Below are 144,179 nucleotides of genomic sequence, written 5' to 3'. Positions count from 1 at the left end.
GTGTTGCCCTGTTCCCCACAGAATAAGAATTTATTTTTCCATACTACTGATAGAGAGGAAGGAACCTTCCAGAGTTTCTTGGTATCTTTTCTGTTCTTTCACAGATTTCCACAACAATGGATATTTCCTAGGAATCTTTCTAATGGTTTCTGTGAAGACTTGGTAGGTTAGTTAAAAGAAAAAGAGCACTGAAAATGATGCATGCTCCCCAAAGTGTACATGACCACCTGTATCACACAGTTTTCTCCAGAGAAACAGAAACGATAGGGCGCGTATGTGAATATAGAGAGATTCATTTTAAGGAAATGGCTCATGCAGTTGTGGAGTCTGGCAAGCCCAAAATTGGCAGTGTAAGCCAGCAATCTGGAGACCGAGGAAGGAGTTGACATTTAAGTTAAAATCTGAAAGCGATCTACAGACAGAATTTTCTCTTTCTTAGAAGAGTCAGTCTTTTTTTTTTTTTCCTAAGGCCTTCAAGTGATAGGATGTGGCTCACTTACACTGCAAAAGGTGATCTGCTTAAAAGTTTGCTGATTTAAATGTTAATTTTTTTCTACAAAATATCTTCACAGCAACATGCAGACCAATGTTTGACTAAATATCTTGGTATTATGGCCTAGCCATATAGATATAAAATTAACTATCATACCTCCAGAATTTTCACACTGTCCCACCAGCAAGCACTAGCTAACCTTTGACAGTTTTTCAACTGTACTAGTTTCCTAGGCCTGCTACAAGGTGGTACAGTGCTGGAGGTAGGCCAGAAGTAAAAATATCTAGTTTTCATACTGCCATGCTCCTTACAAAGGCTCTCGGGGAGAATCCTCCCTTGCCTCTTCAAGATGCTGGTGAGTCCAGGTATTTCTTTATTTGCAACTGCATTACGCCAGTCTATGCTTTTTTTCTTCATATAGCTTTTTCCTCTGTCTCCCTGATCTTCCTGTGTCCTTAACTCAATTACATTTGCAAAGGCCTTTTTCCCAAATAAAGTCACATTTACAGGTTCGTATGGTTGAGATATAGACATATCTTACTGGGTTCACAATTCAACCTACTACAATCTGCTCTCTGGCCTCCAAATTTTATGTCCCTCCCACATGCAAAATACATTCACCATATTCCAAATTCTCTAACATCTTAATCTATTAAGACATCAACTTTAAATCTAAAATCTCATCTAAATAAAATCAGTTTAAAAGTCCCAAATCTTATCATGTAAATCATCTAAATCAGGTATGGATGAAGCTCTCCATATGATCCATCCTGGGGCAAATTTTTTCTCCATTGGTGGAAACTAAAATACAAGTTATATCTTTCCCCAAAACAATGGTGGGACAGGCAGAGAATACACATTCACATTCCAAAAGGAAGAAAATGGAAGAAACAAAGAGGCCAATTGTCCCAATCAAATTTTATATTCAGCAGGACAAATTTTATTAGTTTCAAGGTCTGAGAATAATCTTTTGTGAGTGGATGCTCTGTCATTTCAGTTCACAGTGAAATCAATGGCTCCACATCTCTGAATAGCGTGCTGTGGTTCTTTTGGCTTCTGCCATTTTTTAAATCTACTCCCATGCCAATTCTATCAGCCTCTGCCTCTGCACCCACAGTGGCACAATCTACTTCTGCCTTTGTGTCCATGCCTCCAGCTGTCTCTCATTTTGCCCTATCTCTGTCCCATTAAACTCAAGTTGACAATGCTTCTGCGGATACAACATTCTTAAAAACCTGTGCATCTTCTGATTTATGTCATGAGGTTCCTTGCCATTAGACAAGAGGGTTTTCCACACGACTTTCCTGGATAGCTTCATCTCTATTATTAGCTTTTTCTAAGATGGTTGAATGAATCTATGATTAACAAATCTGATCTACTCAGCATTAGTTTTGGTTTTCTCTCTGGAGCATGCTTTCCCAAAAGTGAATTTTATAATTTTAGCATCATTTGCAATTCTGACAAGCCGATAATCTTTTAAATTATCAAGTTTATGTTCCTTGTAGCATAACAGTTTTTTCTTCAATTTATCTCTTTCTTCCCACGTTTTGCTAGAAGCACCAAGGAGAAAGCATGCTGCATCTTCAAGACCATGCCTGAAATCTCCTCAGCTAAATATCCGTGGTCATTGCTTACAAGTACTGCATTCCATTTAACAGAAGTACACAATCCAGATAATTTTTCTGCCTCTTTATAATAAAGAGTGACTTTCCTACAATTTCTAATAACATCTTCCTCATTTCCTTATAAACTCTCACTAGAAGCATCTTTAGCATTCCTATTTCTACCTATTTTTTGTTTATGATTATATATGTATCCTCTATGAGCTTTCTCTACCGTGCTCCTCTTTCTCTCATGGGCCTTCCCCAGCAGTGCCTTTCAAGTTTATATTTCTACCAATAGTCTCATTAAGGCAATCCAGGATTTTTTTAAACCTCTCAAAATTCTTCCACCCTCTGCACATTATCCAATTTTCAAGCCACTTCAGCATTTTTAGATATGTTATAGCAGCATCTGACTTCAAGTGCCAAAATCTGTATTAGGTTTCTAAGCCTGCTGTAATAAATTATCACAAACTAGGTGGCTAAAAGTATCAAATTTGTTCTTTTACAGTTTTGGAGTCTAAAATCAAGTTATTGACAGGGCCATGCTCCCTGCAAAGCCTGTAGGGAAAATTCTTCATTTCCTCTTTCAGCTTCTGATGGCTCTAGGCATTCCTTAGCCTGTAAGCATGTAACTCCAATCTCTGCTTCCTTCTTCACATGTCCTTCTGCTTTTTTTCTGTGTTTGTCTAGGTGTCTCTTATAATGACACCTGCCATTGGATTAAGAGCCCACCATGATAATACAAGTTGACATCATCTCGTGATACTTAAAAACATCGGCAAAGATTCTTTCTCCAAGTAAATTCATATTCACACGTTCTAGGAGTTAGCATGTAGGCATATTTGGTGGGGAGTCCACCATTCATTTCACTACACCAGCCATTCTATCTGAGTCTTCTTATATGTGTCCTGTAGCATCTATGGAAGTGTATATTTGTTCACCATTTCTCCTTCCCAACAGGCACTCTCCTTCATTAGATACAGGCTCAGTTGTTTACTCTGCAATCCTTGCTTTCCAATGTATTTGAAAATATAGTATGTAATTTGAACTTATTCTACTTTTTATTTATTTTATTTTATTTTATTTTATTACTATTATTTTGAGACAGAGTCTCGCTCTGTCACCCAGGCTGGAGTGCAGTGGCGCGATCTCGGCTCACTGCAAGCTCCGCCTCCCAGGTTCAGGCCATTCTCCTGTCTCAGCCTCCTGAGTAGCTGGGACTACAGGTGCCCGCCACCACGCCCAGCTAATTTTTTGTATTTTTAGTAGAGACAGGGTTTCACCATGTTAGCCAGGATGATCTCGATCTCTTGACCTCGTGATCCACCTGCCTTGGCCTCCCAAAGTGCTGGGATTACGGGCATGATCCACTGCGCCCGGCCTACTTTTTGTTTTAAGGGATTATGTCATGCTCCTTCTAGCTGTCTATATGCCACTCCAGAAGCCAGAAACCTGATAAGGCATTTTAATAGTAACATGTATCTGCATGGAGTTTTATTTGTCAGTGAGATACTACTGTTCCTTGGTTACTCGAGGATGGAATCACCTTATACAGAGAATAATGTGAGATACTTAGACAGGATTTGTGTAACAGTTTGACAGTAGCTTGGATCATGCTAAGACCCCATAGAACGCATTTGCACAATTGCATGTACTCTTAATTATCCTAGTGCAATTCCATCCAGAAATCACTCTATTGATAAAATGACTTTTGGCTCTATGTTTTGAGCAAAGAATTTCCTTAATTGTTACTCTGCTGGTTACTCATACTGATTTGAATTTTTCTTAGTTTAAAATTAGAGTTATGTATAGCAGTTATGATAATTGGGGATGTTTATAATTCATCGCAATTCACAGAAGTTTCTATAATTTGATTTCGTAATAAGAATGTGGTAGTCTAGATAAATATATGAATATATGTAGTCAGAATGTAGCTTAATTATAAGTTTCTATAAAATAAATGGAAAAATGATTTCAATCTCAGTGTAATCACTATTCTTACTAGAGTTTTTGGGGGGCAGAATTTCCTTTTCATCTCGCTATTAACTTCCACATGAAGCTTTGTGAAGGCCATTCTCACACATAAGTGCATGAAAGCAAACAATGCTCGACTAAAAATTAGCATATATTTCTTCCCAATATAGCCTGTAGTCAAACATAAATTACTTGACCTGCTTGTGCTTCAGATTCTGCAAGTGTTATTATATTTTAGTGAGTTTTATCAGATTACTTCAACAACTCTTGAGAAACTCTTGGATTTTACTTTTCTAGTCTGAATGTTTAGTTTTAAAATACTTAATCCTCACATACAAAGCTTACATAGGACATCTTTATATTACAAACGCATTATATTTTGTTGTAGCATATAAACAGCAATTGCTGGACCTATGTTGTATTTTTTTTCCTATTAATAATGCCTAAAGAGGCCAGGCGCGGTGGCTCACGCCTGTAATCCCAGCATTTTGGGAGGCTGAGGCAGGCGGATCATGAGGTCAGGAGATTGAGACCATCCTGGCTAACGTGGTGAAACCCCGTGTCTACAAAAAATACAAAAAGTTAGCCAGGCTTGGTGGTGGGCACCTGTAGTCCCAGCTACTTGGGAGGCTGAGGCAGGAGAATCACTTGAACCCGGGAGGCGGAGCTTGCAGTGAGCCGAGATGGCACCACCTCACTCCAGCCTGGGAGACAGAGCGAGACTCCATCTCAAAAAAAAAAAAAAAAAAACCTAAAGAGTTTGAATGCATGACAAAAATGCAATATAGTTCACCTTCCATAAAAAAAAAAAACACTAAAAAAACGAAAACATTTTTTTCATGATTAAACACTAAACCTCTAATCTACTTAGTCCGTAAAGTTTTTATGAAATACACAGTTAATGAAGTTACCAATAACCTGAATACAGCGTAGATGGTACTTCTTTGTGGAGTCCTTAACTTTTCTTGTTTCTTTTAGGTCAAGCTTATTTTTTTTCAGGAATTTTATTCCTTCCTATATAATATATGTAGAAATATGTAATCCCCTTATATATTTTATACATATGTGCATATGTATATGAAGGAACCTACATATGTGGAGGTTACATTTTAAATATATGATTTGCTTTCTGTGCATCTAAAATGAAACACTTTCTTTCATATTAATTATATTCTTCTAGTAAACAGGTGGGCAGCTCATGAGCTTCCTAGCAAAGGAAGAGAGTAACAGACACATCATACATTTTTTCTTTCAGTACGCAACGGGATCAGCAGTAAAGTTAATGAACTGTGTTTTTAAGTAGCTCCTTATTCATCTAGGGAAAGTCGTTCCACAATATGTGCATCACTGGTTTTCATTTTAATTAGTTTTGATCAAAAGTTGTCAAACTTATCCAGTGGTCCAGCCAATAAATTTATGATTATCAATTTTCTATTCAAATGTCTTATTTCAGATAGAATAAAATAAAATCTTGCAAAGCATAAACCTCCGCATACTCTGAACCCTTGAGTGCCAAAAATTATTTTATTATTGAGTGATGTTTTTCCCTGTCCCACTCCCACGCAAATAATGAATAATTTTTATAATTTATTTAACAGTCACATGTGTCAGGAGGAATTAGCAGTTAAAACAAGATCCAATCTTAGTAACATATAAGTAAAAGTTGCCTTTTCAAAATACATCTTAGTTTTTCTCATGTTCTGTTTGCAAGAAAACATTGAATTTCTTAGTGTTTATGTATTGTATTCTGTATTTTAAGTTTATTTTAAAAAGTAAAACCTTCTATCAAGTTTAGTATTTGAAATATATTTTATTTTTGTAAGAAAATTTCAGGCCGGGTGGGGTGGCTCACGCCTGTAATCCCAGCACTTTGGGAGGCCCAGGCGGGCAGATCACTTCAGGTCAGGAGTTTAAGACCAGCCTGGCCGACATGGTGAAACCCCGTCTCTACTAAAAATACAAAAATTGGCTGGGTGTGGTGACTTGCGCCTGTAGTCCTAGCTAGGAAGGAGGCTGAGGCAGGAGAATCCCTTGAACCCAGGAGGCGGAGGTTGCAGTGAGCCAAGATCGCGCCACTTCACTCCAGCCAGGGCCATAGAGTGAGACTCATCTCAAAACAAAACAAAAAAAAAAAAAAAAAAAAAGAAAGGAAAGGAAACTTCAAATTCTAAACTTCATTATTTTCTGTTACTCAATAATACCTTAATATATTAGATGGATATAATATTTAACTGTATGAGAATTTAAGAAAAATGTTTCATAACACAATACCCATCAAATTTCATTTGTAATGTCATTTCTCAGAGATAAAGTAGTTTGAAGTTCCTCATAGTAAAAGCTGAGTTAGAGTTGTTTTGCTAATTTACAATTTCAGATAGATCCATATGAAAGGAAAATTTGCGAGAAAATGTAATAAATTATTTAAAATATATTTTAAAATATAATTCCTTACATGTTTCATAACTCAGCCATTTATAATCACGATAACTATCATGATAATTATGTACTTCACCAGTTTTTATACGCTTTTGACTTTTTAAAAATTTAATATGTGGTCGAGCACGGTGGCTCACATCTGTAATCCCAGCACTTTGGGAGGCCGAGGGGGGCAGATCACCTGAGGTTAGGAGCTCGAGAGTAACCTGGCCAACATGGAGAAACCCCATATCTACTAAAAATACCAAAAATTAGCTGGCTGTGGTGGCAGGTGCCTGTAATCCCAGCTACTCGGGAGGCTGAGGCAGGACAATCGCTTGAACCCGGGAGGCGGAGGTTGCTGTGAGCCGACATCGCACCACTGCACTCCAGCCTGGATGACAGCAAGGCTCTGTCTTAAAAAAAAAAAAAAAAAAAAAGTAATATGTAATCGCATTTAATTTTGTGACAATGCTACAATATGGACAATATTATCTTCACTTTACAGTTGAAAACATCGAGTCCCACAGAGGTGAAAAAATCTGCAATGTTAACACAACAACAGATGTCAGAGCTGTGATTGGACTCCTAGGCTGCCTGATAACAAGTACTCTGTATTCTTTGCATTTAGAATTCATCAGATCCTCACTTAAATCCTGTGAGGGAGGGAGTGTTCTCGCTCCTTATGTTTTGAAGGGAACCTGAGGTTGAGAGTTTCAGTTTTCTGCCTAAATATCACAGCTCCAATACCTGGCTGAAGTGATAGAATGCAGGTTTGTCTCACCTCAAGGGCTTTATTCTTTCCTCACCCTGCCCTGAATTCATTATTGGTAAAGGCTTTTAGTAGGGTATAGAGATGAAAACATAAATAACCATAGCACTCATTATATAATAGTGATAATTATTTTTTTTCCTGCTGCCATGCACCTAAAAACCCAGACAACATTCAAATGAGTTTTCATTTTTATTTCTTTTTAATATCACACAGATAAAACAAATTTTAGCCTCAAGCCTGTGTGAGAGCCATTGTGTGGTTGTGAATTATCAGTGGAGAATTTATTTCCACCTATACAAAAAGCCAAGGCTGAAACAGGCAATCTTCCTAAATTTCTTCCTCTGTGAGACAGTATATCATTTCACTGAGGTCTGAGCTTTATGAATGGGTCCTGATCAAAGATACAATGTTTCCGTTATAAAGAAAGAAAAAATGATAAGTATTTGAAGTGATACATATGTTAATTAGCTTGATTCAATAATTCCACCCTGTATACATATATCGTAGCATCACTTTGCACCCCATAAATATATACAATTGTAACTTGTCAATATCCAATAAATAAATAACAAATTCCCATATTGGGCAATCTTTGTTTTGCCGTATATACGGCCTATTAACATCTAAGGATGCAGACTATCAGAAATAGGCAAATAGGGCTGGGCACGGTGTCTCAATCCTGTAATTCTAGCATTTTGGGAGGCCAAGGAGGGTGGATCACCTGAATCAGGATTTCGAGATCAGCCCTGGCCAACATGATGAAATCTCATCTCTACTAAAAAAAAAAAAAAAAAAAAAAAAATTAGCTGGGCTTGGTGGCCGGCGCCTATGATCCCAGCTACTCAGGAGGCTGAGGCAGGAGAATCGCTTGAACCTGGCGGGCGGAGGTTTCAGAAAGCCGAGATCACCCCACTTCACTCCAGCCTGGGCAACAGAGGGAGACTCCATCTCAAAAAACAAAAGGAAAGAAATAGGTAAATAGTAGTAACTGAACTACTAGGCTCAGCTCTGTGTTGTCTTTCTAGATTTATATTTTCTAAACTTTTGTAGCTGTGTGGATTTTCATCACTTTCTTTGTCAGCTCAAATATGGATCTCTAAGCGTTTCAAGATATTCTGTAACATATATTTTATATTATCTAACTCATTGTATTTTGAGGCCTCTTCAGAAATCCCATTTCTGTTGTAAATCATGTATTAACTGTGTATATCCTCAACTACATGATATGTGACATTAAATTTTCAACAATTGTAACCTATCATTTAATAGCCAGATGTGTATAGCCTAGACATACTTTGAGACAGGTCAGTAAGTCACTTTCATCTTGGTTTTTATAGACTATATAGTAGCCATATATATATATATATATATATATATATATATATATAAAATCACTGTCAAATTTATCATATTGCTCCTTAATGTTTTAATAATTTACATTTTCCGCAAAAAAAGCAAACATATTATTTACTATCTTCACTTTCATCAGTAATATTAGCAAATGGCATCATTTTAGGTATAACTTTCTGTCATTATCATCTCTTTACTCTCATGATACATGTGAGATGAGGATATAAGCTAATAGGTTCACTAGTATACACCAGCTTCATGCTAAGTATAATTCAAATTCATATCTCCGTAAAATGACAAATGACTACATAGCTATGTGTTAAAGTTTTCAGGTTCACTTTCGAATTGATAGAACTGAAAATATGAAAATCACTACTGTCTATAATATATTGCCACATGTGTTATTTTCAACATATACATGTCTACTATGCCCTAGTTAAACTGTTTTGATAGTATTTTGAAATTTTTAATACAAGGAAGAAGAAAATACTTGAGAGACTTAGAGTAAAGCAATTTAGTCTATGTTATAAATTCTGGCTACAGAAGAGAAGTGAGTATATTGTTTGTTTTGTCTGTACCCCATTAGAATGTCAGCCTCCTGAAGGCAGGGACTTTGATTTTTTTTCTTTCTGTACTTGCTGCTATAGCCTTAAAACAGGAAGAATGCTTGGGACTTTGCAGGACCTCAACAATATTTGTTGAATAACCGATTGACTGCTGAATGAATGACTGTTTTACCCTTTGAGAATGGCCAATAATTGTTTAGAAACAAAAACGATTTTAATTATTACTCTTAGGAGTATCTTCACAATACAAATGCAATTAAGTTAAAAGCTAATTAAATATTTAATTAGAAGTTAATACATAATATTTATTATGTCTACAGAGTTCCTGTTTGAACTAACAATACCAATCAAGACATTTAACAAACTTTTCTCCAATTACAGCTTGACCAAAAATAAATAAATAAAAATTTAAGAAAAACAAACAAACAAAAATAATAGTTTAACTAAATTAAGTGCCTCACTTGATGTCATGTAAACATAGCCCAAATATATTGTAATCTTTTGTTTATTAAACAGTTTAGACATTCTGTGTGTTCATTGTGTGCAGGCTGATGACTTCAGTCATCATTCATTATGTAAAAATGATAATTTTATTATTTTGGAAATTTAAGGTCTGTTTTAGAAGAATATTCGTTGAAAAAACTAACTCCATTGTCATGTTTCTATTTAAGGTATTTAACATTACACCAATTTTATTAACACAGGTAGGTTATTGTATTATTGTACAAAATTAAACACTTTTAATTGAGTAACTGATTTTTGTGTTTATGTAGATATCTAAGTTTGACTTCAATTTTGAAAATGTCAACAATTTATAGAGATAATTTGTGACCCATTTAACAGAGAATTCTATTAAATATCCTCACCTTTTACTGACATCTACACAAATGTCTAGTTCAAAGATTATGGTAAATACACTGTGGAAAATCAATCAAAATACATTATATTTGAATATTTTTGCAATATAACTTTAGAAACAGTTAAATATTTAAAGTATAATTAAAATATTACACCATTATTCTGTAAATATAGTTGCAAATACTTAACTTATACATTCATATATGAATGCACTATGTATGGACTTAGCTTACATGCCCCAACAGGGTGACTTATACTAGGTAATATCAGTATTAAGCACTGAATAATATAATCAAAGTATGACCCCACTCTTATCTCACTTGTAACATTTCCAGATACTTAATGCTTTCTTCACTGCTCTATACTCCCTCAACAAATTTCTCTGCTATAGCCCTTAATCCTCAACATCAAACTCCATTCTTGATAAATCATGTATTTTTTTAATGTCAGTGTTGCATAACTTTGCTAGAGAAAATTTTATCTCTGTGCAGATTTGGACCACTAAAATTAATGTTCTAACTTAGAATTACTACTATGTTTTCCTCATTGATTTAACTTGTTAACTTTTCCAAGCCATCTTCTGTGATTTCAAGCTACTAGTTAAACATTAAAAAAAACTCTTCTTTAATTACACACAGCATACATATATACAAATATACATGTATACACATAATTTATAATATGCAGTATAAAAACTTTGTGAAGTTCTTGAAGAGAAGCACATCCCCTCTTCAGGACATATCTGTCTCTATACTTATCATTTTATCCCTCTATATTTAGAAAAAGGGATGCTATTTCTCTTTAATTTTGTTTTAATTGACAATTGTATATATTTATGGGGTACTATGTCATGGTTTGATATATGTTTACATTGTGGAGTGACTAAATCAAACTAATTTACAAATCCATTACCTAACATACTTATCATTTTTTGTGGTTAAAACATTTAAAATGTATTCTTTCAGAAATTTTGAAATAGAGAAGGCCTCATTACTTATTATAATCATCATTCTGTGCAGTAGATCACTAGCACTTACTCCTTGTGGCTAAAATGTGTACCCTTTAATCAACATCTCCCCATTCCCTATCCATCCCCCACCCCAAGCCCCTGGTAACCACTATTTTTCTACTTTATTGGTTTTTCTTTTTTATATTTCACGTAGAAGTGAGATTATGCCATATTTCTTTCTGTGCCAACTTATTTCACTTAGCATAATGTTCTCCAAGATGCCCTTTCTAAAGTGGTTCTTTTTTAACACATCTATGTAAATCTCCTCTGAGTTTTGATCACATACTCCTTCTATTCCTTCTATCTTTCCTATGCACTGAATCTTGAAGAACTCCCAAGTACTTGGGAAGGTAGAATAATGCCTCTCTGCTTCACCAAGTTGTTCACTTTCTAATTTCCAGAATTTGTGTATATGGTGCCTTCAAAGGCAAAATGGTATTTGCGGGTGTGAATAAAGTTAAAGATATTGAGATGCCAAGATTATCCTACATTGTCTGATGGGCCAAACATAATCACAGGGTCCTTATAAGTGAAATGTAATGACAGGATAGAGTACTGTAGCAGGAGGGAGAATCAACTGTCCGTGGTAACTTTCAGCTGTTAGAAGTGATGGTAATCCTTATTCAGAATATATTTTGAAGGTAGAATATTATGACTTGGAAGGTTGAAAAAAAAAAAGAATCATGAATCATAAAGGACATATTGAACTTTAACCCAAACCATTGGTTGGAGTTGTCATTTATTCACATAACAAATACTATATAAAGACTATGTTTGGGAGAAGGAACTATGAGTTTTGTCTTTGACCTGCTTAATTTGAGATGCTGTAGACATACAAAATAAGTAATTAGCTCATTAGCGGTAAGGCTGGTATTATAATTTCATTAGCATACCAATGATATTTGAATTAATAAAATTAAATAAGGTCTCCTAGGAAATAGAAAAAAGGTGAAGAAGGACCAGTTTTGAGCTATGGGATACTCCAACATTTAGACATCAAACAGAGAGGAAGGAACTAGAATCAAAAGACTAAGATAGGCTGGCTACTGAGGTAGGAAGACAATTAGAACAATGTCATGTCACAGAAACCATGGAAATAATGTATTTTCAGAGACCATGTAAAGATTGAGTAAGATGAGAAAAGATAATTGATCTTTGTGTTTGGCAACCTGACACTCATTCAATGGTTAAAAGCAAAAGCCCAAATGTGGCTGGATAAAAATGTAATGAAAATGAGGAAGTGGAGACAACATTTTTGAAAATCTTTAAAAATATTTTGCTGTGATAGAGAAGACAGACAAGGTATAGAAGCTGGAGGACAGGATGAAATCAACACCAGGCTTTTAAATATGGAAAAATGTTAATGACAATTTTTGTAAGCTACTGAGAATTGCCTAGCCAGTAGTGAGAAATTGATGGCTATACAAGTAAAGACCTTTTGTAGGATAGAAAAGACAGGGTTAACATATAACTTTGTCATCAAGACTGGGAAACTATTAAGAGATAAATGAACAGGGTAAGCTTTTAATATTTAGGCAGGTAAAAGAGTGGTACATTTTTCCTAAGAATATAAGTAACCATGATGACCCTAGTCAAATGATATAAAATGCAAAATGGAAGTAGAGTGCCCTTAGATAGAAGCCGGGATATATATTTCATTGTAACAAGAGGGGAGGCTGAGTAATTGTAAAGAGATGCAATGCATTGGTGAGTATGGTAGGGAGATGTGTCAGTGCTCATCTGGTTGCTTTAACTTTTCCTATAAATAATTAGATGAAATCATAAAATAAAGACACAGGGCCAGGCGCAGTGGCTCACACCTGTATCCCAGCACTTGGGAGGCAGGTAGATCACTTGAGGTCAAGAGTTTGAGACCAGCCTGGCCAGCATGGCAAAACCCTGTCTCCATTAAAAATACAAAAATTAGCCTGGCACCGTGGCATGTGCCTGTAGTCCCAGCTACTCAGGAGGCTGAGGCAGGAGAATCGCTTGAACCCTGGAGGCAGAGGTTGCAGTGAGCAGAGATCATGCCATTGCACTCCAGCCTGAGCGACAGAGAGAGACTCTCTCTCAGAAAAATATATAAATAAATAAATAAAAGATTCAAATAGAAGAGAAAAAATGAGAAGTCATCGTCTTGCAGAGTGAGTTTTAGGAACCCATTTGAAACTTTTGTTCATGAATGTAAAGTGAAACTAGTCACCATGATAGTTTGACTTTTATACAGCAAAAGCCAGTTATTCAGGTGTATCCATGAATTGTGTAAATAATTAAATTCAATGAGAGTTAAGGTTAAGTTGGATGAATAGGTTTAAGTTGGATGAATATGATCAAGAAATGAGAAGGAAGGGAGATTCTGCAAACAAGTGATAACAACACTGGAACATACAATCCAACCTACACAGGGAAGAAAGTAAGGGTGGCTCAGAGATAGATGAATATTAAAACTGTGTTAGAATCAGTGAATTGGAGGCACCAATAGAGTCAAAGAACTGTAGGTGTGGGATATACTAAAGTAAGTAAGCTAATATCATAAAAAAGAACTAAATACTTGTCAAAGATATTTTTGAAAATGGTGGCTAGAGTGTGGGTGGAGAAAATAATCCTTGGAATTTAGGAAGCCAAGAACACTGAGAAGCCAGGGTATTGGCTGGATCATCTGCACAAAAGTTGAAATCACGATGAATGGTGATTGGAATAAGGGTAAAAAGGAAGACTATGATCCAGTTCCATTGAAGAAAAATGTCTAGGAGTTCAGGATGTAAAGAAAAGGAGTTTGGAACTAGTATTGGGAAACAAGGAATTCACTGAGTCCACCTCCAGGCTCTGAGGTATGTCGAGTGAGAAAGGAAAATAGCACTCACTTAAGAAGCCTGTGGAGGGAGTAGGGTGTTTCTTCCAGTAACAGGTTTAACTAGCTTAGACAAAGGAGGAAAACAAATAAAGAAAAAATTGTGGTTTAATATGGGGAATGTTGATCAAAGCGTGTTCCAAAGTCACAGTAGAAAGGCATACATAGAAGGTTAAGAGTTGGGCTAATTTAGGAGATATACAGATAGAAGCATTTGGGGAGAGCTTGAGAGCATTTTGAAAAGCTTGGACTTTTGGTTGTGACTGAGATAAAAAAACAATATGCAAAAGGATAATTTATTCCTTGTATATTTAAGGAAGGTAGGTAATCAGTTTAAATTATAGCCTGCATATTCTTTTCAACGGAAAGAATGGGGCCGCTCGGAAACTGTTCCTGTCATTGTTTCAAGCGGCATATCAGCCTGGGATTTGATACAGGGAGTTAACAAGGGATGGGTATCTTTAGAAGCTGGAAAAGCTATGACAATCTGGGGAAGGGATTATCAAAGAGCAAGCAGAGAGCCAGAAGACTTCTGGGGCTTCTGGACCCTTAGGATCATGAGTAACTTCTGAAGTCCTCTAGGTCAGCTTGTTTCTTCTATGTGGAAACCACTATCTCACTGAAATATTGTCTTTATGAATGTACTATTTTGTGTTAGCAACTTATTTTTAAAATTAAGATGAAATTTGGAGGGACAAATTTTTGTTTTTTGCTATACCTTAAAACAATTATCCATACCTTAGAGGAGTTTTTTTTTTCTTTTATAACCAGAATGGAGGTTATCAGAGACTGGGAGGGTTTTTATTACTTTATTTTTCAAATTACTGTACAGTAAATTTGAATATTTGTTTCTGTTGGTGTACACTCCTATGAATTTTAATAAATGGATAGATTTGTGCACCACCATAATCAGAATAGACAGTTCTGTCATCCCCAAAACTATCTCATCCTATCCCTTTATAGTGATACCCTCCTCCTTGCCCCTAATCTCTGGCAAACACTGATCTGTTCTCTGTCCCAATAGCTTTGGTTTTTGAGAATGCCATATAAGTAGAGTCCTGTAGTTTGTAACTTTTTGATACTGACTTCTTTCACTCTGCATAATGTCTTTGAAGTTCATGCAAGTTGTTTCATGTATCAATTGTTCATTATTATATATTGCTTTATAGCATTCCATTGTACACATGTACTAGGTTACCCATTCACCCATTGAAGGACATTTGTTGTTTACAAGTTTTGGCACTAGTAATTAGAGCTGCTATAAGCATTCACAGATGGGTAGTATAAACATTAGTTTTCATTTCACTTCAGTATATGCTAATGATGGGATTGCTGGGTCACACAGCCAATGTACGTTTAACTATGAAAGAAATTGCCAAACCATTTCCAGAGTGGCTATTTCATTTTGCATTCCAACCAACAATGAGTGAGAATTCTTGTTGTTCTCCATCCTCACCAGCTTATGGTTCGATCATTTTGGGAGGAGATTCCAATAAGTCTGTAAAGGTAGCTCATCACAGCTCTCCATTTCCCCAATGGCTAATGAAGCTTAACATCATTTTATGTGCTTCTCAGTGGAGATTTGGTGGAATAATTTTCATGTATAGAAGGAAGATATGGGTGATATACAACAACAATGAAAATCTCAATATGAACAGCATAAGAATAATCATTCACCAGGGTTTAAAATAGTGAAGATCTGGGAGCTTGATTAGAAGCCAGAGAGGACAGGGTGAAGGACACCTCAATATAATTAGTGAACGTCACTTTTCAAATATAAATTTAATTTTTCTTGACTCTTCTCAGCCTTTATTTAAAAGAGTTATATGTTAATTTTTATATACCTCTTGCTTACTTGCCAAGAAATAAAACAGTAAATTTATGAATGTCCTTTCTTACATATTCTATTTTATCCCCTAAAAGTATTATTTCTACTATTGGTAAGTCTCATACTATTGAGTGGCAGAAATAATATGACAATCTAATTAATATTTTACTACCAGTAATAGAAATTGTGTTTTCTTTTTCGAATCTCTGACTTCTGGGACAAAAATAGAGATATTCTGAGAAAAGTTGAGAGCAACTTTAGAATGAAGAGTTAGTCATAGAACCAGTACAACTTGCTGCAAACATTGTCAAATGTTTCTGACAGAATAGGCAATCCTCTCTTTATTAAACATATGTTTGACATTATGGAAGAAATAAACTTCAGTGCTAGGAATCATATGCATAGAATGAATCAAATGTTTTTCAGATTCTTAGAATTGCCATAGAATTCTAGTAACCAATAGTTTGCTGAACCACTGTCCTTTGCATAAAGACAATTAAGATATTTTAGCAGGTCAGTTTAAGTTATTTCTGGAAGCAGAATTGAATTTTCACTGATTTATCCATTGTTTGTATTGCTTATGTCTGCAGTGCCATGCAATTATCAGTAGCCATCTGCAACACACCTTATTGAAGCATGAAGAGACGTATGCAGCTGGTAAATGATGCACACCTAACTGGATCATATAGAAATTTAACTAAATCAAAGAATTTTAAGACCTAGTCCTAAGAAAGCACTTACTGTATGCTGGGAAATGTTCTAAGCCGAATAAGCTTTAATATATTTAATATTTGCAAAAACTCTATCTTACTATTATTTTTATCATCCCTATTTTACTGATGAGAAAAGCAAAGAATAAAGAAAAGGATGATAACAAGCTCAAATTAATTTATCCAGTAAATGGTATAGTCAAGATTTGAATACAGATAATTTCATACCAGTTTGAGCTTTTAAACCACTATGCTATTCTGCTTTTCCTGTACTCCATTATGTAATAACAGTCAATTTACCAGTTTTAACATATTGCAAATTTAAGTCATTCCAAGGCTTCCTGCCTTCAATCCACTAAATAGCATGTCTATTAATTTTTTAAATTAGATTAATTGAAAAAATGTAAAGTTTTACTCAGTCAGTAAATGTTGGCTATTATTATATCTTATTAAGAAATGTGTAGAATTCATTAAGAAAGTACAAATAAGAAGTAAGCAGCACAGATAAACACAGATAAAATTAAACACAGATAAAATTAAAGCAGAAAAATGTGTAAGCAATTTTATTTCTGAATATGTAGTACTAATAAACCTCTAAACTTTTCTATTTCCTTTATGTTCCTTACATAAAAGGAAATAAGCACTTTGGGAAACATTGCACTAACACTTTAGGAAAATAATTTACAAATGGTATTTTACTTCACAATGGACTCTTGATCATGCTTAGGTTTTCCTCATTGCAAGGTTGGAAAAACTGCTGTGTTGAGTGGGAACACAGGTTTGAACTTGCTGGGTAAATTCTCATTTGCTTTTAAGCCTCTAAGTCAATATTACTTCTCATTTGTACATTGAATCAAGAGATGACAAGATGTCAGTTTTACATTTTGTCCTCTGATGTGTGAATGTGGAAATAGTCACTGAAGATTGCAAAGAGGTTTATCCTATGTTCAAACACTGGTTACAGAGCCACAGCAATAGAATGATGGGAAAAGGCTCCTGTGTATGTGTTCTTTCTGGCAGTGAGTTTACTGCTTAATTTTCCGTCCAGGTCTGATGGTTAGAAATATCGTTTAAAACAAAAATGCACTCTCTGAATACCTCAAACTATATGCCAAAGTCAGGTTCAAACTGAAGACTGGGCCGGGCTCAGTGGCTCATCCCTATAATCCCAGCACTTTGGGAGGCCGAGGCAGGTGGATCTCCTGAGGTCAGCAGTTCAAGACCAGCTTGACCAACGTAGTGAAACTCTGTCTCTACTAAAAATACAAAAAATTTAGCCAGACATGGTGGTGGGCGCCTGTAGTAGTCCCAGCTACTCAGGAGGCTGAGACAGGGGAATTGCTTGAGCCCAGGAGACGGAGGTTGCAGTTAGCCGACATCGCACCACTGAACTTCAGCCTGGGTGACCAACGAGACTCCATCTCAAAAAAAAAAAAAAAAAAAAAAAAAAAAAAACTGAAGACTGGAGAGTTTCTTAAATAATATTTCTACCTGCTCTTAATAACAGCTGAAGGAAAATTAGTTGAAGAAATCTTATTTTAAAAATTTAATTGGAGGTATCAATATCAAGTACAATCACTAGAACAGTATTTATGACATTGAGATATTTAAGATCTAGTAATTTTTAAATATCTCACCCTTTTCTTTCAAACACAATAATGTAAATGTGGGAGCTTGTGTGAGATATCGCCAAACAGGGACTTGGGATTTTATAGAGTCAATTTTAATGTAGAAACAAAGTTCCAGTGTTCTAGATGAAATTATTATTTTTATGACTGTATTTAATAGAGAGGTACTTTCCAAACTTTATCTTTCTAAATAAAATATCTTTACTAAAAATCTGCATTCAAGTAAACCAGCAATTCCAAAAGACAATTTAATCTGGAGCTTGGAAATTATAAAGAATTTGGAAGAAATATGTAATATAGCTATATACTCCCAGGAAACAGTAGAGAAGATGTGTTTCTATTGAACAAAAGAAAGCAAAAAATCCTCTTTCTACATAATAAGATATTCACAACCAGCAAAACATGTGATTCTCATGTAAAGGTGGTAGAGGTTTAATTTCCTTTTCCCTATTTTTGTTTAGCAAAGTCACCCTTTGGCCGATGTTGCATAAAAGAAGCTTTCATGCATGTTTTCTTGATCTCTTCTTCCTTTTAGAGTTCTCATGTCCCCTCTCAGAACCCCCAGATCCTGGCATACTATGACTACTTGTTGGTCACTCACAAAAGCCGGACATTATTTTGTGCTCTATTATTTCCACCAAATATTAAAGCAGGCAACTCTTTATGATACTGTCAGCAAATCATTTTCTGCAAGATCACATTACTAGCTAATGTAACTTGTTTTACTGTGGAGTCTCACTTAGGATATGAAAAGAAGCACTTTTACACATTTCTAAATCACTACTCTAAACCAAGCACCAATAAATTTCCCTTTACAATTTTGATCATACCTTTAGCAAATTTCATAATTTTACCAAATAATAATTGGTGACTGTCTCTGTGGAAATAAATAAAATCTACCTAAATGAGAACAAGCAAAGGCTTTGTCTTAGTCAGTTAGTGCTGCTATAACAAAATTGCATAAACTGGGTGACATATCAACCACAGAGATTATGTCTTCCAGAACTGGTGACAGGATGTCCATGACCATGGTGCCAACATGATCAAGTTCTGGTGACAGCCCTCTTCAAGGTGAAGATTACTGACTTCTCATTGTATCCTCACACAACAGAAAAGGCACAAGCTAGCTCTCTGGCCTTTTGTAATATGGGCACTAATCCCACTCATGAGAGCTTCACCCTCATGACCCAATGACTTCTCAAGGGCCCCACCTCGAAATTCTATCATTTTGGGGATTAGGTTTCAACATAAGAATTTGGGGAGGGGCACAAATATTTTATCTATAATATGCTTAATATATAGAACTTGCTATAGCAACATGGACAGCTGCTAACACTTCTTTTGTTTGATACAGACTCAAATACAGGTAGGAAAGTGGTAAAACTCAATAGTGGAAATAAAATGATAGCTATAATTACGCCCTGATTGGAGACCGTAGGTGAGATAACTAGAAGAGGGGCCATCATATGTGACTGGTTAGGGGAACACATTTGGCTTTCTTTGTTTGGTTCTAAAATGGAAGAAGGGCAAAAATTAGGAAAGCTGTCAGTTATTGATCAAGTCCTGGTCATTTGGGGCTGATTGCTACAGGAGTTGCTGTTGGCTTCTAGGACTGGTTGCTACAGATAGTGGTTTGACTTTTTGGATTGGCTGTTGAAGGTAGTGAGGTGTTTTCCTGGACTGGCTGTTGCAAATTTCAGGTGAGAGTTTCCTTTTGGTTTATAAACTGGCCATTGTCCATTTATGTATTCAGTCTTTTACTGTGTCCAGAGCATTGTAAAAGGAGCTGGAGGAAAACAGACATGAATAATCCTGAACTCAATTACAAATCAGAAGAGTGAGGAAAACTTCACAAGGGAAGTTACATTTGAACAAAACCTTGAAAGAAGTAACAACATGAGCAAAAATAGCACAGACAGACAATGACCTAAGTGGATTATAGGAAGCAGAGATAGAGGTGAAAATTGAAAGCATAGGAATACAGATGGGATTCACAGCAGAGAAAAGAGAAAAATATAAAACAGTAGAGTATAAAATATGTCTTAGTCTGAGTTTTCACCCAAAAAACAGAGGTTAAGACAAAGCCTAGCATATAGGCAATTTATTTTGGAAGGCAAATTTTAGAAAAGAGCAGAGGGACACCAGTTAGAATGTAACAGAGAAAAGGAGGAAACTAATTCAAGGGTATATTTTTCAAAATGATCAACCCTGTGAAAAACTGAGGCTTGTGTCTATCAGTCTCTTCTGTGGAGCCATGTAGAATTGTTCTTCTAAAGGTCATACCATGCACAATTATCCTCTCAAATGCCAGAAGATGAGAACATTTATCCACCAACTTCTGTTGGTCAAAGTATGCCCCATGAAGGTATTAACTCCCTTTCACTTCCAAGTTACCCATGTGTACACACATTTTGCTGGTTAGGTTTCTGTAGGTCTCCTTTTTTGGAGGCATCAGGGAAGTGTGGGGACAGAAAGCAAGAGGTATTTGGTTCAGCTGAAACAAAATACTATTAGGTTACAACTGCATTAAACCAATTGCCAAAGCAATAGCTACAGTAAAAGGTGTGCTGAGAAGATACTTGATATGATTACAATTTTCTTAAATTCATTGAGACTTGTTTTGTGGCCTTTAATATGGTCTATCTTGGAGAATGTTTCATATGCTGATGAAAATAATGCATAATCTTCAGTTGTTGGGCAGAATGTTCTGTAAATATCTGTTAGGTCCATTTGTTCTAGGGTATAGTTTCTGGGCATTTTGTTGTTGTTGTTGACTTTCTGTCTTGATGATCTGTCTAGTGCTGTCACTGGAAGTCCCCCACTGTTATTGTGCTGCTGCCTATCTCATATTTTTAAGTCTAGTAGTAATTGCTTCATGAATTTGGGAGCTCCAGTGTTAGGTGCATATATATTTAAGACACTGATGGTTTCCTGTTGAACTAATCCTTTTATCATTATATAATGTCCTTCTTTGACTTTCTTTTTTATTGTTGTTGCTTTAAAGTCTGTTTTATCTTATATAAGAATAACTACTCCTGCTTGCTTTTCCTTTCCATTGGCATGGAATATCTTTTTCTACTCCTTTACCTTAAGTTTATGTGAGTATTTATGTGTTTGGCAAGTCTCTTGAACACAGCAGATATTGTGATCGTGGATTTTATTCATTCTGCCATTCTGTACCTATTAAGTAGAACATTTAGGCCATTTACATTCAACATTAGTATTGATATGTGAGATACTGTTCTATTCATCATCTTAGTTGTTGCCTAAATACCTTTTTTTTAATGGTGTTATCGTTTTATAGGCCCTGTGAAATTTATGCTTTAAAGAGGTTTCTATTTTGGTGTGTTTTGAAGTTTTGTTTCAAGATTTAGACTCTTTTTAGCATTTCTTGAATTTGGTAGGGGCAAATTATCTCAGCATTCGTTTGTTCGAAAAAGACTTTATCTATCATTTATGAAGCTTAGTTTTGATGGACACAGAATTCTTGGCTGACAATTATTTTGTTTAAGGAGACAAAGATAGGACCCTAATTCCTTTTGGCTTGTAAGGTTTCTGCTGAGAAATCTGCTGCTAATCTGATGGGTTTTTCTTTATAGGTTTCTAGATGCTTTTTTCTCACCACTCTTAAGATTTTTCCTTTGTCTTGACTTTAGATAACCTGATGAGTATGTGCCCAGGCGATGATCTTTTTGTGATAAATTTTACAGGAAGTTTTTGAGCTACTTGTATTTAGATGTCTAAATCTCTAGCAAGGCCAGTGCATTTTTCCTCAATTAATTTTTCATACCACAGTGGAATAAAACTGAAAATTAATTTCGAAAGGAACCCTCAAAACTATACAAATACATGGAAATTCATCTGCTCTTGAATGATCTTGGGGTTAACAATGAAATCAGGATGAAAATTAAAAACTTCTTTGAACTGAATAATAATAGTTACACAACTTACCAATACCTCTGGCATACAGCAAAAGTGGTGCTAAAAGGAAAGTTCATAGCATTAAATGCCTACATCAAAAAGTGTAAAAGAGCACAAATAGACAACCTAATTTCACTCCTCAAAGAACTAGAGAAACAAGAACAAACCAAATACCAATCCAGCATAAGAAAAGAATTAAATTAAAGAGCAGAATTAAATAAAACTGAAACAAAAAATGCCAAAAATAAGTGAAACAGGAAGCTGGTTCTGCCAGGCACAATGTTTCCTGCCTGTAATCCCAGCACTTTAAGAGGCCGAGGCAGGCTGGTCACCTGAGGTTGGGAGTTTGAGACCAGCTTGACCAACATGGAGAAATCCCATCTCTACTAAAAATACAAAATTAGCTGGGCGTGGTGGTACATGCCTGTAATCCCAGCAACTTGGGAGGCTGAGGCAGGAGAATCGCTTGAACCCAGGAGGTGGAGGTTGCGGTGAGCCAAGATCATGCCATTGCACTCCAACCTGGGCAACAGGAGTGAAACTCCGTTAAGAAAGAAAGAAAGAGAGAGAGAGAAAGAGAGAGAGAGAGAGGAAGGAAGGAATGAAGGAAAAGGAAGAAAGAAAGAAAGAAGGAAGGAAAGAAAAGAAAAGAAAAGAAAGCTGGCTATTTGAAAAGATAAACAAATGTGATATACCATTAGAGAGAATAACCATGAAAAAAAGAGAGAAGACCCAAATAAGCTCAATTATTAATAGAAATGAAGTGGGAGATATTACAACTGATAACACAGAAATACAAAAGATCATTCAAGGCTACCATGAACAGGTTTATGCACACGAACTAGAAGTCTGGATGAGATGGATAAATTTCTGAAAATATATAACTCTCCTAGATTAAATCAGGAAGAAACTCTGAATAGACCAATAACAAGTAGCAAAATTGAAACAGGAATTTAAAAATTGCTAGCTGGGCAAGGTGGCTCACACCTGTAATCCCAGCACTTTGGGAGGCTGAGGCGGGTGGATCACCTGAAGTCAGGAGTTCGAGACCACCCTGGCCAACATGGTGAAACCCTGTCTCAACTAAGAATACAAAAATTAACTGAGCATGATGGTGGGTTCCTGTAATCCCAGCTACTCAGGAGGCTGAGGCAGGAGAATCACTTGAACCCAGGAAGCAGAGGTTGCTGTGAGCCAAGATCTTGCCACTGCACTCCAACCTGGGCAACAAGAGCGAAACTCTGTCTCAAAAAAAAAAAAAAAAAATTGCCAACAAAAAAATTCCAGGAACAGATGGATTGACAGCTGAATTCTATCAGGCATTTAAAGAAGAATTGCCCACTTAAACAATTCTTAAAGATAAGGAAAGAGGGAATCCTCCCTAAATAGTTGTATGAAGCCAGTAATACCCAAATACCAAAACCAGGAAAGGACATAACAAAAACAAAACAAACAAACAAAAAAAAACTACAGACTAATATATCTGATGAAAATAGATGCAAAAATCCTCAACAAAATACTAGGTAACCAAATCCAATAGCATATCAAAAAGATCAAGTAGGTTTCATACAAGGGATTCAGGGATGGTTTAACATATGCAAGTAAATAAATGTGATATATCACATAAAAAGAGTTAAAAACAAAAAGTATATTATCATCTCAATAGATGCAGAAAAAGCATTTGATGAAATTCAGCATTCCTTTATGATAAAAACCCTCAGTAAAATTGGCATAAAAGGGACATACCTCAAAGTAATAAAAGCCATCAATAACAAACCCACAGCCAATATCGTACTGAATGGGGAAAAGTTGAAAGCATTCCCCCTGAGAACTAGACCAAGACAAGGATGACGACTTTTATGACTTCTATTCAACATGAGTGGTGAAAAGTGAAGAAGTACAAGGTCTCAGTAAATATAGAGTAATCATCTAGAGACTGTGCTGTGTCTCCAAGCTTCTGTATCCAAGAATGTATTTGTTTACAAGGAGATATTTTAGCAGCCTTCAATGCAAATCTCCTCCTCTTCCTTATCAGTATTATAGAAATATTTCTGAACTAAAGTTCACATAATTAGAGTTTACCCCCACATCCTCTGTGCAGGGACGGTGGGGGGGGAGTTTGTTTATTATATACCTGTGGGCAATTCGTATGCTTGTTTTGGGAAATGTCTACTCCGGTCATTTGCCCATGTTTTAATTGAGTTATTTATTTTTGCTATTGAGCTGTTTGAGTTCCTTACATATTTTGGATATTATCCCCTTGTAAGATGCAGAGTTTGCAAATATTTTCTCACATTTCGTAGGCTGTCTCTTCACTTTGATGATTGTTTCCTTTGCTGTGAAGAAGCTTATAAGTATGATGTAATCCCATTTGTCTGTTTTTGTTTCTGTTGCCTGGGCTTTTGGGGTCATATTCAAAACATTATTTTTCAGACCAATGTCATGGAACTTCTCCCCTGGAAAACATATAAAAGGCCAACAGATATATGAGAAAATGATCATTATCACTAATCATGAGAGAATGCAAATTAAAACCACAGTGAGATATCACCTCACACCAGTTGGAATAGCTATCATCAAAAAGACAAAAGATAACTGTTGGAGAGAACATGGAGAAAAGGAAAACCTTGCACCATGTTAGGAGAAATGTAAGTTCGTATAGCTATTATGGAAAACAGCATGAAGGTTTTTTTAAAAAAAAATTAGAAATAGAATCATTGTGTGATCCAGCAATCCTAAAGGAAATGAAATCAGTATGTCGAAGAGATAGAAAAAATGGCTGCACTCCCATGTTTATTTGCAGTAGTATTTATAATACCCAAGGTATGGAATCAACCTAAGTGTCCATCAATAAATGAATGGATAAAGAAAATGTGGTATATAAGCATAATGAAATATTATTTAGCCATAAAAAGAAGAAAATGCTGTCACTTTTGACAACATAGATGAACCTAGAGGACGTTATGATAAAATGAAATAAACCAGGCACAGAAAGACAAGCATTACATTACCTTACTCCTGTGTAAATCTAATAAGTTGATCGCAGAGAAATAGGGAGTATAATGGTGGTTACTAGGGACTGGGGTGGCTGTGGGGGTGAGGGTATGGGAAATATTGGTCAAAGGATATCAAATTTCAGTTAGATAGAGGGAGTAAGTTCAAGAGATTTATTGTACAAAATGGCAACTATAATCATATTTTGTATTCGTTAAAAATGCCGAGAGTGGATGTAAAGTGTTCTCACAAAGACGTCATGATATCCATGTGAGAAAATGTGTATGTTAGTTACTAGATTTGGTCATTCCACAATGCATATATACTTCAAAACAATGTGTTGTAAACAGTAAATAAATACAATTTTATTGATCGATTAAAATATAATCTTAAAAAAATAAAAATATTTAAAAATTTAAAAATACAGTTTCATTACACATTGACCCCTTGTTATCCATGCAGGATTAGTTCTAGGACCCCTGTGGCTACCAAAATTTATGAGTATAGTATAATATTTGCATATAATCAATGTATATTCTCCCATATAGTTTAAATCATCTCCAGATTACATACAATACCTAATACAATGCCTACACATTACTTCTTTTATGTAGAATCAATGTAGTACTTGGTGTGCAACAAGTTCACATTTTGTTTTTTGGAACTTTGTGGTTTTTTTTTTCCTATATATTTTCAATCTATAGTTCTTGATTTCAAGAATGCAGAACCCATGGATACAGAGAACTGACTGTATGTATATTTTTTTAATGATCTGCTATCAATTTTAAATTTCAACTTTGCTTTAAGTAAATAAAAAATTATACTTCACATTATGTAATTCAAATGGTAAATCAAGCATGTGTGTGTGTGTGTGTATTAGCATTTCAATATGTGGAACATAACAGAACATATATTAGTGGCATATTTTACTGAAGCAAACTGAGATCTAAATTGATTCATGTTCATAATATTATAATAAATGCTAACCACCTAGTTTAAATTATTTAATATAATCCTTCATATTTTATATCGAGAATGTAAAAAAGTGAAATAAGTACTTTTTGACAGTATGGCAATTTGAATAAAGCATGATGTTTATTTTACAAGGCAGTGTTTCGGAATGTATTATCCTCAGAGTCCCACAGTTCTGCGTTTGTCTCATGGCCTGCTGGTTTGAGTGGGAGGACAAGGCTCTGGGATTCCTAACCCAGTGTCAGATGGGTAAGCCGCCTATCTCAGATATTTTTAAATGTCTGCAATAAATTGTCACAAAATATGAATATATCTGCCAAATTCAATCAACTCTATTGAAGACAATCAATGAAACAGGTAACATAAGATATCCTACTGTCAATACATTTGTAATGTGACCATATCAAGAAAACAGAATATTTTTTCCCAACTATGTAGTACAGTAGTTCTAGTCTCAACAGTGTTTGTCAGAAGAATACTACACATGTGTGGGACAAATGTGTTAGTGTTAATGTTCGTGGTTGTAGAGTAAGAGAAAGTTGAGCAATAGAAATGATAATAAATGACCATTTTCAAATTGCTAGTTTTATATACTAACCTGCTATGTTTCATATTTGCCTGCTTATAAGAACCACTTGGTAAGCTTATTAAACATATTGATGTCCAGGCTGCTCCCCTATAGATGCTGATGTAGTAGGTTGTGAAAGCTTCCAGGATCTCATGAACATGCAAGTTTGGGAAATGCAACTCTAACCAACATAGCTAATAGTGACTTTGACATCAGACTGTGTCCATATGCTTTGATCTGTGGGAAATGTGAACAGCTTGGAAAATTATGTAGTAAGTCCCCATATTTCATTTGACTTCTCATAGAACCTTTTGTTTCTTCCACTGGTGACTGAAGAATTACAGGATGGCGGCAGCGACCCTGGTTACTTTGATAAGGACCATTTACATGTCTGCAGGTTAAAGCATCGAACCACATTTATAGACAGAATTTAATCGTGAAATCATTAAAAGATACAAAGGAAACTAAAAAACCAATCTATATCAGGCAGATAATATGCTGTGAAAACATAGAGAATACTTTTTACACGTCTTTGGACTACAGAGCCCCTAATAAGAATTAAATAAACCAAATTTCTATAAGAGCACTTGTTTTGCTGATGGTTCTCGTCAAAACAAAACAAGACAATAACAGCAAAATAACATGAAACAAAAAGAAAGAAAAATAATAAAAAAAGAATTTTGCTATTTTCACATAAGTTAAACATTACTTTGGATATATTAAAGGTGCCTTTTTTCTTTTTATTGCAGATTCAAATCAGCAGTGGAAAAATACATAAGAAAACAGCATCAGCCCAAACAACACCTGGAGATAAACAGGTGGTCTACATATGCACTACAAGATGAGAAACTCTGCTTTCTAGCACTTAGATGATAGAGGCACCCATTGCCTCTGCTTGCTGTTGTAGCTAATCCACCTATAAATACATTTTTGAGTTCCTAGTAAAATGCATAGCACATATTAATTGGTAGAGTATTAAAAGATATAAGAGTTAGGTGCCTTGAATAACATCTTTTTTCATTATTAACCATACACATTTTTTTTCAGGAAATTTAAATGTGAGTGTGCTATTCCTTCCAATTATTTTAAAATTTTGTGTTTCTCTTTAATTTATTTCCCCGTGTATTACACTTAAGCTTTGTGTCCTTATTTTGTCATTTGTAATAGAAAGCGTAGATTTTAATATTGGATTAAACAACCTGAGATCACTGTCATGAGTGCAGTAATTCAATCTGTACTTCATAATGAATATCTTGTTATATTAGGATTTTTACAGATAAGCAAGGAAAAGCAACAGTGTTTTTGAGTTTGATGATATATAAACCATTCACATAAGACTTTTTTCCCCCATAGAATAATTTCTAAATGTGTTGTTAGCTCTAAGCCTTTAGCATCAACACCCTAAACCGTATATAAAGAGAAACAATTGTATGTGGTAAAAGAAGAAGGCATAGTTACTAGCCTGAGTTTAAGAGAAGCTGTAGCATCAATGAGGATATTGATGGAATCAATGAATAATAACCTCATTGTGTCTCCAGCCACAATAATGTTCCATAAGAAAGATTTAAAACATTTATAATTCCTTGAATATATGCTTTGACATTTTGCATGGAAACAGAAATTCTTCTCTTCTAAAATGATGTTGAAGTCTTCATATATGCTGGGATTGTAACATATTAGATGACACTAGTGTAGACTTTGTTTCTTGACATTCTAGAGAAGAAGCAAACCATAATGATTAATAGCTTAGATACTGCATCTAGGCAAATTTAGCTTCTATTCCAAATTTGTCACTGTCTTAATCCATTTTGTGCTACTATGAAAGAACACTGCAGACTGAGTATAATGAACTTAAATTTATTTGACTCACAGTTCTGGCTGCTGAGAAGTCCAGGATCAAGAGGCTGCATCTTGTGATGGCCTTTGCTGCATCATAACATGGAAGAAGGCTTCATATGGCAAGAAGGCATGCACAACATAATGCAAAAGAGAGGGCAAGATGGGGCCAGACTCAATTTTAGAACAAACTCACTCTTGTGATAATGACATTGATCCATTTATGAGGGCTCTGCCCTCGTGACCTAATCACCTTTTAAAGGTCCCATCTCTCAGCACTGTTGTGTTGGGGATTAAATTTCCAGCACCTGAAATTGTGGAGACACATTCAAACAATGGCATTGCAACCCTAGTTCCTAAAATTCAAGTCCTCCTTACATGCAAAATGCATCCATTCCAGTCCAATAGCCTCAGAAGTCTTAACTCATTTCAGCATCAACTCTAAAGTCCAGGGTCTTATCCAAATCAGATATCAGTGAGACTCAAGACATAATTCATCCTGAAGCAAATGTCCCTCCAGTTGTGAGCCTATGAAATAGAAAGAAGTTACTTTTTTGTTACTTTTTTGTTATGAAATCAAAAGAAGTTACTTTTTTGTGGCCAGGCACAGTAGCTCATGCCTGTAACCCAAACACTTTGGGAGGCCAGGGCTGGAGGATCATCTGAGGTCAGGAGTTCGAGACCAGCCTGACCAACATGGAGAAACCCCCTCTCTAGTAAAAATAAAAAATCAGTCAGGCATAGTGGCGCATGCCTGTAATCCCAGTTACTCGGGAGGCTGAGGCAGGAGAATCACTTGAACCCGAGAGGCGGAGGTTGCGGTGAGCTGTGATCATGCCATTGCACTCCATCCTGGAGAACAAGAGCAAAACTCTGTCACAAAAAAAAAAAAAAAGAAGGTACTTGCTTCCAAAATATAATGTTGCGACAGGCATAGGATAGATATTCTCATTCCAAAAGAGATAAATTGGCAAGAAGACAGGGATAACAGGCCCCAAGAAAGTCCAAAACCCAACAGAGCAGACAACATTAAAACTTAAGACTCCAGAATAATCTCTCATTCCATGTGCCACCTCGTAGACACATTGGGAGAAGTGTTGGGTACTCTAGTCCTCAGGCTGCATTGCCAATATAGCCTTGCTGGGAGCAGCCCATGCAGCAACTCTCACAAGCTGGAGTCTTTTTCCTGCAGCTCTCTCAGGCTGGTGTTGCATACTGGTAACTCTATAGTTCTAAGGTTGTGGGGGTGGCTCCACTTTCATGGCTCCACTAGACATTGCCCCAGTGGAGACTCTTTCCGGTGGCTTTGGTTCCATGGCTTTGCTCTCAGAGGAGTTTTTCGCAGTAGCTCTAGCCATGCAGAGTAGTGGCATGAGATACACCTGGACCCACTTGAGCCATGGCTACAGCTCCTGAGGGGCACTGGGCTGAACTTTGGGGAGCACTCTGTAGCTGCTTCTCTTTCCTCCTAAGTACAAAGGTATACTAAATTTTCCGCCCTCCATTGCAGTTAGATGTGCCCTAGTGACTGAGTTCTGGCCTGAAGAACACAGACAGAAGTAATATAAGCCACTTCCAAACATAGTGCACAAATCTATAATTTCTCAATTCCCTTATCTGACAGCTGGATTTTCACGCTTTTGGTGATCTTGAGAGTTAAGGATTGAAGCTGGCAGGGCCTGGATCTCTGAATGTCTGCATGAAGCAGAGTGCTTACCTCTATTTCCCACATCCCTTTTGCTTTCTACTCTTAATCCATTTGATTTTGGGCAAATAACCTCTTTAAGATTTAGTTTTCTCATTTGCAAGATGGAGAATATGGAAGTATATATTCAGTGGACTTTTTTTGTGCAATGTAATTGAAAAAGCCGATGTAAAACACATAGCCTGTCACATAGTAGGCATTTAAATGAATGAATGATGCAAGTATTAAGCAGAGGGCTGTGCTTACAGTAGTAATCAATGTTAATATTCTACTTTTCTATGAAATACATGGTGGGATTTCTCCCCCAATTAAAGATAAAATAAAGGATTTAAGAAAAGACTGGAAAGTGCAAAATAACTGCTCTGTAGAGTATGCTGAGGAATCAATAAATGATGAAGAATATAATCAATCAGCATGAAACAATTACTCTGGCCAGTTTAAACAATTACACTGCGGAGTTGACTGGTGATACAGAGCTGAAAGTTGAAACACAGTCAAGGTTGAAAATTTCTAAAGGGTTGAAGAAATTTGAAATTAAAATCAAAGTTACCTTTTAGGCAAGCATCTTTCTTATTTCCCCACCTATGAAGAAGTATGCCTATTAGGTGAAAAGCTAATGTTAGACACTGAGAATACTTTCTAACTGCTCTTCCTAGTTCTTTAATTCAGCAACTTTGATTTTCAAAAGGTTTTACTTTTTTTTTTTTTTTTTTTTTTTTTGAGATGGAGTCTCACTCTGTCGCCCAGGCTGGAGTGCAGTGGCGTGATCTCCGCTCACTGCAAGCTCCGCCTCCCAGGTTCACGCCATTCTCCTTCCTCAGCCTCCCGAGAAGCTGGGACTACAGGCTCCCGACATGACTCTCGGCTAATTTTTTAGTATTTTTAGTAGAGACGGGGTTTCACCGTGTTAACCAGGATGGTCTCAATCTCCTGACCTTGTGATCCGCCCGCCTGGGCCTCCCAAAGTGCTGGGATTACAGGGGTGAGCCACTGCGCCCGGCCCAAAAGGTTTTACTTTTTGAAAATCAAAATGGAAACTTCATATAGTCCAAAATCAAAAGAGAAACATGCTTGAGTTTATGGTAGGAATTATTGTAAAAAGGAGAATCTCTTCCTTGTGTGATATTTTGTGTGTGAGTAGAACTAGATACATGTGCTTTTTCATTGCATGGATACTATACACCATTTTGTTTTCAAACTTAAATTTCCCAATTATTTGTCTCAAACCACTATTATGATTAGAAGTAAGTTTTTATGTTAGCATATTTATGGCAAACACTTGGAAGGAAACATGTAATAAACAGTATTCTAAATAATAGATAAGCAAACTTTTTACGGAGAATTTTAATCATCCTCTTATGAAACAAGAATGTAGTTAAAATATTAAACAATTTCTTAGTCTGCTTTCCTCGTTGAAAAAATTGTAAGAGTATGTTGCAAAAGGGCTCCATCTGCTGACAGTTTGCAGTGCCCTGAATTCATCTTGAATTAAACATTTTATATTTGCCCTTTTCAAATGGCTTAAATGGAAGAGAAATTGAATTGGGTTCTGACATATTTGACAAGTGTGTAATTTTAAATAAGTTGTGGATGATTTTTTTTTGTAACTAGAGTCCATGCCTTCTGAGTTATATTCTGTATCTACATTTTAGAGGAGAAAATGCTCACTATTAGAGTTGAACTTTAAAATATAGCCAATGTTTGATATCTGATACATAGATAAAATGCAGTTGAAAGAAAGCATTTGAAATGTTGGCATTATGGAACATTTGAAGACAGGGAAAAAATTATTTAGAAAGGCAATGAATTCCCTGCAATGTGGGTCTTGAACGTGACAATTACAGTGTTGGTGGATTCCTGGGACCAGTGATTTTAGTTGTCAATTAGCCTCAAAGCACTAAATACTAAACCAGTAAGCTCCTAATCCAAATGAGTTGGTGGCAGGGGTTAGGGTGTCTGAAATAACCATAAATAACAAAGAAAAAGGTGAGACCTGGTGGAAGAAGCTAAAACAGCTTAAGGGCAATGAGCTTTAAGGGAAAGGATTTCTTCAACCCCAAATTTCAACAGAACCTGGTTCAAATTTCAAATAAGGGTAGGAAAGTGCTGCTAATTCATCAGTTCCTTTTTCTTCTAAGTGATGCTGATCACTATTAGAAGATACAGAGATAAACTCAGCCACATCAGTACTGTGCAAATGATTTTACGCAATGATTTTATACCTCTCCTGAGGTGCTTGTCAGTGTTTCGTGGAAAAATAGGCAACCTCTCATCTGTGATGTTTGATTCATAGCCCTTAGTTTTTGTTTGTTCATTTCTGATAAAACTTCAGGACTCAACTTTCTCCCACTGCACCTCAGGACTATTATTGTCAACATGCAAAATAATGGCTCAGGATGGTGAGGAGATGATGTGTGATTGCGATTGGCATTGGAGTGGGCTGAGAGGAAAGCATTTCGTCCTTGTATTGTAGAATAACATAGGAAGAGAGGGCCTATAAAAATGCTCTGGAAAGATTTTGCCACTTTAGAAAGTTGACATCTTGGTATCTCCTCATAGCCTTCTCAATTTCCTCTTAATATCTGAGTACTCTTGGTATAATTTGTTTCTATCTGTCTGTCCATCTCTGGCCGACCCCTGCCAAAACCCCTGCCAATCCTGCCCCCTGCCCCTGCCAGGGTGTGTACGCGTCCATGGCTTTCCAGGGGGATGTGTGCATTTTTCCTTGCTAAGAACTGGGTTGTAAACTGCAGTTTTCTTGATTATGAAAGGACAATTCTTACAATCCCCCCTCCAAAAAAAAATTTCTAAATGGAAGACAAGAAGAGGAAGAAGAAAAATATAAGACTACTGAACAATGAAGAGATGAGGGATGACAGTTTTCTGCATTTTGGTACAGCCCCATAGTAGAGTAGGCTAAAGGCAAAGGGAAGAACTAGGCTGGAGAATTCAATCCCTACCCCACACCCTGCCATGTTTCCCTTTGTCACCCACAGACCACTAGCTCCCAGCAGCTTCCTTGCTCTGGTCAAATCTCCTGTCTCCTTGTTTATGGGAAAAATTCAGATAAAAGAATGAGAGAAGGAATCCATGTATTTTAATTTTTTTGAGAAAGATATTTAGAACACTTCCCTCTTTTAACTGATCCTTTGTTCTTATCTTAAAGGTGTGGTACAAATCTGACTTTAGTGTGAAAGATGATTTTCATTTCCTCTTTTTCTTAACAATAGAGTGAGCTATAAAGTTTTAACCCTGGAGAGACCTAAACCTTTATATTCTCAATGTTATATAAGATATGAATATTCAGGATTTATATTATTAACGATGAGAATTTGTCTTGCTGTGAACCTTCTGGGTTTTTAAGTTGTTTAATTTTATTTTTCTTTATGACAGGATAATAATGTTTTTTGAGACTATGGACATACAGGACATATGCAAATTTCCTTTCTGTAAAATTTGGGTGTGTATTTAATAGCCAACCCCATTCCCCCAACCAAATGCATAAATCTTAGGATATAGACTTGATGAATTAAAGTATTAGATTGATCTCTTTATGGAGAAGACACTATCGTTTTCTGAGGTTTTATATTACTGCTATAACTATGATGATAAGTATGTTTTGAGACTTTTAGGATGTGGGATTTATTTTTTACAGTCATAGACATACTAAATACTGCTTGACCATTTTCATGAAAAATCAGTTTCATTAGGTAAAATCATAAACGCCAATTGCTTGAAAATTTGTAAAGAAAAAATATACATAAATCAGAATGAAATAAGAACATGACTTACTAAAATGTTAGTAGATCTGTTGAAATAAATAGCATTTTAGTGGCCACAATGAAAATAAAAATCAATAAGAAATTTACATTTTTCTAAATAGCATATCATGGCTGGGTGTGGTGGCTTATGCCTGTAATTCTAACACTTTAGGAGGCTGAGGTAGACAGATCAATTGAGCCCAAGAATTCAAGACTAACCTGGGCAGCATAGAGGAACCTCATCTCTATAAAATTTCAAAATAAATAAATAAATAAAATAAAAAGACATATCTTGAGTTAACATTGAATTAACATTGAAAAAGCAGGCAGTTACCTCATTACAAATATTACAAATTAAAAATGATTTAATAATACTTCTAACAATGCCCATTTCTTTATAGACATTTCAGTGCTGAAAGCAAATTTCCAGTTCTAGTAAAGTATGCATGCATATAAGTAGGTAAATAATATTTTTAAGGAGAAATATGGCATGCCGTTTACATTGATTTTTTTTCTATCAATCAGTTTTTCAAGGATTTATTGTTATTTAAAATGTTTCACGGACTCACATTAGATATTCTTTTTCTAAAAATACTTTTGAAAGTTGCTTTATATTTTCACTAAAGGTTATTACATTGTTTAAAAATGTATGTTTAATTACACAGAAAGAGAGCAAGTCTCCTCCACAACCCATTTCTTATCTTTATGTATATATATAAATATTTTCCATGGATAAACAAGTATACACACAAAAACAAATACACGCACACTATACATACATACATACATATAAATCCATCTCCTTGGCCACCTTATGGGAGAATATCCGTATGATGAATCTCTAGTGGAATTATTATAGCTCAGTGTATGTGTATTAGTAATGATTATTGCCATGAAATGGCCCTCCCCAAAATATATATACTCCCACTAACAGTGTTTGAGAGTATTTGTTTTCTTACATCTTAACAATACTGGGCATTGTAATATCAAACACCTTAACCTTTATCAATCTCAGAGATGACCACAGCATCATGACTACTACATATCACTAATTCCCTTTATTCCAAAAAAAAAAAAAAAGCTGTGAGAACATGTCTTAAATAAATATTTTCTAATCTTAATAATGTTTCCTTAATTTGATAGACTTCAACACTAAGTAGCTGTAACAAAACAGAGGTCCAGCTGCTTACCACTTGGGGAGTCCAATGACAAGAGTGAGGTATGGTGGAAAGTAAGTGACTTTATTAGCCAAAACTAGTAATGGGGAAGTGGCCAGATTCCCATCCAAAGTAACCACTTCAAATTTCTGGTGAGAAGGCAGGATTTTAAAAAGCGAGGACTTGATATGAGAGGCATGCAGGAGTTGTGCTGGGTACAAGGTTTGTATTTTTTGTTTCAGTGGCTGTCTTGGGTTTCAGTCCACTTTGAGTGCAGGCTGGCATCACCTCTACAGTGGTTGGGATGTTGATTAGCTGCCTTGAGGTTGTATCTGGAATTTTGCATCTGGGTCTCCAGGCTTGGTCTGTCTGTCTCAAGATTAGCCCCCAAAAGTTTCAAGTAAACACATAATTAGATACTAACATACAGTTTGGTAAATGTGAAGGGAGTATACAGTGGGAAAGTGAAGGATGTGGATTCTATTTTAATGTTAAGGAGAAAAGGCTTCTGCAGTTTGCTTCAAAGTTACGTCTTGAGACTAGGGAGAAAAGAGAAAAAGGAAAAAAAAGTTTAAAAATGCATTTTGAAGTCAAGCTGCTCAGTTACATAGCCATTTGCCCAAAGCTAGTTATGACAGATGGATAGAGAATAGAATCTTATTGTTTCTTTTGTATCTTGTGTGCAAAATAACAATAATAGTAATAGTAATTATAATAATAAAATATTTAAATAAAATAATAATTAAAATCCCAGCATAATTATTCTAAGTGTTAATATTCATTTCAGAATTGTATCACTCAGTAGATACTTGTTTTATTGTAAAATAATATAAAAGCTAATTGAAGTTGGGCACCATAAAAACAGCAAAGCACTAGCTGTTTCTCAAAGAAATATGTGGTAATTAAATGGTTTAATAACACATGTCTTAATGACATAGTCTCAACCTGCGCTTATAAACGTGTTTTTCTGTCAGACTCTCCCATTTACTGAAAGAAAAACAGTTTATGATGCATTTTAATAAGAATCATGCTTACAAAAAAACACTGTAGTTTTATTTTTAGTATCAAAATATTTTTCAAATTTAAGGTTAATTATAACAAGCTAGCATGCGGAAAATATTTTTCCTTACAGGAACCTCAGTGAATTAGTCAAAAGTATTCAAAAGATCAGTCATATTTTCTGAAGATGTTATTTTTAGATAAATAGCTTTCTTTTTTTTTTTTCTTTTTGAGACGGAGTCTTGCTCTGTCGCCCAGGCTAGAGTGCAGTGGCGCAATCTCGGCACACTGCAAGCTCCGCCTCCGGGGTTCACGCCACACTCCTGCCTCAGCCTCCCAAGTAGCTGGGACTACAGGCGCCCGCCACCACGCCTGGCTAATTTTTTTTTGTATTTTTAGTAGAGACGGGGTTTCACCGTGTTAGCCACGATGGTCTCGATCTCCTGACGTCGTGATCCACCTGCCTCAGCCTCCCAAAGTGTTGTGATTACAGGCGTGAGCCACCACGCCTGGTGATAAATAACTTTCAATAAAGTTTATAAAACCCAGCTGTCCTCAGAAAGTTAAAGCTTACTATTTCTTCATGCATATCTAGTACCAAAATAGGGAGAAGACATTTTAGATAAAGATAGTTGCAATTAGAATTTGATCAGGGAGACATACTTAGAGTGATGAGCTACATTGAATTGGAAAGAGTGCATGATTCCTTTTTCTCTCATTGGTGTAAGTTGGAAATCAGGATAATTTTATAGGAGTTTCTTAATGAAACTATCCTCAGAAAGTTGAATTGTCATTAATCAATTGATAAATGGGCACAATTCCAATCAATTCTTACATGATCTCAAGGAATATCACTTAATTAACTAACGTTTGATTTAATATTTGTTCAATGATGAGAAAGAGACAAGGAGAGAAGAGCTGCAGCCCTTTGGGGAGTCCAGACCTAGGAGCTCCCTGAGTCAAGGCTGTGACACCCTCTTTGGGGCTCTGCAGTTCCTGGCATCTCCAAGCTCCCAGGTGCCACCATGCCACCGTGTTCCCTGGTGCCAGCAGTGGAAGCTGCTTTACAGCAGCACCCCACTCTACTGGTACTAATTTACTGTATTAGTCCATTTTCATGCTGCAGATAAAGACATACCTGAAACTGGGAAGAAAAATAGGTTTAATGGACTCACAGTTCCATGTGCCTAGGGAGGCGGAAGGCAAAAGGCACTTCTTACTTGGCAGTGGCAAGAGAGAATGAGAGAGAAGCAAAAGCGGAAACCCCTTTAAAACTATCAGATCTCGTGAGATCTCACTACCAGGAGAACAGTATGGTGGAAACCGCCCCCATGATTCAATTATCTCCCACCGGGTCCCTCCCACAAAGTGTGGGAATTATGGGAGCTATAATTAAAGATGAGATGTGGGTGGGAACACAGAGCCAAAACATATCAGATATCAAGGTATTTAACTCCAACAGCTATTGTCCTTCACTATTATTTATTACTGAATTGATTTATTATTTCTTATATTCACCCTTTCTGATTACTTTATCATTTTATTTTAAATCAAAGTTCTTATTAAATTGCACAATGAAAATTTCAAGTTTGATATGTGAACTTTGATTTATTTGTAAACAACTTTGGTTGCCCGTGAGAAATTTAAGACAAAATATATGCCAAAAAACTAATGTGTTTATGTATCTAAAATTATGTGCAGTGATTAAAAATAAAACATGTTAAGTATATTGATAGCCAGGCTAAACAAATATAAAGAATTATGCATCATTATCTTTTACTTTGAACATGATTCCTTTGATTCTGGACATATAGAACTAAATTAAATAATTTGCTCTGGGAACTCCTCCCAACAGGTTTGTGTATAACGTGTGTGGTCTCAGGTTTGTATCTGAGACAGAAATCTACATAATCTGCTATTTTAGTGTTATTTCATTTTTCCCCTTCAGCCTCACTTATTTGTAGTGCATGCTAATATAGTTTATCCATTTCAGAGGATGGGGCTACAATATCCTTGTCATAAAGCATTCATAAAATAATGTATCATTAAAAAATGAAAAACATTGGTCTGATCCTAAAGGAAATAAACCTATTCATTTTGGGATGCTGACATTAAAATTAAAGGTGTAAATATTAAATGCAGGAAGGGTTGGTCATAGACTCAAGCTGCTTTAACTCTTTTGTCAACTTTAGATGTTTATTAATAATGATTAACTTTGGACTGCATTATAGGAAGATCTAAACAGTCCCAGTGAAAATTACTTTGTTTTTCTGTTGTAAGTTTCCACAGAATTTCAACTCACAAAATGCTTGTATTTTGTCTGGAATCCATAATAAAATTGGACTGTCTTTGGTAAATTACTACTGAATAAAAGAAATCACAATTGAACCATATATTAAAGTGAGAACATGTATTTATGTATATTTTTTAAATACTCAAAAATTGAGCAATGGTAAAAGAAAGGTTTTATCAAATGAAACTTTTTTTCAGAATATTGTTTTTAAATCACATAAAATGTATATTGCTTTCAATTTAAACACAAGAAACAAGTAAATGAAGGCTAAAAATGTAATTAGTACTTCAGAAAATTTTTCAAAATACAGATTTTGATATTGAATAAATATAAATATTTATAATTGTTTTTATTTTATTATCTTACAACATTAGGTTGTTTTTTTTGAGATAATCATCTTAACATAAGAATATAATATCTAAGAAACATAATTGAACAGATAAAACATTTTTAATTTCATAGAGGTCAAAATAAGAAGGGGAAAATGTCACATATAATCTTCACAATCAATGCCTTTTTTTTTTTTTTTTTTTTAGACAGAGTCTTGCTCTATCACCAGGCTGGAGTGCAGTGGCACAATCTAGGCTCACTGCAACCTCCGCCTCTCAGGTTCAAGCAGTTCTTCTGCCTCAGCCTCCCACGTGGCTGGGACTACAAATGCATGCCACCATGCCCAGCTAATTTTTATATTTTTAGTAGAGACAGGGTTTCACCATGTTGGCCAGGATAATCTCGATCTCTTGACAGTGTGATCTGCCCACCTCAGCCTCCTGAAGTGCTGGGATTACAGGCATGAGCCACCGCACCCGGCAAAGGCCTTAAAATATCACATCACCTGAGGTGAAGGGGAGTGGGAGCTCTAAATAAGCATTTCTTTGCCTCTTCTTTTAAGGAAAACTCCTCTGAGATTAATTTATTATTATTATTAATCAATCAATAGTGTTTGCTTTCTTTTTAGAGAAATTACACAAGATAATAAATCCAAATGTGAAGCTTAAGAAATTGGGTTTGTATGGTACAAACCTTTTGAAAATTCTATAAAGCATCATGAGATATTATTCTATTCAATTTCCAGCTACTGAGCCCACCAAAAGCTTGTTTGGAGATTGTCTTTATAGTTTTATTTGAACACAAGGAATACTTTCGTCTTTAGAGAGGTGCTGGGGGATTTCATTTACATGGGCCCCATCTCATGTATACAGATTCCTCATGCTAAGTGCAATAAAGATACTCTGCCTCTGAAATATAGATTGGACATGTCAAATCCCTTGTGTGTATACACGCACATGAATATATAACCAAACAAGATGGTTAACATATGACATATGATAAAATGTTAATAAATTGTTTGAGTGCTAGGAAAAAAAACATTCAAACAGAAACTACATTAAGTAATTCAAAATTGGATCCCTTTCTTAAGCAGGGCTTGGGAATAGATTTCAAATCAGGAGCCCAAATGCCAAGAATAACAAAATTGAGATTATCATGAATGTAAAGTTTTAGTTCTATAAAGAAGCTTTTCGGCACTTACTAGGCAAGTCTATAAAGTAAAGGACATTCATGTTAGAAGATTATGTATCCTCTAATATTTTTGAATAAAGCTAGTTCCATGTTATTAAAATGAAGTGCTATTATCTAATAGTACTAGACCACAAACAAAACTATTAGCACAAAGAAGAAAGAAAGCCATAAACCTCAAGAAAATATTATTAATACAAAGCCTGTTGATACATTAGAAGATAACTTTATTCTAAGAATACTTGTACTGGTTAAAATAAATAATTTGTGTTAGTTTTTTTTCCTTTATTTCTTTTCCTTATTTGTCTGTTCTTTTTATTGTCTTCCCCTTCCTTCCTTCCTTCCTTCCTTCCTTCCTTCCGTCCTTCCTTCCTTCCTCCCTTCACTCTTTCTTTCCCTCCTTCCTTTCTTTCCTTCTGTCCTCTCATTTTTTTCTTTTTTTTCTTTGTATATTCTTTTAACACACAATTTGAAGAAGTGAAAGACAAATTAATGACCAGTTACCACGATGGTCAACCACCCTAGAAACATCTCACGGTTCACTTTGCACAAGCCACATACTGTTACCCCGGAAAACAAAGAAAGGAAACCACAATAGTAGTGAAACCTTCAATTACTTCATTGCATATATTTTATATCATTCCTGGTTTAACTAATATTATAAAAAGTAATTTTTAAACAGGTATGCTTGTTTATCTTTTATTAACAAAAACTAAAGATTAAATACAATAAAAATCAGGACAAATATAAACAGGTATAACATTGTGTGACAGTTTTTATTGTGCCTTCTTACATGCAATTTTCTTGGTAGATAAATGAAAGCCAAAATATGTTGGCAACTACATAGCATTTTAAACTTTATTTGGTTTGAATCTTGTGAAAGTAATGTTGAAAATGTCATATGCACATCAGCATTCAGTATATTCAATGATGACTAAAAGCACACATTTTACAAAGTATAGAAGAATTGCTACATTTAAAGGTGAAAAGCTGGGCTGGGTGTGGTGGCTCACCCCTGTAATCCCAGCACTTTGGGAGGCTGCCGCAGGTGGATTGCCTGAGCTCAGGAGTTCAAGACCAACCTGGGCAACATGGTGAAACCCTGTCTCTACTAAAATACAAAAACTTAGCCAGGCATGGCGGCGTGCGTCTGTAGTCCCAGCTGTTCGGGAGGTTGAGGCAGGAGAATTGCTGAACCCGGGAGGCAGAGGTTGCAGTGAGCCAAGATCGTGCAGGAGAATTGCTTGAACCCGGGAGGCAGAGGTTGCAGTGAGCCAAGATCGTGCCACTGCACTCCAGCCTGGGCGACAGAGGAAGACTCCATCTCAAAAAAAAAAAAAAAAAAAAAAAAAAAAAAGGTGGAAAGTTGTTATCTTATTGTACTTAGAAATGTATACTGTTTGAACTTATCCTTAATGTTAATCTTATTTCTGGAGGTTATAAGTCCCAAATGGTATAGAAATGCTGACTCAGAACTGAGTCAACTATAGCCGAAAGGACCTTCTGAAAGATGTCATTAGCCTGAGGGTGAATGAGGGATCTGTAGTCGAAAAACGGAACTAGAAAATTCCGGTGATATTTCAAAGATTCAGCTTTAGTCTAGAGAACTGCATCACACTCTTCCATGTTTCTTGGGTTTTTGACAAAAGTCATTTAGATACAGAGGTAGAATATAACAGTCAAAGTCATCAATCCAAGCCCCTTGTCCCACATTGTTTTCAAAGTGGTGCTTATGCTTTGCTTCTCTCTCTTTCAAAATAAGTTTCCTAGATATGCCGTTATTTTTCCAGTTTATAGACAAGAAAAGTGAAGCACAGTAAAAGATATAAAATCTACCTGAGGAAGTGGCAGAATTAGATTCCGAACTTGAATACACCTGATTTTAGAGACTAATTCTTTAATATCAAGCATTATAATATAATGGTTAAGAGTGCCAACCTTCAAGTCAAATCAACTGAAGCTTGAGTAGTGTGAGTGTGACCTATAAAGCTGTGGGACCTTGGAGGCTGATTTTCTCACCTATAAAATATATATTAAAGTGGTGTCTATTCATAGCGTTGTCATGATGAAATGAGTTAATATATGTAAATCAGAGTAGTGCTTGGAACTGTAAGAAGCCCTATATAAACCTTGGCTCTTGGTATCACTCCATTGTTTGCTTTTGAAATTAGATTGTACATTTAGATAAAGTTATGTTAAAGTGTCTGCACAATAGATCTGGACACCTAACTTTTCAGGATTATCTGATGTGATACAATAATGCATTACACTAAATTACTAACATAATGAGAATAGAATATAGACTTAGTATTTCACATAATCTTATAAGCTTTTGTAAAGCAGTATTGATTCATCCTCCTATGGGAGGTCAGTATACAACGTGAAAAGCATATGAAGGTAGAAGGTATTATCTCTACATTTATGTGAAAAACAATACTTTATTTTCCTTATGTTTCTGTTGCTACAAAATAACAATTGTTACCCCCTTCCCATGCCTGGGGAGGATGGCAGAGAAAAGTAGAAGAGAAAGAAACCTTGAAATATAAATTAATGTGTCTAATATTATACTTCTTTTCTTTCCATTTTAGGCATGGTTAAAGAAAGAAATTATTTGTGCTGTAGGTTCTTGTTAAGTAAATCTCTGTGTCAAATGTAGGAGCACAGCTTCGTTTGACATTGCTCCAGTCAAAATATTTTTATTTTTGTCCCCAGTAAACACAAGTCCAATGCTGCTGCCATTGTCCTTTTCTACTTCGTCCTCAAAGTAAAAAACAGTGAGGCAAACATCAGTAGATAGAGTCAGAATTCAGCTGTCACCTCTTAGAGAAAACTTTTACCTATGTTTTATCTTTCTGCCAGGGACATAGAACAATGTAATGAAATGTGACTGAAAAAGCTTTCAGATATAAGATCAGTAAATGAAATCAGGCATTTATGTGATGAAAGTAAATTCCCTTCTAATAGAGCTATTTTTAAAGTTCAAAGAGATCCTTTCCATGTTAAGATGTGTTCAAGTCTCACAAAAATTTAAAAACATTATGATACAACTTTATTTTAAACAAAGACTCGAATATATTTATTGTAACGTATTATTTCTGTATTAAATATTGTGATGGGCTGAACTGCATCTCACCAAAATTTCATATGTTGAAGCCCTAACCCCTAGAATCTCAGAATATGACTGTCTTTAGAGATAGGACCTTTAAAGATAAAGGTAATTAAGTCAAAATGAGGTCATTAGGGTGGACCCTAATCTAACATTACTGATGTACTTATAAGAAGAGGAGATTAGGACACATGGAGAGGCATCGGGGGCAGGCAAACCAAGGAGAGAGGCCTTACAGGAAACCAATCCTGCCTACATCCTGATCCTGCACTTCCGATCTCCAGAACTGTGAGAAAATAAATTGCTATTGTTTAAGCTACCCTTTCTGAGGTACTTTGTGTTGGCAGCTCTACCAAACTGATAAAGATTTGATGCGATATTGTGCCAAATGACATCTATATAAATTAGTACATAGAGAAATTTGGGAACTACATTTTTCTTAAATATCTATTATTTAAAAATGTTATGAATCTTCTTGGTTTTATTTGATAACATGCCTTAGTATTCATAAATATTATAGTGTTTTGAAATAAGTATGAATATGTGATTTTGGTAATTGTATTTGCTTAATGTTGGTAAGTCTCAAAAAGCATCATATATGCAATTAGATTTGTAATTCACAATGACTATGATGAAAGGAAGTCAAGATCATATATTACAGTACAACCTCCTACTTCGCTTTAATCTCACTCACCAGATTAACCAACACTCTTAATGGCCTCTGTAAAAGAATCTATATGGCTCACTTCTTGTTGGCTACACACTTGTTTGCAAGCATTTTTCTGCGTTGACATGACTATACGTGGTAGTATTGATGCTAACCATATCGATCCAGTTTTACTTATTACTGCAAGTATATATTACAGTTATGACGTAAAACTATGAAATTCAAATGTGAAAAGAAAGATGGTGCTTTGTTTCCATTAACATTAAGCTGACTGTTTTGAGAAGCCTTCATATTGAAAATGGCCTTAAAAATTATAATCAAGCCAGGCGCGGTGGCTCACGCCTGTAATCCCAGCACTTCGGGAGGCTGAGGCAGGTGGATCACGAGGTCAGGAGTTTGAGACCAGCCTGGCCAACATGGTGAAACCCCGTCTCTACTAAAAATACAAAAATTAGCTGGGCATGGTGGCACGCGCCTGTAATCCCAGCTGCTCAGGAGGCTGAGTCAGGATAATCGCTTGAACCTGGGAGGTGGAGGTTGCAGTGAGCCGAGATCACCCCACTGCACTCCAGCCTAGGTGACAGAGTGAGACTCCATCTCAAAAAAAAACAAAACAAAACAAAAAAAAACAAATAAGGTGTTTGTGAGAAATTTGAAAAATACTGAATAAAATAATCACAAAAATCTGGAAAGATTACAGTAAGATTATTTGGTAACTTCTTGGCATTAAAAAAATTAAAATAGGAGGCTGGGCACGGTGGCTCACGCCTGTAATCCCAGCACTTTGGGAGGCCGAGGTGGGCGGATCACAAGGTCAGGAGATCAAGACCATCCTTCCTAACACGGTGAAACCCTGTCTCTACTAAAAATACAAAAACTTAGCCGGGCATGGTTGCACATGCCTGTAGTCCCAGGTACTCGGGAGGCTGAGGCAGGAGAATCGCTTGAACCTGAGAGGCGGAGCTTGCAGTGAGCCGAGATCATGCCGCTGCACTCCAGCCTGGGAGACAGAGTGGGATTCTGTCTCAAAAAAAAAAAAAAAAACTATAATAGGAAATCATAGAGCTTTGGGAATATATTTTATGCAATACAAATGAAGTAGAAATTTAATGAAGTTCTGCTTGTTTTTCATACTGTTGTATACTTAGCGATAATAAAATCTATCCAGCACACTGGAAAAAAAGCAAAAGATTGCTCATGGCCAGTGTTGACTGCACTGGGATTTTTTTTTTTTTTTTTTTTTTTTTTTTGTTAGATGAAGTCCTGCTGCTCTGTTGCCCAGGATGGAGTGCAGTGGGGCGATCTCATGCTCACTGCAATCTCCGCCTCCCGGGTTCAAGTGATTCTCCTGCCTCAGCCTCTCGAGTAGCTGAGATTACAGGCACGCTCTACCACACCCACCTAATTTTTCTATTTTTAGTATAGATGGGGTTTCATCATGTTGGCCAGGTTGGTCTCAAACTCCTGACCTCAGGTGATCCACCCACCTCAGCCTCCCAAAGTGCTGGGATTACAGGCATGAGTCAGCATGCCTGGCCTTGGCCTGGGATTTTCTGATGTCTTCATCCTTGCTTGGCTACCCCAGAAATTGTTACCTCAACATACCTAAAATTATTTGCTACTTAGAAACTACACTAATAGGTTGATGCACAAATATGTATTGATATATTTTAAGGTAAAATAAAATATTTAATTACAGTTCTTGCATATACATATGCATATTTATATTTTTATATGATCATCCACTTTAAACAAATTTTTCCATTAACCAAGAAAGAATGATCCTGATGGTGCAAGATATGAGGACATTGGCAGGTCTTAAATTGGCAGGTCAGTCTTGAAGAAACATAAAAATGTTCATAATAGAAAAAAAAAATTTTTTTAATCCCATTATATATAAGCCCAAAAATAAAATACTTAAGATGTTATTAGCTGAAAATATTTTTGCTTAAATGAGAAAGTTTACTCTAACATACTTTTAGTAAATTAAATAACAATGTAAAAACAACAAGCAACCTCTATCACAAAACAGGCATCTAATAAATTCAAATTGAAATTGGAAATGTAGAAGTTTATTAGTATTCAACTCAGAAAATTTTACTATTTTTTAATATTAATGCCATGTGTTTTATATGCGATTTTGTTTCTTTGTTTTCATTACCTAATTTATGGGGAGTCTGAGAGAACTCAGTAAAAATGATCTCATTTCAGGCAATAGGGAGGCAAAACAATAAAAAAGGGGAAATTAAAGAAAGACAGCAGTCCCTATTTTTTTTTTAAAAAAGGAGATTTTCAGTAACCAAAGATATGCATAAATAAATCACACTCTAGGTTCTCAGGAAAGCTGATGTCCATGCTGATGCATGAGTTTATATTTAATCTATTGTAGATTTATATGACTAGTAATATGTACAATCTTTCTCTTTCTCTCACTCTCTTTCCCTCGCTCCCTCTTCCTCTCTCACTTTAACATAACTATTTCCAACTTAGAAAATTTATACGGTAGAATAATTTAAATTCTTCCATACAATAAAGAATGTAAAACAACACTGGCCTTTGCCACATTTCTTCTGATTTATAAAAATATCCATCATTTTCAAAACAAAAGAAAGTTAAAAGTGAGTTTTGTCAACGAGTCTGGGCCTCATCATAGAGAACATTGGATATATTTGCAGTAATACCTTTTCTTTTCAGATAAAGTTTAGAGTTCATACGTGTATTAAGTAAATAGTAAGACTGAATTTTACAAAATAAAGAGAAAAAGGTTTTCTTGCTTTTGTTGCATAATTCTTGAGGCTCTGGTGTCCAAACTTTATAATAACACCAAATACTCTGTCTCAAAAATCTGCTTAATATTATATTTCTAATGGCAAGAATGAATCTAAGTATACAGATATAATTTCTGAATCAAGAGAAACATTTTAAAGCGGTATAGTTTTATTCATGTGGGAAAACCATTCAAATTAGAAACTGCTGCACAAGTCCAAGCGCGGTGGCTCAAGCCTGTAATCCCAGCACTTTGGGAGGCCAAGGCGGGGGATGACCTGAGGTCAGAAGTTTGAGACCAGCCTGGCCAACATGGTGAAACCCCGTCTTTACGAAAAATACAAAAATTAGCCCGGTGTGATGGCAGTCGCCTGTAATCCCAGCTACTTGAGAGGCTGAGGCGGGAGAACTGCTTAAACCTGGGAGGCAGAGGTTGCGGTGAGCCGAGATCGCACCATTGCACTCTGGCCTGGGGGACAAGAGTGAGACTTCGTCTCAAAAGAAAAAGAAAAAAAAAAGAAAAAAGAAAATGGCGCACAAAAATTATTTATTTTATTCTGATTCATATATATATTAAATGTTTTCTTTCTGACTAGAATAATGCTTAAAAATTTTTAAAAGTATTTGCATTAAAATTACATTGCTGAATAATGTCACATGAACCTCCCAAAGGCTACTTCTATTCTTAAAGGGATAGTCCACCGTCCTAGCTTACATTTATAAAGGCCTGGTGTCTATTATGATATCAACTTAAAATGCTTAAAAATATAAACTTAGGATTACTGTTTTAAAAAAAAGTTGATGGCCGGGCGCGGTGGCTCACGCCTGTAATCCCAGCACTTTGGGAGGCCGAGGCGAGCAGATCACAAGGTCAGGAGATTGAGACCATCCTGGCTAACACGGTGAAACCCCGTCTCTACTAAAAAAATACAAAAAATTAGCTGGGCGTGGTGGTGGCTGGCGCCTGTGGTCCCAGCTACTCGGGAGGCTGACGTAGGAGAATGGCCTTAACCTGGGAGGCGGAGCTTGCAGTGAGCCGAGATGCGCCACTGCACTCCAGCCTGGGCGACAGAGCGAGACTCTGTCTCAAAAAAAAAAAAAAAAAAAAAGTTGACATGACTCTTGAAGCAGACTACAAATCCCATAACATAAATTTTTTTTTTCTAATTTATGCTTATGGTGCTATTTCATTTCTTACAACCCGAACACTGGTTTTCCACATAAATTGCAGATATTCATTTCTACTTACAAAAGTGTAATACTGTCATAGAAAAAAATCCTGTCTTCTTCACAAATGTTCATATGATATTTGTTGAGAATTTTCCCGACTCCTCCAGTATATACTAAACTCAATTATTAACCCATAGTTACAAGCTTTAGCAAAAAATATTACTGATTATTAAAAGCTAATCTATGAGGATGCAAAGGCATAAGAATGATACGATGGACTATGGGGACTCGGGTGGAAGAGTGGGAGGGGGGCGAGGGATAAAAGACTACAAATATGGTGCAGTGTATACTGCTCAGGTAATGGGTGCACCAAAATCTCACAAATCACCACTAAAGAACTTACTCATGTAACCAAATACCACCTGTACCCTGGTAATTTATAGAAAAATAAAATAAAATTAAAAAGCAAACTGACTTCATAAATATATATACCTACTAAGTGCCCACAAATATTAAAAACTAAAAAAAATCTGATTAAAAAACTAATTTATATTATTATGCTTTTTATCTAGTTGAAAAATTTTTTCCTCATGAATTACCTGTGAATTAGGAGAATTGCATGTCATTTACACTAAATAATATTAAAATGAATGACAATTGTTCTGGCCGTGGAGAAGTGAAGTTACTGAAAAAAGTAACTTGAGAACATTTAAATAAATCCCACCTGGAAGTCTGATTTAAAGTAACATTTTATAAAATGTGTATTATGCATTGTATTTAATTTTCAATATAGCTGTTGTGGGATTGTTGATGGCTGCTCTGAAACCTCAGTTCTTGTCTTCTTATTTCAAAATAGTTTAAACAAGAGACACATAGCAAAGGAGATGCAGCATAGAGCAATTTATTGCAAAAGAGAAAGAGTAGCCTGAAAGCTAGATACAGAATAGGCAGTACAGCCTGAAAGAGGATTCAGGGAGGTCTGCTCCTAAGATGAGACAGCAAAGACGGGCACTAAGGAGACTCCCTTTATTGGGACAGTTTCATGGTTATTTATATGGGGGCAGGAAGAGGTGTGGCCAGTAAGTAAGCATGTTCCGGGAAGTCCCAGATGCTAATGAGACAGATTTACATCTTCATCTTAAATCTTCACCCAAGAGTGTGTTTTATACTATTATAATGAGAAAAGCATCAGTCTCAGGACAGGTAAAAATCAAAATGCTCTCTAAAGGGGAAATTCCCTACTGGAGCTAGCTATGCTTGAATGAGCTGGACTACAATGTGAATGCTGAGGTTTATTGTGTTGATGATGTGGTCAACATGGTTGTTGTGCCCTGAGGACATAGTGACTTCCTTGACTACCTATCCAGCCTCAGGATGAAATGTTAAGTCTGCACAAATAATTTATTGCCATTATCATCAAATAGCATTTATATAACAGAGTGATGTGTGTGTGGTAAATGACATGCAACTAAACTACAAAATGTGTTTATTGTTCAAAATGCACATTCTCAAAATTGTCAATGAATTGTGGCCTGTAATAATTGTAAGAATTTGATGAAATAAATATGTTAAGATAAAATGACAAGTTAATTAAATATATTTTGGGTAAGGAACTTCAGACGAGATACTCTAATAAAGAAGAAATTAGTTAATACAGCCATGTATCAATAATCATTTGAAGTTTTAGAATTGTAACTCCATTAATTTTGCAGTTTTTTGTTTGTTTGTTTGTTTTTTGAGATGGAGTCTCGCTCTGTCACCCAGGCTGGAGTGCAGTGGCGTGATCTTGGCTCACTGCAACTTCCACCTCCTGGGTTCAAGGGATTCTCCTGCCTCAGCCTCCCGAGTAGCTGGGACTACAGGTGTGCACCACCACGCCCGGCTAATTTTTTGTATTTTTAGTAGAGACGGGGTTTCACCATGTTAGCCAGGATGGTCTAGATCTCCTAACCTCATGATCCACCCGCCTCGGCCTCCCAAAGTGCTGGGATTACAGGCATGAGCCACTGCGCCCGGCCTAAATTTGCAGTTTTAAGTTTAAAATTTTTCACAATGCTCTCTCTAAATGAATAAAATAACATTTTTAAAGGAATAAGCAGCATGTTTCACATGCCTGATTTTTTATGTGGTAGGTAGCATTATTGCTTCAGTAGAAAACTCTAAATAGACATCTAGTTTATTAGTCTATGCCACAATATTTGTGCTGTAATTTACACTGTAATTGAAAACTTACTTTGAACAAATGTAATGAGTTAGCGTCTCAGAATTGTTTGCAACTGTTTATCCTTGCTCTGAATTTCAGAACTTTTGTACTGAGCTCAGAATTTAAATTTATACCCCTCCCAAATGCCAAATTTGTTTGACTCCTTTTTAGTGCCCCTTTAAAGAAATGATGGAGAATCATTTAGTGAGTAAACAGTGTATTTTTAAAACTTAAGATTGACAGCATGGATACAGAATGGATATTTCAGGTAATACTTGTTATTTTCATTATTATAAAACAATCTTTTATTCATTAATGCTTATATGCTCTTATTATTTTCCTGATTTTAATGTACTTGAACATAATTCATTCAAAGTAGAGGCCTTTTTACTTTTCATTATTTATCACATTGTAATTTGTAATTTTCTGGTCCTCCAAATGTAAGGGGACCAGATTATCATATATATGTCTGTATATGATGGTTCAAAAAACTTGATTTCAAGTTTAAGAAAAAACTATCATTTAGTTAAAATCCAATGTAGAGGAAGAAATACACAGATGTTTTTATCGGCTGAAGCTAAAAATTTACCAAAACAATTAGTAAGTACAGTAAGTCTAAGCCTTGTCAAATCTACTCATTTAGATGTTCATCCTGTAGAATCCCATTAACAGAATGAACACTGTCTACAATTGTAGAATTCTATTAATATGATCTTATGACTATGACTGATTTTGTTCTATTAGAATTCAACATTTCTTACTGCCATTTAAAAATATATTAATCTAGATAGTGGCCTATTTTATTAATTTTTTTCAAAAAACCAGCTCCTGGATTTATTGATATTTTGAATGGTTTTTCATGTGTCAGTTTCCTTCAGTTCAGCCTTGATTTTTGTTATTTCTCATCTTTTGCTAGTTTTGGAGTTGATTTGTTCCTGCTTCTCTAATTCTTTCAGTTGTGAAGCTAGGTTGTTAATTTGAGATCTTTCTAATTTTTGATGTGTGCATTTAGTACAATAAATTTCCCTTTTAATACTACCTTAGCTGAGTCCCAGAATTTCTGGTTTGTTTATGTTTGTTCTCATTATTTTCAAAGAACTTCTTGATTTCTCCCATAATTTCATTATTTACCCAAAAGTCATTCAGAAGCTTGTGTTTAATTTCCATGTAATTGCATGGTTTTGGGTGATTTTCATAGTCTTGACTTCTATTTTGATTGTGTTGTGGTCCAAGAGTGTGTTTGGTATGATTTAGTTTTTCTTACATTTTTTGAGGATTGTTTTAATGTCTAATTATGTGGCTAATGTTAGAGTATGTGCCATGTGACAATGAGAAGAATGTATATTCTGTTGTTTTGGGGTGAAGAGTCCTGTAAAGGTTATCAGAGCCATTTGGTCCAATGTTGAGTTTAGGTCCTGAATATCTTTGTTAATTTTCTGCCTCAGTGATCTGCCTAATACTGTCAGAGGAGTGTTGAAGTCTCCCACTGTTATTATTTAGGAGTCCTGTGTAGGTTTCTAAGAACTTGCTTTATGAATCTGGGTTCTCCTGTGTTGGATGCATATATATTTAGGATATTTAGGACTTTTTGTTGAATTGAACCCTTTATCATTATGTAATATCCTTCTTTGTCTTTTTTGATCTTTGTTGGTTTGAAATCTGTTTTGTCTGAAATTAGGATTGCAACCTCTTCTTTTTCCTGCTTTCCATTTACTTGGTAGATTTTCCTCCATCCCTTTATTTTGAGCCTATGTGTGTCATTATGTGTGAGATGGGTTTCTTGAAGATAGCATACCATTTTTTTAAATCCAGCTTGGCACTCTGTGCCGTTTAAGTGGGGCATTTAGCCTGTTTACATTCTAGATTAGTATTGATATGTGAGGATTTGATCCTGTCATTGTGCTGTTAGCTAGCTATTATGTTTGCTTGTGTGGTTGCTTTACAGTGAAACTGGTCTGTGTGTTTAAGTATGTTTTTGTATTAGCTGGTAGTGGTCTCTCCTTTCTAGAGTTAGTGCTCCTTTGAATATGTCTTGTAAGGCACATCTGGTGGTAATAAATTTTCTCAACATTTGCTTATCTGAAAAGGAACTTATTTCTCCTTCACTCAGGAAGCTTAGTTTGGCTAGATATAAAATTCTAGTTTGAAGATGTTTTTATTTAAAAACTCTCAATAAACTAGGTATTAAAGGAACGTACCTCAAAATAATAAGTTTTATCTATGACAAACCCACAGCCAACATTATACTGAATGGGCAAAAGCTGGAAGCATTCTCCTTGAAAACAGGCACAAACCAAGCATGTCCTCACTTACCACTTCTATTCATCATAGTATTGGAAGTCCTAGCCAGAGCAATCAGGCAAGAGAAAGAAATAAAGGGCATCCAAATAGGAAGAGAGGAAGTCAAACTATCTGTTTGCAAGTTACATGATTTTATATCTAAAAAAGTCCATAATCTTGGCCCAAAATTTCCTCCAGCTGATAAACATCTTCAGCGAAGTCTCAGGATACAAAATCAATGAACAAAAATCACTAGCATTTCTATACACGCAAAATAGCCAAACCAAGAGCCAAATCAGAAAGGCAATCCCATTCACAGTTGCCACAAAAGAATGAAATACCTAGGGATACAGGTAACCAAGGAGTTGAAAGATCTCTACAATGATAATGATAAAATGTTGCTCAAAGAAATCAGGTTAGACATAAACAAATGGAAAAATATCCCATGCTCATTTTTAGAAAGAATCAATATCATCAAAATGGGTATATTGCCCAAAGCAATTTACAGGTTTAATGCTATTGCTATCAAACTACCAATGATATTCTTCTCAGAACTAAAAAAAAGAAAAAAAGAAAAAACTACTTTAAATTTCATATGGAACCAAAAAAGAGCCCAAATGGCCAAGGCAACCCCAAGCAAGAATAAAGCTGGAAGCATCACATTACCCAACTTCAAACTATACTACAAGGCTACAGTAACCAAAACAGCATAGTACTGGTACAAAAACAGGCACACAGATCAATTAAACAGAATAGAGAGCCCAGAAATAAGACCACACATTTACGGTCATCTCATCTTAGACAAAGCTGGCACACACCAAAAAACGCAATGAGGAAAAGACTCCCTATTCAATAATTGGTGCTGGGATAATTGGCTAGCCATATGCAGAACATTGAAGCTTGATGCCTTCCTTATACCATACACAAAAATCAACTCAAGATAAATTAAAGTCTTGAATGTAAAACTCAACCCTATAAAAACCCTGGAAGACAATCTAGGCAATACCATTCTGGACATAAGAATGAGAAAAGATTTCATGACAAAGACACCAAAAGTGATTGCAAAAAGAAGAAAAAATTAACAAGAGGGATCTAATTAAATTAGAGCTTCTGCACAGCCAAAGAAACTATCAACAGAGTAAAAAACCTACAGAATGGGAGAAAGTATATACAAACTATGCATCTGACAAAAGTCTAATATCCAGCATCTATAAAGAACTTAAACAAATTTACAAGAGAAAAACAAACAACCTGATTAAAAAGTAGACAAAGGACATGAACAGACACTTCTCAAAACAGACATATATGCAGCCAACAAGCATATGAAAAAAAACCCTCAATATCACTGCTCATTAGAGAAATGCAAATCAAAACAACGAGATACCATCTCATATGAGTCAGGATGGCTATTAATAAAAAGTAAAAAAAGTAACACATGCTGGCGAGGTTGCAGAGAAAAGGGAACACTTTTACACTATTGGTGGGAGTGTAAATTAATTCAACCATTGTGGAAACTGGTATAGCAATTTGTCAGAGAGCTAAAAGTAGAACTACCATAAGACCCAACAATCCCATTACTGGGTATACACCCAGAGGAGGATAAAGCATTCTACCATAAAGACATATGCATGCAAATGTTCATTGCAGCACTATACTCAAGAGCAAAGACATGGAATGAACCTAAATGCCCATCAATGACAGATTGAATAAAGAAAATGTGGTACTAATACACCATGGAATAATATGCAGCTATGAAAATAATGAGATCATGTCTTTTGGAGTAACATGGATGGAGCTGGAGCCTATAATTCTTAGCAAACTAATGTAGGAACAGAAAACCAAATACCACATGTTCTTACTTATAAGTGGGAGCTTTTAAGTGATAACTTATGAACACAAAGAAGGAAACAATTGACACTGCTGTCTACTTGGGTGGGGAGGGTGGGAGGTGGGAGAGGAGCAGAAAAGATAGCCATTGGGTACTGGGTTTAATACCTGAGTGATGAAATAATATGTACAGCATACCCCCATGACATGTGTTTGCCTGGGTAATAAACCCTCACATGTACCCTTAAACCTAAAAGTAAAAAAAAAAATTAATTTAAAAATAAAAATAAAAATTTATTATCAATGTCTTCTTTGTCCTTGGCTCTCCTAACAGTCAATCAAAATTGTGCATCCCTATAAGCATCTCTTATGAAGCTTCTCAGATTCAGAAACATTTATAATGAGTAAATCAAACAATTATCTAACATATTAATAGTTGAATTTGCTTTCTATACTCATGATCTAAAGATTTGATTACTGTGTTAAGTACATAAAATTGAACATTATAAATTAGAAACCGTCAGAAAATAGTCAAAGGAAGAACAGCTGATGCATAAAAAATGAGTGATGAGTAAAAGTGAATGACCTCTGGATGTTGTTAACATCATGCAGAAATAATAACTTATATCTCATGTTTGCCATGGATTATAGTAAGAAAATGTTCTAATGACATGAAGTATGATGTGCACCTGTATATCTAGTTGGAATTATAATTATGTCCATGCATACTCTTCTGTATATACAATCTCTTTAAATTAAAGGACTAATCAGGAAATATCCATGGGAAAGAAAGGGAAAATAATCAGAAAGAAATTAAATGAGAGTTACAAGTGTGTAAATGTCAAATTGTGTCATAAAGCCAAAATTTTAGCTTTTATTATTGTTACTTATTCTTTACTGAATATTCAGAAAAATGTGAGCTGGGCTGACGTTTTGAACAAGCTATTCCAAAGGCTGGAAAATATTTTTTGGGGATTCCGGCAATATGCAATTATGCTTTGACTAGGTTTATGTGTTACTCAAGAAGTTGGGGTGGTCACTTTCATTGAGAGTTTCTTCATTTTGAGTTTTATTTCTTTAAAAACTAATCTTGACAGAACTGTAGCAATAATAAATATGGATACACTTAAAAATGTAGACTATGCAAATCATGAATATTTATTTCCTGAAATCCCTGAAAACGTTAAGAAACAGAAAAATGTTTTGAGAATAAAGGTCAAAATGCATTATGTACATTATGAATAATAAATAGCCCTTCAAGATTTGGCACAAACCTACCTCTTTAACTTCATTTAATTGTTCAACTTAATGAACTCCTACTGTGGCATGGAAACTTTTCTAGGTGCTTGAAATGCATCAGTGAGGAAGTAGACATGTGTTTTTGCCTTCATAGAATTGACATTCTGATAGGGGAGAAATGTAATTTCTTCTTACTTCTTTGCTTGCCCTGTCAAACTAGTTGCAGCTCCCAGAACATGTCATGTTTCTACTTTCATGCCTTTTTACATACTAACCTATCTGACTCTAATACATTCCTCTACATCATTATCTAAATGGAGAATTTTTGTTTATCTTTTAAAACTTCGACCAAGTATCAGCTTTTCTATATTGCTCTTACTGATGCTGCCACCTTATCAGAGCTGATCACCCACTCCTCTATGCAACTTCTATTAGTGCAACTTTAAGATTGTATTATATTTATTTGTGTAAATGTATGTTTTTCTTGATAAACTGAGAGTTTCTTGAGAACAAGCACTTATAATATTGGTTTTCTCTGAATCTCCAGTACCTGGTATAATATCTAGTATATAGAAAGTGAAAATAAACTTTGAATAAATAAATGACAACAAAACATGGCAGATAATGAACATCAGTTCAAAATGGCTTAATCCCTATCATTTTATCATAAAATGACCTGTTACATAAACAAAAAAATGAAATAAAGCATCCTTTCTATTATTGGCCTAGAGAAAGTTCACAATCTGAAGTACAACTGCAGTATATCTCAAACATTCCCTGAATTCACAAATGTGTAACTGGAATAGCACAAAAGCAAGTGGAAGGAGAAGTTGATTAATTTGTCATTCTTCCTGGAATCCAGATATGGCTTTCTTTAAAATTTCAAAAATCCTCTAATATCTCCTGATCAAAGAAGTATTCCCTGACAATTTGTATTAGCCTGTTCTTTCATTGATATAAATAAATATCTGAGACTGTGTAATTTATAAAAATGAGAGGTTTAACTGGCTCATGTTTCTGCAGGCTGTGCCAGAAGCATGGTGCCAGCATCTGTGTGATTTCTGTGGAGCCTTCAATGAGCTTTTATTCATGGTGGAAGGCAAAGCAGGAGCAGGCACTTTATATGGCAAAAGCAGAAGAAACAGAGAGCAGAGGGGGAGGAGCCACACAGTTAAACAAGCAAATCTCGTGAGAACTATCTATTGCAAAAACAGAAGCAAGCCATGAGGGATCTGCACTCATGACCCAAATACCTCCCACTTGGCCCCACCTCAAACACTGAAGACCATATTTCAACATGAGACTTGAGTGGGGACAAAGATACAAATAATATCATTCCACCCCTGGCTCCCCAAAATCTCATGTCCTTCTCACATTACAAAACTACAATATATCTTCCCAACAGTCCCCCAAACTCTTAATTCATTCTAATGTTAACTCAAAATTCCAAAGTCCAAACTCTCATCTGAAGTAAAGCAAGTTCCTTCTACCTATGAGGCTATAAAATCAAAAACAAGTTATTGACTTCTAACATACAATGGGTGTATAGGAATTGGGTAAATACCTCCATTCCAAAAAAGGGAAATAAGCAAAAAGAAAGGGGTTACAGGCCCCACACAAGGTTAAAACCCAGCAGGGCAGTCATTTAATATTAAAGCTCCAAAATAATCTCCTTTGTCTCCATGTCCCATATCCAGGGCACACTGCTGCAAGGGGTAGGCTCCTAAGGCTTTGGATAGCTACAATCCTGTAGCTTTGAAGGGTTCAGTCCTTAATGCTGCTCTCACAGGGTGTTGAGTGCCTGCTTTTCCAGGAGCAAGATGCAAACCGCCAGTGATTCTATCATTCTGGAGTTTGGAGGATGATGGCTCCCTTCTCATAGCTCCACTAGGCAGTGCCCCATTTGGAACTCTGTGTGGGGGCTCCAACCCCACATTTCCCCTCTGCACTGCCCTAGTAGAGGTTTTCTGTGAGCAAACTTCTGCCTGGGCACCCAGGCTTTCTCATACATCCTCTGAAATCTAGGCAAAGGCTGCCAAGCCTCCTTCACTCTTGCATTCTGTGCACCTGTAGGCTTAAAATCACATGTGATATGGTTAGGCTTTGTGTGCCCGCCCAAATCTCATCTTGAATTAAAATCCCCATAATCCCCACGTCACAGAAGAGACCAGGTGGAGGTAATTGAATCATGGGGGCGGTTCCCTCATACTGTTCTCGTGAGAGTGAGTGAGTTCTCACGAGATCTGATTATTTTATAAGTGTTTGGTTGTTCCTCCTGCATTCATTCTCCCTCCTGCCACCTTGTGAAGAAGATGCCTTTCTTCCCCTTCAACTTCCACCATTATTGTAAATTTCCTAAGGCCTCCCCAGTCATGTGGACCTGTGAGTCAATTAAACCTGTTTCCTTTGTAAATTACCCAGTCTTGGGTATTCCTTTATAGCAGTGTGAAAACAAACTAATACAACATGGAAGCTGCCAAGGCTTATGGCTTGGACCTTCCTGAGTGAGATATGGGTGGTAACAAATATCCAAACTATATTATAACCCTAGTTAAAAAACTTACCATCCAATCTTATATATATCTCAATTACCTTACTCTAGTTGTTTCTATTTATGTCACTCGTCATCATGTGTAATAACACGTATGTAATTTCTGTTTTTTGTCTCTAGAATATAAACCAAATAGGGGCAAAGAGTTCTTTCTGTTTTGGTGACTCCATATTCTCAGTCCCTAAAACATTGCTTGGCAAATAATAAGCACCCATAAAGTCTTTGATCAAAGATAGAGAAAGCTATACAAGAAAATATACACCAAGGGGCTAACGGACACTTTGTGTGTGAAAATGTGGCATTCTCTTATGTTCTCCAATAGTCTTGTCTATGTATTATTTGATTTTTCTGTAGTAAACCTTTGTGATTGAATATTTACCAATGTGAATCAAAGAAATTTAATCAGAAGAAATATAATTTTATGATCTGAATTATTTAAACATTTTGATGTTGTACTCTAAATTTTTATTTTCATACAGGTATGCCTTATTCTACCTGTTTAGAAATGTTTAATTTTTAAAATATTTTAAATGTCTCAAATTTTTAGTCCACAACAAAAAGGCATGAGCTGAACCCTGAGGTGTTGGATATTTTAAGCTTCATTCCAAATATCCCAATATCCCAGGTAGCGCAGAACAAGCAAAAATGGTTATGAATGAACCAAACCTGAAGAAAACATGAACTAACAAATAAAATGTAGAAAAATTAAAAAAAAGTATAGAAATGATCAAACGTATCTAACCAATTCTACAAATGTCTTATGTTTTGCCAAAGTAACCAATGCACTTTGAAGAGTAAAATCAAAGTTGAACTCTCTAGCAATTTCACTTTGCAAACTCAAAATATAGGTCTCTATACTTTTTGCCAGTTGAACATTATAGACCAGCTTCTTGACCTTTTTTTTTTTTTTTTTTTTTTTTTTTGTGACAGAGTCTCCCTCTGTCACCCAGGCTGGAGTGCACTGGCCTGATCTTAGCTCACTGCAACCTCGGCCTCCCAGGTTCAAGCCATTCTCTGTCTCAGCCTCCTGAATAGCTGAGACTACAGACATGTACCACCATGCCTGGCTAATTTTTGTATTTTTAGTAGAGATGGGGTTTCACCAAGGCTGGTCTCGAACTTCCAACCTCAAGTGATCCAACTGCCTTGGCTTCCCAAAGTGCTGGGATTACAGGCATGAGCCACTGCGCTCAGCCGCTTGTTGACTTTTTAACTTAATTGGCCTGTAATCTCCTCATATTCATAGCATATAGTATTGATCTCCTAACTCAATACATTCATATCACAACTTCCTTTTATCTATCAATAATAATAGCTACTGTCTGTTCTCTACATTTTTCTACATACTTGATGTGCATCTTTATATACATAATCTCCTTTAATCTTCATTACAAATTTAAAAATAATGAATTGTACATCAGTAATTCAGATGAGAAGACTACAATCCAGAGAGGCTTATTCCTTGATTCAGCAACTACTTGCTGGTTAAGTATTATGTTTCAAGAAAAGTACTAAGTGCTAGTGATACATGAGGGAACAAAACAATATATGGTAAGAAAGCCATTAACCAAGTACTCACTTTACAGATGTTAAAAATTTATGATATTTGCTGAAAGAGAAAACTTTGAGATCCTGTAGTTCCCTGGGTTTTCTTGAGGCAAGCAAGTAAGGATAAGTGTCTGTGAGGAAATAATATAGTCAATATATAGTCCATTAGTCTATATATTGTCTATATAGTCTATATATCGACTATAATATAGTCAATATATAGTCAATATAAGAAGGATGACCAGGCATTAACTAGGCAAAGAGAGAAAGGAATAACAAGCCAGGCAGAAAGTACAGCACATACAAATGCAGAAAGGAACGTGACAATTAAGATCATTGAAAAACTTATAACAGTATTATATACTCGAGACAATACTATGTAGAAGAAGGGAGGGTAAAGGAAGATAAATGAAAGTAAGGTTTCACACTTTATTCAAATTACTACACTTTGATGTTAGTAAATTAAATCACATGTATGATGAATATTGTAATACCAAGAGCAGCCAGTAGAGAAGCTATACAAAGTGATACTCAAAAGCACTATAAATAAATTAAGAAGAAATCCTGAGAGATATTCACGCAATTCACAGGAAGGCAAGAAAAAACAGAGGAAAGAGAAATAGAAGAAACAAAAAGAAAACAAACAATAAAATGGCAGATTTAAGTATTAACATATTAATAATTATTAAAAAATTAAGTGGTTTAATTTTTTTAAGGTAGTGATAATAAACCACTTAAAATTAAGTTATTTATTAGGAAAAGACTGGAAGAATAGATAAAACAATAGCCTCCTACACACTCCTTTTCCACAGGTAGTTCCTGAAGAAGAGCTTCACCAAATTCAACATGAAAATCTGCCCATTGAATTGAAACAAGCCAGTGTTTATGACTCTGGGAAAACAGAGATTTGAAGCAATTTTGAAATACGCACAACTTTTCACAATTTAATATGGTAAAAACTGGATAAGATGAATGAATGATTTGATTAACAGCATTATTTCTTAATATTAAAAGATAAAAATAAAAAATTACAAAATAAATTATGTAACAATATAAATAAATAATAGATATTGTACGTAAATGGAATGTTAATATTTAGAAAAAGAAACAGTGATTACTATGAGTCAACATCAGTTTAAAAAAAAACAAAATAGCCAACAGACTACATATATTTTCTTTCTTTTTTAAAAAAATACTTCTTATTGTGTATATTTTAATATACAACATGATATTATGGATACACATATGGAAAGTGAAATGGTTACAATAGTGAAGCAAATTAACATATCTACAATCTCACGTTTACCCTCTGTTTTGCGGCAAGAGCAGCTAAAACTTATTTAGTAGAAATCCCATATATAGTATAATTTTATTAACTATAGTTCTCGTGATGTACATTAGATCTCTAGACTTGTTCATCCTAAATATATACTAGTTTGCATTTGCTTTCTTAATAAAAAATAATGTCCTGATTGATTATGGAAATGAGAAAGATATAAGATATGTTGTGATGAGAAAATAAATCACAAAGGTACGTAATAGTCTATACAATGTAGGAAAATGAAGACTGAATGAAATAACCACTATACGAGTCCATAAAATTACACACATCATCCAAAGGGGTTTGATTCATGGATGGATAGACTTGAGGTTTCCCTAGAGTGCCAGACAGTCTTTACCTCCGTTTTATGTTTTCTTCTAATATTTTATCAGTGACTTAGATGATGTCTATGAAGAGACATGGCAAAGACAATTGATAATACTCTGGATTAGAAAATCAAAATTTGAATATATTTTGGGACTTTAATAATATAACATATATGACAGGATTAACTTTTACAAGTAAAAATATAAAGTTCTACAATTGGGTGAGGTAAATACCTATATAGGCTTTGCATAAGAAAGACAGGATACAATAGCAGTGAATTCAAAAACAAAAAACAACCTAAAGGTCATAACTGACTGAAATTGTTACCTGTATGATTGGTTGCCAAAAGAATGTTACCTTGATCTCAGCCTAAAATAATAGATACATAATGTCTTTAGAAGAATGGATAATTCTGCTCTCCTGGCCAGACATACATATAGTAGGGCATTTAGTTCTAAATATCATGGTTTTAAAGATAGCCTACCATGTGATAGAAATTTTTAATTTACCAGAATTTCTCCTGAAGAGAATAATGTTTGTATTGGAACATAAGTTAACAGGAACTACAGTTTTTAGAAAGCAGTTTACCTACTCTTTTTTGTTTGGAATTCCAAACTACTTTTGGTTTATCAAAATATATCTTGTAAGCAGAGCCAATATTTTTATTCTCTATTTAGCATCTATATCTCAGAATATAGCTTGTACTTGTACAATAGAATGGAAAATAAAAGAAAAAAATAAAAACTAAAATCATTTTAAGTGCAACTAATTCTGAGAGCCTTCAACTTCAATTTATTCAACAAGTATTTTTTTAATTATAACTATGTGCATAGTAGCATTGTATTTACCTTAGGCAGAAACTGCTAGCTGCTTATCTAATATCTGTTCTCTTCTTTCTTGCTAAGTGAACCCTAATTTTATTCAGGTGGCAGACAATATATACGTTCAAATAGTTTACCTTCTCCTGCTCCTTTGTAGCTATGAGTGCTTTTGTGAAGCAATTGTGATCAATCAGATATAGGCGGAAGCTCCTGGGGAGTGCTTTTATTCACAAATAAAATACCACTGGCTTTAAAGTTAAATGTTTTGGCCATTGCGCTTTTCTGCTTTTCCCTTCTTTCTGCCTGGCACACAGAGATAATGGAGGCACAGCAACTAAATTCTGACCATAAGAAAGACAGCCACATAATAAAGACATTGGGAAAGCATGGAGAAGGAACCTGGGCCCATACTGCATCTTCAAGCAGCCAGATGAGCTGAATTTCCTGATTACAAAGAAAGATAAAGACTTTACTTCTTATGTCATATGATAAGATGTTGTTTTATTTATGGCCAAAAGCAATCCTAAACAGTAAAAAACTGCTCCCTCAACAGTACTTTTCTCTCCTGAATCTGCACTCCTATTTTTAATTAGGAAACTTAAACACTGGAGGAAATATATTCAGCTTTCTTGAATCATCTTTTTCTAATGAGATAACTGAAGTCAGACAGGCGAGAATAGTGTTATTAAATGTCAATCCTTTAGGGGAAAAATGTTGCTAACCGCAAAGGCATACCCAGAACTGTCAGGTATAAGAGACAGGACAGTCAAAGAGCTCTGCAATTTCAGTTTCTTCTTTTACAAGAAATATACTGTTTCTGACATCTCTCCATGTGCAAATTTCATCTTTTAGTATTATCTTCATGTAGTGACATAGCATCTGCATGAAAATGCTGAATGTAATCTGTAACAATGCAGAAAGTAAAGTCCAATAAAACAGTTATTAGAAATGCCAACTGAAAATTACAAGAAAAGAAAACCTTAAGGGTATATTGGTAAATTTAAAATTTTCAGAGTACTTTAGAAATAAAGCATCAATAACGCAAAACATATTATTTAGAAGCTTTAATTTAATAAAGACAGATATATTTTTCCTATAATTTTCAATCCATTATGAGTGAAAACTATTTTTATTGCATTGAACAAATTTATAAACAGGGAGGTGGGTGAAAAAGAGAAAAAAGATTAGAAACATGATTTTTTAATGTCTTTACATATAGTCACACACATAATCTAAGATTATATGCCAAATATATTATGAGGTGTGTGTGTGAGTGTGTGTGTGTCTGTGTGTGTGTGTGTGTGTGTGTTACATTTACAGGTTTATTATCAAGGATACAACTGAGGAATAGTTAACTGGAAGAAATGCGAAGGGAAAGGGATGCGGATGTGGGGGTACAGAGCTTCCATACCTTTTCCTGGAATGACTCCTTCCCATTATATCAATGTGTTCACCAACCCAGAATTTTCTTGTTCAAGAGTTTTTATAACCCAATCTCCATCCCTACATTTCCTTGGAGGTTAGGGGGTGAGGCTAAAATTTTCATCCTCTAAGCAAGTTTGGTCTTTCTTGTAATCAGCCCCCATCCTGAGGTGATCTAGGAGACCCATTAGCATAGACTCAAATGTAATCTAAAGGAAATCATTATGAAGAAAGTAACTCATTGCTCTAACTCAGAAAATTCCAAGGGTTTTAGAAGCTGTGTGCCAGAAACTGGGATCAAAGACCAAATATATATTTTTTATTATACCACAGACCACTTGTTGGTCTTTGACCATGGATCCCTTATAGCAAAAGAATCATAAAATTTGAAAGATACTGTCATATTACTCGATTCCCACTCACTAATTCATAATTAGCCCAGTCAATCATTCTGTTATATGAATGTGTCTCCCAGGGTGAGGCCTCTCAGGTTTGTCGGTCTCCATTTGATCTGGTTCGCTTCCACAAGCAGGAATAGTCTCAGAAATACATAACTTTACCCTTTCTGGCATCTGGTATAATTGAGCTAAGAGACTATATCATCTCTTGCACTGAGCCTATTTCAAGACACAAATATAATATTGATTTCACTTATTACATGACTCATTTATTCATTTCTTTATTCTCAGCTGCATCTCTTTCTTCTGTCCATTTATACCCAAACTTTTCCTCCTTTGGAAACAACACTAAGTTCAGCAACTGTATTAGTCCAGATTACAGCCAGCAATACTAGTCTAGCAAATTCCTCCCCTGCAGTTTACAGACATTTAAATAGGGTAGTATTACATAGGCAACTAATGGGCTATCTTGACCACTAAGCAACACAGCAGGATTTACTCTCAATTCCACTGTTGCAGATAAGGTGAATGCACAATCCACACTATCAGATCCTTGAGAATTCTGACATTAATGTATAAACATACACAGTCATGCAGTTCATGACGCTTCACTCAACAACTGACCACATTTGCGATGGTGTCCCATAAGATTATAATACTGTATTTTTACTGTACATTTCCCATGTTTAGATATGTTTAGATACACAAATAATTACCATTATGTTACAATTGTCTACAGGATTCCGTGCAGTAACGTGTTGTACAGGTTTGTAGCCTAGAAGCAATAGGCTATATCATATAATCTAGGTGGATAGTAAGCGGTACCATCTAAATTTGTGTATGTACATTCTATAATGTTTGCACAATGACAAAATAGCCTTATAAGACATTTCTCAGAAGGTATCCTCATTGTTAAGTGATATATGACGGCAGTTACAGTTTCTTTCTTAGGAATCACCTCTATTTCTAGCACTTTTAGTTGCAACCCTGGACCTGCAACAGGGATGAAAAAGAAAGTTGGTGTGGTATGGGGAAGAAAGAAAAAAAGCATAGCTATCATGCCAACATGTTCGTACCATGGGAAGAATTGTATAGTCACACCAACATTCTTCCCTATCCCATACCCAGAAACAAAACAAAACAAAACAAAACAAAACAAAACATAGGAAATTGTCTAGTGGGGACACTCCTTTAGTGCTTCTCATGTTCAGTGTGAGCACATACTTGTGAAGTCATCTAAGCTAGTCCTTCATTCCTACATTTCCCCTCTTGTGTTAGACATCCAGTCTTTCAGTTGCTTCTTCCAATTCTCTATCCAAGTATTACTTCTAGGAGAATCTATCACTGCCCATTGCTGGACTTTATGGACTATAAACTGTGTACCTTGGTTTGAAGAAACGTGACTTGGCAGTCCAGATTTTTGCAATCTATTCGTTTCAAATCTTTTCTAGTACTGTGTACATTTGCATCTTCAACCGGTAAGAAAAGTCCAGTTCAGGGTGAGCATCTATTCTTCACAGGATTGGTATGTAGTCCCCCATTACTATAGGTATCAGTTTGACTTGCCAGCTATGTTTGAGGCCTTACAGGAAATCTGCCACATACTATCTGTAGTCTCTCTCATTTGTTGACAGACGGAACAGTTCTTATTGGCATTTTGTGCCTCAGCAGATATAAGAGAAATATATCCAGATTCAACCATCTCTGAATTGCTGCAGCTCCCCAACATCCACTCTTTTCATGGACCCCTTTGGCCACTTTAAGCAAGGACACCAGGGTATCCACTAGTAGATTCCAATTACCCTTCAAACCCAGAAGAATGTTCTTCTAATGGGAATTGACATGTCTTATCTTAATGCATCTCTCAAAAGCCTTCAGTTTTGTAACACTGGGTATTGGAATTATTCCCCCAGTCAGTCAGAATGTCCATCGTCATAATACATTCAGGTAAAATAGGCACGATTCTTTCACATAAAGACTGTTGCAACACTTTATTAGCAAATGATGTTTTTGCAATTAAGACTTTATTAACAAATTTTGTTTTTGCAATACTAGGTAGGGAAAGTGTTTTCCAGTTAGACATAATATCAATTCCCAAAAAAACATTCAAGTAAAGGGAGGAACAATCTGTTTAAATGTTTTAACTTTCTTAATTCTCTCACTCCTTACATTTCTATATTCTTTCAATATAATGATTGTCCCTGCTAGAGATTTTCCAATGGGTTTTGTCACACGCTACATGCAGTACATGTGGCTCCTGTGTAAAGGAGACCCAGAAACTCATTTTCCTTCCCCAATGAGTAGTTGAGCCAAGAGACTCTGGCTCTTTTGTCAGTTTTTATCATGATTAATCTGACATTTGATTGCACCCATAAACTCCATGTCAAATTTCTTATTGTCATCTTTAAAATACGTAAAACACTTTCTGGCATTTTAAATTTCTCTGACCTGGGCTAAATAGGGTTAACATTTTTGGGGGACCTTTAGTGTTGGGGAACAACAGGGGGTCCTTTGGTCTACCCAATCTACAACAGTGCTGTATTAAGACCTTCATTTCAACTCCATCAATGTCTGTTTTATTTATTCTATTTTAATATCTTAATAACCATCTGTCTTAGTTCACTTGGGCTGGTGCAAAAAATACCTCTGACTGAGTAATTTATGGATCATTATTTTTAAATATTTGAAATATAAGTTCACAGGATATATGTGTAGGATTTTTATGAGCGTGTATTGCATGATGCTGAGGTTTGGGGTCTATTGATCCCCTTACCCTGAGAGTGAACATAGTACCTAGTAGGAAGTTTTTCAGCCCTTCTCTCTACCCCATCTCCCACCATTTGGATTCCCCACTGTCTACTGTTTCCATATTTATGTACATGTGTACCAAATGTTTGGCTTCTACTTATAAGTAAAACATGCAATATACTTTTTTTGTTTCTACATTAATTCAATTAGGATAAAGGCATGCAGTAGCATCCATGTTGCTGCAAAGGACATAATTTTATTTATTTTTTGTAGCTGTATAGTACTCCATGATTTACTAGAGTCATGTGGTATATTTACCACATTGTAAGATTGTATAGTCACACCAACATTCTTCCCTACCCCATACCCAGAAACAAAACAAAACAAAACAAAACAAAACAAAACATAGGAAATTGTCTAGTGGGGACACTCCTTTAGTGCTTCTCATGTTCAGTGTGAGCACATACTTGTGAAGTCATCTAAGCTAGTCCTTCATTCCTACATTTCCCCTCTTGTGTTATAATTGTATTACAATGAAATTTATAATTTCATTATATAATTATAATTATAATGTGGTATATTTACCACATTATCTTTATTCAATCCACCATTGATGGGCACCTAGGCTGATTCTATGTCTTTGCTATTGTTAATAGTGCTGTGATGAACATACGAGAACAGGTGCCTTTTCCGTACAATGATTTTTTTTCCCCATTGGTTATTTACTGATATGGTTTGTCTCTATGTTCCCACACGAATCTCATGTTGAATTGTAAATCCCAGTGTTGGGGGAGGTACCTGGTGGGAGGTGATTGGATTATGGCGGCGGATTTCCCTCTTGCTGTTCTCAGGATAGTGAGTGCGTTCTCACAAAATCTAGTTTAAAAGTGTGCAGCATTTCCCCCTTCACTCTCTCTCTCCTGCCATGGTAAGATGTTCTTGCTTTTCCTTTGCCTTCTACCGTGATTTTGAGTTTCCTGAAGCCTTCCAGCCATGCTTCCTGTATAGTCTGTGGAACTGTGAGTCAATTAAACCTCTTTTCTTCATAGATTACCCAGTCTCAGGTAGTTCTTAATAGCAGTTTGAGAACGGACTAATACATATGACCAGTAATAGGATTGCTGGGTCAAATGATACTTTTTTTTTTTTTTTTTGAGATGGAGTCTCGCTCTGTTTGCCAGGCTGGAGTGCAGTGGTGTGATCTCGGCTCACTGCAACCTCCGCCTCCCGGGTTCAAGCAATTCTCCTGCCTTAGCCTCTAGAGTACCTGGGACTACAGGCGAGTGCCACCACGCCCAGCTAATTTTTGTACTTTTAGTAGAGTCGGGGTTTCACCATGTTGGCCAGAATGGTCTCGATCTCTTGACCTCGTGATCCGCCCACCTCGGCCTCCCAAAGTGCTGGGATTACAGGCGTGAGCTACCGTGCCCAGCCCAAATGATACTTTTGGTTTTGGTTTGTTGAAAAATCTCAAAACTGCTTTCCACAGGGGCTGAACTAATTTACAATCCCACCAACAGTGTATAAGCATTTTATTTTTTCCACAGCTTCACCAACATCTTTCATTTTTTGACTTTTTAAATAATAAAAGTAATGGCAAAAACCACAATTACTTTTTCACCAACCTAATAATAGCCATTCTGACTGGTGTGAGATTGTATCTCATTGTGATTTTATTTTGCATTTATCTGATAGTGATGTTTAGCTTTTGGTTCATGTATTTGTTGGAAAATTATATTTCTTCTTTTCAGAAGTGTCTGTTCATGTCCTTTACCCACTTCTAAATAGGGTTATTTGTTTTTTGCTTTTTAAGTTCCTTATAGATTCTGCATATTAGTCCTTTGTCAGATGCATAGTTTGTAAATATTTTCTCCCATTCTTTAGGTTATCTGTTTACTCTGTTGATAGTTTCTTTTGCTGTGCAAAAGTTCTTTAATTTAATTAGGTCCCAATTGTTCATTTTTTTTTGTATGCTTTCTTTTGCGTACTTAGTCATAAATTCTTTGCCTAGGCCAATATCAAGAAGAGTATATCCTAGGTTTTCTTCTAGGATTTCCCCTGTTGGAGGTCTTGCATTTAAGTCTTTAATCTATTTTAAGTTAATTTTTGTATATGATGAGAGATAGGGGGTCCATCTTCATTCTTCTGCAAATGGTTAGCCAATTTTCCCAGCACAATTTATTAAATAGGGAGTCCTTTCCCCAATGCTTTTTTGTTTGTTTATGAAATTTCACAAAGATCAGATGGTTGTAGGTGTGTGGCTTTATTTTTGGGTCTTCTATTCTGTTCCATTTATCTATGTGTTTGTTTTTTCTACCAGCACGATGCTGTTTTAGCCTTGTAGTATACTTTGAAGATGGGTAATGTAATGTCTCTGACTTTGTTCTTTTTGTTTAGGATTGCTTTGGTTATTTGGGCTCTTTCTTGGTTGCACATGAATTTTATAATAACTTTTCTAATTCTGTGAAAAATTAAATTGGTCATTTAATAGAAATAGCATTGAATCTGTAGATTGGTTTGGGCAATATGGCCATTTTAATAATATTGATTCTTCCAAACTATGAGCTTAGTGTGTTTTTCCATCTGTTTGTGACATCTATAATTTATTTAATCAGTGTTTTGTAGTTTCCTTGTAGAGATCTTTCACCTTCTTGGTTAGTCATATTCCTAGATATTTTCTTTCTTATGGCTGTTGTAAATGAGATTGCATTCTTGATTTTATTCTCAGCTTGAACTGCTAAATAAATGCTACTTATTTTCTTAGTAGCAAATCATAGAAATGCTAGTTATTTTTGTACATTGATTTTTGTATCCAGAAATTTTACTGGAGTCATTTATCAGTTGTAGAAGCTTTTTGGTGGAGTCTTTAGGATTTTCAAGCTATAGAATTATATTATCAGTGAAGAGAGAAAATTTGACTTTCTCTTTGCCTATTTGAATGCCTTTTCTCCCTTTGTCTTGCCCAGTTGCTCTGGCTAGGACTTCCAGTGTTATGTTGAATAGGAATGCTGAGAGTGGACATGCTTGCTTTGTTCCAGTTCTTAGGGGGAATGCTTTCAGCTTTTGCTCATTTAATATGATCATGGCTTTCGAGCTGTCACTGATAGCTCTTATTATTTTGAGGAATGTTCCTTCCATGCCCAGTTTGTGGAGGGTTTTTGTCAGGAAGAAATTTTGGATTGTACTGAATGCTTTTTCCACATCTATTGAGATAATTATTTGGTTTATATTTTAAATTCTGTTTTTGTGGTGAAACACATTTATTGGTTTGCATATGTTGAACCAACCTTGCATCCCAGGAATAAAGTCTAATTGACTGTGTTGAATTTACTTTTTGATGTGCTGCTGAATTCAGTTTCCTAGCATTTCATTGAGGATTTTTGCTTCTATGTTCATCATGAATGTTGGCCTATAGTTATCCTTTTTCATTCTGCTTTTGCCATATTTTGGCATCAGGATGATACTGGTTTTGTAGAATGAGTTAGGGAAAGATCCCTCCTCCTTGACTTTTGGGTAATAGTTTTAGTAGGATTGGCACCAGTTCTTGATGAACTTTGTAGAATCTGGCTGTGAATCAAACTGGTTCAATGATTTTTTTGTTAGGCAAGTTTTTTATTACAGTTTTTTTTTTAATTAATAAGTACTGGTCTGTTTAGTATTTCCATTTCTTACTGGTTCAATCTTGGGAGGTTGTGTTTTTCTAGGAATTTACCAGTTTCCTATAGATTTTCCAGTTTATGCACATAGAGGTGTTGATTATAGCCTCTGAGAATATTTTGTATTTCTGTGGGATCAGTTGTAATGTCACCTTTGTCATTTCCAATTGTGCTTATTTGGATCTTCTCTCTTTTATTTTGTTAATCTACCTAGTAGTCTATCAGTCTTACTTATCCTTTAAAGAACCAATTTTTAATTTTGTTGACCTTTTTTGTGTTTTTTTTTTTTTGGGATTTCAGTTCCCTTTATTTCTCCTCTGATTTTAGTTATTTATTTTCTTCTGCTAGCTTTGGGTTTTGTTTTTTGTTGTTTTTCTAGTTCCTTTAGGTGTGAAGTTAAATTATTAATTTAAAGTCTTTCTGCCTGCTCGATGTACCCATTTAATGCTATAACATTTATTCATAACACTATTTTCCCACATTCTAGAGATTTTGGTATGTTGCCTTTGTTTCCATTTGTTTCAAAAAATTTTTTTTTTGTTTTTGGCTTAATTTTCTTGTTTACCCAAAAGTCATTAAGGTGCAAATTGTTTAGTTTCCATATAATCTTATGATTTTGAGAGGTCCTCTTGGTGTTTATTTATATTTTTATTCCATTGTGGTCCAAGAATATGCTTGGTATAATTTTGATATTTTTGAATTTATTGAGACTGTCTTCATGACTATGTAGTCAATCTGAGAGTCTATTCTGTATGCAGGGAAGAAGAATGTATATGCTGCGGTTTTGAGGTGGAGTATTCTGTAGACATCTACTAGGTCCAATTAATTAAGCATCAAATTTAAATCTAGAGTTTCTTTGTAGATTTTTGCCTTGATGAACTGTGTAATGGTATCAGTGGGGTGTTGAAGTCCCCCACTATCATTGTGTGGGTGTCCACACATCATTTCCTATGTCTAGAAGTAATTGTTTTATGAATCTGGGTGCTCCAATGTCAGGTACATATATATTTAGGATAGTTAAATCTTCTTTCTGAGTTGAACCCTTTATCATTATGTAAAGCTGTTCTTTTGTCCTTTTATACTGTTGTTGGTTTAAAATATGTTTTATCAGATATCAGAATAGTGACCCCTGCATTTTTGTTTTCCATTTGCATGACAGATCTTTTTATACTCCTTTACTATGAGCCTACAAGTGTCATTAGATGTGAGATGGGTCTCTTTTAAACAGCAGAAAGATGAGGATTTTTAAAAAAAATCCAATTTGCCACTCTATGTCTTTTAAGTGGAGAATTTAGGCTGTTAACATTCAAGGTTAATATTGATATGCAAGGATTTGTTCCTGTCATAGTGTCATTAGCTAAGTACTTCATATTCTTAAGTGTGTAGTTGCTTTATAGGGTCCGTAGGCTATCTGCTTATGTATGTTATGTGTGCTTTCAGAGGGCTCTGTTGAAATTCCTTGGTTGCAAATTGCTTCATAAGTATTGTTCTTTTGGTTTTATATTTAGAATTTCCTTAAGCATTTCTCATACAGCTGGTCTGGTGATAACACATTTCTACAGCAATTGCTTGTCTAGAATAGATTTTATTTCTCTTTCATTTGCGAAGCTTAGTTTGACAGGATATGAAATTCTTGGCTGGCATTTCTTTAAGAATGTTAAATATGGGATCCCAATCTCTTCTGGCTTGTAAGATTTCTGCTGAGAAGTCAATTGTTAGTCTAATCAGTTTCCCTTTGTAGATAATATAAACCCTTTCTCTAGCTGCCTTTAGGATTTTTTTCTTTCACGTTGATTTTGGATAGTCTGATGACTATGTTCTTTGGGGATGGTCATCCTGTATAGTATCTCACAGGAGTTCTCTGAATTTCTTCTATCTGCACGTGGACCTCTCTATCAAGATTGGGCATTTTGCATGAATTATATCTTCAAATATGTTTTCCAAGTTGCTTACTATCTCCTCTCTCTAGAATGCCAACAAGTCATAAATTTGATTGCTTTACATAATCCCATAATTCTCAAAGTCTTTGTTCATTTTTAATTCTTTTTTTTTAAATTGTTTTCTGAATGGCTTGATTTGAAGGACTGGTCTTAGAGCTCTGAAATTCTTTTTTCTTCTTGGTCAAGTCTGTTGTTAAGTCTTCCAACTGTATTTTGAAATTCCTGTAGTAAATTTTTCAACTCCAGAAGTTCCACTTAGTTCTTTCTCAATATAGCTATGCCGTCTTTCAAATCCTGTTTTCTTTGTGTTGGATTTCAAATTTCTCTTGGATCTCATTGAGTTTTTTTTTGTTTTTTTTGTTTTTTTTTTTTTTTTGCTATCTGCATTCTGCATTCTATATCTATAATTTCAGACATTTCACTCTGGTTAACATTCGTTGCTAGGAGTTAGTATGATCCTTTGGAGGTGATGAAGACTGACTTTTTTGTGTTTCCAGTGTTCTTGCACTGGATCCTTCTTATCTGAAGGAGATGATACTTCTTTATAAAATTTAATATCATTTAGATGGGTCTATTTGATTTTTTATTGTTTTTCCTTGATGGTATGACTGTGGTGTATGTTCTACATAATTGATTGGCTTCATTACTGGGTACTTTCAGAGGTCAAGGGCTCTGTACAGGCTCCTTGGTTGCAGATTGCTTCATAAAGTGACTTTCTCAGACATTGCTTAGTGTAGCAATGTATTCTCCTTTGGAGTTATAATTCGGCCTGCAGTCCAGTAGATAGTGCTTAAGAGTTAGGGTCAGCAGAAGCTCTTATTCTGTGTTTACTCACTTTCAGTGGAGGGGGAGGTAACAGAGAAGTGCAAGAAGTGCTCTTCTTCCAGGTACTAGTCTTTGGTGGGGAAGGAGCCACCAGAGGAACCCAATTAGCATCTCTTTCAGCCCATGCTCCCTGGGGCTCTGTAGGAAGAGCCAGTGACATGTCTGCAGCAGTGTACTGGGCAGAAGGGGTGGAGCGCCAGAGATGACCCCATCTATAAGTCCATTCCAAGGCTGTAATGTTGCCTAATTCAGCAGTTGGCACCATACCCATGTTTCCTTTTATCCAAGGGGGTCTTTGGTGAGCTGCACTCCCTGCTGTTTGAGAGGTGGTCCATACCAAAGGTTAAATCTCCAGGGGAGAGGGGACCACCTCCGTTCTTCTCTGAACTGTTGGGGCACTCTTCCTTTACTGACCAAGGGAGCAGCCTGGGGCACCTAGTAATGGCCAATGCAGACATTTCCTAGGTTGTAAAGCTGTCCCTGATTGGAAGTCATGCCATCCAGGGTAAATATCATATCTGCAGCTCTCCTTCTGCACCAGTACTGGGATGGGAGAGAGCCTAATTCCAGCTGTTACTGCTGGGGTGCTCTCCTTGCTTACTATTCTATTCTGGCTGCAGGGGCCCTTCTGCTCTAGAGCAGCACTCCAATCTCTAGCCTAAATGTCTCCAGTGGCTGCTATTGCCAGGTTACTAAACAACGACTGATGTTTTGTGATCCCAGATTTAAAATGACATCCTTCTTTCAGTCCCAGGTCTGGGAAAATGCCTGCAATTATTTCTGGTGTCTTTTCTCTCTCTGTCTGTTATCATCTCCCCAAGCTAGCTCTCAGGCTTGAGCGAAACAGGGCACTCTTCGTTGGCCTGAGTTGCACAGATCATTAGCAAAAACGTGAGACACAGAGGAAGATTGGCTTCCCCTCTAAGTACTGGGGCTTTCACTCACTTTATCAGCTGAACCCTGTCACAATGGTTGGTTGCCCACCTTCTCCTTTCTGGGGTCTGGAGATTTTTTTTTTGCTATTCTGGTGAATTCTTATTTTCTTTCTTGAATTAAAGCTCACAGTGTTTATCTTTACATATAATTTTGCTATTTCCAAATGTCTGAGAGGCATGCTGAAAGCCTCTAATTTACTATCTTGGGAGAAAAAGTAATTTATAAACAACACAAACTTATTGTTCATAATTCTGAAGACTGCAAAATCCAAGATCAAGGTGCCAGGAGATTCAGTGTTATTTTAAGGGCCTTTTCCTTATACACGGCAACTTCTATGTGTCATCATATGGCAAAAGAAATGAACAAGGTATCTCAGGCCTCTTTTACAAGGGCAGTAATGTTATTCATAAAGGTGGAGCCCTCATGGACTGAAATGTCCCACCTCTTAATACCACGACATTAAAGGTTAGGTTTCAACATATGAATTTTGAAGGGGAACATACATTCACACCATAGCACCATCTAAACATTTTCACCCTGATGGCTGAGTCCCTTGACTCTCTATTTTTTTTCCTCTTTGTTTTGCCCCCCTCAACGTTACTTCTATTCGTGCTGTTTCTTAACAAGCATTTAAAAATTTCAAGCCTGCTAGGATGAATCCCTTGACTCTCCTTGCTGCTTTCCTCCATTCTCTTGTTAATTAATCTAGTGCTTTATTAGCTTCTATAAGACCCATAGGGGGAAGCTGAGACAGAAAATTTGGTAAGACTTTTCAGACCAGATTGCTCAGTTTTTCAGCAGTAAGATTCCATGGAGTACTCATGCAAAAGAGGCCTTCTTAACCACAGCATTTACCATTACCTTGTAATGGTCATATTTAATAAGTGAATATTCCAGTCATAACAAAGCCAGTCTCTCATGGCTGAATCATAAGTGCACCTGATTCTTTATCTTGGGTGTTCCACTTGGCATTGTAGGAAGAATCAGACAATCCTCATCCTATGATCTGAATGCTTAAGTACATCTAAAATTCGTATGTTAAAACCTAACCCTCAATGTGGTGGTATTAAGAGGTGGTAACTTTGGAGGTGATTAGGTAATGAGGGTTCTACCTTCATAAATGACATCTGCCATGTGAGAACACATAGAAGGCACCATCTATAAAAAACAGGCTCTCATTAGACACCAGATCTTCTGGTGCCTTGACTTGAATTTCCCAGCCTCCAGACTGTGGTGAATAAGTTTGTGTTGTTTATAAATTACCTAGGCTGAGATACTTTGTCAAAGCAGCTCCAACTGACTAAGGCTTCCCCTTTTCAGGATAGACTTCAAAGTGGCCTTTCTGCACTTCACCAGGCTGGCTGTTCCCAAAGCAATAACTTGTTGTGTGTCTGGATCAGGTACAGATGCTCCTCAAGTAACAGTGAGGTAATTTTCCAATAAACCCATTGTAGGTAGAAAATATTATAAGTTGTAAATGAATTTATTATAGATATCCTACAGAATATTATAGCATAGTCTAGCCTAGCTTAAATGTGTTCAGAACACTTACATTAGCCTACAGCTGGGCAAAATAATATAACACAAAGACTATTTTATAATGAAGTACCGAATATATCATGTGGTTTATTGGATACTGTACTGAAAGTATACAGAATGTTTCTGTGAGGACTTGAAGTGTGGTTTTCACTGAGTTTGTATTATTTTTGCACCACCTAAGTCAAACTATTATAAGCTAGGGACTACCTGTTTAGCCATCTGTGATTGTTCCACGATGAGTTTTAGGTACTATATCAACCCAAATATGCTACTCTACTCTGCAGCGTTCAGAACCAGATACTGACTCTAAGCTACTCACTTTCACAATCCATTTAATAAAGATTGTATAGGAAGCTGATTAAGCTGATTTACATGAGATGATTTCTTCACACTATATTCCTTGGTTACAGTAGTTTCTCATTTTTTTTTCCTCCTCCCACATGGACTACCTTTTTGTTTAGCAGAGGCCTTACAGGTACATTATGTTGTCCCTGCATTTTTTTTTCCTTTGGAGAAGATTTGAAGCTAGTGGTCAAAGCTCAGAAAAACAAAAATTTTAGCTTGGCCGAGCATCTAAGCCCAAACCAGCACTCTCTTCATTTCATTTTAGCTAATAATTATAACAATAACCAAGGGATGATATATTTTTATGAGTTGCATTTTTTATGGCTTCCGTGAACCAACTCACCAGGAGTTGGATCCATCTTTACTTATTTTTTGGGAGATGGAAATTCACTCTTGTTGCCTAGGCTGAAGTGCAATAGTTCGACCTTGGCTCACTGCAACCTCCACCTCCCAGGTTCAAGCGATTCTCCTGCCTCAGCCTCCCAAGTAGCTGGGATTACAGGTGCACACCACCATGCCCAGCACATTTTTGTATTTGTAGTAGACACTGGGTTTCACCATGTTGGCCAGTCTGGTCTCAAACTCCTGACCTCACGTGATCCACCCGCCTCAACCGCCCAAAGTGCTGAGATTACAGGCATGAGCCACCATGCCTGGCTGATCCATCTTTAAATTCTATCAAGAATTTTTAACTTTAGGAACTGATTTCAGCACAATTATCATTTCATACTATGGATATACACTTAGCCACAAAGGAATTAAAGGTTTCTTATACCTTGCCCTTTTATCCTTTTCTATTTTTCCAAACCAAATGTTTCTGTGATCCAGAGCCTTTACAGTTAAACACACATTTCTGAAAACAACTCTAAGCTTCTTTCTGACACTACTTCTGACAGCAAATGCGTGGGGAATTTTCTCATCAATTTTTCAACACTCTGACACCCACTAGGGGTTCAAAAATTTAACTCAATTCTGACACCAACTGTTCATAGTTATCACAGACCCCACAGGTTAAGAGCTCAGTCCAACATGACTTCCCACATTTTAGATGCCAGTCACAAGGTTTAGGGACCACCCATATTGACCAGCTATAAAATCAGGGTTTCCCACAACCTCCTTCCCAGGACTGATAGTGGAATGACTCACAGAATGCAGGAAAACACTTTACTTATTTTCACCAGTTTAGCATAAAGGATACAACTCAAAAACAGCCACATGTAAGATAGGCATAGGGTAAAGTATGAGAGGAGAATGTGGCATAGAACTTCCCTACCTTCTCCAGGTGCATTGTCTTCCCAACATATCAACGTGTTTACTAACAAAAAGCTCCTTGTATATATATTTTGAAAAGAAAATGGCAATATTATAGAAAATAGGAATAGCGTGCTTAACAAATACATTACATATTTACCCAATCAAAGCAAAGTAGAACTTCAAGAAATATCTGGGTAATTGAAAGCAAATAGGAAAAGAGAAGCACATTTTGTTTCAATTATCTGCATGTTTCATATAAATACATGAAACATGTAAATGTTTATGGTGTCTATCTATCTATCTACATCTGCACTTATATTTAGCTAGTTAACAGGTTTTAAGTTCTACATCTTGATTTTCTTATAAAAACATAAAAAAGTAATTTTCTATAAAAATGTGTTTCATGATATTTTGACATCAATATTAAAAATGAACAGAATTTTTTTATTCCTAAATTGCTCAGTGTAAAAAAATGAACAAGATGAGTATGGAAGTTTATTCTTGATGACAGAAACTTCAGAAACAAACTCTATAAAGATATTTTTGTTGATTAACTTAAAATTTTAAAAATAAACCTTTAGCAGACATTTCATTTATTTTAAAATTATTCAGGGAATTGCCATGTTGAATAATGTGTTATTAAAACAGAAATCACAAAATTACAGCAAATACTGCTCTGTTGAGTAAATTTAACATAGTACTTATTTACAGCTATTAACTATTAATCAATTTTCTTGGACTTGCCATCTATAGAATGTTGCCAAATCAAGCCTTAGTCATTAATAAAATGTGTTTCAGTTTGCTTGTTTATTTACAAATGTATATTTTAATTTTTATTGTAACACCAAAAATTCCTACCTAGTTAGCCCTGAAGATTATTAGTCTGAAGTTCACAACAGGTGGAATTAATATTAATTATCAGTAGGATTCTATAAATTCATCTTTGTACAAAAACATATTGGACTAAAAAGCTAAGATAACAGGCCCTTAATTTCAAATTGGTAAATAATGAAGGTTATTTGATCATCATTTCTAACAGAATTAATACTAATTAACAACAACAATGGTAGTTTAATTGGAATAGTAATTCTGTTTAATTGAGATGGCTGCCAGTGATCAAAAGGTACTCAAAAAGAAATATCCCAACTTGGTTTAAAGGATAATTATACTTTGTCTCCCCTCTAAACACTTCTCTGAAACTAGTGCTTACTTAGATTCATAAAGCGTTTAAACCCACCCATCTGCCCCTTTTGGTATAATGGAATACAGCTTAAAAGCCCATTAATTGGCATCTTTTCCAACTTTTTAATGATTGTTCTTTTTTAGTGAGGCTGCTGAAGAGACCAACTTTGGAAAACTATGATTCTACCAACATAAAAAGTGTTCCTTTTTTCTTTCTTTCTCTTTCTTTCTTTCTTTTTCTTTCTTTCTTTCCTTCCTTCCTTCCTCCCTCCCTCCCTCCCCCCCCTCTCCTTCCTTTCTTTTTCTTTCTTTCTTTCTTTCTTTCTTTCTTTCTTTCTTTCTTTCTTTCTTTCTTTTCTTTCTTTCTTTCTTTCTTTCTTTCTTCTTTCTTTCCTTCCTTCCTTCCTTCCTTCCTTCCTTCCTTCCTTCCTTCCTTCTTTCCTTCCTTCTTCTTTCTTTCTTTCCTTCTTTCTTGTTTCTTTATTTTGTGTCAGGATCTGGAAGCTAATACAAACCAGCACAAAAAATTCTTAAAGCAGCACTTATAAATGTTAACTCACCTGAAAGTATCAAGCAAGAAAATAAGAGGGACAGGAAAAAAACAATTAAAGATCAATACAAAGACATATAAAGTCCAGTACTTGATTATGGCGTAAAGACTAAACGTGGAACAAGAATTCAGAAACAAAAAAAGTCATTATGGTACGTGGAAAATTCAATGAAAGCATATTTTAGAGAATTTAGATTAAAAGTAGAGAATAGATTGGAGTAGAGAGAGAGTGGGGTGAGGGAGATAGTGAGAATGCTAAGATTAAGTAAACTAGGCCAGAGATAGTGAAAGTCTGAATAAACTAGAGCCCTCTCCAAAGCAACAACAACAAACAAAAATACTAAGATGTGAGGTGATGAGGACCTGTATGGCACTGGTTATCTGAAACACTTTCAGACATCAGAGCCAGGATTTAAGAAACATATATTGGCTGAAATTTCTGAGATTTTTACCAGTCATATATAGGCTCTAAGACTGCCCATCAGAGTTATTCCTTAACTCAGGACCAAAATTTCCATAAGGAGTATTTAATCTTAAAATAAAATATATCTCTTAAATACTCTGGTTTGTAGTCACTCAGTCCCTGGCCTTTATTAGCAGTGCTTTTTTTCTCTCTTCCCCACAGCCAGCTCTGTATAAACATTAAGGGGTTACGATTCCATACTCTTTGATTACAGTTCATGTTTCTACTCTGTAGAAACATGTATAAAACATGTATAAAAGAAAAAATTCCACAATGAGCTTTGTCATCAAAATCCCAAGGAAAGTTTTATATTGTCTTTTGACTTTGATAAATCCTACTCATTAAAAAATAATTTTAAGATAAAATAAAATAATAAGAAGTCAACTATTAGTCTGAAAAATGTTGAATGGAGAAAAGGAAATTGTGACTTTTTGTGTTGATTTTGTAATTTGGTACTAAATTCCTGGCATCTTATACAAAGTTTACATTTAAAAATGAAACTCAAAGATTCCAGTAGTAGCTTACGGAGACCATATGAAGAAGGCTTTACAATGTTCTTACAATGTAGAATTTCAATGATCAATTTGAGTACAATTCTATTTGTAGCCTGGGATGAGAATATTTAATTGTTATTACAATGTCAACAGAATCTTAGAGCTATTGCACGATGATATCGTAATGTGAGAATATAAATTTGGGCAAAATAGTTTTAAGAGTAAAATTACAGCTACGTAATTGTTGTATTACCACTATTTGAAAGTATTTTATAATGGTAAAACAATTTCATTGGAATTTTACAGAGGTTATTTGTACTGAAAGACTAAATGAAATGCTGTCAAGATGAGTTATTCTGCTAGGAAGAAATTAAACAAAAATAACTTACATTCAAACACCATTGTGCTTAAGGCATAAACCTATCAAGGCAAGGAAATTTAGGGATTTGTACTACAACAATATAGTAATGCCCTCTTGTTACTAAGCAATATTCACTAAATAGTTTCTCTCTGAGAATGTGCTGTACCAGTGAGTAATGTTACATTAGAGGGAAAATGGTTATTACAATGTTAACTAAACAGAAACATGAATATAAATATTTTTGGCACCACTTAAAAAGAGTAAGTTCTAGTTCAACACTGGACAAAATTCTATTTATTCACTCTATTAAGATTCTTTTATGAAATTACATAATGTAAAAGCAATAAAGTAGCTCCTTGAACTTGAGGTTGTATATTAACTTGGACTGTCCACATGTTTGTGGGTTTATTTGTTAACTGTATGTAATTTTTTTAATCAGCAAGAAGATATACATTTTAACCAAGCTGACAAGATTCATATTAATATAGATAAAGAAGGAAATTTATTCAAATGAAAGGTAAAGGAAAAAATAGGTTTCTAATTCTCAAGAATTAGACTATCCTGCATCCAGGTATGCTTATGTAGAATGTTCTCAGGAGATGACAACCATACCTAAAGTTGCTTCACCTCCTCTAAATTGCTATAAAAAAATTAATGTTTTGAAGAGGAAAAAAATGTCCTGCTTTGCAACCAATCATGAGGATGAATTTTATTTTTCTAAATTTATCAACAAAAACTATATATATATAGTTTTCATAGATTTGTGATAAATTTAGAAAAATAAAATTATACATGGCCCAGTTCATTAATAAGAAATGAATTAACATCATAGAATAATGTGCATTTGAATTTGATCAAAGGTCAGGCAAAATTTCTTTCAGTAAAAAAACAATGTGAAGAAGAATTCAAATTGTCATTTGTTCTATAATTTTCTAAAAGCTGTTTTATTTTCCTACAAAAGTTCAGTCTAGGTTTCAGCACATTTTTCGTATTTATATTGTGCTTCAACAATATTTTATTTGGAAAGGTATGGCTGATCTTCCACTTTTTTTTTTCCTTGAATGTGAAAGAAAATATGTTATCTCTTTACAGAAATCAAATACTTGATAAAAATTCTGTCACCTTGAGAATGACATTAAACAAGTTTTTCTGTTTCCTAAGATGAAGGCCTATATAGGGGCAAAAAGAAAATTGTGTGAATTTCTCTTAATTTTGCTGAAAGATATATTTTACTTTTTTCTGCTCTGCACTTCCAAATTTCACGATCTGATGTGTGAAAATAAGCAGACCCCTGAGTCTGGCACTAAGGAACGAATGAGAAGAAACACTAGGGATAAAACAATATGCTCTAATAAAATTTTTCTGTCCTTGAATTTTCTAATGACATAGTTATCAAAAGGTTCTATTCTTGCATTTTTATGCTGTTTAATTGAGGTATAATTGGCATATAAACAGCTGAAGATATTTAACATATACAACTTTACAAGTGATATTTATACTCTTATGCTTCTATGTTGATGTTTAACGTCTTTTCATTTCAACTCAGAGAACTCCTGTCAGCATTTCTTGTAAGGTAGGTCTAGTGGTGATGATTTCCTTTGAGTTTTGTTGTTTGGGAAAGTTTTTGTCTCCCATTCATTTTTAAAGAACAGGTTTGCCAGGTATTCTTGGGTGGCCGTTTTTTGTCTTCTATTTTTCTTTTAGTACCTTTGACTATATCATCCTACTCACTACTGGCTTGCACTGTCTCTGCTGAGAAATCCCCTGATATTTTATATGGCTTCCCTTGTACGTGGCAAGTTGCTTTTCTCTTGCTGCTTTCAAAATTCTTATTGTCTTTGACTTTTGACAATGCTATTATAATGTGTCTTGGTGTACACTACCTTAGGTTCAAACAATTTGGGGGCTTTTTGGCTTCATATATCTAGATGTCCATTTCACTCCCAAGATTTGGAAAATGTTCATCCATTATTTCTTTAAATAAGCTTTCTACTTCTTTCTTTCCCTCTTCTTCTACTGGAACTCTTACAATGCATATATTAGCTAACTTGATGGTGTCCCATATATCCCATAAGCTTTCTTCACTCTTTCTCATTCTTTTTGTTGTTGTTGTTGTTTCTTAAACTGGATAATTTCAAATAATCTGTTATCAAGTTTACTGATTCTTTCTTCTGCTTGATCAAGTCTACTATTGAAGCTGGAGCTGGATAATGGGCTGCTTCTGGGGTCCCCAGTTGGGTCAATGATTGGCAGGCCTATAACTTGGAATGCAGACAGGCATGGCTCCCCACAGGTCCCTGGCAGGTGTGACTGCCACTAGGACCATGATCAAGTCGGGCTGGAGGTGGGTCATGTGGTTGCTTCTGGGTCCATGGTTTGCAGGCCTATTGCCAAATGTAAAGATGGATATGACTCCTCCTAGGTCCCTGGGTGGACACAACTTGCTTTTCAGGACCATGGCTGAGTGGGGCTAGAGCTGGATTACAGGGCTGCTTCTTCATCCTCAGTCTGATCCACAGTAAATGAGTCTGTTACTAGGGTCATGGCTGGGTATGGTTGCTGTTTAGTTGGTAGGCAGGTGAGGCTGTTGGCAGGGCTGTGGATGAGTAGGGCTGGAACTGAGTCTACAGGGAGATGAGGTTGCTTCTTGGTTTGCAACTAGGTCTGTAATTAGCCAGTTTGCTACTGGGGGGCACTGGCTTCCCTTTGCAAAGCAGCTTTACTTAGTCTTGGGCTCCACTGGAGTGTCTCAACCTACTACTGAAGCAGCATCATTGTTTGGGGTAAATACCTGAGGTTCATTGTCTTGCACCAAGAAGATTAAGGACATGGACACACACAAGGAATGAGTTTAGGAGTGGAGGTTTAAAAGGCAAAATAAAGAGAAAAGAGAACAGCTCTCTCTCTTGTGAGTGAGACGGGCGCCCAAATGGGAAGTCGGTCCTGTGGCAGAGTGCACCAGATTTTAGAGACAGGTTTGAGGAGATGGTGTCTGATTTATGTAGAGCCAACAGATTGGTTGGACCAGGTGTGACATTTACATAGCACTCCAGGAAAGGGGGCCACCCCACCCTAATCTTATTATGCAAATGGACTTTCAACTTGACCGGCACTATGTGGTCTGCTCCTTACTGTACACATGGCTGGCAAAGAGAAGGAAACATGGAGCCACCATTTTGAACAGGTCTAGTCCCAGGTAGCCTTTTCCTATTGGCATATAACTGCCGACATTCACCCATGCAAGCTTCCAGCTTGCTTGTCTATGTCTGCAGCTCAATTTTACAGGCCACTCTTCGTTAGAAAACAAAATGATTCGGGGGCTGCTTTTTATTAAAAGGAAAACCTTAATGAGGACTCCCGTATCCTCACTATATGCCTAAATTATTACTTCTTAACTCCATATCACTACCTATGTCCAGAGCTTTCACAAAAACATTTTTTTCCACGAATGTTTGCCGAACTGGTTTCTGTATGGGGGCAAAGGCTGAGGATCTCCTTTTCCACTAACATGTTGATATTACTCTCCGATCCTTGCATTTTTCACTTTGTTAGCTAACAATTATTTAATACTAAAAAATAGAACTGACAAGGTCACTTAATGTCATATACATTCCATATAATCTAATAAAAGAAGAATATTTAATACTTTTTCATATATGCTAATCGTAATGCTTATCACCTACCTGTCCTAGAAATATGCTACTTTTGAAATCAATGAATTTGAATGGTATGGATGGTCCCCAACTTACGGTGATTTGAATTATGATTTTTTTAACTTTACAATGGTGCAAAGCCATTGCAATTTCATGTAGTTCAAATTTTGAATTTTAGTCTTTTTCTTGGCTAGTTGTATGTGGTATATGAGATATTCAACGCTTTATTATAAAATGGGATTACTGTTAGATGACTTTACCTGCTGTAGGCTAATCTAAGTATTATGAGCACATTTAAGGTAAGCTAGGGTAAGCTGTGATATTCAGTAGGTTAGGTGTATTAAATGCATTTTTGACATGGTATTTTTGAACTTACTAGGGGTTTATTGGGATGCAACACCATCGTAAGTTGAGGAGCATCTCTATATTCATGATTTATTTGAGGATGAAGTCTTTATTTAGGAAATAGTGAGAAACAATTCTTAGAAAGATGCAAAAATGTTTTCTCAAGACTGGAGAATATGCTCAATGATGCAATTACATAAATTTACAGTTTGACTAACACTTTCCCAAATATGCAAATGGTGCAGAACAAAATTTAATATTATCTATAACTTTTCTTTTGTGTTTGGCCTGTTGCAATTTTGGAAGTAAGCCGATTATTTGGGAACTATTTGGTAGTTTGTGTGTATGTATGGGTGTCGGGTGAGGTAATTTTCAATAGAATTGCTGTGATGTACAGAATATGATATTCAACATTACATTGAATTATCTTACAAAATGTCAGGTTTTCTAAGGGAAAATAAATGCCTCCATATAGCAAAGTATAAATATTTAGGCATATACCAGGTACCCCAAAATGAGGAATTGCACTAACTGATTAAATAATAGTATGAGGAAATATAAACTTGCTGGTAGCATACCTTCACTAAACATGCAACTAGAAGTTGCATAGCACAATGGTGTTCAGAGTTTTTAGTGAATACAAGATAGGGAACACACAGTATGCTTCATATTATCACAGAAGTTATGTATGAACCATAGAGAAATAAAAGGTTGGAATAAAATATTTTGGATGGGAAGGAGACTGGATAATGAGAGAGAGAAAAAGAGGGAGAGAGAATATTCAAACATTTTACTTCACCCCAAGCCCAACACACAAACATCAAAGAATCTGGAGAATCTGAGAAAAAATCACTGCTTTCCTAGTCAAAAACTGAGGAGATACTCAGCTTTTCAGAAAAGTCCTACTTTAAGAAGGGCGCTATATACAACATAATGTTACAGTAGAAGACTGGAACGGCTATAACAAGTAACTAGTTAAAAGTGACTGAGTCCTACATACCTGAAAAAAGTACGGAGAAAGTAACTGAAAGGTCCTCATGACTCAGCTCAAGCCTTATTTCCTCTGTGAATCATTTTATGTTGTCTCAGACCCTCAACAATATCTTTATTCCCTTTAATAACTAGAGCAGCCATAATTTGCTTTTACACATTTGCTTCTGCTTTTCCAAAAATTCACACAATACGTTGCCTATTTTAGTACTGTATACCCAGCTAGAGTAAAACATCCTTATGAAGTAACTGTCTTATACCTTTCATCCCCATACTTGGAAATGAAATAGATATTCCATAGCTTATTGATTTACTTTCTCTTTATACACTAACTTTTCAGTGCCATTGACTTTGAAAAAAAATACTTCTATGTCTTCATATTTTAATACAATGACAGGGGCATTAATAATTACAATATTTATTCACATAATAATTCATCAACATCTGGTAATTTTTTAGAGCAAAATGTTTACATTTATATTGAAATATACACTAAAACAGAATGAGTAGACACTAGTCAATGAAACTTTGCCAAAGCAAAATCACAAATATCCATTGGGGAGGTCCAGGCAGCCAGCAGCAGTGATCCTCAAACATGAACACCAAGGAGAAGCCTGGATGTACTCCAAAAGGCCTCCTTGTAAGAGGCCCCAACTCACTTCTCCCACATTTACCCACATGGAGTTAGGAGCTTGGACATGCTCCTCATATTCATAATTTTTAGTTTCTTCTTCACTGCAATAAAAATAAAATTGACAATGCTCATGCACCACAGCACAGACAATATTTCAGGCTTTAGCAAATAACTGTAAACAGTGCCTCGGTTAAAAAAATAAAATGAAACTAAATTGAATTTTTTTTAAACAATGAGACAAAATTCCTAAGAGCAGGCCATGAGCTACTCAAGATTTGTTTTGTTAGGTTAAAGTTTCTGGTGAAAGATTCTGGTTTAGGCAGATGCCCTCAATAGTCCAAGTAAACCCAGGTTGGTAGGCAGATCACTGTCTATGGAAATCTAGAATACATGGACAGGAAGACAACCTACCCTAGATCATCTTTGGCAGTGCATCTTCAACCTGCCACATTCGAGAAACAACCACAGACATCTTTATAATTCCATCACTGGCTGCCATCTAGTGTAGCAGGAATGTGGGTGAAGGAATAAAAGCTTGCTGGGAGAGGAAGGGAATAGTATCTCTGCTAGCTACCTGGAAAGTTGGCTCCTTAATCACAATGACAACTAGGACATTTCACTTGGACAGTGCATTAAATTTATATAATTTTTTAAAAGTAAAAAGGACAAGCAGTAAGTTCTGTCACTGAAGCAAATTGGGATGTCAATCAAGGAAAAATAGATTTAACTATTTTTTGCTTAAAGTAGTGCAAAGAAGGCTGGCAAAAAATGAAAGTGAATTCGACATCTGCACATGAGAGTAACTTGGTAGAATTTTTTTTAAAGGCTAGTGGTTCAAATACTGTTGCCTGAATGGCTCTGGTAGATATAAAATGTAGTAACATCTGAGGTTTATACACATGAGCAAAGGAGCTGAGGGCCAGCTCACAAAAGGATATTCTATCCTCAGTCAAGAGAGAAGCTAAAAGCGCATGCTGCAGGAGTAACCTAATGTATTTGTTTGGTCTGTACTCCCACCTTCTGACAAATAGAAAAAGACCTGGCTATAAATCTTTTTTTTTTTTTGGCTTTTTTGTATTTTTGTATTTTTGTATTTTTATTTTTCCCATGAGTTATTGGGGTACAGGTGGTATTTGGCTTCATGAGTAAGTTCTTTAGTGGTGATTTGTGACATCCCGGTGTACCCATCACCTCAGCAGTATATACTGTGATACCGTCTTACTCCTGCAAGAAAACTGTCTTTGACACACAAAAATCTGGCTTAATTCAGATACCTCAGCTAAGGAAAATATCTCTTGTTAAAAAGTCAGTAACCTGGGCTTCTAAAAATAAAAAGAAAAATTGTAATATAGTAAACAAGTTTACTAAACACCATGTGTATTTTCTGTTGTTAATAAAGACATGATACATGCAAAAAAGTATGTTTTTAATAAAACACAGAATAAAACCAAAAAAAAATTCTAGAAAGAGACTTCACAAGAAAAAAAATGAGCCCAAGTTCTGTCTCTCTCAATCAGAAGTTGGTCTTAGCACAAATCAGTAACCTCTCCTCCAACACACAAAAGCACTGCAATTTGCCTTTCAGGTAGAGCATAAAGAATACTTTACTGAATTTGAACATTAAGCAAAATCACTGCAGATCATATTCTGATGGGTTACTTTAATACCTACCTGGTCCAGTTCAAAATATCTGTAGATCCAGTTTGTACATATTCCATAGGCATACTGAATAAACTATCTATTATTCCATTATTTTTTAAATGGCAGTTCTTATAGCTCAAGCAAACATTAAGATTATAAAGAGCTCTCTTGAAATAAACTTTCAGATGAAGTACATTAATGAGACATCTTAGAAGTGAAACAAACTTAGTTTTTTGTTTTTGACTGTAATGATGGGATAAAGGTAGAGTGTCTATGCTGAAGAGCAGTTTCACTTGTTTCCCCATGGAAAAAGGTCCAAAATTTTGGATGATAATTTAAAAACGAAGCCAATAAAAAAATTAAATATGCACCTTAAGATATTATAAAACTTGAAATAATGTCAGGTGCTATGGAATGGGAAACAGAGTTCTGATTCTTTTCCCCAAAAAGGAAACTGTAACAGGTTTTAAGAGAAAAACAAAACAAACAAGAACTCTGAATATGAATAGCAATACACAGACTCTAAAGCACAGAAAACCACACAAGAATGAGTTTTATAGCAGTACTATCAGGAGAGTAACTGGCTGGAGACTATACTTCCAGCAACAGAGCTCCTAGGTCAAAAATGTGTTAAAAGCTTGTAATGTCAATAAGGACCGAAAAAAGAAAAAAAAAAAAAAAAGAGGGGAGGAGGGAAAAAACGGAGGAAAGGGCACATGCACAGGTCTATTATAGACATGATATTCAGCAGCATAAAAATAATACTCTCCAAAGAGTCCCCCTATTGTGGCAAAACCTGTTTTTCACTGCTAAGCATGGGAAAGATTAAGAAAGCAGGACAAATTCATTTGTAACTATCGCATCTTCCATATTTGAATGACAAGCATGTTCAATCTGATGCTACATGTTAAGAAAATATTCAGGATACATATGAAAAAAGAAACATAAAAACAAAAGGCTAAATTATCAACCGTAAGAATTAGAAAAAGCATGTTTTAAAGCCAAGTAGGTGTAATTCTGATAACTATTATATATGACATAATCCGCAGAAAGAAGGGCCAGGAAAATAATCTTTATATTGTTCAGTATTTAGGCTTGATGTTGTCCTCGGAAAACAGTAATAATTCAATGCATGTGTTAGACAGACAACTAAAAGTTCAGCTTCTGGTTTCAAATGAATTTAAACAACAATCTTCCTTGGCTAATTTTTCTCCTCTGTCAAACAAACATTCTATGTACAGGACCAGTTTAAATCCCTCCTCTCCTTCAAACACTAGAAATGAAAGGGAATCTAACTGCACCATGGAGTCTCTTTGTCTTTACAGTCCAAAACGAATCTGTTGTGCTGAGACATCCATCTGGCATCTCCTTGAATATCTTCTGCTGCATGTGGAATAGCTGCTGGGTTTGAGTTTCCTTGGTCCATTCTACACTGAAGTAGAAGGTTCGTGGAGGCCCCAAGCAGTGGAAGCATCAGTGGGTGGCGAGTGTGTCTCTCACTGGGTCCGGTAGCCCACTACAGTGCCTCCCTCCTCCAGCCCTAGCAGCAGCAGCAGTGACAACACCTGGCAATTTTTAATAGGCTTCTCAGTCATTATTGAGAATTAGTAAAAACCAACTAAAGTTGTGTATTAACTAACTTGACTGGAATGCTCCAGCTACATATAGAGTTAACTGACACTGACCAAATTTAAATTCAGTCATTTACATTCAGTGATTGTTACACTCTATTTCAAGATAGGCTATTATAAAGGATACAGTTTACTTACCATTGATTTTGATAATGTGTTTATATATAAACAAAAAAGCAATAAGCATAGAAAATGTAAGGAATGCATTTTAATTATAACTTATCCTAAGACCATGTCACTAATATTTAAACATTTTAATAAAATATGTCAAAAGGTATGAAATGTGTAGCCCATCAAACATTGCTTAAAATAACATAGGCATCTTTTGATATTGTTTGTTTGGATGTAGGCTTAAGAATGTTAGTAGAAATGAATGTAGGGATCATGGGGAAAAAGATTTGTGTCTCAAAGTATTTGCAGATAGAAAAAATGTAATGTATTAAAATATATCCTAGATTCTCAGAAGTATAAGAAAATGTAGAGATTATTTAAGCTTAACTTTACATTAAGAATGCTTTTCTGCTATAAAAACACAATTTTCCAATAACAAGTATTATAACAAGCCAAAGCAATTAATATAATTATTTTTGTATAACAGGCACATATTTACTTACTATTTACTAATGTACCTTTCCAATGGGACCATTTATATCAGAGACCATTTAGAATAAATTCAATTTTATGCATATTTTTGAAATGCTTTCTATATTCAAAACACTTCTAGACTGTGGGGGTGATATGGTTTGGATCTGTGTCCCCATCAAATCTCATGTTGAATTGTAATACCCAGTGTAGGAGGTGGGGCCTGGCGAGAAGTGATTTAATCATGGGGCGGAGTTTTCATGAAGAAGCCACTAAGCTTCCTGTACAGCCTGCAAAACCCTGAGCCAATTAAACTTCTTTTCTTTATAAATTACCCAGCCTCAGGCATTTCTATATAGCAATGCAAGAACAGATATGATATGGTTTGGCTCTGTGTCCCCACTCAAATCTCATCTTGATTTGTAATCCCCATATGTCAAGGGAGGGATCTGTAATCCCCATATGTCAAGGGAGGGATCTGTAATCCCCATGTGTCAAGGGAGGGAAGTGATTGGATCATGGGGGAAGTTTCCTCCACGCTGTTCTTGTGATAGTGAGTGAGTTCTAATGAGATCTTATGGTTTTATAAGTGTTTGACAGTTCCTCCTTCACTCTTCTCTCTCCTGCTGCCTTGTGAAGAAGTTGCCTGCTTCCCCTTTGCCTTTTGCCATGATTTTATGTTTCCTGAGGCATCCCCAGCCATGCAGAACTGTGAGTCAATTAAACCTCTTTCCTTTATAAATTACCCAGTCTCCGGTATTTTTTGTAGCAGTGTGAAAACGGACTAACACAAACTAATACAGAAAATTGGTACCCAAATTAGGGTATTGCTATAAAGATACCTGAAAATGTGGAAGCAACTTTGGAACTAGGTAACTGGCAGAGGTTGGAGGAGTTTAAAGGGCTCAGAAGAAGACAGGAAGATGAGGGCAGAGACTTTCATGGCAGCTCCTCCCATCACAGGCTTGTAGGCCTAGGAGGGAAGAATGGTTTTGTAGGTCAGGCCTAGGGCCCCACAGCACCGCACAGTCTCAGGACACTGCCCCCTGTATCCCAGCCACTCCAGCCCAGCTGTGACTCAAATAAGCCCAGGTACAGCTCAGGCCACTGCTTCAGAGAGTGAAAACTGTAAGCCATGATGGCTTCCATGTGGTGATAAGCCTGTGGGTTTACAGAGTGCAATTATTGAGGCTTTGGAACCTCTGCTTAGACTTCAGAGGATGTGTGGAAAAGCCTACATGTCCAGGCAGAAGCCTACTGCAGGGGCAAAACATTCACTAGGTCAGTATGAAGAAGAGATGTGGGGTTGGAGCCCCCACAGAGTGGGGCTGTGAGAAAAGGACCACCATCCTCCAGACCCCAGAATAGTAGATCCATCAACAGCTTGCACCATGTGCCTGGAAAAGCCATAGGCACTCAATGCCAGCTCTTGAGAGCAGCCACAGGGGCTGAACCCTGCAGCATCACAAGGGTAGAGTTGCCCAAGGTTTTGGGAGCCCTCCCTTCACACCAGTGTGTTCTGGATATGAGACATGGAGTCAAAAGAGATTATTTTGAAACTTATTGGGAACTCAAGTAAAGGTCATTTTTGCTATGTTTTAGCAAAGAGCCTGGCTGCATTGTATTGCTACCATAGGGATCTGTGGAACTTTGAACTTGAGAGTGATGATTTAGGGTATCTGGCAGAAGAAATTTCTAAGTAGCAAAGCATTCCAGATTTGGCCTGGCTGCTTCTAACAACCTATGCTAATATGTGTGACCAATAAATGGCCTGAAACTAGAACTTACATTGAAAGGGAAAGCATAGCATAAGTGTTTTGAAAATTTTTAGCTTGGCCACATGGTAGAAAAGAGAAGCCCATTTTCAGGAAAGCAAATGAAACAGGCTGCAGAAATTTGCATAACTAAAAGGAAGGCATGTGCTTATAGCCAATACTATGGGCAAGAGGCCTGGAAGGCATTTCAGAGACCTTTGTGGCAGCCCCAACCATCATAGGCCTGGAGGCCTAGGAGGATAGAATGGTTTTGCAGGCCATTCCTATGGTCCTGCTTCTCTGCTCAGCCTTGGGACATGGCTCCCTGAAGGCTAGCTCCTCTGGCTCCAGACTAAGCTCAAAGGGCCCTAGATACAGCTTGGGCTGCTACTCAAGAGGGTTCTAGCCATAAGCCTTGGCAGCTTCCAAGTGGTGTAAAGTCTGCAGGTACACAGAATGCAGGAGTCGAGACTTGTGAGCCTTTACCTAGATTTCAGAAGATGTTTCAGAAGATGCATAAAAGAGCCTGGATTTCTAGCAGAAGTCTGCTACACGAATAGAGCCATCATGGAGAACTAGGGCAGTTTAGAGGAGAAATGTGGGGTTGGAGTGTCCCCACACAAAGTCCCCACTGGGACTTTGCCTAGTGGAGCTGTGAGAAGAGGGCCACCATCCTCCAGACCCCAGAATTGTAGATCCACTGACAATTTGCACCATGCACCTGGAAAAGCTGCAGGTGCTCAACACCATACACTTAGAGCAGCTATGGGGGTTGACTCCTGCAAAGCCATAGGGGCAGAGCTGCCCAAGGCCATGGGAGCCCACCCCTTTCACAAGTGTGCCTGGGGCATGATACATATAGTCAAAGGAGATTATTTTGGAGCTCTGATTTATAATGACTGCCTTGCTCAATTTTGGACTTGCATGTGGCGTGTAGCCCCTATGTTTTGGTTCATTCCTCCCTTTTGGAATGGGAATATTTACTCAATGCCTATATCCCAATTTTATCTTGGGAATAACTACCTTGTTTTTTATTTTAAAGAGTCATAGGCAGAGGGACTAACCTTGTCTCAGATGAGCAGTGATATTCTGGGTGTTGAGCAGGTTCACTGTCTTCTGTTGGGCCCAAACAGCAGAGGTCTCATGGAACTTATTTCATTTCCCAGTAATGTGTTCTTTTTTCCCAGTATTATTTTTTTCCATTGGGTTGGAACAGTTTAACCTTCAAGCCAGTAGGAGGCACCTACAATGTAAGAACTGGCTGCAGCTGAAGCATTTACATATATGCAATATCCCAATGGTGAACAAAAGTCTCAGTCCTGACAGAGGCAGCTGGAGGAGCTCCCAGTGAAATGCAGTGATGTCTTTACAGAGGGAAGGGAGAGAATGGCCTCAGCTCCTCCACTAGCAGGACAGCAGGAAAATGCTCCACCTCCCCATCATGCCCCTGTCCCAGTGTTCCATATATTTGGATCAAACAAGCACCTCTATTCATCTGCAGGGATACTGATGGATCATGAAGAGAGGGAGTGGGACTCCACCTCTCATGCAGTATTGATACTGGAGGGCACATCTCCCATGGGGATGCAGTCACGCTGAAGTGCTTCAGAAAGTCTATCTACAGGTACACCTGCACCAAGCTCCTACAAGGGAAGCCCCAGCTGTGTCTACAGTGGTTGGAGAGGGGAGAGAAGTCCCCTTCTCTAAGTCACTTCATGAATAGCAGGGCTGCTTGACTGCTGTGGCAGAACTGCAGTCTTCCCCCACTGAGCTCAGCACTGCACCAGTGACCCTGCTGAGGAAACTTCCCACAAGCAGGAAGTTCTGGGACACAGAAAACCTTGCAGTCTGGTTTCTTTTGCCCACAGAGTGCTTCTTTAGTGTGGTTAATTCCTCATTACCCTAAGAGAGGTAATCCTCAAAGGCCAGACTACTGTGAATCCTGTGACTCCTATTGGTCTAGCTGCCCTATGGGGCTGCCACCATCCAGGCTGCTTCTGGGGAATGTCTGCAAGGGATCCAGCAATGTGAAGACACAAGGGTTGAAGGTCCCACAAGGGGTGTGCACCCAGTATGACACCCCCTATTGCAGCTCAGATCCAGGAGGAAAGGGAAGGGACAGTGTGTAATCTTGTAGCCTGGTGCAATGTTCTTGAGAAGTCCCCAATTCATAGCCCATGCCATTACTTGGATTCATGAAAGCAAAGAAGATCTCCTTGAGTCTGGATATCAGCAGTGTGCCACAAAGGCTAGCAAGGCTGAATGCACTCCCACCTACCCTTTCCATGGGATACTCTCTCAGTGTTTGATCCCTGCCAGCTTCTTATTACTTTTGTTTGTATGTGTATCATAGATTCCACCAATGAACCTTCTGATAGGCTTCAGTACTCTTAACACTCCATCTGGGATATGACTATTCACCTCTAATTTTGGTTCATCCTTCTGAGGTCACTGACATTTTGAGTCAACCATTTGGAGAAGCTTTCTGATGCCTCAGGGGAACTGATCTGTGGTATATGCAGTGGCTTCAGCTCCACTCTTAGCTCTAGAGGGGAGTAATATTGGGTGGAGCTGGACTGAGCTGACCTGTCCTCTGGTCTCTCAGTGGCAGGTGCAAACACCAGCTCTGATGGGAGTTGCAGGGAGGTGACATGAAATCTGTAAGATTTCCTTGGTTGTAAATTGCCTTAGGGTAGTACCTTTCTCAATTGCCAGCTGTAGTATTACTGTACTGGGCATACGAACAGGCTGAAGGCCTCTTGGGTAGCTGAGGTATTGTTGGCAATGATGTTAGCTGAGGTCATGCAAAAATTTTCTCCTTCCCAAGTGATGTGTTATTGTGTCTGCAAATGTGCTGGTTGACCAGTGACCAAGAGGTGGTACTTGCAGGAGAGATCCTGCTGCAGTGGTGGCTGTGGGATTTATGCTTGGCCTATGTTTCCCAGAAGAAGAAGTCAGATGTCTCAGACAATAAGTGGAACCATAGACTTCCCACAAGTTCCTGTCCGTGTTCTGCTGCCAAAGTAGGTGGAAAGGCAAATCTTGGTTGGGACTGAGTAATGCTCTGGCTCTCCACATGTGAGTACAAGTAGCATTCCCAGTGGGGATTGGAGGGCTGTTCCCTGCCTGCTGGGGGAGTGTTCCAGGAAGTAGCAGAATTGCCTAGTCTGCAGAGAGGAGTCTACATGGGTAGATAGGTGTAGCGGGTGGCAGTGAGATCCACCCAGATCCCATGCCTAGACATAGCCAGTCTCACATCCACAGCCTCCTGCTGGCAGAAAGCTTCAACAGCTAGCTTGGTCCCAGTCCATCTGCATGCAGAATGCACAACTGCCTCAGGCTGCAAGCCTTCCCACCTGAAATAGAAACTGTGGCTTTAAGGCCATACCACAGGTTTGCTCACCTGTGCAGCCAGAGTGTTTAACTCTTGTGACCATGGCAAGAGCACACAACCAGCTAGCCTCTCAGTTCGGATTTATTCCTGCTTGACATTAGATTATAATCATACTTGGGAGCTTCTCCCAACCTGTGACCACTGCCTGAGTTGGCTGGCAGAATTCCATGAGGTGCCTTATATGTTAAAATCAGGAATGACTTCCTTCTGTCCCAGCTGGATTGTGGGAGTGCACACAAAGCATGTCCCAATATTGCTCCTTCTCATATGCCCCGCAACTGTTCACCAAATTAGCTCTAGCACTGGGTTGGGTTAAGGCAGTCTCCTATGGCTTGAATTGCCCAACTTCCCAGTGGATGTGTGAATCATGGAGATAGTCTCTCTCTTTTATGCTCTGGAGACTCACAGTTCTCCACCTGATTCACGGTACAGGTTGCTGCCCATCCTTTTTTATTTTTTCAAAGTGTATAAAGTTTCTTTCAAATTTTCTGTGGAGTTTCTGTGTTATTTCTTAGATAAAACTTCATGCTGTGAATTTCTATACACTATTTTGCTCTTCCCAAGAGGATGAGGCATGCTAACTAAGCTTTCAAACCTCCATCTTGGAAAAAATCCAAATGTTTAATTATTCTGTCATGTGATCAATCTTATTCACTTTGTTCAGAGTTACTTCTAAATCCTTGAAGATTGACTATCCTAGTAGTAAATACTGGCATTGACAATTTAATATCAGAGTAATCATATAAGTCATAGTTTAAAAATTTATACATCTGAAATAAAAAGAGGAAATCATAATATTATGCTGGGACAGTAGGCATAAAACTGAAGTTTTCCTCAGTGAACTTAAGCCTAAATTTACCCTACTTAAAGTAGATCTGACGATAGCATCTCTAGTGTTTACATTTATCTCTCCCTTTTTCTGAGATCGCAATCCAAATGTACTGACATGATCAAAAATGTACACTGAGCATATTTCCATTTCATTGTAGAAAATTAATATAATGGATGTACCATTAAGTCTCTTAAGTATGTTCCTAAAAATATGTGCTATATGCCACTTTTTAGAGTCTTAATTTGTCTTTTCCTAGGCATTAATTCACTTGATCCTTGCCACTACACGTAAAACAGTTAAAGCATACTTGGTCTTTACTAAGGAGAACATACTGGTTCAGAGAGGTTATCAGTGTTCTCAAGGTCTCATATTTATTAAGTGATAGTAGCAGAATTCAACCTAAAGTCTTCTGTTTCCATGTCCAGTACATTTTATGTCATTCTACTTTAAAGCATCTATTCATATCTCTTGTATTATGTCTTATATTCACTAATTCAATATTTAAGTCAACAATTTGATTAATGTAAGGAACTGTTGAAATTTTATTAACATGTTAGCATATTAACTTTTTGTTCAGTTCCCCCTTAGTAAGCGGGAGGTCTCACACTCTTTTTAACAATTATATCTCACAAGACCTGAGTGGGAATTCACTTATCACTAAGGGGATGACACCAAGCTATTCATCAGTGATCTGTCCCCGTGATTTAATACATCCCAGTAGGTCCCACTTCCGACACTGGAGGTCACATTTTAACATGAGATTTGGAGGGCACAAACATCCAAGCTATGTCATTCTGCCTCTGGCCTCCCAATTCTCATGTTCTTCTCACTTTACAAAATATATCATGCTTTCCCAATACTCTCGCAAAGTCTTGACTCATTTCAGCATAAAGTTCACCTTTTAACTTGAGATTTGGAGGGGACAAACATCCAAACCATATTGCATTCTTGTGAAGAGCATTTTGAATATAAAGCACACTATAAAGATAAAAGGCATCCCTTTGTCTCTGATGAATTATGTGTGATAACGTACAAATTTTCTATGAATATTAACATAATGCTGTAGAATGACTACATAAAGTCATTCTAGAATAGAAATTATATTATGAAAATAGGTGTAGATCAAATAACTAAAAACATTGTGGAAGCTTTGTAAAAATCTAGAAGGATTGTATGAATATTGTTTTATTTTTGTCTTTTAATTCTGGTTCCACTTTAAAGAAATTCAAACTATAAATCATAGACTGCATTATGGGTGTGATTAATACAAAAAAGATGATTCAGAACTTATTTAGAGGACATTATGTGCAAAGATATCATTTCTACTTTAAAAGATTGACATGAATAAGTTGTATACTTAAAGTAAAATGTATCTACTTGTATATATTTTTAAAAATAGAGATATGATTTAAAAAACCATTAAAATTACTATTTTAAAGTGCACAGTTATGAGGGTATTGCCATATAAACCAAATTGCACAACCATCACTACTATCCAGTTCCATAACATTTCCCCACCACCCTGCCCCTCCAGTGAAAATATCTTCCTGCCAGGCATGGTGGCTCACACCTGTAATCCCAGCACTGTGGGAGGCCGAGGAGGGCGAATCATGAGGTCAAGAGATCGAGATCATCCTGGCCAACATGTGAAACCCTGTCTCTACTAAAAATACAAAAAATTAGCAGGGTATGGTGGCGGGCGCCTGTAATCCCAGCTACTCGGGAGGCTGAGGCAGGAGAATCACTTGAACCCGGAAAGCAGAGGTTGCAGTGAGCCGAGATCGCGCCATTACACTCCCAGCCTGGGGGACAAGAGTGAGACTTCTTCTCAAAAAAAAAAAAGAAAAAGAAAAGAAAATATTCCATGTTAGCAGTCATTACCCTTTACCCTCCAAATTCTGGCAAACATCAATGTGTTATCAGTGTCTATGAATTTGCCTATTCAAGACATCTAATAAAATGGAATCATAAAATATGTATCTGTTTATGCCTGGCTTCATGCACTTAGAATTTTTTTTAATATTAATTCATGTCATGGCATGAATTAGGACTTTTTATTACTTTTTATGACTGGACTCTATTCCATTTTATGGATGCAAAACATTTGTTTTCTATTCACTAATGGATAAGCTTCGAGGTTGTTTTCACTTTGGGCTATTATTAATAATGCCATTATGATCACTCATGTACAAGATTTTGTATAGATATACATTTTTAATTGGTTTGAATGTATACTTCGAACTGGAATTGGTGAGTCACGTGGCAGTTCTATGTTTAACTTTTTGAGGAACATCCAAATTATTTTTGAAATGTTTACACCATTTTACTTTCGCACCAAAAATGTGTGAGGATTTCAAATTTTCCACTTTCTTATCAACACTTTTTATTATCTATTTATTAAACTTGTTATTGTAGCCATCTTAGTGAGTAGATGGCATTATCTCATTATGGATTTGACTTGCATTTCTCTGGTTGACTAATAGTTTTTAACACCTTTTCAAGTGATTATTGGCCATTTGTATATCTTCCTTAAAGAAATGTCTATTCAGATACTTTACCCATTTTTAATTGGCTTGTGTTTTTATTATTGAGTTTTAAGTTTCTTATATATTCTGAACACTAGGTGCTTATGACACTTACCAAATATGTATTTTGCAAATAATTTTATCCATTATGTGTGTTTCTTTTTAACTTTCTTGGTAGACTCTTTCAAAGCAAAAATAAGCTTTTCAATTTTGATGCATTCCAACTTATCTATTTTAGGGGGGTGCATTTGTGCCTCAGGTACCATATCTAAGAAACCATTGTATAGTCTAAAGTTATACAGATTTACACCTATGTTTTATTCTAAGGGTTCTATAATTGTAGGTCATACATCTAGATATTTGATGATTTTTGAATTATTTTTATATCTAGTGTGGGTTAGGATTCCTAATAATTCCTTTTGAATGTGATTCAGTTGTCTCAGTAGTATTGGTTGAAACAAATATTTTTCCCCATTAATTTGCCTTGGGGGCTGTTGAAAATAAATTGACCATAGTTGTATGGGTTTATTTTTGGACTGTCAATTATAATCTATTGTTATACGTCTATTTTTATGCAACTACTACAAATACTACACTGTTTTTATTGCTGTAACTTTTTAGGAAGTTTCAAAATCAGGCAGTTTTAAAATTCCATCTTTGTCTCTCTACTTTTTAAAATCTCTGTTCTGTAAATTATTTTTATTTATTTTTAATTGGCAAATAAAGTTGTACATATTTATGATGTACAACATAATGTTTTGCAATGCATATACATTTTTGAATGACTAGATTAAATTAACCTATGCATTACCTCACATATTTATTTTTTGGTGATGAGAACTCTTAAAATCTACTCACTTAGCAAGTTTTGAGGATGCAATACATTGCTACTAACTATAGTAACCAAGTTGTCAATAAATATCTTGCACTTATTCCTCCTATCTAACTGAAACTTTGTTTTATTTGACCATTTTCCCAGCATCTGCCCCCGCCCACAGACTATGGTAACCACCATTCCACTCCCCCCTTCCATGAGTCCAACTTATTTGATTCCATATATAAATGAGATCATACAGTATTTGTTTTCCTGTTCCTGATTTATTTCACTTGGCATAAATTTCTCTAGGTTCATTCATGTCCTAATAAATGACAGGATTTCCTTATCTTTTAAGGTTGAATGTATTCTACTGTGTATATATGCCACACTTCCTTTATATATCTGTTATTGGACACTTAGGTTGATTCTATATCTTAGCCATTGTGAGGAATGCTGAAACTAACATGAGAGTTCAGAGATCTTTTCATATGCTTATTTTATTTCTTTAGATATATACTGATAAGTGTTGAATGTGTCCCTCAGAGTCCATGTGTTGGCAATTTCATCCCCAAAGGAAAAGTGTTGAGAGGTGGGAACTTTAAGAAGTGACTAAGTGATGAGGGTTCTCCCTCAGGAATGGATTAATATTGTTATTGTAAAAGTGGGTTAATTATCTTGAGAGTAGGTTTTTGATAAAAGGATGAATTTAATCTCCTTCTCTCTTTTATGTGCACACTCTCACCATGTAATGCTTTCCACCATGTTATGACACAGCAAGAAGCTGCTCACCTAATGTGGCCTCTAGATCTTGATACTCTCAGCTTCCAAAACTATGAGACAAATCAATTTCTTTTTATTATAAATCACCCAGTCTCAGATACTCTGTTATAGCAACACAAAATGGAGTAAGACATATACATTGTAGTGGGAATGCTGAATCATATGGTACCTTCATTTTTAATTTTTTTAACAACTAGCATACTGTTTTCCATATCAGCTTCACCATTTTACATTCCTACCAACAATGTGGGTTCCCATTCCTCCACATCCTCACCAGCATTTCTTATATTTCATCCTTTTGATTATAGCTATTATAACATGTATAGGGTGTTAGTTCCTTGTGGCTTAAATTTGCATTTCTCTGATAGTGGTGTTGAGCATTTTTTTTCATATACTTATTGGCCATTTGTATGTCTTCTTTTCAGAAATATATATTAAGATCATTCGCTCATTTTTAATAGAGTGTTTTTTTTTTTCTAATGAGTTGTTTAAATTTTCTATTTTGGATATTAACCTTTTTATCAGATATATGGTTTGCAAATATTTTCTCCCATTATGTAGGTTGTCCTTTCACTCTGTTGTTTCTTCATTTGTTGGTTTGTTGTTTGTTTGTTGTTGCTGCTGTGTAGAAGCTTTGTAGTTGGATATAATTCCATTTGTCTATTTTCAGTTTTGTTGCATGACCTTTTGGGAACACCTACAAAAAATCATTGCCCAGACCAATGTCACAGAACTTTTTCCCTATGCTTTCTTCTAGTAGTTTTATAGTTCCTTGTCCTATATTTAAGTGTTTAATACATTTTTGAGCTGCCTTTAATATATGATGTCAGATGAGAGTCTAATTTCATTCTTCTGTATGTGAATATTCAGTTATTCCAACACTATTTATTGAAGAGACTCTCTTTTGTGTATTCTTGGCACCTTTGTCAAAGATCAATTGCATAAATATATTTCTGGGCTCCTTTTCTCCCAGTACCATACTGTTTTGATTACTGGGACTTTAAAGTGTATTTCGAAGTAAGATAATATGGTGCCTCTGGATTAGATTTTTTGTTTAAATTGCTTTGGATATTGAGAGTCTCTTGTGGTTCCATATAAACTGCAGGATTGTTGTATTTTTTTCTGTGAAAAATGTCATTGCTATTTTGATACAGATTGCATTGAATCTGTAAATTACTTTGGGTAGTATAGTTATTTTAACAAAATTAATTCTTCTGATACATAACCATATCATTTCAATTATTTGTTTTTTTTTCTTGAATTTCTCTAATCAATATTTCATAGTTTTCAGTAACAGGCCTTTCTTCTCCTTGATTAAATTTTAATTTGATGTATTTTATTTTTATTTTGTAACTAATGTAAATAGGGTAATTTTTTTCAGATATATTATTGTTATTGTATAAATATACTACTGACAATTGTATGATGGTTTTGTATCCTACAACATTATTGAATTTGTTTATTAGTTTTAACAGCTTTGGGGAGGAGTCTTTAGGGTTTTCCATATATAAGATTATGTTGTCTGCAAACACAGAGAATGTATCTTTTTCCTTTCCAATTTGGATGCTTTCATATTTTTCTTTTGTTGAATTGCTTTGAATAGGATTCCCAGTACTTTGTTGAATAGAAGTGATGAGATTGGTCATTTTTGTTTTGTTCCTGATAAGAGGAAAAACTTTCAACTTTTCACCAATAAATATGATGTTATCTTTGGGTTTGTGACATATGACCTTTTATGTGTTGAGGTGTATTTCTTCTATATCTAATTTGTTGAGTGTTTTATGATAAAAGCATATTGAATTTTGTCAAATGCCTTGTTTGCATCTACAGAAATATCTTTGATGTTTGTCCTTTATTCTGTTAATGTTATGTAGCACATTTATTGATTTGCATATGTTGAATCATTCTTGTATCTTAGGGGTAAATCCCACTTGATCATAATCTTTCTAATGTGCTGTTGTATTTGGTTAGCTAATATTTTGTTAAAGAGCTTTTCATCTATGTTCGTCAGAGATATTGACTTGTAATTTTCTTTTCTTATGGTGTCTTTGTCTAGTTTTGGTATCAGGATAATGCTGGCCTCATAAACTGAGTTTGAATATATTGCCTTTTCTTTACCTTTTTTGGAAGAGTTTGAGAATAATTGGTATTATTAATAGCTCTTATTGAAATGTTTGGCAAAATTTAGCAGTCAAGCCATCAGATCCTGGGATTTTCTTTGATAGGAAACTTATTATAAGTTTTTCACTCTTCTTACACATTGGTCTGTTTAATTTTCTACTTTGTCATAATTCAGTCTTGGCAGGTTGTATGTTTATAAAAATGTATTTTTTTTCTAGGCTATCCAAATTGTTGGCATGTAATTGTTCATAGCAGTCTCTTATAATTCTTTGTATTTCTGTTGTATCAGTTGCAAATTCTTCTCTTTCATTTTTGATTTATGTATTTGAGTCCTCTCTGTTTTGTTCATCTAGCTAAAGGTTTGTTGATTTTGTTTATCTTTTAAGATATAATCCTTAGTTTTGTTGATCTTTTATATAGGTTTTCTGGTCTCTATTTTTTTTTTCGTGATCTTTATTATTTCCTTCCTTATACTAACTTTGGACTTAGTCTGCTTTTTTTTTTCTAGTCACTTGAGGTGTATCATTACATTGTTTATTTTGAGTTTGTTTATCTTTTAAGATATAATCCTTAGTTTTGTTGATCTTTTATATAGGTTTTCTGGTCTCTATTTATTTTTTCCCTGATCTTTATTATTTCCTTCCTTATACTAAGTTTGTACTTGTCTGCTTTTGTTTTTCTAGTAACTTGAGGTGTATCACTACTTGTTTATTTAAGATTTTTCTTATATTTACATAGACAATAATTGCTATAATCTTTTCTTTTAGAACTGCTCTTGCTCCTTATTATACATTTTAGCACACTGTTTATGTAGTTTGGAAGTTTGTCCCCTCCAAAGTTCATGTTGAAATGTGATCCCCACTGTTGAATGTGGGACCTAGTGGGAGGTGTTTGTGCCAAGAGGGCAGGTCTCTCATAAATGGCTTTGTGCCCTGTCTGTAGCAATGAGTTTGTTCATGTGAGAGCTGGTTGTTTAAAAGAACATAGCATCTCTCTTGCCTGCTGTCTCACCATGTGGCATGCCTTGTTCCCCTTTTCCATCTGCCATGAGAAAAACTTCCTGAGACCTCACTAGAAGCCAAGCAGATGTTGGTGCCATGCTTATACAGTCTGTAGAACCATGAGCCAAACAAACCTCTTTTCTTTATAAATTACCCAGCCTCAAGTATATCTTAGTAGCAACACAAAGCAGATTAATGCAGTTGGGTTTTTATTTATATTTGTCTCAAGAGATTTTTAAATTTCTTCTTTTTAATTTCTCATTTTATTCATTGGTTGTTAGAGAGCATGTTGTTTATTTTCCATGTACTTATAAATTTTTCTAAAATTTATTTTGTTAATATTTTCTAATTTCATAATATTTTGGTTGGAAAAGATAATTGATATTATTTCAAAATTTTAAATTTGTTAAAACTTGTTTTGTGAGCTAACATATAATCTATCTTAGAGAATGTTATATGTGTGGTTGAGAAGAGTGTGTATTCTGCTTCTGTAGAATGGAGTGTTTTGTATATGTCTGGTAAGTTCATTTTGTCTAAAGTGTCATTTAAGCCTGATGTTTTCATATTGATCTGTATGGACAATCTATCCATTGCTGAAAGTGGAGTATGGAAATACTGTACTATTATTGATTTACAGTTTATCTCTTGCTTCATTTCTTTTTAAATTTGTTTTATGTATTTATTTGCTCAAATTTTGAGAGCATATATATTTATAATTGTTTTATTATTTGATGAATTGGTCTCCTCATAATTATATAATAACCCTTTTGTATCATTTTACAGTTTTTGACTTAAAGTTTATTTTATCTTATATAAGCATAGCTATCACTGTTCTCTTTCTTTCATTTGCATGGAACTATCTTTTTTCTTCTCTTCACTTTTTTTTTTTATACTTTAAGTTTTAGGGTACATGTGCACAATGTGCAGGTTAGTTACATATGTATGCATGTGCCATGTTGGTGTGCTGCACCCAGTAACTCGTCATTTAACATTAGGTATATCTCCAAATGCTATCCCTCCCCCCTCCCCCCACCCACAACAGGCCCCGGTGTGTGATGTTCCCCTTCCTGTGTCCATGTGTTCTCATTGTTCAATTCCCACCTATGAGTGAGAGCATGTGGTGTTTGGTTTTTTGTCCTTGCGATAGTTTGCTGAGAATGATGGTTTCCGGCTTCATCCATGTCCCTACATGTGTAATTACAGGTGACGTGAGTTTCTTGTATGCAGTACATGGTTGAGTCTTGCTTTTTTTTACTCACTCAGCTTTTCTATATCTTTTGATTAGAGAATTTAATTCATTTACATTCAGGGTAATTATTTATAGGTAAGGACCTACTCCTTCCATTTCATTAATTTTTTTCTAGTTATTTTGTAAATCATTTGTTCCTTTTTTTCTCTCTTGCTGTCTTCCTTTGTGATTAAGTGATTATTTCTAGTGCTATAATTTGATAACTTAATTTTTACCTCTTGTTAATTTACTACATATTTCATTTTGTGATTACCATGAGGTTTACATAAAAAATCTTGTATTTATAGCAGTCTGTTTCAAGCTAATAACAGCTTACCTTTGGTTGCATAAAAATACTCTACACTTTTACTCCACCATCCACACATAAAAATACTCCACACTTTTACTCCACCATCCACACATATTTTAAATTTTTGATGTCACAGCTTACGTCTTTTTATATTTTGTATTCCTTAACTCATTGTGATAGCTATTATTATTTAATAGGTTTGAATCTTTAAACCTTCATGCTACTGTTATATATGATAACACTACCATTACATTATTAGGATATTCTGAATTAGACTGTTTGCTTACTTTTACCAGAGCTTTATACTCTCATATGTTTTTGTGTTACTAATTAGCTTCCTTTTCTTTGAGCTTGAAGAATTCCTCGATGCCTTTATCCACAGGTGCCCATCTAGTATTTGAGGCCAGTTGTGCCAACCTAACACTAAAACAGGCCTGCAGCCTGGGGCCTCAGGTTCTGACTCGGTGCTTGATTAGTCTGAGCTCTCTATATGCAAGGGCTAACCTAAAGTCTGGGTCTGCAGCTGTTGGCCTGATGACAGCGCTGTGGGCATTAGTCGGGCATTGGGGCTGGTCTGGGGCCTCGGGCCAACAGGCTCAGCCTAGCACTGGGGCAGGCTCAGATATCAAGTCTGCTGAGTAGACCCTGAGCCTGCTCCCTTGATGTGCTGTTCTCTCTTTTCTTTTAGGAATGGGGCTTCCTGAGTGCCGAACTGTAGTGATAATTTTCGATCTTCCGGGTCTAGCCACCCAGTGGAGCTACTGGGTTTCGGGCTGGTACTGGGGAGTGTCTGCAGAGTCCTTTGATGTGGTCCATCTTCAGGTCTTGCAGCCATGGATACCAGCACCTGCTCTGGTGGAGGAAGCAGGGGTATGAAGTGGACTCTGTGAGGGTCCTTGGTTGTGTTTTTGTTTAGTGCACTGGTTTTGTGTTGGTTTTCCTCCAACCAGGAGGTGACATTTTCAAGATCACATCGGCTGTTGTGCTATAGGGAGGATGCAAATTTGCCCTAGAGACATGGTCCTGACCTTTGGTTTGTAAATAATTTCACTTTGTGACAGGCCCTGGAACCCCAAATATCCTAGGGGCCTCACAAAGAGAGAAATTCACCCAATGTATACTGATGTCTTCAGGCACAGATAAATCTTTGGCTTGGCTTGAAGCTTTTAAAAAGGTCTAAACTTAGATCCCTTATGGAAAAAGGTTCCAGCAAAGCCAATTGAAGGAGAGAGAGAGAGAGAGAGAGAAAGCTTATATGGCAAATAATTAAATAATTAACCTTGCTGCACTTTACACAAATCATCCAGTGAAGTAAAATAAGACTAAAATTATTTTACAAATAAATTGGTACTACTATGATTTTGTCCTTAATAAAATAGTGAAATTGAAGAAAGAAAAACTGTTTCAAAATAAACTTTAGTACACCTGTTATTAGATTCTTGCCTTGTCTAATGCTTTTCAGGTTATTATTTTCCACAATTTAGACTAAATCCTAAAATTTTTCCTGGCTACAAGTCTCCAAAATAATGTTTTCAATATTTCTCCTCCTTTATTTTCCCTTTCCCCCATTTTTTTCCTAATTTGAAATCACTAAAACTTAAGACATTTTTTCTTACAGCCCTGCAAAATGAAGCTAGACAACATGAACTTCAGAAGAAAGTAACTGCAACCTATTTATATACATAAACCATTTTCTTCTTTTTATTTCAATATATTTAAGGTACCAGTGGTTTTTGGTTACATGAATGAATTCTGTAGTGGTGAATTCTGAGAATTTAGTATGCCCATCATGTGAGCAGTGTACACTGTACTTAATAAGTAGTCTTTTATTTCTCACTCCTGTCCCCTGCCAGAGTCCCCAAAGCCCATTATATTACTCTATATGGCTTTCTGTTCTCACACATTAGCTCCCACTTATAGGTGAAAACATACGGTATTTGATTTTCTATTCCTGAATAACTTCACTTAGAATAAGGACCTCCAGGTCCATTCAAGTTGCTGAAAAAGACATTATTTCATTTATTTTTATGACTGTGTAGTATTTCACAGTGTATATATACCACATTTTTTTTTATCCACTCATTGGTCAATAGGCACTTAGGTTGGTTTCACATCTTTGTAGTTGTGAACTGCAAACGTATGTGTTCATGGGACTCTTTCATATAATGACTGTTTTTCCTTTGGGTAGATACCCAGCAGTGGGATTGCTGGATCAAACAGTAGATCTACTTTTAACTCTTTAAGGAATCTCCATACTGTTTTTCGTAGAGGTTGTACTAATTCACATTTCCACCAGCAGTGTATAAGTGCTCCCTTTTCACCTCATCCATGTCAACATCTATTGTTTCTTGATTTTTTAATAATGGCAATTCTTGCTGAAGTAAGGTGGTATCACATTGTGATTTTAATTTGCATCTCCCTGATAATTAGTAATGTTGAGAATTTTGTTATATGTCTGTTGGCCATTTGTATATCTTCTTTTGAGAAATGTTTATTCATGTCATTTGCCCACTTTATAGGATTATTTGTTTTTTTTTTTTTTCTTGCCAATTTGTTTGAGTTCCGTGTAGATTCTGGATACTAGTCTTTCATCAGAATCATGGTTTGCAAATATTTTCTCTCATTCTGTTGGTTGTCTGTCTACTCTGCTGATTATTTCTTTTGCTGTGCAGACACGTTTTAGTTTAATTAGGTCTCTTTTATTCATTTTTGTTTTTGTTCCATTTGCTTTTTGGGTCTTAGTCATAAATTCTTTGCCTAAGCCAATGTCCAGAAGAGATTTTCCAATGTTATTTTCTAGAATTTTTATGGCCTAAGGTCTTAGATGTAAGTTTGTGATCCATCTTTAGTGATTTTTGTATAAGGTGAGAGATGGGGATCCAATCTCACACTTCTACATGCAGCTTGCCAATTTTTCCACCACCATTTATTGAATAGGGTGTTCTATTCCCAATATATGCTATCATATGATTTGTCAAAGATCAATTGGCTATACATATTTGACTTTATTTCTGGGTTCTCTGTTCTATTCCATTGGTCTAAGTGCCTATTTTTGAAGAACTACCATGCTTTTTTTGTAACTATAGCCTTGCAGTGTAATTTGAAGTCTGGTAATGTGATATCTTCAGATTTGTTCTTATTGATTAGTATTGCTTTGGCCATTCTGGTTCTTTCCTGATTCCATGTGAATTTTAAGATTGTTTATTCTAGTTCTGAGAAAAATTATGATGGTATTTTAACGGGAATTGCACTGAAGCTGTAGATTGCTTTGAAACATATGGTTATTTTCACAATATTTGATTCTTCCCATCCATGAGCATGAGATGTGTTTTCATTTGTTTGTGTCATTGGTAATTTTCCTTAGCAGTGTTTTGTAGTTTTCTTTGTAGAAATCCCTCATCACATTGTTAAGTATATTTCTAGGTATTTAATTTTTTGCACCTGCTGTAAAAGGGATTGAATTCTTTATTTAATTCTCAGCTTGGTCATTCTTGGTGTGTAGCAGTGCTACTAATTTGTGTGCATTGATTTTGTAACCTGAGACTTTACTGAATTCATTGATCACATCTGAGAGTCTTTTGGAGGAATCTTTAGCGTTTTCAAGGTGTGTGATCATATCATCAGTGAACAGTGATAGTTTAACTTCCTCTTTTCCAATTTGGATGCTCTTCATTTCTTGATCTGGGCTGGTTGTTCTGGTGGGGATTTCCAGTGCTATGTTGAATATAAGTGGTGAAAGTGGGCATCCTTGTCTTCTTCCATTTCTTAAGGGAAATGCTTTCAACTTTTCCCCATTCAGCATGATGTTGGCAGTAGGTGTGCCATATATAGCTTGTAGTATTTTGAAGTAAGTCCCTTATATCCCTAGTTTTTTGAGGGTTTTTATCATGAAAAGAGGCTGAATTTTATTGAGTGCTTTTTTGCATCTGTTGAGATAATCATATGGTTTTTGTTTTTAATTCTGTTTATGCTATATAACACATTATTTACTTGCATGTAGTAAATCATCCCCAATCATGATATATTTTTTATGTGCTATTGGAATGTTAGCTAGTATTTTGTTGAAGATTCGGCATCTATATTCATGAGGGATATTGATCTGTAGTTTTCTTTCTTTGTTATGTCCTTTCCTGGTTTTGTAATTAGGGTAACATTGGCTTCATACAATGATTTAGGGAGGATTTTGTTTTTCTCAATCATTTGAAGTATTTTCAGTAAGACTGGTACAAATTTTTCTTTGAATGTCTAGAGAATCAAGCTGTGAATGTATCTATTGATTGGCTTTTCTTTTTTGTTTGCAATTGTTTTATTACTGATTCTCTCTCGCTGCTTGTTATCAGTCTGTTCATGTTTTCTATTTCCTCTTGATTTAATCTAGGGGAGTTGTATATTTCCAGGGAATTTATCCATTTCCTGTAGTTGTTCTAGTTTGTGCATATAAAGGTGTTCATAGTAGTGTTTAATTATATTTTATATGTCTGTAGTATTGGTTGTAGTGTCTCCAGTTTTATATCTAGTTGAGTTTATCTGGATCTTCTTTCCTCTTTTCTTGGCTAATCTCATAATGATCTATCAATTTTGTTTATCTTTCAAAGAATAGGCATTTTGTTTCCTTTATCTTTTCAATTTTTTTTTTCAGTTTTATGTAGTTATTCTTTATTTCTTTTCTTCTGCTGGCTTTGGGTTTAGTTTGTTCCTGTTCCTCTAGTGCTTGAAGTGTAATATTAGGGTGTCAATTTGTTCTCTTTCAGACTTTATGATGTAGGCATTTAATGCTATAAACTTTCCTCTTAGCACTGCTTTAGCTGTATCCCAGATGTTTTTATCACTTATGTCACTATTGTCATTCATTTAAAACAGTTTTAAATTTTCATTTTGATTTCATTGTTAACTAATAATTATTCAGGAACAGACTATTTAATTTCCATGGATTTATATGGTTTTAAGGGCTCCTTTTGGAGTGGATTTATTATTTTATTCCACTGTGGTTGAGAAGATACTCGATATAATTTTGATTTTCTTAAATATATTGAAAATTATTTTGTAGTCTATTATATGATCTATCTTCGAGAATGTTTCATGTGCTGATGAGATAAATGTATATTCTGCATTTGTTTGGTAGATTGTAAACAGCTGTTAAATCCATTTGGTCTAAATTGTAGTTTAAGTACATTGTTTCTTGTTGACTTTCTGTCTCAATTATCTATCTCTGGCTGTCAGTGGAATATTTAAGTCTCCCACTATTAATTTGTTACTTTCTATCTTATTTCTTAGGTCTGGAACTAATTGTTTTCTAAATCATGGAGCTCCAGTATTAGGTGCATATAAATATAGAATTAGTCTATTTTTTCTTGGGTTGATTCTTTTATCATTATATAATGATCTTTTTTTTTTACTGTTGTTACTTTAATGTCTGCTTTTTTTTGATATAAGAATAGCTACTCCTGCTCATTTTTTGTGTCCATTTGTGTGCAATATCTTTCTCCCTCTTTACTTTAGTTTATATGAATCCTTAGGTATTAAGTGAGTCTCTTAAAGACAGCTGATATTTGGTTCATGATATTTTATCCATTCTGCCTTTCTGTATTTGTTTAGTGGAGCATTTAGGCCATTTACATTCAACACTAATATTGAGAAGTGAGGTACTATTTTCTTCATCATATTGTTACATAGATACTCTGTTTTTTAAATTGTGTTATTGATTTATAGGCCCTGTGAGTTTTATCCTTTCAAGAGGTTCCATTTTGGTGCATATCGAGCTTTGGTTTTGAGATGTAGAATTACTTTTAACATTTCTTGTAGTGCTGGTTTGGTACTGGCAAATTCCTTCAGCATTTGTTTCTCTGAAAATGACTTTATTTCTCCTTCATGTATGAGACTTAGTTTTACTGGATATAGAATTCTTGGCTGACAGTTATTCTTTTTAAGGAGGCTAAAGATAGGATCCCAATCCCGTCCAGCTTGTAAAGTTTCTGCTGAGAAAACTGCTGCTAGTCTGATAGCTTTTCCTTTATAAGTTATCTGATGCTTCTGTCTCATAGCCCTTAGGTTTTTTTCCTTCATGAATTTAGATAGTGTGATGACTATGTGCCTTGGTGAAAATCTTTTTGCAATGAATTTCCCAGGAGTTTTTTGAGCTTTTTGTATTTGAATATCTAAATCTCTAGCAAAGCCAGGGAAGTTTTCCTCAATTATTTACTCAAAGAAGTCTTCCATGCTTTTAGCCTTATCTTCTCATGTAGGAATACCAGTTATTCTTAGGTTTGATCATTTTACATAATCTCATTTAATAAGACTTTATTTATTTCTTTGGATTTTTATTTCTTTATCTTTGTATGATTGGGTTAATTCAAAATCCGTATTTTCAAGCTCTAAAATTCTTTCTTTTACTTGCTCTGGCCTATGATCAAAACTTTCTATTGCATTTTATAATTCCTTATGTGTGTATTTCATTTCCAGAAGTTCTGATATTTTTCTTGATGATATTTTTCTCTCTAGAACATTTTTTCATTCAAATCCTGAATTATTTTTTATTTATGTTGATTTTTATCTTTTTCTGATATCTCTATGAGTAACATAATAATCAACTTTCTGAATTATTTATCTTGTATTTCCAAAATTTTATTTTGATTTAGATCCAGTGCTGGGGTCCTAGTATAATCTTTTCAGGATGTTATACAACCCTGTTTTGTCATATTACCAGAATTACTTTTATGGTTTCTTCTCATTTGGGTAGACTATTTCTTCTCATTGTTCTTGAATTTATTTTTGATTTGACTTTTTTTTTTAATTTTATTTTTTCTCCCTTAAGAATATTACTTTAGGGCTGGGCACAGTAGCTCATGCATGTAATCCCAGCACTTTGGGAGGCCAAGGTGGGAGGATCACCTGAGGTCAGGAGTTCGAGACCAGCCTGTCCAACATGGTGAAACCCCATCTCTACTAAAAATACAAAAATTAGCTGGGCATGGTGGCACATGCCTGTAATCCCAGCTACTTGGGAGGCTGAGGCAAGAGAATAGCTTGAGCCCAGGAGGTGGAGGTTGCAGTGAGCAGAGATCATGCCATTGCACTCCAGCCTGGGTGACAGAGCAAGACTCTGTCTCAAAAAAAAAAAAAAAAAGAAAAAGAAAAAGAAAAAAAAGACTGTTACTTTAATGTTTATAGTTTGTTATAGCCTAATTTAGATATTGGTGCTTTTAGGGATAAAGACTCTGTATGCATTTCTTGGTTATAGAGAGTCTTTGTATAATGGTTTCCTCAGATGCTAGATGTTGTAACAATGTACTAGGTGTGCGAGAAAGTTCACTGTCCCCTATGAGGCTGAAATGGTAAAGGTCTCTTGAAGCTTATCTCATTTCCCTGTGGTATGTACTTCTTTATATATTTAATTTTTCCCCAGTATTTTATTTATTGCGTTGATTTTTCAGGCTTCAGAACAGTAAGGGATGTGTTCCTGAGTAGGAACTGGCTGTAGCTAAAGCAGGTGGGTAAATGCAATACACAATGGTAGCCAGAGGTCCAAACCTTGATGAAAGTGGCTGAGGGAGTTCTCAATTAGATGCAGTAAGGTATTATCAGGGGAAAGGGTGGGAGCCACCTCAGCTTCTCTGCCAGTTTAGCATGAAAGCTATCCACCTCCCAGATTTATTTATTTCTGAGTATTCAGACAGGCACCTGTTTTCATCTGAAGGAATATCAATGTTCCCAGTGAAGAAGAATTGTGACTCTGCCCCTCATGCAAGCCTGAATTTGTGGGGTGCCCTTCTTGTGGGGAAGCAGCCAAAGAGAAGTGTTCCAGAAAGGCTGTCAATAGGTGCACCCATGCTGAGCTCCTGTGGTAAAGCTCCAGCTATGTCTGCAGTGGTGGACAAAGAGATAAAGGTGTCCCCCTCTTCAATGCCCTTCATGAGCACCAAGGCTGCCTGATTGTTGGGATAGAGCTGCAGACTTTCCCTGCTCAGCCCAGCACTGCAATTGTCTCTCCCTGCTGAAAGAAACTTCCCACCAGAGGACAGAACTGGGACTCAAGACCTGCCATTCAGATTTCTTTGTCCCATGGGATATTTCCTTGACTGTTGCAGGAAGTCAGGGATCCCGAACAGAGGTATTGGCTGAAGCCATGGCAGAAGAACATAAATTGTGAAGATTTCATGGACGTTTATTAGTTCTCCAAATTAATACTTTTATAATTTCTTACCCCTGTCTTTACTGGAGTCTCTGAACATAAATTGTGAAGATTTTATGGACATTTATCACTTCCTCAATCAACACTCCTGTGATTTCCTATGCCTGTCTTTACTTTAATCTCTTAATCCCATCATCTTCATAAGCTGAGGATGTATGTCACCTCAGGACCCTGTGATGATTGCGTTAACTGCACAAGTTTTTCGTAAAGCATGTGTGTTTAAACAATGTGAAATCTGGGCACCTTGAAAAAAGAACAGGATAACAGCGATGTTCAGGGAGCAAGGGAGATAACCATTAGGTCTGACTGCCTGAGAGCCAGGTGGAACAGAGCCATATTTCTCTTCTTACAAAAGCGAATAGGAGAAATATCACTGAATTCTTTTTCTCAGCAAGGAACAGCCCTGAGAAAGAGAATGCATTCCCAGGGGTAGGTCTCTAAAATGGCCTCTCTGGGAGTGTCTGTCTTATACGGTTGCAGATAAGGAATCAAATAAGCCCTGGTCTCCTTTAGGGCTCCCAGGCCTATTAGGATGAAGAAATTCCTGCCTAGTAAATTTTAGTCAGATCGGTTGTCTGCTCTCAAATCCTGTCTCCTGATAAGATGTTATCAATGACAATGTGTGCCCAGTGGGACATGAAACTTCATTAGCAATTTTAATTTTGCTCTGGTCTTGTGTTCTCGCTCTGCCCTCATTTGCCTTGTGATATTTTATTGCCTTGGGAAGCATGTGATCTTTGTGACCCACATTCTATTCGTACACTCCCTCCCCTTTAAAAATCACTAATAAAAACTTGCTGGTTTTGCGGTTCAGGGGGCATCACAGAACCTGCCAACATGTGATGTCTCCCCCGCACACCCAGCTTTAAAATTTCTCTCTTTTGTACTCTTTCCCATTATTTCTCAGACCGGCTGACAGGGAAATAGAAAAGAACTTAAGTTGAAATATTGGAGGTGGTTCCCCAATACTCGATGTGGTGCTCATCCCCTTCCACTAAGAGTAGGAGTTCCTGAGAGCCAGACTGCAGTTTAGTTTAACTGGTATATGGCCTTCCGGGGGCATCCCACCAGAAAAGGGTTGTAAGATGCTGGAAGTAGGCCAGCGTATAAAACCCTAAGCCTAATTTCAAGTGGGGTGCTTACCTTCAAGATGCCCACTTGGTCCTCTTCCAAATGTACTTTACTTTCTTTTCATTCCTGCTCTAAATCTTTATAATAAACTTTCACTTCTGCTTTAAAACTTGCCTCAGTCTCTTCTTCTGCCTTATGCCCCTCAGTTTAATTCCTTCTTCTAAGGAGGCAAAAATTGAGGTTGCTGCAAACCCATATAGATTCACTGCTGATAACAGAATAGCATACTTTCAGATTGCTTTAAAGAATCAAAGTTGACTTATAGAGCCATTAAAAGCCCCTCGGGAAAACTGACTTCATACCTTGTCTACACAGTCCCTGTACAGGGTTTCTGACCTGTGGTAAGTAAAGAATGTCACTTTCTGACAGGCCCAGGATGACCCAAATTATCTTGGGACCTTGAAGTGAGGAATTTACCCAATTAATACAGGTATTGCAACCAGGTAGGTATTGGCTGGACTTCAAGGCTTTAAAAATGTGTAATCTGAGATTTCTTATGGAATAAAGTTTCAGCAAAGCCAATTTTAAAAAGGAGATTCCATGCCAAATAACTATGCTTGCTGACTTTATGCAAATACTCAGTGTCAGGCCTCTGAGCCCAAGCTAAGCCATCACATCCCCTGTGACCTGCATGTATATGCCTAGATGGCCTGAAGTAACTGAAGAATCACAAAAGAAATGAAAAAGGCCTGTTCCTCCCTTAACTGATGACATTCCACCACAAAAGAAGTGAAAATGGCCAGTTCCTGCCTTAACTGATGGCATTACCTTGTGAAATTCCTTCTGCTGGCTCATCCTGGCTCAAAAAGCTCCCCCACTGAGCAACTTGTGACCCCCACTCCTGCCCACCAGAGAACAACCCCCCTTGACTGTTTTCCTTTACCTACCTAAATCTTATAAAATGTCCCCACCCCTATCTCCCTTCGCCGACTCTCTTTTTGGACTCAGCCTGCCTGCACCCAGGTGAAATAAACAGCCTTGTTGCTCACACAAAGCCTGTTTGGTGATCTCTTCACATGGACGCAAGTGAAACTCAGGCCAAGTATACTAAGACTAAGACTTTTTTTATAAGTAAATTTGTCCTACTATGATTTTTCCTTAGTAAAATGGGGACTGGAGAGAGAAAAACTATGTTTCAGGAAAAAAAAAAAAAACTATAGTACACCTGTTGTTAGATTCTAGTCTTCTCCGCTATTTATAAGTTTTTGTTATTTTCTGCAATGTGGAGTGGATTCTGAATTCTTTCTGGGCTACAGGTCCCCAAACTGATGCTTTAAATTTTTTCCTTTCTTATTCTGACTTGGACACAATGAAGGTGTTACTACCTCTTTTCTGAGGCCGGGTAAGCTGAAACTTACTCTTTGCAATATAGGCGAGAGAAAAACATGTCAGATTGCCACCACAATCATCCTCTAAAAAGATGCTTTGAGTCTAACATCTGGATAAATTGTGCCCAACATTAACTTTTTCTTCTGTCTCTGTAGATATGCGTCTTATTAAAAAATCTGTTGGCCTTCATGACATGCAGAGGCCTAGCCCATCTGCAATGCCACCTCCTGATAATGGGAAACAGCTGTTTGGTTAAACTAATCTAGTCCCAGGACTAAGACACTGACTAAAAAGATATGAGGCAATGTATTTGAATTTGCTCAATCTGTCTTTTTTAATAACCTATAGTGTACTCTTCATTTGACTGCTGTACTAGAACTGTGGGTAAGAATATTAATGTCTTTATAATACACCCCTGAGTACATGCAGATAGCTGCAAAGCAGTGGTTTCACTTCTATTTCCCTGGGCTGACACTTCTAACTATGCCCCCCATGACAGCATAAGAAGGCAGAGTGTTTTGTCACCCATTTTCTATCTGTATAGCTAACACCTTAAGAATAAGGTGTATTGATGCTAAAGAAGGGGATAGAAACTGCCTTTACAAAAGTTATATCTGTGAGCAAAATATAGCAGTAAACTAAGCTAACTCAACCTCTATCTTGCCTTTCCTTTAATTATTCCTGAGCTACTGGGCCAAGCTAACTTTGGAAGGCGTTTAGGCTACAGTTTAAATGATAATAGGCCTTGCCCCAAACTCAACTACTTTTGTAAAGCTAATGGGAAACCATCAGGCTCAGGGGAGGAGAGGAGCCTGAGTCTCGCTAATGTGCAGACATAGATTGTTATCCATTATTCCAGAGGTTATAGGATATACAACTTCCCCAGTTACTCCTGCAAGTAACACTACTACTGTAGATTGGCCATTTGAGATATCTTTCCAGGTTTTTTTGCATGTCTGACACCCATGCCTCCACCTGGACCACAAACCCTAGCTCCCATGGCCCCACACAGAAGCAATTTAGCCCACAAGAGGACAGCTTTGACCCCCTGTCAATTCATCTCTGCTTCAGCCAATCAGCAGCAAGCACCTGTTACCTAGCCACCCCCACTCCTCCCCTCAAACTTCCTTTGAAAACCCTTTAACCTACTAGCTTTGGACTAGATGATTTGAGTGCAAACCATAGCCCACATGGTGTGGCAGGCCTCATGTCTATTACACTCCTCCTCTACTACAATGCTGTGGTCTTTCTTTATGCAGTGGGTGGGAAGAACCCCTAGGGTATTGACAAAATGTGAAAGGAAAATTAAAACTTGGGACTACAATTCACTATGCCAAAAGGAAAAAAGAAAAGCTAAAGCTGAGTGATACAAGAAACCGCCTTTTTTGGTCCCTAAGCAGATAGCTACAGATAAAATGTTAAATATCTTCACAGGTAGCTACTTTATGTTCACCTTATCTTATGTAAAGTGCTCAGTCAGGAGTTTTTCTGCCAATGGGTTCGTGGTCTTGCTAACTTCGAAGAATGAAGCTGCAGACCTTCGCATGAGCGTTACAGCCCAAAAAGAGTCCATGGACCAGGAGAGTGAGCAGCAGCGCAGTTTATTGAACAAAGCGAAAGCAAAGCTTCCACGTGGTGGAAGGGGACCTGGAAGGATTGCCGTTGCTGGCTTGGGTGGCTAGGGCTTATATCCCTGTGTTAACACCTCTCCTTTCTTTCTTTTTGTCCATTGAGAGTGGTTCTTTTTTCAGTCCTCCCTTGGAGTGGTTAATTTTGAATCCTTCACTCCATTGGTTAAGAACTCAAAACCCTGAGTCACAGGGGTCTTTTGCGAAAGTCCCCGAACCAGCCCAGGAAGTCCCACCAACTCCACCCCTCAATGCCAATGTACTGAGCAAGAGATGAATACATAATTGACTAGTCCCCTACCTGCTTCTTTTGCCTTGTAACATGTGGATTACCATACCCTCCTTTTTTTTTAAACTCCAGCCAAATTTTTCTGGTTAAATATCAAAGCCTTCCAAAATCATCTTTGGAGAAAGGCACAGACCATTTTTGTGATTCCATGGTTTTTTTTTTCTTCTGGGCATGTCCTTAAACCTGGCAAAATAAATCTTTAAACTGGATTGAGACCTGTCTCTGTTACCTTTTGGTTTACAATGGAGCTAATATTGAGCCACATATATTACGTATATGTGGCTTTCCAAAGGAGTTGCTGGAAACCGAAGCTGAGGTAACAGCAGGGGCTCATTGAAGCCCCACCAAGTTCGAGCTTCTCCTCAGGTGGAACTGGTAAGTCCTCCTAAGCCCTGGACCTCCCTTTGGTTAATGGTCCTTGATTTATTCTGAGCTGGTTTTCTCCTAGGAAGTTGTTGTTTAAGGATCCTAATTCTAGTTCAGGGATGCATTCTAAAGAGACTTCTCTATTGCTTTTTCTCCTAAAATTTATCTTAACTCGGGTTGTCTGTGTGCATTTGCATGAGGAACTAAACTGTTTTCATAGATAAATGAGAAACTGAGTTTTTCAGCTCTGAAGAGAAAGGGTGCTTGCTCCTCCCAGCCAAAAGGCAACCCTGGGTGACCGTGGGCCTCGTAGGAGTGTCTGGGGGGTTGACCCCCCGTGACGTTCAGTGGCCCTGCAGGGAAATCCCCAACAAAAATTAATTTAAGAAATGGCTAGTCCAGGAAATGCATATAAGGTCTAAGGTTTAATCACCCAGCGTTTCTCCCCATACGTTTTTGTTTTGTTTTGTTTTGTTTTTGAGATGGAGTTTTGCTCTTGTTGCTCAGGCTGGAGTGGAATGGTGCGATCTTGGCTCACTGCAACCTCTGCCTCCTGGGTTCAAGAGATTCTCCTGCCTCAGCCTCCCGAGTAGCTGGGATTACAGGCACGCACCACCATAACCAGCTGATTTTTTTTTTTTTTTTTTTTTTTGTATTTTTAGTAGAGACGGAGTTTCGCCATGTTGGCCAGGCTGGTCTTGAACTCCTGACATCAGGTGATCCACCTGCCTCGGCCTCCCAAAGTGCTGGGATTACAGGCGTGAGCCACTGCACCCAGCCTTTTTTTTTTCTAAAGCAAATTAATACAGGACATAACTTTCACATGGACAGGACTTGTCCTTTCAAGATCATGGCCCTAAGGAGTAATAAACATATTTTGGTGGATCAGAATCTAAAATTGAAGGATGTAATGGCAAGTCACTTTTAGTAAATATCTCTTCATGCAAATTACTAAATTATCTTCCTCTGTTTCCCATCTTGTCCTTTAATTCAAATCCTATTTCAACGAACCTGCTTTATCTACTTTTAGTTTTTCTTCAACACAATTATATACCTAACCAATCTTTTTAAATTTCTTTGTTCTCATTTTTTACCAAATAGTTGGGCACTTATTCTGAAATTATTGTTTGTTGTGGTTTATTCTGTTCTGTCTTTGTTTACTTTGAGTAAACAGATGTGATATGTCGATTATGAGTATACTACAGAGACATCAACAGTTAAACATAGGTTTTTTTCCTCTGCAAAAGCCTTGGAATAAGCTGGTTACAAATAGTATGTTTGGACACAATATCATTTAATAGCTATTAATGTTACTGGTGGCAAATCCATGTGGGTCTGCAGTAACCTCAATTCTTGCCTCCTCAGAATAAATAATTCGACTAAGAAGACATAAGGCAGAAGGAGAGACCGAGGTAAGTTTTAGGGCAAGAATACAAGTTTATTAAAAAGCTTTAGAACAGGAGCAAAAGGTAGAAAGTTACACTTAGAAGAGGGCCAACTGGGTGACTTGCAAGACAAGTGTACTGTTTGACCTTCCAGGATCTTGCATCCCTTCTTCCCATATTCATCCCTTCTTCAGCACATGAAAGCTTTTTAAATAACATTGATGAATGTTTGAAAATATATAAATTTCTAGTACTACAAATTGTTCATACACAGTGTAGAATAGCAATTTAACAACCTTAAATATGATATTTTATAGTATTTCTAAGTCAACAATACTGTTAAAGATGTCAATAATAATGTTTCATCTGTATATTAAGTGAAGTTTTAGACAACTCAGAAATAAAGATGTTATTTGAAATTATTTTTTGTAATAGCTTAATTGTGATATAATTCACGTGACATGTAATTTACCTACGTAAAGTGTTACTCACTTTAGTTTAATGTTTTTAGTAAACAGTTTGATCTCTGTGTCCACAGGTTCTACATCCTCAATTTAACCAACCCCAGATTGAAAATATTTTTAAATAAAAATAAATAATAACTATATGACAATAAAAATAATACAAATAAAAACAACACAGTATAACAACTATTTACATAGAGTTTTTATTAAGTATTTTAAATAATCTAGAGATAATTTGAAGTATATGGGAGGATGTGTGTTATTTGCAAATATTATGCCATTTTATATAAAGGGCATAGGCATTTGAGATTTTGGTATTTGCAGGGGTCCTGGAACCAATGCACCCATGGGTACCAAGGGACAACTGTATTCATAGAGTTTTGCAACCATCGGCACAATCACTTTTATAACATTTTCCACATCCCCAAAAGATATCCTATCCTTTCTAGCAGTCATTCCACATTTCCTCCTATCCCCCCAGCCCTAGGAAACTACTTGGCTAATTTTTATCTCTATGGTTTGCTTGCACTGTATATCACATATAAATCAAACCATGAAATACATTATTGTGTTCTTACTTTTATTTTCAGATTCTTCATTGCCAGTCTTTGGAAATACATTTGAAATTTGTGTGTAGATCTTGTGCCCTGCCTCCTTGATTACTTAATGTATTAGATTATTAGATGTATGAGTTTTTAATTAATTCTTAGTATTTTCTATGTACAAGATGATGTTATCTGCAAGTAGAGATGGGTTATGTTTTTCTTTCCAAGATGGATATTTATTTATTTATTGATTGCCTAATCTCCCTGGCTAAGAACTCCAATAAAGTTTTTCAAAGAAGTGTCAAGAGTGGACATTCTTGGCGGGGGGTGGTGGCTCACGCCTGTAATCCCAGCATTTGGGAGGCCATGGCAGGTAGATCACCTGAGGTCAGGAGTTCAAGACCAGCCTGGTCAACTTGGGGAAACCCTGTCTCTACTAAAAATACAAAAATTAGCCGGGCATAGTGGCACGCGCCTATAATCCCAGCTACTAGTGGGGGCTGAGGCAGGAGAATTGCTTGAACCCAGGAGGTGGAGGTTGCAGTGAGCCTAGATTGTGCCACTGCACTCCAGCCTGGGCGACAGCACGAGACTCCATCTCAAAAAAAAAAAAAAAAAAGTGGACATTCTTATTTTGTCCCTCATCTCAGTGGGATAACATTAGGACTTTGACTATTAAGTATGATGTTAGCTGAGAGATTTTGTAGATGCTTTTTATCAGATTGAGGATGTTTTCTTCTATTTCAACTTCATTGAGTGGTTTTTTTTTTTCGTGAAAGGGTATTGGATTTTTTTCAAATGCTTTATTTCATCTATTGAGATTATCGTGTACTTCATATCCTTTATTCTAATGATAAAGTATGTGGTATATTAGATTAATTGTTTTCACATGTTGAAATATCTTTGCAATCCTGAGATAAATCCCGCTTGGCAATGGTGTGTAATCCATTTTATATGTTGATGGATTCATTTTGCTGGTTTTTTTTCTTGAGGTCTTTTTCATGTGTAATTCACAATAGATAGTGGTTTGTAGCTTTCTATTTTCTGGCATCACGGTAAAAATGGCCTCATTGAATGAGTTGGGAAATGTTTAAACTTTTCTATATTTTAGGAGAGTTTTTGAGTGTTGATATCAATTTTTCTTTAAACATTTATTAGAAATCCCCTGTGAGCCACCTGGGGCTGGGCTTTTTTTTTTTTTTTTAATTCTCTATTTTAGTGAAAGATTTATTTAGATTTTCTGTTTCTTCTTTGTTAACTTTTGGAATTAGTATCTTTCTATTGTAGCTAGTTGTCTATTTTACCTTCAATATCTAGTTCATTGGCATATAACGCTCATAATATTCCCTTATAATCCTTCAGTACTGCTTTGTACCTCTTCACATCGTTTGTAGTGATTTTGGCAAATATATTTCTATATGTCAGAGGTCCAACAACACAATTATATATATATATTATTTTAAAAATTACTTGCCAAATCATTTAAGAGAATAAACAAAGAAGAAGTGTATATTTCTTATGTCTTGTATAACTACATAATCGCCTTTATCCATATTCGTGTGTGTGTGTGTGTGTGTAACTGAACTATTGTCTGGAGAAATTATCAGCCTGAAGAAATTCCTTTATTATTTCTTACATGTAGCTCTTATAGCAAAAAGTTCTATTAGTTTTTTTTTTCTATTTTAGGAATATTTTTATGTCTATTTAATGTTATAAGACTAGTATTGCTGATTGTAGAATTATTGGTTGTTTGTATTTTTTTTCTTTCAGTAATTTGAATATGTCATCTCGATGCCCCGTGGGCTGCTTCATTTCTAATATGAAGTGTCAATTTCCTTAAGATTGTTTTATAAGTGACGAGTCATTTTTCTCTTCTTTCAAAATTTTGTCTTTTGACTAGTCTTTCAGCGTTTTTACCATAGCTATAGCTAGGTGTGAATCTCTTTCTGTTTATTCTACTTAGATTTTGTTCAGCTTCTTGGATGTAAAGATTAACTTTTTTCAACAAATTAGGGAAGTACTTAACCCTTATTTTTTAAAGTCTATTTTTGCTCCTTTCTCTGCTAACAGTCTCATTTTACCAATGTTGGGACCCTTAATTATATCTCCATTTTTCTTAGGCTCTGTTAATTTTTCTTCATTAATTTTCTTTCTGTTTCTCAGATAGCTTAATTTCTGTCAGCTTGTGTTAATGTTCATGTATTCTTTATTTGTAGTTACCCTGAGGATTAAAAATAATATTCTAAAATTATAACACTCGATTTTGAAATGATACCAAATTAACTCAAAATGCATACAGTCTACTCTTAAACAGCTCTATCTCATTTTTATGTCGCTAATGTTACAAATATATCTTTATACGTTATGTATTCATTATCATATATTTATATTTATTTCTGTGTCTACCTTTAAATTATTTACAAATAAAGTAGAATTTCAAACCAAAATTATAGTAATACTGCTTTTTATATTTGCCACTGTATATATATTACCGGAGATCTTTATAGCTTCATATGGCTACAAGTTACTGTCTAGTGTATTTTTATTTCCAACATGAAAGTCTCTTTTGAGCATTTCTTAAGGACCACTTCTAATGACAGGCCTGTTTCCTTATTTTATTCTGTGTATGAGTTAAACTTTCCTGTTTCTCTGCATGCCTCATAATTTTTTTGAAAACTGGACATTTTAGATAGCACCTTGTGGAAATGCTGGATAACTGATTTCCCAAAGGCTGTTGTTGTTGTTTGTTTATTTTTTAATTGATTGGCGTACTAATTTATTGAGGTATATTATCTCCACATCCAATAAAAAGCCCTTAATATTGTTCCTAAGAAGGCTCAGCCTTGGGTGTGACCACAGTCACCATGGAATGGCAATGGCTTCATCAGGGTTCTCTTTGACTGTCTCTTTCACTGATTATGCACAGATGGTAGGCTGCACTTATTATGGACTGATTGCTCTATTGTTTTTAATAACACCCTAGGGGATAAATTATTTCACAGTTTGACACAATTAAATTTTGACTCCTTTGCAGTGATAATTTTTGTTTTGTTTTGTTTTGTTTTGTTTTGTTTTGTTTGTTTGTTTTTGTTTTGAGACAGAGTTTCACTCATGTTGCCCAGGCTGGAGTGCAATGGCGCGATCTCGGCTCTCTGCAACCTCAGCCTCCTGGGTTCAAGCAATTCTCCTATGTCAGCTTCTCGAGTAGCTGGGATTACAGGCACCTGCCACCATGCCTGGCTAATTTTTTGTATTTTTAGTAGAGATGGGGTTTCATCATGTTGGCCAGGCAGGTCTCGAACTCCTGGCCTCAAGTGATCTGCCAACTTCGGCCTCCCAAAGTGCTGGTATTACAATCGTGAGCCACCACAGCCGGCCTGTAGATATAATTTTTGCCATCAGTGTTTGATGATTGTTCTGATCCCAAAGGAGCTCTTTTTAGCTATCTCCTTTGGTGATTCTTCCCTTGAGGAGAAGAACCTTAGTGTTTCTCTTCTCCCTCAGCTATGTGTTGGCAGAAGCAAAATTCTAAGCTAGTGCTTCATGGAAGTTGGGGCTTCCTTTTTTGACCTGGAATTTCATTTTCCCCTGGAATTTCTTATATAGCTGAAAGGGGCAAAAAATGCTGAATTCTGCTCCCTCATGGAAGATATCATAACACTCAATTGCTAAATGGAGGGGGAGGGGGTCCTATGTCCTTAGCTGCACCTTCCTGGAGTGTGGCTTCCATCACAATGGGCTAGGAGCAGGAGGGAGGGTATAGGTTATAGTTCAAATGCAACAAATTCTCACTGCTGTTACTGAGTTTTAGTATTTTTTGAGTAATACTAAAATTTTTTAAATTATGTGGTTTTAAAAATAATTGTTACCAGTTATGCTTGTTTTCTTGGGAAATGGGTTCACTGTGTTTTGCACTGCCATTCCAAAAGTGAAACTTTAATTTTTTGGAATTCTTAAACTTATTTCAATTCACATAGATTTGGTCTTGATACATATTTCCTCATAAATTCTAACTGTGACATAATTTTAATGAAAAAATAGAAATTTTTTCAGTATGTATATTTTTAATTTTAAAACAATCTCAAATGTACAGAAAATTTGCAGGTATAGTATAAATACTATATTTCCAAACAAATTGATAATTCACTAACCTGTTATAGCCCTTTTAGTTTTCTCCATGTTTAAAAAAAATTCCCCAACAAAACCAAAATGCAATCATCAAAATCAAGAAATTAACATAGATGCTTCACTATCATGTAATCCTCAAACCACAATCAAATTTCAACAAGTGTCTCAATAATGTTTTTTAACACAAAAGGTACCATTTCAGAAGCTCATATTGTATTTGTTTCTCATGTCGGTTTAGACTCTTTGAGCTGGGAAGATTCATTTTGTGTTTCTTTTACTTTTATGCCTTTGACATTATGAAAAAATATAGGTAGTTATTTTGTACAGTGCTACTCAGTTTGGTTTTTTATTAGATTCCTGTCATGTATCTTTGGCGGTTGTATTACTTTTCTATTGCTGCATAACACATCAATACAAGCAATGGCTCGAAACAATGTACATTTATTTTCTTATAATTTCCATGGTTTCAAATTTTAGGCAAGGCTTACCTGCTCAGTGTCTCACCGGATTGAAATTGAGGTTTCAGGGCTATATTTTAAGCTCAGAGTTCTCTTCCAATTGCACTGGTTGTTGGCTGAACATATTTCCTTGCTGCTGTTAACCTGAACTCTTAAACTCCTGAAGGCTGCCTTTCGTAACTTGCCCATGACTCTTTCCATAACATGGTTTTTCAAGATTATCAGAAAAGCACCTATTGTTGCTTTGAGTCTCATCCCTAGACCTTTTTTTAAAGGTGTATTAGTTTGTTAGGGCTGCCATAGCAAAATATCATAGACTAATAGGCGTAATAAAAATTTATTTCTCATGGTCTTGGAAGCTAAAAGTCCAAGAGGAATTGTCAAGATTGGTTTCTTCTGATGCCTCTCTCCTTGGCTTACAGATGGCTACCTTCTCACTGTTTCATCAAACGGTCTTTTCTCTGTGCACAAATGCATCACTGGCATCTTTCTGTATGTCCTAATCCCTTTTCTTATAAGCATACCAATCCGGTTGGACTAGGGCCCAATTTTAATGGCCTCATTTATCTTAATTACCTTTTAAAAGTCCCTATTACTAAATACAGCCACATTCTGAGGTACTGGGGTTTCATACTTCAATATATGAATTCTGATAGGAAACAATTCAGCCAATAATACAATAATACAATAATTGGGTCAAACCCACAAAGAATAACCTTACTTTTATTACCTTAAAGCCAATGGATTTGTGACTTTAATTACACCTATAAAATTTCTTCACCTTGTTATACGATATAATCTAAATTTATTCAAGGGGGTGATATGCTATCATATATACAGGTTCTTTCCACAGTCGGGGAGGTATTGTATAAGGGAGTGATTCATTGAGGGTCGTGGTGGAATTCTGACTACCATAGCAAAAATAGCCCCAATGTAATGCTGCATTGTTCTCAATGGATGCACGATTGTTTAAACATTGAAAACCATGGGTAATGCCTGCAATACCTCCAATTACCTTCCAACAAAACAGACTTCATCTAGTTTTCTCTTTTCCCATATTTGCAAGTCTTGTCTCAGGAAAGTGAGAAACCTAACCCCCATTACCCTTAATATATACTTGATTAATCCCCTGGTATGTAACTATTTACCCATTACTACCACCACCTCTTCCTCTACACTGATACCTTTCTTACCCCTCTCAGGCTCCAACATCCTATATTCAGCTGCTTGCTTACTTGTTGGTGTGGATGCTCTTCTTACACTACTTTGGATCTGACACCAAGTGCCAGACCAGCCATTTGCATTCTAACTCTGGACACTGGCATCATAACTCTGCTTGAATTCTGACTTCCTCTGCTTCATGCACTCTTCCGGTACCTACCAGCACACATACACAGACACTTTTCTTACCCTGCTATATTAAATTTTGAAATAATACAATAATTTATTTCATTATATTTCAAAATAATTATAAATGTGGTCAGTTTTCTTTTTCCAGCCACACATACTTTTTTCTGGTTAAATATATTTGTTTTATTCATCTGACCTCCTATATGTGTAATAAAGTAGTATAGATAGTGGATTCTGTGAATAGATGTTTTCGTATATACTGACATTGTTTTATTTCTGTGGGGAAACCCCATGGCATAGTTGGGAAAAATAAACATGAACTTTTTGATAGACTGTACTTCAAATACCAACTCTACCACATTGAACAGTGGTAGCTGTTGATTAAGGATAACTTCTGTGTCACAAGAATATAGTTTTGGTGATTGAGAAACTAAAAAACTTTTTTGTTTGTTTCTCATAGATTATAAAGCAGTGTTTTTAACCTAATTTGAAATTATGAAAACCTAATAAAAGACATAGGCCCTTTTTCCCTCCAAATAATGCCTATCCATAAACACATGCTCATGCATACCCACGCAAACATACTTACACACACACACACACACACAGAGTTTCGCAGTTAGCAGAAAATTTAAAGGCTTTCAATCCCTCTAGTTTGAGAATCCTTGACTTATAGTTAACTGACTTACTGCTGCATCAAGGTAAAATTACCTCCACAAAATGGACCCAATAAAACCCGTAATGGCCACTCAACTGATCATCTCAAGTGCTGCAGGCCATTTACTTTTTTCTTTTTTCTTTTGCTCCTACAATCACAGATTAGCATGTAGATCAACGGACAAGTGCCTGCATCATCTTGAGGATATGCCAAACCAATGCAAGCCATATATATATTTATATACATATAGAATAAATTCCTGCACACTAATTGCCTGTGTATCTCAATAGCACACAACAGATGCCCTTTTCCCAAATTTACAGAATTTAAAAAGTAACAATTCTCTTCTTGATGTTTCACTTGATATATTTCAGATATTACCTGTTGATAACTGAGAGAATATTCTTGACAATTTTTGCAGATAGAGCTAAATAAACCAACTAGTTTACTCAAAATTATATAAAATGGTCTGTACAATCATTAATAAAAGCAGTTGATCTTGTCAGTATCTAAATAATTCATATATGTATTATATATAATATATATTATTTTGTATAACTGATATATATATAATATTTACATTTTACTTAATTGTGGACTTTTTATGGATAGTGTGAAAACTAGTGTGTCCCCAATTTTATCCAAATTTTGTAGACTTTGGTGAATTTTCCCCTTTTGTACAAAAAGGACATTTTATTCCTGAAATAAAGTCCCATATTTTATCCATTTCCTGTAACCAAGTATACCTGAAAATATTTGGGGAATTCTTATGTATCCCGAACATCCACCCTTTAGATCAACCAGCCAGCTTGCTGGAAGCTATATTGTTTCCTTCCCTGTAGATTCAAATAGTTGACATTTGCTTGTTTTGGTCAGCATGCATTCATTCTTCCTAATTCTTAGTAATAATATCCTGGGTTTCAGTAGGTATGCATCCCTGTCCAACATAGCTAATGCACTTGAAAGAAAGTAGACTCACCTGAGCTTTAGAAGAGGAATCAAACCAATCAGTAAATTTCATCCACTTTTCTCAGTGATTTGTTTGGGGATACAAAAGTTGCAATTTTAAATATGGCAGATAGGGAAGGTTTTACTGATGATGTGACATTTGGGCAAATATTTGAAGAAGATGAGACAATTAGTCATTGTAAGTATCTTGGAAAAGAGTCTTGCCTTTGGCACTCCCAAACCCCTTTACTCTACATTTTATTTTTTATATAACTTATGATCTTCTATCATGCTATATAATTTACTCATTAATGATATTTTTTGTTTGTCATACAATCTTTGTTCAAGTGTAGAAGCATGATGAAAGCACAGATATTTATTTACTTATACACTTCTAGTACTTAGAACAGTGTTTAATACATAATAGTGTTCAAAAATATAAGTTACATTAAGTCAGTAAGCAGTTAAAAATTGAGTACCAGCCGTAATAGCTCCTAGTATTCATTGACCGTGTCACTTCAACAGATATTCTCATGTAAACAGCCTCTTGCTTAATTCCCCAGCTAGATTATATGTTGCAGAGGCCCTAGGGATACTTTCTATTATTTCTTACGTATCTGTATGAAAGGTTCCAATTCGTGCTGTGGTTTTGACATAAGAAATGAATCAGTTTTTCCCCACGCCTCCTTTCAATATTTTCAGAATTCACTCAGGTAGAAACAAACAAACAACTAATTCTGAGTATATCAACCTTCTCCATTATTCGGCAAAGCATCCATTATGGAGTATGATTTTCATTTTCACTTGCGTAATATAAAACTCATTAAAGCATCATGTGTTTGTGTGTGTGTCTATACATGAATTTTCCCAAAATAAAAAGCATTCTTACCAAAAGAAGGATCAGAAAGCTACTGGTAATTTTAAAAGCATAGATTGTCTCCACATCTAAGCTTCACAGTTTGCATATTTCAGACAAGACTATTATATTACCTTTTAGAATGCTCTACTAAGAATAAATTACATGAAAAATATTTTTTGGAATACATTATTTGTCAAAGTGTAATGCACACCTATGAATGAATGTACACATACATATGCACATTCACAAACACACACATGCTTATATTTAACTACTTTTATTATAAAAAGCTGTCATATTAGTTTTCTACTGTTGCTGTATCAAGTTACTACTAATTTAGCAGCTTAAAGCATCACAATTTTATCTGACAGTTCCATAGGTCAGAAGTCCAGGTACAGTGTGTCCCAGTTGGATCCTTTGCTTAGAGTCTCTCAGACCAAAATCCAGGTGTCAGCTAGAACGTACTCATTTCTGGAAGCTCTAAGGAATAATTTGCTTCCAAGATCATTCAATTTGTTTTACAGAATTTGGTTCCTTGCAGCTATGGGGCTGAAGTCTCTGTTTCCTTTCTGATGTCTGCTGGGAGCCTATCTTGGCTCCTTAAGGCCACCGATACTCTTCATCATGCAGATTCCTCCATAATCAAAGCAGTAACGTTGGATTCTTGTTCGTGCTTTGAAACTCTCTAGCTTTCCATTTTACTGCAACTTTGTCCAGAGAGAGTTATCTGATTTTAAGGGTTCATTTTGGCCCATCCACATAATCCAGCATAATCTTCTCATTTTAAGACCACTGAATAATAACTTTAATTATATCTACAAAGTTTGTTTTTCCATATAACTTAATATATTCACAGACTCCAGGAATTCATCCATGATTATCTTTGGGGGCACACTCTGCTTAACACACTTCCCAAGCCCAATTTCAGAGTCCCTGCCTTAAATTTTCACCTCTTACCCTGGTACACTTACATCTGGTACTTGAGAATAAGAAGAAACATTCCATTTTAATAATCAAAGATTTCGTATATCTTAAATGCTATTGGAGCCCAAATGAACAGTAATTATTCTTGGATTTTTTGCAGAATTGTTATAGAATGTTAGTCAAAAGCAACTGTACTTTGAGCCTTCTTAGTAGCCCTTCTCCAGCATTAGCTGTTGAAATAAAAGTGAACCAAGTGTAGCATTATGCATACACAATCTGTTTTAGTTAAAGAAAAATAACTGTGATTCTGAAAAATCTGGATTTATAAATTGGAGGTTTTTTTTTTTTTTTTGAGACGGAGTGTCTCTCACTCTGTCGCCCTGGTTGGAGTGCAGTATCACGATCTCGGCTCACTGCAAGCTCTGCCTCCCGGGTTCACGCCATTCTCCTGCCTCAGCCTCCTGAGTAGCTGGGACTACAGGTGCCCGCCACCACACCCGGCTAATTTTTTTGTATTTTTAGTAGAGACGGGGTTTCACCGTGTTAGCCAGGATGGTCTTGATCTCCTGACCTCGTGATCCGCCCACCTTGGTCTCCCAAAGTGCTGGGATTACAGACATGAGCCACTGCGCCCAGCCAAATTGGAGTATCTCATAGTTAATATTATATTTTATTATCAGGGAAAAACAACTTTACTTAACACTTTAAACTGATTTTTTAAATACATTTTCCATTTTTTTTGTACTATGCCTTTTCTGATTATGCTTTGCTTCTTTTTAATGTTTTTAGCTAAACCTCTCTTTTTAGAACATACTGTACAAATTTGTTTGGAAACCAGTTTTAAATACTATAATCTGATAGAATGGAGAAATTTTTTCAGGACAATAATTTTAAATGCTATGACTAGCTTGATGAATGAATTATACATAAGCAGCTGATATTTGGAGAAGGGATACTAAAGTGACAAATAGAAAAGTGAATATTGGCCTGGCATGGTGGCTCATGCCTGTAATCCCAGCACTTTGGGAAGCCGAGGTAGGTGGATCATGAGGTCAGGAGTTTGAGACCAACTTGGCCAACATGGTGAAACCCCGTCTCTACTAAAGACACAAAAAATTAGCCGGGCATGGTGGCATGTATGTGCCTGTAATCCCAACTACTTGGGAGGCGGAGGCAGGGGAATCATTTGAACCCGGGAGGTGGAGGTTGCAGTGAGCAGAGATCGTGCCATTGCACTCCAGCCTGGGCCACAGGGTGATACTCCGTCTCAAAACAAAACAAAACAAAACAAACAAACAAAAAAAAACGAAAGAAAGAAAAGTGAATATTGACTTTGTTTTTGATTAAAAATTGTCTCCCATTGAATAGGTAAGTATAAGAAACCAGTTGTTTGGAGAGAAGCAATGACATTTCATCTTGCTTCAGTTTGAAATGTTTACAATACACTTAAGTTGGGTGTTATTAAATTCAGAAGCAAAGACACAGAGGACCCCAAACTACCTGCATCATCATCACTTGGGACAGTTCATAAAAATGTAGATTTAGAATCCAGTTCACAACATGAGCTTGAACTGTGAATTTGCATAATTAATAATCTCTAAAGATTGATTCATAAGACTCAAAGTACAATTTTTACGAATTTATTTAAAATGACTATATTTGTTGTTAGATGAGGTGAAAAATTGTAAAGGTTTTTCATGATTGTGATATAGAGTAGTTAATTTTCATCCTAGATTTTAGTCTTTTATATTTTAATTTTATTTTGTTCCTAGATATTTTCTAATGAATTCAACTGCCTGAATCCCCTGAAAAAACAAACAAACAAACAAAAACAAACGGTAATTCAGAAGTTCTATAAAAATATTAAGTACTCTTTCAAAATATTAAATTCCTGGTAAACAAATATCATTCTAACTTTACTTTTACTGTATTTCTAAACCTTGAAACATTGTTTACTAAGATATAATACTATTATATGTTGCTTAGTGCTTTCAATTCTAACCAAGATGAAGTAATAGGGATTGGATTTTCTCTCCCAACCAAAATGACTATAACATTACAAAATATATCAAACAACAATTTTCAGTCATTGGACATCAGTAACGGAAAGTGGTATACCTAAGAAATGTGGCAAAAATGAGGCATTTACTAAGACTGGTTGATTTACTGCCTGAAGAAAGCCTTTAGATCACAGAGCAAGGAGGTGAAATTCACAGAAACTAGTGATCTCTGTAAATTATGGAGAAACAATTAGTATTTGAGGAAGAAAACAAACTAGAGTTTGCAGAACAGAATTCCAGGAATGAGATAGCAACAGTGGAGGAGAGTTCTGGATATCTGCAGAAGGCCCCTTGAGTATGCATACAGAGAAATTCCCAGAGTCTAGTCAAGCAATCACATAGAAGAATTAGAACAATTTTGAGAACCCACACAAGGTCAGGAATACTTCCTGGTTTAAATAGCTAGTCATTAAAAACCCACAAGATTCACATGTCAATAAGTAGAGTGTTCATAAAGGGTTTTGACCCGTAGTGGGTAAACCTAGCTGTAGATTAAATGTTACTATCATCTATCCTAGTAAACTGAAAAGGAAGACCCCAATGTAACAAACTGTTTTTTAAAGGAACTTAACTGCATCACAGAACAAAACTTGAGGCTATTCATAGGTATGTAAAAATATCTAACACCTACAAATGTAAAAGTCACAATGTCCAATATCCAATCAAAGATTTTTAGGTATGCAAAGAAAGAATCAAATATAAACCATAATAATGAGAAATAGCAAATCAATTGAAATTGACCCAGAATGGGTTCAGTAATAGAATTAGTAAATCAGGGCATTAAAATAGTTATAATAATTGTGTTCCATATTTTTAAGAAAGTATAATGAAAATTAAGTATATTAATAAATAGAATTAAAAACCAAATGACCAATTCAATAGATGCAGCAAGAATATTTGATAAAATCTAGCATCCCTTTATGATAAAAGACCCTCAACAAACTAGGTGAAGGGACTATCTCAAATTAATAAAGTCCATATATGGCAAACCCAGAGCCAATATCACACTGAATGGGGAAAAGCTGAAAGCATTACCCTTGGTAACTGCAAAAAGACAAGGATGCCCACTTTTACCACCTCTATTCATCGTAATACTGGAAGTCCTAGCCAAAGCAATCAGGCAAAAGGAAGAAATAAAGGGCATCCAAATTGGAAAAAAGGAAGTCAAACTATCACTGTTCACTGACGATATGATCATGTACCTAGAAAAAGAGGAAGTCAAACTGTCACTGTTCACTGATTATATGATCGAATACCTAGAAAACTCTAAAGATTCATCTAAAAGACTCTTAGATCTGATAAATGAATTCAGTAAAGTTTCAATTTACAAAATCAATGTGCACAAATTAGTGGCATTAATACAAACTAATGACCAAGCTCAGAAACAAATCGAGAACTTAATTCCTTTTACAAAAGCTGAAAAAAATTAAATACCTAGAAACAAACTTAACCAAGGAGATGAAGGACTGATAAAGGAAATCACAGATGACACAAACAAATGGAAACACATCCTATGTTCATGGATTGGAAGAATCAATATTGTGAAAATAACCATACTGCCCAAGGCAATCTACAGATTCAATGCGATTCCCATTAAAACACCAACATTTTTCCAATAATTCAAAAAACAATCATAAAATTCATATTAAACCAAAAAATAGTTTGAATACCTAAAGACTTATTCTTTAGCCATAGCAAAAAGAACAAATCTGGAGGCATTGCATTACCAAACTTCAAGTTGTAACACAAGGCAATAGTTATCAAGACAGCATGGTATTGATATAAAAGTAGGTACATAGACCAATGGAACAGAATATTCAGAAATAGTTCCAAATATGTACAGCCAACTACGTAATCTTTGATAAAGCATACGAAAACATATATTGGTGAAAGGACATCCTATTTAATAAATGTTGCTGGGCAAACTGACAAGCCACATATAGAAGAATGAAACTGGATCCTCATCTCTCACCTTATGCAAAAATTAACTCAAGATGGATCGAAGACTTAAATGTAAGACCGGAAACCATAAGAATTCTAGAAAATAACATTGGAAAAACTCTTCTGGACCTTGGCCTAGGCAAAGAATTCATGACTAAAACCCCATTATCATGACTAAGATCCCAAAAGTAAATGCAACAAAAACAAAAATAAATAAACAAATGGGACCCGCCTAAATTAAAAAGCTTCTGCACAAGAAAAGAAATAATTAGCTGAGTAAATAGACAACCAATGGAATGGGAGGAAACATTTCCACACTATAAATCCATCAAAGGACTGGTATCCAGAATCTACAAAGAACTCCAACAAATCAGCAAGAAAAAATCTAAATAATTCCATCAGAAAGTTGGCCAATCATATGAACGTATTTCTCAAAAGAAGATACATAAATGGCCAACAGACATGAAATAAATGCTCAACATCGCTAATCATCAGGGAAATGCAATTTAAAACCACAATGAAATACCATCTTACCTCTGCAAGAATGGCCATAATTAAAAGTAAAAAAAAAAAACAAAAAAAAACAATAGATGTTGGCATGAATGTTTAAAAGGAAATGCTTAAACACAGCTAGTGGGAATGTATGAATGTATTTTAGTATAGCCTCTATGGTAAACAGTATGGAGATTACTCAAAGAACTAAAAGTAGGTCTACCATTCGATCCAGCAATCCCACTACTGGGTATCTACCAGAAGGAAAATAAGTCATTATGTGAAAAAGACACATGCACATGTAAGCTTATTACAGTCCAGTTCACAATTGCAAAGTTATAGAACCAACCTAAATGCCTATTGACAAGAAAACATGTTATGGTCCGGGCATGGTGGCTCATTCCTGTAATCCCAGCACTTTGGGAGGCTGAGGCAGGCAGATCATGAGGTCAAGAGATCGAGACCATCCTGGCCAACATGGTGAAACCCTGTCTCTATTAAAAATACAAAAATTATCTGGGTGTGATGGCACGTGCCTGTAGTCCCAGCTACTTGGGAGGCTGAGGCAGGTGATTTCCTTGAACCCGAAGGCGGAGGTTGCAGTGAGCCCAGATCGTGCCACTGCACTCCAGCCTGGTGACAGAGCAAGACTCCATCTCAAAAAAGAAAAGAAAAGAAAAGAAAAGAAAAAAGAAAAGAAAAGAAAAGAAAAGGAAACGTGGTATATATACACCATGGACTACTACTCAGCCATAAAAAGAAACAAAATAATGTCTTTTGCAGCTACTTGAATGGAGCTAGAGGCCATTATTTTAAGTGAAGTAACTCAGGAATGGAAAATCAAATACCATATGTTCTCACTTATAAGTGGGAGTTAAACTGTGAGTACGCAAAGGCATACAGAGTGATATAATGTACTTTGTAGTATCAGAAGAGGGAAGGTGGGAGGGGGGTGTGGAATAAAAAGCGACATATTGGGTACAATGTACACTGTTCCATTGATGGGTGACTAAAATCTCAGAATTCACCACTATATAATGCATCCATGTAACCAAAAAACACTTGTATCCCAAAGTTATTGAAATAAAAATAATATTTTAAAAAATTTTTAAAAAGAGGCACTGAGTCACCCGCTAAAATTTTGAGGATTTCCTTTTTTTGCAAATGAAAAATTAACAGAGGCCCAGTGAGGTAAAATGGTTTGTGTAGAATTATAGAACTAATTGGCAGCCATGACCTGAGGCCCAGGTTTTGCCTCTGCTTGTCACAGGTTAAGCAGTGTACAAGTTAAGATTTATAGAAAGGGAGCTTCTAAGATAAGAGCGAAAAATACAATGGTATATAATATCATCAGCCATAGCCATTCCCAAAGTTATTCTTTTATAAGCTAATGCATCTAACCAGCTGACAGGGTAGATGAAACTGGTTGAGTATAGTTCAAAATGCATTATTTCTTCGGAAAACATAATAAAGTCACTCTAAAACTCAGGCTTTTACACATGTAACTCCAAAAGTAAGCTTCACTCTATATACATTTTATGTAAGAAAAATATATTTTTTGGGCCGGGCACGGTGGCTCACGCCTGTAATCCCAGCACTTTGGGAGGCTGAGGCAGGTGGATCACCTGAGGTCAGGAGTTTGAGACCAGCCTGGACAACATGGTGAAATCCCTTCTCTACTAAAAAATACAAAAATTACCCGGGCGTGGTGGTGGGTGCAAGTAATTCCAGCTACTTGTGAAGCTGAGGCAGGAGAATCATTTGAACCCGGGAGGCAGAGGTTGTAGTGAGCCAAGATTGCGCCACTGCGCTCCAGCCTGGGTGACAGAGCGAGACTCCATCTCAAAAAAAAAAAAAAAAAAAAAATATATATATATATATATATATTTCTTTTTTTTTAAATTATACTTTAAGTTCTAGGATACATGTGCACAACATGCAGGTTTGTTACATATGTATACATGTGCCATATTGGTGTGCTGCACCCATTAACTTATTTACATTAGGTATATCTCCTAATGCTATCCCTCCCCCCTTCCCCCACCCCATGACAGGCCCCAGTATGTGATGTTCTACTTCCTGTGTCCAAGTGTTCTCATTGTTCAATTCCCACCTATGAGTGAGAACATGTGGTGTTTGGTTTTCTGTCCTTACGATAGATTGCTGAGAATGATGGTTTCCAACTTCATCCGTGTCCCTACAAAGGACATGAACTCATCCTTTTTTATGGCTGCATAATATTCCATGGTGTATATGTGCCACATTTTCTTAATCCAGTCTATCATTGTTGGACATTTGGCTTGGTTCCAAGTCTTTGCTATTGTGAACAGTGCCGCAATAAACATATGTGTGCATGTGTCTTTATAGAAGCATGATTTATAATCCTTTGGGTATATACCCAGTAATGGGATGGCTGGGTCAAATGGTATTTCTAGTTCTAGGTCCCTGAGGAATCACCACACTGTCTTCCACAATGGTTGAACTAGTTTACAGTCCCACCAACAGTGAAAAAGTGTTCCTATTTCTCCACATCATCTCCAAAACCTGTTGTTTCCTGACTCTTTAACGATTGCCATTCTAACTGGTGTGAGATGGTATCTCATTGTGGTTTTGATTTGCATTTCTCTGATGGCCAGTGATGATGAGCCTTTTTTCATGTGTCTTTTGGCTGCATAAATGTCTTCTTTTGAGAAGTGTCTGTTTATATCCTTTGCCCAGTTTTTGATGGTGTTGTTTGTTTTTTTCTTGTAAATTTGTTTGAGCTCTTTGTAGATTCTGGATATTAGCCCTTTCTCAGATGAGTAGATTACAAAAATTTTCTCCCATTCTGTAGGTTGCCTGTTCACTCTGATGGTAGTTTCTTTTGCTGTGCAGAAGTTCTTAAGTTTAATTAGATCCCATTTGTCAATTTTGGCTTTTGTTGCCATTGCTTTTGGTGTTTTAGACATGAAGTCCTTGCCCATGCCTATGTCCTGAATGGTATTGCCTAGGTTTTCTTCTAGGGATTTTTTGGTTTTAGGTCTAACATTTAAGTCTTTAATCCATCTTGAATTAATTTTTATATAAGGTGTAAGGAAGGGATCCAGTTTCAGCTTTCTACATATGGCTAGCCAGTTTTCCCAGCACCATTTATTAAAAAGGAAATCCTTTCCCCATTTCTTGTTTTTGTCAGGTTTGTCAAAGATCAGATGGTTGTAGATGTGTGGTATTATTTCTGAGGGCTCTGTTCTGTTCCATTGGTCTATATCTCTGTTTTGGTACCAGTACCATACTGTTTTAGTTACTGTAGCCTTGTAGTATAGTTTGAAGTCAGGTAGCAAGGTGTCTCCAGCTTTGTTCTTTTGGCTTAGGATTCGCTTGGCAATGTGGGCTCTTTTATGGTTCCATATGAACTTTAAAGTAGTTTTTTCCAATTCTATGAAGAAGGTCATTGGTAGCTTGATGGGGACGGCATTGAATCTATAAATTACCTTGGACAGTATAGCCATTTTCACGATATTGATTCTTCCTATTCATGAGCATGGAATATTCTTCCATTTGTTTGTGTCCTCTTTTATTTCATTGAGCAGTGGTTTGTAATTCTCCTTGAAGAGGTCCTTCACATCCCTTGTAAGTTGGATTCCTAGGTATTTTATTCTCTTTGAAGCAATTGTGAATGGGAGTTCACTCATGATTTGGCTCTCTGTTTGTCTGTTATTGGTGTATAAGAATGGTTGTGATTTTTGCACATTGATTTTATATCCTGAGACTTTGCTGAAGTTGCTTATCAGCTTAAGGAGATTTTGGGCTGAGACACACATAGGCTCAAAATAAAGGGATGGAGGAAGATCTACCAAGCAAATGGAAAACAAAAAAAGGCAGGGGTTGCAATGCTAGTCTCAGATAAAACAGTCTTTAAACCAGCAAAGATAAAAAGAGACAAAGAAGGCCATTTCATAATGGTAAAGGGATCAATTCAACAAGAAGAGCTAACTATCTTAAATATATATGCATCCAATGCAGGAGCACCCAGATTCATAAAGCAAGTCCTTAGAGACCTACAAAGAGACTTAGACTCCCACACAATAATAATGGGAGACTTTAACACCCCACTGTCAACATTAGACAGATCAGTGAGACAGAAAGTTAACAAGGATATCCAGAAATAGAACTCAGCTCTGCACCAAGCGGGCCTAATAAACATCTACAGAACTCTCCACCCCAAATCAACAGAATATACATTCTTCTCAGCACCACATTGCACTTATTCCAAAATTGACCACATAGTTGGAAGTAAAGCACTCCTCAGCAAATGTAACAGAACAGAAATTATAACAAACTCTCTCTCAGACCACAGTGCAATCAAACTAGAACTCAAGATTAATAAACTCGCTCAAAACCACTCAACTACATGGAAACTGAGCAACCTGCTCCTGAATGACTACTGGGTACATAAGGAAATGAAGGTAGATATAAAGATGTTCTTTGAAACCAATGAGAACAAAGACACAACATACCAGAATCTCTGGGACACATTTAAAGCAGAGTGTAGAGGGAAATTTATAGCACTAAATGCCCACAAGAGAAAGCAGGAAAAATCTAAAATTGACACCCTAACATCACAATTGAAAGAACTAGAGAAACAAGAGCAAACACATACAAAAGCTAGCAGAAGGCAAGAAAAAACTAAGATCAGAGCAGAACTGAAGGAGATAGAGACACAAAAAAAAACCTTCAAAAAATTAATGAATCCAGGAGCTGTCTTTTTGAAAAGATCAACAAAATTGTTAGACTGCTAGCAAGACTAATAAAGAAGAAAAGAGAGAAGAATCAAATAGATGCAATAAAAAATGATAAAGGGGATATCAGCACTGATCGTACAGAAATACAAACTACCATCAGAGAATACTATAAACATCTCTATGCAAATAAACTAGAAAATCTAGAAGAAATGGATAAATTCCTGGACACATACACCCTCCCAAGACTAAACCAGGAAGAAGTTGAGTCCCTGAATAGACCAAAATTGAGGCAATAATTAATAGCCTACCAACCAAAAAAAGTCCAGGAACAGACGGATTCACAGCTGAATTCTACCAGAGGTACAAGGAGAAGTTGCTACCATTCCTTCTAAAACTATTCCAATCAATAGAAAAAGAGGGAATCCTCCCTAGCTCATTTTATGAGGCCAATATCATGCTGATACCAAAGCCTGGCAGAGACACAACAAAAAAAGAGAATTTTAGACCAATATTCCTGATGACCCTCGATGCAAAAATCCTCAATAAAATACTGGCAACCCGAATCCAGCTGCACAGCAAAAAGCTTATCCACCATGATCAAGTGGGCTTCATCCCTGGGATGCAAGGCTGGTTCAACATATGCAAATCAATAAATGTAATCCCTCATATAAACAGAACCAAAGACAAAAACCACATGATTATCTCAATGGATGCAGAAAAGGCCTTTGACAAAATTCAACAGCCCTTCATGCTAAAAACTCTCAATAAATTAGGTATTGATGGGACGTATCTCAAAATAATAAGAGCTATTTATGACAAACCCACAGCCAATATCATACAGAATGAGCAAGAATGGGAAGCATTCCCTTTGAAAACTGGCAGAAGACAGGGATGCCCACTCTCACCACTCCTATTCAACATAGTGTTGGAAGTTCTGGCCAGGGCAATCAGGCAGGAGAAAGAAATAAAGGGTATTCAATTAGGAAAAGAGGAAGTCAAATTGTCCCTGTTTGCAGATGACAGGATTGCATATTTAGAAAAATAATATATTTCATTAAACCCCAGTGTATACACTACTGTGAAAAATTTCACTCTGCTCCTATCATAATGCTCATTTGTTAAATTTTAAGTTAAATGATGGAAAGCAAACAGCAATTCTGCAAGGGGAAATCAAATTCCACCTAATACTGAAGGTCTGTTACAATCTGCTCTAGGGTGTAATGATGAAGTGTAAACATGGAATGCATCTTAAGCCCTCCTCTAGTGGCTTTGAACAAAAGTGCACAGGATACAAAGATGATGTGACAACACATATTATATATTTTGTGACATACACCAGATGAATTGTTTTATTTTAATTTATTTCAATGTTATTTTATGATTATAAAATTATTGGGAACTTGTGGAAGAAAATTGGAAAACATAAAAAATTAAGTTTATCCATAAATATAAAATTAAACGAAAAAAACCAAAAAGATTAAGTATGTTAAGCAGAAATGGAGAAGATATTTTAAAAGTCTCAAATAAAATTCTACCAAGGAAAACAACAGTGTCGGAGATTAAATATACACTCAGTGAGAGTAATGCCAAATTTGACATTGTAGTAAAAATGATTAGTAAGAAAACCTAGGCAATATCATTCAGGACATAGGCACGGGCAAAGACTTCATGACTAAAACACCAAAAGCAATGGCAACAAAAGCCAAAATTGATAAAAGGGATCTAACTAAACCCAAGAGCTTCTGCATAGCAAAAGAAACTACCATCAGAGTGAACAGACAACCTCCAGAATGGGAGAAAATTTTTGCAATCTATCTATCTGACAAAGGGCTAATATCCAGAACCTACAAAGAACTTAAATAAATTTACAAGAAAAAAACAACCCCAGCAAAAATTGGGCAAAGGATATGAACAGACACTTCTCAAAAGAAGACATTTATGCAGCCAACAAACATATAAACAAAAGCTCATCATCACTAATCATTAGAGAAATGCAAATCAAAACCACAATGAGATACCATCTCACTCCAGTTAGAATGGCGATCATTAAAATGTCAGGAAACAACAGGTGCTGGAGAGGATGTGGAGAAACAGGAACACTTTTACACTGTTGGTGGGAGTGTAAATTAGTTCAACCATTGTGGAAGACAGTGTGACAATTCCTCAAGGATCTAGAACTAGAAATACCATTTGACCCAGCCATCCCATTACTAGGTATATACCCAAAGGATTATAAATCATGCTACTTTAAAGACACATGCATGCATATGTTTATTGTGGCACTGTTCACAATAGCAAAGACTTGGAACCAACCCAAATACCCATCAATGATAGACTGGATGAAGAAAATGTGGCACATATACACCATGGAATATATGCAGCCATAAAAAGGATGAGATAATGTCCTTCGCAGGGACATGGATGAATCTGGAAACCATTATTCTAAGCAAACTATCACAAGGACAGAAAACCAAACACTGGGGCCTGTCGGGGCTGGGGTGCTAGGAGAGGGGAATCATTAGGAGAAATACCTAATGTAGATGATGGGTTGATGGGTGCAGCAAACCACCATGGCACGTATATACCTATGTAACAAACCTTCACATTCTGCACACGTACCCCAGAATTTAAAGTATAATAATAATAATAAAATGATTAGTAAATAACAGCAGAAACAACCCACACTGAAGCAATCAGAGAAAGAATACTTATTTTGGAAAGTATTAAAGCATCAGTGAATGCTAGGACAATTTCAAGCAGGACAACTTCAAGTTGAACAATTTCAAGCAGTCTCTTACACATGAAATTAGAATATCTGGGAATAGAGACAGAAAAATATTTAAATAATAACGGTCAGTTTTATTCCAATTTTAAAGAAAACTAGACTTCTCTGGATTCAAGATGTTAAACAAACCCCAAGCACAAAACATTTAAAAAATGACCAGATCGTATCCTAATAAAATTGCTGAAAACCATTTTCAAGAAAAAACTTTTCAAATAGCCAGAAGAAAAAAAGACATGTTATATACAGAGGAAGAAAGATAATGATTCCAACACTTCCTTGGAAAAAAAAAAAAGTAAATTAGAAAAAAGTGTAGCAATAACTTTAAAATACTAAAATTTGAAAAAGGTTATCTATCTAGAATTCTACAATCAATAAAAACATCTGTTGCAAACTAAGACCAGAGAGGATTCTGGGAAAATGGTAGAATAAGAAGCAACAGAAATCCGTCTCTTCACCTATACAACAATTGCACTGACAGAATCTGTCTGGTGTAACTATTTTGGAATGCTAGAGTTTATTGAAGGCTTCTAGAGTAAGACTTGGACAGTAAATTGTGGTTAATTTTGGACAATTGTACCTCTTGGAAAATTAGCAACTACACATCCCCCATCCGTAGGCCCAGATATGCACATGTTCCTGGATCAACCTATACATTTGTTTCAGGCTGACAAAAAGGACACCATCCTCCAAATATTGAGGGATCTATACTTTGATTTCTGATTGATGCTTCTGATCACAGAAGTACAGACAAAGAGGTTGGTGGCCATTTTTTGTGTACCTTTACCCATATTTGCAAGCCCCTCTGCCTCCTGTTAAAGTAACTTTCAGAGTGTTTAAGGACAAGTGCTCTTTTTATTTAATTTGCTTTTCTCTTCTTCTTTTGGGAGGTAGTCATTAAAGGCTAGAACATCTGAGAGCAACTATGTGTTTAGTCCATTACAGCATTGCTATAAAGAAATACCTGAGTCTGGGTAAGTCATAAAGAAAAGAGGTTTAATTGGCTCATGGTTCTGCAGGCTACATAGGAAGCATAGCCCCAGAATCTGCTCAGCTTCTCGGGAGGCTTCAGGGAGCTTTTACTCATGGCAGAGAGCAAATCAGGAGCAGGCACATCAAATGGTGAAAGCAGGGGAGGGGAGGTACCACACATGTTTAAACAGCCAGATCTCACGAAAAGTCACTCACTACTGTGAGGACAGCACCAAGCCATGAAAGATCCACCCCCATGTCCCAAGCACCTTCCCCAGGAACCGTCTCCAACATTGGTGATCACATTTCAACATGAGATTCAGGCAAGGACAAATATCCAAACTATATGAAACTGCATAAACAGAGAAAACTAGCAAATGATCACATATGCCAAGAGTCATAAAAAAAATCATGAGATGACCATAAAGTTTACACTTCAGGATGATCCTTGACACAGAGACAGCCTAAAATAATTAAAAGAGAATAAAATAGAAGAAAAAAAACAATAATTAAATTTTAAAAAGCAGTGTACCCTGGAGAGGAGAAAGAATCTGATTTCCAGAGTTGCAATATTATTAGACTCAAGTGTCCATTTATGAAGCAAAACTTACAATACACACAAAGAAACAGGGAATTATGGCCCATCCAAAGGGAAAAAATCAACAGGAACAGCCTATGAAAAAACCTGATAAAAGATCTACTAGACAAAGAGTTTAAAACAACTGTCTTAAAGGTGCTCAAAGAACTAAACAAAAATGTAGAGAAAGTCAAGAAAATGATATATGAACAAAATGGAAATATCAATAAAGAGATGGAAAATCTAAAAAGAAACCCAAAAGAAATTTTAGTGCTAAAAAATACAATAACTTTTGAACTTTGAAAAATTCACTAGAGAGATTCAAAGACAGATTTGAACATGCAGAAGAATCAATATGCACAAAGTTAGATCAATGAAAATTATTGAGTCTGAGGGACAAAAGAAAAAGTATTAAGGAAAAGTGAATTGAGCCTAAGGCACCTGTGGAACAATGAATCAGGCTAACATGTATGTTCTGGGAGTTACAGAAAGAGACGAGAAAAGAAAAGGAAAGGGAAGGAAGACAACATTGCAGGAAATGAGGGGGAAAAAAGGCAAAAGGTACACAGAAAACATATGGAAAAAGAGCAGAAGTGAGTCCCCCATTTATCAGTAATCCCTTCAAATGTAAGTGGATTAAACTGTCCAATCAAAAGACAAAGATGAGCAGAATGAATAAAAGCAAATGATCCAACTACATGCTTTCAACAAAAGTCTCATTTTAGATCTAAAAGCACTTAGAAATTGAAAGAGAAAAGGTGAAAAAAGATGTTCCATGGAAGCAGTAACCAAAGAGAGGAGGGATAGCTATATTAATATTAGAGGAAGATAATTATTAATTCAAAAAAGTTTCTAAGAGACAAAGAAGAACATTATATATTAACAAATGGTAAAATACAGCAAGAATATATAACAACTATAAGCATGCATGCATCTAGTGACAGACCATCAAAATATATATAGCAAAAACTGACAGAACTGCCCAAAAGTTCCTAGATTTTTTAAAAATTTTACTTTAAGTTCTGTGATACATGTGCAGAATGTACTGGCTTATTGCATGCGCCATGATAGCTTACTGCACCTATCAACCTGTCATCTAGGTTTTGAGTCCTGCATGCATTAGGTATTTACCCTAATGCTCTACCTCTACTTGCCCACCACCCTACAACAGGCCCCGGTATGTGTTGTTTCCCTCCCTGTGTCCGTGTGTTCTCAATGTTCAACTCCCACTTGTGAGTGAGAACATGCTGTGTTTGGTTTTCTGTTCCTGTGTTTGTTAGTTTGCTGAGGATGATGGTTTCCAGCTTCATCCATGTTTCTGCAAAGGACATGAGCCCATTCTTCTTTATGGCTGCATAGTATTCCATGGTGTATACATACCATGTTTTCTTTGTCCAGTCTATCATTGGTGGGCATTTGGGTTGGTTCCATGTCTTTGCTACTGTAAATAGTGCTGCAATAAACAAACATGTGAATGTATCTTTATAGTAGAATAATTTATGATCCTTTGAGTGTATGCCCAGTAATGAGATTGCTGGGTCAAATGGTATTTCTAGTTCTAGATCCTTGAGGAATCATGACACTGTCTTGCACAAAGTTGAACTAATTTACATTCACACTAACAGTGTAAAAGTGTTGCTATTGCTCCACAGCCTCGCCAGCATCTATTGTTTCCTGACTTTTTAATAATTGCCATTCTTACTGGAGTCAGATGGTATCTCACTGTGGTTTTGATTTGCATTTCTCTAATGATTAGTGATGATGAGCTTTTTTTCATATGTCTGTTGGCAGTGTAAATGTCTTCTTCTGAGAAGTGTCTGTTCATATCCCTTGCCCACTTTTTGATGGGGTTGTTTGTTTTTTTCTTGTAAATTTGTTTAAGTTTCTTATAGATTCTGGTTATTAGTCCTTTGTCAGATGGGTAGATTGTAAAAATTTTCTCCCATTCTATAGGTTGCCTGTTCACTCTGATTCTAGTTTCATTTGCTGTGCAGAATATCTTTAGTTTAATTAGATCCCATT

Source organism: Pan troglodytes, chromosome X, assembly GCF_028858775.2.
Source record: "Pan troglodytes isolate AG18354 chromosome X, NHGRI_mPanTro3-v2.0_pri, whole genome shotgun sequence".
Classification (NCBI taxonomy): Eukaryota; Metazoa; Chordata; class Mammalia; order Primates; family Hominidae; genus Pan; species Pan troglodytes.
This window is presented reverse-complemented; position numbering follows the sequence as displayed.